At 39.5% G+C, this 101,622-nt stretch overlaps 3 protein-coding genes across 7 annotated transcripts; 2 read left to right on the top strand and 1 right to left on the bottom strand.

The window, feature by feature from the left end:
- Positions 1 to 4,938: 4,938 nt before the first annotated feature.
- On the bottom strand, positions 4,939 to 22,704 carry PECR (peroxisomal trans-2-enoyl-CoA reductase). 3 transcript variants are annotated; one of them, XM_071435200.1, is made up of 8 exons: positions 22,548 to 22,704; positions 19,377 to 19,510; positions 11,916 to 12,081; positions 11,156 to 11,237; positions 9,511 to 9,607; positions 7,217 to 7,327; positions 6,482 to 6,593; positions 4,939 to 6,359 (listed from the first exon to the last, which is right to left on the bottom strand). In XM_071435200.1, the coding sequence occupies exons 1-8, from the start codon at positions 22,663 to 22,665 to the stop codon at positions 6,271 to 6,273; spliced, it is 909 nt and encodes a 302-aa protein (XP_071291301.1). In that variant the 5' UTR covers positions 22,666 to 22,704; the 3' UTR covers positions 4,939 to 6,270. The 3 variants fall into 3 exon arrangements, with proteins under 3 accessions (XP_071291301.1, XP_071291303.1, XP_071291302.1); XM_071435202.1 differs by lacking the exon at positions 22,548 to 22,704 and adding an exon at positions 20,576 to 20,780; XM_071435201.1 differs by lacking the exon at positions 22,548 to 22,704 and adding an exon at positions 20,385 to 20,564.
- Positions 22,705 to 22,716: 12 nt separating this feature from the next.
- On the top strand, positions 22,717 to 39,476 carry TMEM169 (transmembrane protein 169). Of its 2 annotated transcripts, none has more exons than XM_071435199.1 (3): positions 22,717 to 22,869; positions 33,656 to 34,075; positions 35,579 to 39,476. In XM_071435199.1, the coding sequence occupies exons 2-3, from the start codon at positions 33,790 to 33,792 to the stop codon at positions 36,199 to 36,201; spliced, it is 909 nt and encodes a 302-aa protein (XP_071291300.1). In that variant the 5' UTR covers positions 22,717 to 22,869; positions 33,656 to 33,789; the 3' UTR covers positions 36,202 to 39,476. The 2 variants fall into 2 exon arrangements, with proteins under 2 accessions (XP_071291300.1, XP_071291299.1); XM_071435198.1 differs by having other exon boundaries at positions 33,656 to 34,093.
- Positions 39,477 to 50,701: 11,225 nt separating this feature from the next.
- XRCC5 (X-ray repair cross complementing 5) lies at positions 50,702 to 100,575 on the top strand. Of its 2 annotated transcripts, XM_071435197.1 has the most exons (21): positions 50,702 to 50,818; positions 52,895 to 53,008; positions 53,561 to 53,744; positions 55,425 to 55,473; positions 57,029 to 57,151; positions 59,792 to 59,980; positions 62,928 to 63,042; positions 64,661 to 64,799; positions 66,854 to 66,966; positions 70,376 to 70,438; positions 71,105 to 71,242; positions 71,894 to 71,984; positions 73,197 to 73,324; positions 77,338 to 77,534; positions 81,833 to 81,923; positions 83,354 to 83,423; positions 90,710 to 90,819; positions 91,278 to 91,374; positions 93,382 to 93,449; positions 98,124 to 98,198; positions 98,998 to 100,575. In XM_071435197.1, the coding sequence occupies exons 1-21, from the start codon at positions 50,801 to 50,803 to the stop codon at positions 99,010 to 99,012; spliced, it is 2,187 nt and encodes a 728-aa protein (XP_071291298.1). In that variant the 5' UTR covers positions 50,702 to 50,800; the 3' UTR covers positions 99,013 to 100,575. The 2 variants fall into 2 exon arrangements, with proteins under 2 accessions (XP_071291298.1, XP_071291297.1); XM_071435196.1 differs by lacking the exon at positions 71,105 to 71,242 and having other exon boundaries at positions 50,717 to 50,818.
- Positions 100,576 to 101,622: the final 1,047 nt, after the last annotated feature.

Genomic DNA, 101,622 nt, shown 5'->3' with positions numbered 1-101,622 from the left:
ACGGGAAGGTGCAGCGCGGTAGAGCCATTGCCATTGCTCACTGCAACAAATCCCCCGCCCCTGCCGGGCCCCGAGCGCAGCCAGCGCTGCCTTGACTTGCCTCTCACGGGGACTGAGCGCGCTTTTAGGACAAGTTAGAAGGGCGCTCTGCCACCTTCAGGGCGCCCATTGCTCCCGGCACAGACTGGCCGCGCTCCGCAGGAGGCACCTGCTTCCCGCAGGAAGTCCTTGCATGCAGGGAAGAAGGATGCTACCCTCAATTAATCAGCGAGGAAGCAGTCCCTGATACGTAGCAGGGCAGCTATTACAGATACCCTTGCGGTCTTTAGTAGCCGATGACGGTAAATAATAGCAGGGCACTGTAATTAGTTTTGTACAGATTTAACAGTAACCTCAGAGGCATGAGCCATTGTGTGTGGGATGCACAAATGAGCTGTGCGTGTTTAGCGGCGCCCTTTGAGACACTGCCAGGCCCGGTGTGTTCACACAGAGACAGCAGTGACCTGTGCTGGGGCACCTGACTCTGCTGCTGCTCACATGCTGCTTTCTGGGCATGTGCTAAGAGGTATTTAACATGTAAGAGATAAGAGGTTTGCAAATCCAGGACAACCTCTCAAAATCTACCCAAAACAAGGGTTGGGGGGCTACTTTTGGGTCACCCTTAACAAACCTCTGAAATAAATCTTAAACTTCTGTTCAAGTATTACGTGTCAATTTCCAGTGGGAACAACATATGAAACTAAGTAATTGCCCATTCAGGTCCATAATCTGATTATTTTGAGATCTTCAACCAAAATAGGCTGCAGAGAATGATAAAATAAAATACCATCATATTTTTTAAAAGGCACTGAAGAAGACAGTGCTAAAGAGCATCTGGTGAAACACATCCAAGAAAGGCACAAGGCACTGACTCACTGATTCCAGAGCCATCATGCAGGAGACATAGTCATCTCAAAGCTAAGACACTTTGCTCCAGAATTGGGGAAATTGTCAGTGGTGTTCACAAGACGCTTGTCATGATCAAGAGTCTTTAATGAGGAAGTTAAAAAGGTGACCTTTTCTGCCAAACGATGGGGAAACAGCCAAGAAAATGCTGATGTGTGATGCTCCTGCACCATCAAGCAAAATCAATGAGCCACAGCTGCTTACACAGCTTTGAAAACACATCCAGTGTTTCCCTTGCCTTAATGTTCCATTTCATTGCCATTTGTCAGCTTTAGCATCTTGTAACTGGATTTAACTGATGGAGGAGGGCTTAGCAAATGGTAGGTTTTGAAGTCAAAGTTGTTTCACTACAGAAGAAGCCAGCAAGAATTGTGGAAGATCATCCCACGTTCCTCTGCCTGTGTGATGCTCTGTATTGCTGCACAAAGCCTGCCCAGCACAGAGCAGCATCCTGAGTGTGCCTGGCAGAGGTGATGTACATCCTGACAGGCATCAGTGTGACCATGCCATAATCCTGAAATCAGAGCATCTTCAGTACCAGGAACAGGATAAACAACTAAATACTGACTCTGAGATAAAAAGTACCTATCAACATCAAGGACCAGCAGTTATGACACTGGCTCACAGTGAGCTCAGCCAAAACCCAGGGGCATGGTTCTGGGATCATGTGTCATGCAAAATAAATCTTACAGGAATAGTCTAGTTGCTGATATGGAAAATAACAGTAAAAAATAGCTGACAGGAGTTGAAATAAAGTATATCAGTTACTTATCCATTCAGTTCAGACCCTGTACAGGTGACAGAAGTTGGGAGGTGTGGGGGTGGAAATCATAGAGTAAGCACATCTCAGAACAGTGTACTCAGGCAATTGACTGAAATCTGGCAGAATGGCTTTCCCTGAATTCCAGAATCAATACCTCATTGCAATGAGAGGTTCTCACCTCCTACATGTATTGCTTCAGGCTAACAAGTGCCTGTATTAGTTGACACCGGAGCCACAGCTTCTAAACACTTTAAAAAGGAACAAACCAGCCCCTTTTCAGAGCCATGCAATCATTCTCCTTTTTCTCCCATGTTTCTTTGCCTCCCACCACTCCTTCCTATAGATGGCACCGTGTTACCACATTTTGAATGGCATCCAGAAAAGGGTTAGTGATTAATTTAATATATATTTAATCAAATGAGGGGTTAACTGACAAAGGAACAAGCTGCTGGAGACAAAGCAGGTAACAGAAGTCAAAATGGCTTGTTCTGGGAACTGCAGTAGGGTAAAGCTTGAGATGCCAGGATGTTATAACATGATCCAGAGTCTTTCCTCACCAGCAGGAGGGCCAACAGTCTGTTTATAAGCTTAAATCCAGCTCACATGCATTAAGGAAATAGCAGTATTATTTCAAACCTTTGCTAGTCATGTGTGCTATGCTCCTCTGCCTTCCCGTGACAGAGGGAAACAAGTGCCTGCATCTCAGTACTTGCACTCAATCCAAATGCACCATCACTGTAGGGCTGATGAGAAAAGAAGGAAGAGCAAATATCTTGGGGAGGACAGTCCTAAACCACTGCTAGAAGATTTATAGAAATGTAATATACACTAAGTGATCTTGGGCAGCAGTACTGATAGGTTTGTCTGCTCCAACCCCATCACTGCAGTTTATGAAGCAACCCATTTACCTTTAGGACTCAGCCATATTCAGTAACCCAGAATGCAGACACTGTTGACTTTACTAATAGCACAATTCCCCTAACACCTGCAGCACTCAGCCATTTAACACAAGGCTGCTATTTGAGATGGCAAGGAGAAACTGGGAGATGCTGATTAGAAGTATATTAAATTACACTATCTTGCAAAGAGCACACTTTCTTAAAGATTTAGGGGATATGCTGTGTGGCTGTTCAGAAGACTAAACACAGCCATAAATGCTTGTAACAAGCAATGCTTGCATCCTATTAGCTCATTTACATCTTAAAGCAGACAAGGGACCTTACTGCAGAATGACACTGCACAGACTGATCTCCCTTTAGCAAACATGACAACTGTTAATCTTTAAAGAATGAAGATTTTACAAGATAGACTTCATTTTACACTAAGTAAACCCACAGAATAATCAGACTTCACTTTATGCTAAATAAATACCCGGAATGAACAATATTCTGCTTAAGAGTACAGATACAAAGAGTATCTGTACAATGTAAGGCAAGTGCAGTTGACAGAAACTGACAGAAGTTCCCCTTCACTGAATTACACTGCTGTCACAAATGTAAAGTTCTATGACACATATTCAGATATAACACCAGATAGTGGTGTATTGTAGCAGTTGGTAAGCACCTATTCATCCATCAAATGAATATCTGATAAGGAATAGGCAGAATAGGCAGAGGCTTAGCCAGAGGTAAATCCTAAAGCAACCAAAAAGAAATTTCTAACAGAATGGTAAATGTAACTGTCATTCTAACATTCTTCTCTTTGCTTATTACAATTATACAGGGCAGCAAATGTTTACATTTCAGAGTTTGGTCAGTAAATCTTGATTCTTTCTGAGATTCCTTAGCCCTTTTCTCACAGTTGCTTTCACCTCCCTTGTAAAATAAATCAAATCAAATAAAGTCCTGTTCTCTGAACTCCAGATACCCCAATCTTAAGGTCAAGGATGTTTTTGCTACCACACCCATTTCTTTTAACCTCTCAATGCCCTTTGATCAAGGGCTGTTGGCATAGGAAGAGCGTTGCTACAGTTGATATTATCTGCAGCACTACAGCAGAAACCTGAAACAGTCTTGCTGCCAGCTGACACAACACTGCGTTTCTGCAAGGTGCCGCAAAACTTTTCAAATCATTTTAATCTACATAAATATGGACCAAAGAGGCAAGAACAAAATAAAACCTCTGTTCTGAGAATTAAACGCTTCATGTAATCCATGGTGCAAGACGAAAAACACAAAAACAAAGTAAACCCCTCAAAAAATACAAATTAAAAAAAAAAAAAAACCAAACAATAAAGGAAAGGCTGTGATTACTGCAAAACCACTGCAGCAAGGGAGTTCTTATCCTAATATCTAAACAATTGTGATTAAAATGTTAGTATTATGCACAGTAAGCCTCAGCTCATGAGATAACCTTAGTATTATTACTGGGGGAAAAAAAAGGCAAAGAAAAGCAGACAACACTGATGTGTCCCCTTCTCCTTCCAAGGATGTATTTTCTATATTTTTAAACCAGATTTACCCTTAGAGTATTCTGAGTATATTCTCCTATTGCACTAAGCTGAGCACATTACAGCTCCACAAATGCTGCCATTTCAACTTCCTGCCAGTTAAAAAGAAAAAGCACACACAGCCTCTTCTAAAGAACTAATATACATCTTCTTAGTACATCCATTGCTTTGCTGAAGGTTGAAGAAGACAAGGTCAAATTGTATTCAGCACAAGCAGAAAGGTTTGTTATAGTTTTACTTGTGAAGGAATTTATTAACTGCAGACTGAACCTGTCTCCCACACAGGAGAATGCTCGCCTTTTTAATGTCCTCATAATTTCCTGAGGTGAATGATTAATTTCACCATCATTACATATAAACTTCCCCTCTTTATGAATATTCACACTATAGCATAGTTAAAGAGGAAATTTGCAAGATTAAAAATTGATGATTTCCAAGTTTGTACTCAAATATTTCAGTGAACGTTTCTGAGATATTATAAAAGTAATCAATTCACTTCCATTTCACTTTAAAGCCACAGTGCACATGTACTATAGAAATTCACAGTCAAACATTAAGTAAGTTCCACAAGTCTCAAGCTTATTCATGTTTAACCTTCTTTTCCAGAATGATGTTAAGGATGTTGAAACAAAGTGTTAATAAACTAAATAATTTCATTTGAATGCAATGGGCTAGACTTCTAGAGTTAGTTATCTAACAAGTGCATTTGCTTCCAGGAATCCTCTTGCTGAGTACCCTGAACTAATATTTGCAATAAACAAAATACACCTTGCACAAGAGGTTTGAAAAAAGTTGGCTTTATCTCTGTACCAATTTCTCACAGTCACATAGATGACTGTCCAGTTACTAAGAGGATAAAGCAGAAAGAATACACATGATGGTTCAAACTCCTCCCCCACCCAACATTGGCATTCATTTCATTTTCATGAAAAAGCAATCTACATGTACCTATATAAGAACACATATTTTACTGAAAGACACAAAAGTCAAATATCTTTGCAGAGAACAAACAACCATCAGACTCTTACATTCAGTCCAAAATGAAGTATTAGAAGTTCCCTTCTATAGCAGCAACTTGATTCCAGGAATTTCAGTTTTTACAAAAAACAAGCAGAGTCATTACATACTTTTTATATTTTCACTAAAGTGAGCAGACATGGGAACATTTGCCTTAAAGTGAATAAAAAATTTACAAATATAGTCTCTTCAAGTCATGGATTACAGGATTTCTGGTTTTTAAATGGCATCTCTGCATTGTTCACAAAAACCACACCTGAAGACAGTAATGAACAAAATTCTGTTAACATTGTAAGGCAACAAGTATGGATAAAAGGTGTTTTAGCTGGCAAATGAGGAATTCCAAATTTCTCTTTTACTAGTGTAGCATACTGAAGAGAGCACTGCAATATACACCATGGATTTTGCATGTTAAATTGTTGAATCCATACTGTTCTCCATCACTGTATTTAGTATCTGCCTATTCTGTTACCAAATTTAAGTTGCAGCCAGCTTAACTCCATTATGTCATTATATCTGCAAACAATTCAAAACATTCAAAATATGATATGCCATATTAGTTTTAAACATTAATAACAGTATTCCATCTTATTTTTATTTATTTTCAGAGAAATACTTACTCTACTTGGTCTTTAAAACCATTGCTGAACACTCAGTATGTGGCTGAACAGAAATAGTGTAGAGCTAACACTGACCCAAGGGTTACTGATGCAACTAACAGTAAAAGATTTAAATTACCTTCTGTGTAAATTCATCAAGGACAGAAGGATTCCTAAACATTCTCTCTTGGCTATCTTCACTGCAAAATAAATATTCCTTTTATTCACTTCTGGCTGGGATTCTTCATTACTTAATGCCTGTGCAAATGGATAATTTGTCTTTTATATCTTTTCCGTTCCCAAAAGACTGAATGTTTTCAGGGTGAGTGTTTTCAGAGAAGAGATGTAAAATGTAAAGCCTTTCAAAAGTTTTAAATATAAATCAACAAAAATCAAGGCACTTAATGTAGTTACATATGAGCAAAATAAATTATTACTGAGATTAATGTGGTGAAATCACAAAGTGATATTATTAACAAGGGTAAAGTCTCTTTCTTTTACAGCTTTGGTTTGAACTTGCCAGAAACAAGCTTCTTCAGCATTTCAGAATTTTTTCCTTCTGGTGGGGAGGGCCATCTGTCATGATCTGAGGAAAACAAATAGAAGAATTTACTTAGTTGATTGAGAAACTAGACATTTTACTTTTGTGTCCTCCCACTGCACAACTTTGATCACTTGAAGGGCTTTACTTTGTAGCCCATTTCTTACCAGGTATTTCTAGGCCATGGCCGTACAAACTCTGGCCACCATCCACAACCATGGTTATCCCAGTTATGAATGATGCGGCTGGAGACAGCAGGAAACATACTGCAGGAGAGATCTAGCAAAAGAATGGCATTTTAAAATCTTAACTTCAAAATCTCAAATTTTAATCTTTCTTAAACTGCTAGGAATCGTTCACGTCAAAGAAGCTCGTGAAATTTTTTACAAGCAAGATCTAGTAACATTTTCTACTTAGTAATAAAAACTGTAACAGCCTTAAAGCCATCCTTCCAGCCACAAACATCAAGCATTTAACAGAGGAAAACCAGTATGCTGTCACAGAGCAGCATCAGATACCAAAAAACAACAAAAATGTTCATCAGTTTATCAAAGATGCACATTCTTGGTGGAAGAGAGCTAAGTGCTTTTAAGATACACTTTTCCCGCCCTTAATATTCATTCTTTCATCCCTTCCTGCTGAAGTCAACTTTTTCAAGAAATAATGTCTACTATATCTACAACACTTCAGCTGTAAGAGGCAGCTGAATTAAATTTTCTGTATAACAGTGACTACTGGTTAAGTCTCTCACTTGGCACAACCACACACTGGTACAAGCTTTCTTCTTTTTAAATATTCCATCACAGTGCAAAATTAAATCTTTTTTGTTCTCCATATAATAAAGTGGCTTCAAAATAGAGACAGAGAAGTAGGTGTACCAGAAGCATTCTGAAATACATTACCTCCTCAGGAACAGCTGACCTCTTGGCAGGAACCTTTGGTATGCTCTTTAACCACATCATTACACCTTGTTCTCCATAGTTTGCAACAGCAGTTTCTGAAAATACCAGTCCCTATTTAAAACAGTGACACTTAAGTTCTCTTGCATACATTTAAACTGATCATTCTAAAATTTGAAGTTGTCATTACTGATTTTCTGTGGGACTGAACTATCTAAAGAGCACTTGAATACAAGTTTTTGAATGTAATGGCATAGTATAATTTATACAAGAAGGTAATTTGGCTGCTAGCCACATCTCTGTTCAAGCACAATAATTCTGATTATTATAATTCTCTGCTGTCACTTCAATAACAAAAAATTGGAGTATTAAAAACTCAGACTCTGCTTTGAAATTACAAGCATTTCATGTTAAATTACAGCAGGAAACTACAAAGCCACAAGAACAAGTTCTCAAAAGTTTCTTGTCATTTGTAGGAGCACTAGACTGATTTATTTTGAATTACAGAAGCAGATTCAGTCAGAATTCTGACTCTCCCTACTTAGCTGCCTCAGAAGCAGAAAAAGATGACTATGTTTGCTCTGGTGACCACACAGTCACCAGACTGACTGGTGAGAAGAAGTTTTGAGAAGGAGGATAGCAATGTGAACACAGAGTTGCATCCACCAGTTAGGACAGAACTTTTGGGAGTCAAGTTAAAGTAAAATAGCAACATTTGATTCCACCCATGAAGCATATATGCAGATGTTGAAGATACTGTATAATGTATGTGAAACTGGTTTTTTCAGACAGCACACTTCCCTGTCTATGTATCCATTCCCCACAGGTTGCTCTTCTCCCATAAAGCAGTAACAATTTTGTATTGTTACCACAGACCTGATGGGTCCACAAAGGTGACAGAAGTATTATTGTAACTACAATACAATGGGGACTTCTGTTACCAGCATAGTAACAAAGCTAGCAAATACTTCTAAAAGAGCCAAAGCCCTGAAGTGTTTGCTTGTCAAAAACGTCTTCTGACATGTGCTATAATATCTAATCAGCATGATTCATTAGGTAATTAGCATGCCTGAAAAGTATATTCACATAATAATGCTGTCTTAATTACTTACTTCCCCAAGACTTGATAAATCAGAAAAAGCAGATAAACAGGAAACACAAGTCAGTACATCTTAACATTTAACATGTCTCCAGATGAATTGGGTCTCACAAAGGTTACATAAAAGCCTTTACCTGAATGATTAACAAACATCTGCCATTAAGCATTCTATGCTATGCCAAACAAAGCAAGCCAGATGTTTTGGGACAAGAGACAAAAAGAATACACAGACATTCTACAAAAATAGTAGCAAGATCTTCCTAGGGATCACTTAAACAAGCATGACACTTCATTTATGACACTCAATGTGAGATAAGCTAAATTCTGGCTGTAGAAATAGCTGGACAAAGTTTATGTTTCCTCTTTTAATTTCAAGGGAGTAAATGTGCAAAATAAATTGTGTATGAGAGAAAATTACAACAGATCACACATTCTCAAATGTCAAAGCTAGAGCTTCTATATAACTTCTGTATCTGCAGCACTACAAAACATAGCTGCTCTTTCTATACAGTTATTTAAAACAACTCTACCTGCTGTCTACTTCCTCAGAAATGTGGCAGGCATATTTTAGCTGACCTGTATAGTCGTTTCCTGTCTGCATGAATTTGTTACCAAAAAAAATCAAAACATACATTTTTACATATGATTTCTCTGAGAGAAGGTACGTTCCAACTACAGTCTCTTTATATGCCTAAAACTAAACTAACTTAATATGTAGGAGACAAAGTAAAAGGTATTATGTGAGACATTCAGAGATTTTCAAAAGTTTGTAAACATAGGTGGAAACCATCAGCATACCTGAACCTCAAACAGAAAAGGTTTCCTGAACTCAGAAGTAATGTATCCATTACTGAGACACAGAGCATTCAGTAATTTCATGTCAAGGCTTTGTAAGACAGGTCACCAACTCCTACCAGTATTATTTCATTTAGCTATAAAAAATCTAAAAACCAAGCGTGCCAAGTCAAGGCAGAAAGCAGAAGCAATTTTATCCCACATCCTCTGACTCATCATCCAAAAGTACAAAATACTGTCAAATGGTCCAAAGAACACACTAAGGGAATTATAAATAAACAACTATATAAATAATCCACAAACAGTTACTGGTAATAAATTTAAAAATCTGTTTTGGTCCAAAAGTTTTAACTATGAACATGTGTAACAGGTAATTTTAATCAGACCATTTGCCATTACTTACAGGAGCAACACTGTTGATTCTCACTCCACTGTGAGCCCATTCTAAAGCTAAAGTCTTGGTTAGGTTATCCACTGCAGCTCTTGCAGCTCCTGTGTGCCTATGGAGAAAAGAAAGCAGAGGAAGCATCTGTTCCCTTAGCTAGGAGTATCCAGTGGTAATTCTACTGCAGCTTCATTAGGGTATTCAGAGTAATTCTCTATGGCTGGACCAAGCATCTGGAAGAGAGAGACTCTCTAGTTTCCAAGTTTGACCATAGCTTCACTGTTTAAACAAGCCATGCTATGATTTCCTGCAATTTCATTGCTAGAAATACTTAAAATCTCTTTCCCAATGCAACATGGGGTCAGTTACACTCTACTGCAGGAGGAGGCTTATAAAAAGAGAAACAACTGAAGTTCAAACTGTGTAAAAATACCTGTAGCTTGCACAGGTAAAGCAACACTTGGAAGAACAGTGGTCTGAAAGACTGTTTAAATCTTCTGACAATCATGATTAAAGTAAATCACTATTCAAAAATTACTGTAGGTGGATGGAGATAGAGACATGAGAGTCAGAGTGAACTCCTACGCCTTGCTGCTGTAGGTAACCAGTCTGAAATGATCACAAGCTTGAACAAGTGCAAACAGAATTACTGCAGCAATGAATTGTAGACAGTTTTAGTCAGAGAAAATGAATAAATCTAGCTGCTTTAGCCTAGCAAAACAGACTAAGAGGAGACAGATACAATAGCTTCTCAGATACAGGGAAAGTATAAGAAAAACTTAAGAAAAACCAAAGATAATTTATTCATATGTTTAAGCCAGAAATAGATAACCTCCAGGCACACTCTGAGAAAACAGGACAACTTTTATGTTCAAAATTAATACTTATAAAAAACTCCTATCAGATGACTTTAGGCATGAGTGGTGGCTGGACTTGTAAAGGCATATCTTTTTCAACAGTACACTTCTGCAAGAAGTTCCAATCAATTTAATTTGGAAGTAGTTTTGTCTACCCATCTACATACAATGGTTGCTTAGGAAAATTTTTTCACTGTTATTCAGAATGAGCTTCTTTTTCCTCTTAGTTCAACTCAAATTGAAACATCTTCAGCCTATTTGCCATGATAGCTGAACCAGATACCACAGTGGAGATACTGAAATAACTGTAGCTTCAGCACCACCGTGTGGATCTCTATATTTATTCTGTACTGTGAAGAACAAGCTAGTGAGAAAATATGCTGCTGTTCCTTAAAAATGTTGGTTTTGAAAGCATTCATCCCTGAATGAGGACAACGAGAGATAATGCAACACTTGCTCAAAATATATTTTTATATTTCTTCAACAGAAACTCATTTTCCAAGTTAAAAAAAATCCAAACAAAAAAAACAAACAGCAAAGGGAGCTCTTACCAATTAAAGCTTCACTGGCAAGTCTTGCTTCATAGTTTCTTACAAACAAGTGGAGAGAGACCAGAGATGCCATCTACTGGATTAGTAAGAGATCCCCAGACATACAACCAAGTGATACTCTTGCTCTCTCTTGACCTAACTACTGCATTTCTATACTCTGCTGCTGCCCAGTGCACACCTCTCTGAAGTGTTTAGGAACAGTTAGTATTTCTGAGGGAAAAATACAGGAAAGTAGTAAAAGAAAATATATATTACGACATTCCAGGAAAGCCATTTCTCACGGCAGCAGTAATGTTGACAATGGCTCCTCCATGTTCCTGCATCCAGGCATTGTACACTGTATGAAGGAGGAAGATAACCTATAAATATCAGATGAAATGCATACAAATGAACTTGCCAACTGGAAACCAAACTTGGAGTCTTAACTGCAATCACACTACACATTTGTCATACTGGTTTAGAAGAACAATCTGCTGTTTGTAGCACAGCCTTGCCAATCCAGAGGTGAGGCCATGAGGCAGCAGGCACGGTCCAGGTAAAGCTCAAGGATTGCAAAGAAGCATTTGATGGAAATTGATTTCATGTTTTCATGCAAATTACTTTAATTTCCACATTTCAAATGCTATCTGAGAATGACATACCATACTTAAATTTAAGCCTAAATTTATATTCCCGAAGAAAGTATTTTCCTTTGTTATACACAGTGAGTACAGGCCACAAAAGTTAAGTGGTTTTCCTATAGTCCTTTAAATGAGTATCCAAGTCAACTGACTTCCCAAACTTGGCCTTAAGCAGAAGATCATGCTTGCCTTAAATGTATGTTTGTATTTATGAACAAATGTAATATACCATTTAATGCAAAGCTTGGGATAAGATTCAGGAAAACAAATACCCACTGTCAGGTAGGTGCATGAAAAGAAGCAGCTAGGGAAACTTGACATTTCTTATCTTCTGGTATTTCTGTAAAAAAACAAAACAACAAGTAAACATAAAAAGCTCAATGTTCAGACCTTACCTGCTTTGCAACAATAGAAGGTCCCTGTCAGATTGGTGTCTATCACAGCATTCCAGCCTTTTGCACGGATGGCTTCAGAAGGACTTGCAAACTGGCCCCCTCCATTATTCACCAGGAAGTCAATCTTCCCATGCAGACTCAGTGTAGACTTCATCAAAGCTTCTACCTGAAACAGTATTTGTTAGTGAGGTATGCTGATCAAGGTCTACACCCAGTTTTCTTCTCAGACAGTGTTTTCTCCCTCATACCCTTTTCACAGAAGAAGAGGAGGTCTAGCCTTCAGAGAGGCTTTAGATTGGTATGACAGGATTAGCCAGCTAAGAAGGACTGGGTTGTATCCATGTTTACTTAGGAAATTTTGCTGGTATAATGCAGGTGTTGCATAAAATACCAGCCCCAAAGAAGAAGGGGATTTAAGCTGCCAAAGATTTGCAAAATCAAACAGACATAAAAGCCCACTACACTTGACCTACTAAGAATCTCCTGATGTTTTTCAGAAGAGTGGGGGTGTTCACATGAGATCTGCAAAGAGCTCCATATAAGGTAGCTACTGTTATTTTTATCTGACCATATACCTGACCATTTTAAATAGAAAACATAACTAATCTTGTGGAGTTTTATCATCCTTATCTAGAAGTTTAGTATATTCACTACAGCTCTGACATATGAGCTGGCAATAGCCAGTCTTCTTACACAAGGCAAGAAGGTTAATTACCCTACAAAACATGAAGTCTAAAAAATGCTGGAAATACAAGTTGTTTTCTTTAGCAAAAATATTATTGCTAAGTAATAAGAACGCCATAGCAACAACTTAATATTTATCTCAAGAAACAGGAAATGGGACAAAATGATTGTTTCCTGCTTACATCATCAATCACAACTATATATCATGCATCAGTTATTCCTACTCAATCATATATAAAAAGATAACCTAGCATCTGTGGTCAGAGAAAAACACAGAAAAAAAATCCCCAAAAGTCAGGTGGAGCAATGCTGCCACTCCAGCAGATTGGGCTAGGGGAAGGATATCAACCAGCCTTGCTCTGTATTGAGTTAGCAATAGAACATCAGAAACAAAAAAAAGTGCAAGCAATGCATTATCTGTATCTCACAATGAGTGTTACCAACCCAGTCTCACAAAGGCTGCCTTACTATTTACTTACTAATCTTTTATTTCTAACAGCACAGAATGGTTTAACAGGATAGTACGGATCCTGTAAGGATGCACCTCTTGAAAGGAAAAAACCCTAAGCAAGCATATAATGACTGAAAAACTAGTGCCTGCTGAGGAAAAAATGCCTTCAATACCTAAACTCAATGTTCAAATTCTGAATGTAATCCTATTCCTCACTTATTAATCACTACAGGTTGTGGGATGTGAGGAAAAAACGCAGAAAACCAAAACATCTGTAACAGCAGTCCCAAACTCACAGCTTGCGAGAACAGCCGTGCCACAAGGACATTCTGGCTTTTACTTTTCTCTTGTTATGAGCAAAGGAAAGTCATGTCTGGCTAGGCAGCAAAAGTTATGCTTTGCTCAGCAATATCAAACTCTTCTCCCTGTCAGTCTGAGAATCTTGCTTTGAATATTATTCTCTGTAAGTCACTGAAATATGGGCTCATTTATGGAACACAAATGGTTTCATACAAAGAAGATTTGAACAGACTAAGGCCATTCAGTGGAAAGATGAGAGAGAGAAGGAAGAATGCTAATGATAAAAAAAAAAACCAACTGAAAACAAATTAACAAGAAAAATCCACTGAGAAGAGACATTAAAGCAACTTTTCAACAGCTGGACAAAACGTATGTTATATGCTATAGCATATCAATTCAAAATGGTTCATATGCTGCATTTAAGGAACTGTTGTTGTTCCTACATGTTGCACCATATGCTCAGGCAAAAAAAATTAAAAACCCAACAACAACAAACACATATCAGTTCTGCTTTCTGAAAGCCAGGAAAGGCCAGAAGTCTCTCCAGTGACAGCTCAGATGGCTCCAACTATAGCAATCTTCACAAAGCCTTCCGTGCTGTAGGAAAGTATCACTGCAGTGCTTCTCCCAGTTACAGTAAACACGGTGACTGCAGCCAGCAGCACAGGGAGAAGGAGGGTCCGGTAGAACACATTTAAACCACAGTGACTACTAAAGAAGATTCTTTTCTATTGCTATAATTAAAATATCCACTTGGAAGGAACTTCTTAGAAAAGCTATTAGAGACTCTCTTTGGAATGAAAGCAAAACTGCATGAGGTAGACCTACTGGTTTAAGACCTTCTTCTGAAAAAGACAGAAAATAACAAAATCAGGCACTTCAGACATAACCAGAAGATTGGAACACTGCAATAAGGAACTTTTGTGTGTGACTGCAACTTAGGGGTATTAGGCAGTAGCACATACTCACAGACAGCTGAGATGACAGCAGTCACTGACTCAGGGAAAAGGGACAAATGTCCACATGCATTCACAGGTCACCCTGGGTCAGTAAAACACACAGGCAAACAACCCACTACAGAGTTTTAGAGATTTGTGATTTGGTGGCTAGAACTAAAAGGCATTCTGGCACAGTGGTAACAGGTATTTTTACTGTGTTACTGCTGTGTTATTTAAAAGTACAACAACAGGAATCTCTTATCCACAGCTCCCCACCAAGCCACAGTCTTTCACGACAGGCTTCACACAGACAGGCATTAAGTATTTATAAACCAACTGAGCCTATGCTAAGCTATAAAGTTTATTGGAAAAGAAAAGCTACTAGTGAGTTCAGACACAAGGTATGTGCTAAGTAGCACATACCATCAACAAGTTGTCTTGTTGATGTCCAACTGACAGATTTTACCCTCGGGGTCTGGTCCAGCAGCAGGTTCTGCTGCTGGAGCTTAAATATGGAAAGGAGACACCATGGACAGAATTCTAAATTGTTGATTTCAAGAACAGTCATGGCCTACCAGAAGTACAAGGATTTATCTTCCACTTACCTAGACATGTAAGCTTCTACTTATCTAGGTGCCAGTTAAAGAAATGTTTGTCCACAGAGTATAGCAAAAAGGCTTTACAAGTGTAAGGATTTAAAGAGTACTGCTGCCTGTCTCAAAACACTGTCAAAGCCACAGAAGGAACTTACCATAAGATGATAAGCCACCAAAGCAGGAACTTGAGAGAAGCACAGAAGGGAGGAATTTGCAACAGGAAAGCATTATTTCCAGGCCTAGCAGAGGTAAGATCGGGTCAGAACATCTTGGTTAATGCATCTGGACAAAAGCGCCCACTGTGGCAAACTGTGGGAAAGGAAGCAACTGCTCATACACATCACCCCAAGATATGGGAATGGCACCTGTGAACACCCCATGGGTACTTGAAACCTGGCCAGTGTGAAGGTGGCACCCCCAGGAGACTGACAGGACACTGCTGCATCCATGGCTCGTGACTATCACCTGCTTGGTCTCTGTCTCTCTCCCTCCCTTCCTCCCCTTAATTCAGACATTCATTCCTCATGTCTTGTCCCTGTCCACAGATTTTGCTGTAGCTCAAAATTCAAGACACAAAAAGAGATAAATAAAGATACATGTGCACACAGAACTGTCTGGTTTGCATCTCAAGCAAGAGAAAACTGATCTGCTCTCAACACACTATGAGGACAGGAAATATGCAAACAATGAAAATCACTTCAGTTTCATAATCACTAAGAAGCAACATCTATCACTATATACACTCCAAACCACAGGAAAAGGGAACAAGTGCACAACCACTGCTCCAGGATAAAGCCCCATGACAGAATACAGAAATATATTCTGATGACAGAATAGAGAAACCTCAGGTCCTCTTATCCCAGAACCTTCTACTCTGCCATTTTTAAAAATAAAACAGTTTTTTTATTCTTTACAGAACACTCAATGGAAAACTAGTCAAAGCAGCAGCAAACTCGTGACAAAAATAAGCCTGACAGGTTATGCAGTGGTTCAAAATCCTCCATCAAGCAGGATTATTTCTTGCACATTAAACAAAAAATAAGCTTTGCTAGAAAGCAAAAGGACCTCTGAAGATGAAGATTTAGAGACTTAAAAATGTGAATTCATTAAGCTATTCCCATGATACTTGCCATCAAGCTTCTGCAGTAATTAATTCACTGCACCTTCTTTGCCTCCTCCTAGGCCAGAAAGAGCTCTAGCAAACATCCTGGACTACATGATGAGGGATCAACCTTCTAATGCTTGAATTTCACAGATCCAAACTAGAAGCATGAACCATGTCATCTTCAAAGCAGGTCAGTTACTTTAAGATTTGCAATAGGAGGCAAAAAATAATCTTCTGGCAATTTGAAATCACCTTCATCTTTCTTAAATTTTACCTATTCAAAGTCCCTCCCTCCAGTTTATAAAATTCAAACCAGGACAAAATTTATAGAGGCCTTTAGAGATATGCAGAACAATTGACAGAGAAGGAGGGATAAAAAAAATGGCATTTTGTAGTAAAAAGAAATGGCTTGATCCTATAGGTGATGAGGGCGGCTTCCTTTGAAACAAAGACTTACTCTTAAAAAGACTTCAGTGAGATGTCAGAGGGAATGATATATTAAATGAATTATGTACTTCAGGAAACTTCCTGGGCTTTGAAGCTTGTGATAGATCACTTCTGACATCTAAGGGAGCTTGAACTCCAAAGTTTTTTCTTTTCTTGTTGAAACATTTATAGTGTTTTTCTCCTGCACATGTTCTTTGGTACCTGGTATAAGAGCTAAGAAGGAGGATGTTGTGACTCACAGGGAATTCTTGAGGAGGCTGCTCCTCTCTACCCAACAATGTGCTCCCGTGATTCCTGAGGTAAATACTCTTCACTCACACTAAGCTGAAAGCAAACAGTGAGTTGTAATGTTGCTAATGAGTAGCACACAGAGCCAACACAGTTGTAACTAGTCCCACTTCTTTCATGAGGGAAACCAAAAGCTGACATGCCCTCCAGTCCCCTCTTCCACTGTAACAGGAAGCTCTTCCTCTATTTGTGAAAATACTGAAGTGAGTTATATTACTGTGTTACCTCTACTCAATATTTGCCTCCTAAGCTAGAAAAATCCTTAACAATATCTTTTACTGATTCCTGTTCCTATGACTCCAAGTCCTAGGCACTAAAAGTGGATGTACAATACTCTTTGAATCAAAGTAAAAGCCCAAAGGTACTTTTCCTCTAGTTTTCACAAGGCAAGCAAGTGCAAATTAGGAAAAAAAGTACTTTTCACCATTGCTGCTCTAGGAGACATAATAAAGAAGCAATAGTAAGCAGTGGGATGTGGAAAACCTGCCATACACCTCAGTTCTGACAGATTTTAGCAGTGTAAGTTAACAATTGTTAATTTGAGTTTGTCTAGTTTCAACTTACACTTAGGTGCTTTGGTTTGTAAGGAAGTGCTATCCTCACTACAAATTTGAGACCTGAAAACACAAATTTCTGGTCCAACAGTAAATTTAGAAATTAAGTAACACATGGTCAGGATTTAGCAATCTTTAAGAATCTCAGCATTAACAGAAGAGAACAGAGCCAGAGAGGCACAATCTAAAGAATAAAAATCACAGGATGTCTCTAACCAATAAAATATCTGGTCTTGGAGATGGGCATCTGGAATGGAGAAATATTTACCAGGTACACAAGTTCTTATGTTAACATGCAACAGAAACTGCATTCCTTATTCAGATTGTCAGCAAAAGGCTTATGAAATTCTCATAGTATTTTTTTTTTCTAAACAGGACTTCAACAGAAATAAGAGCAGTTGCAGAACTGAAGTGAGTCAAACTATAAGACTAAATCAATGACTGAAAAGCTCAAGACTTTCGAGAGTTCAATCTGCCTTTTTCCTCTGAAGCCTATCTTCAATAGAAACAGACATGAAAGGACAATGGTTGAAGAGAATTTCCACTGACAGGAGACATCCAATAGAAGCTTCACTAATATCATATGAAAAGTTCTGGGAAAGTTCAGGTGTGCCTGCAAATGTTTAAATTGGAAACAGGACAAATTTATGATAAAACTGCAAGGTAATAATAAAGACAGAAGTTTCTTCATATCTTTACACAGCATTATAAAGAAGGCTTGAAAATACCTTCAAAAATTTCCAAAGCCACTTAAGCCTGTTTTGTCAAATAGGTATTTAGCCACACTTAAAAAGGAAACAAAGAAGGAACATCAGTTTAGTGGAGATTACCTCATTTCACCATCCAAGCAAACCCCAAACCATCTCACAGAACACTGTAGTTCTCACTGATCAATTTCAGACTGATCTAGAAAATAAGATTCACCTGGAGAAGGTTAAGCATGGCAGAATACTCTCTGCAAGAAACAGACCTGAAGAAAGCTTATCCCTTTTTTCCTCTTTATCTCTTTTCTTTCCTGTAGCTTTAATCATGCAAGTTGCCCTCTGACATCTGCCATAACCTATTATGTTGCACTGCTGATGCCAGTAAATACACACCTAAAATTCACTGGTAGGTGAAGTGACATACTGCACAGCCCCAGGGTTCATCTCCTTCAGGAGAGAAAGTCTGAGTAGATCACTATAAATATTTTATGGCATGAACTGTTCCACAAGGGAAGAATTTTAATTTTTATTTGTTCTATGGCTATATCGTAGAATATTTCCAGAATCCTTATTGCTACTGAAGGTCATTAATATTTAGGTTAAGAGAGACTTTGAGAGGTTTAAAAAAATGTAGCAATCAGTGGTTACTGGAAGATTTTCTAGCTGTTTTCAAAAACTTAAAAATCCAACCTGAAGTTGGACTTTTAAATATTTAATTACAGAGAAAAAAAATTTCGAGGTGCATGCAGACTTCTGAAGAACCTGGATTATGTACTTTTGCTCTTGATCTTCCATTTTTTGTAAAATGAAGAAAAAATTTAAAAATCAACTTGAATAGTAACAGAGCTTGCGATGAGGCACACCTCAAACTGTAACCAAAATTTCTGACATGGCTAAAATATTATATATATCTCTGGGGTTTTTGGCTTACTACAAGCTAAACTGACAATGCAGGGCACTTGTGTCAAGTCACAAGCATTAAGATTCCATGCTATGCCTTCCTGTTTGAAGGAACTATTCTGAGGCTTCCATCTTCACAAGTTTACACCCCCTCACTTCTGTCACAGAAATGTGACAAGAATCATGCTAAGTGGGCTCTGCCTCACTGTAGAACATGCCAGTTCCAAGGCCTGCATCTCCCAGAAATATCTGAAATATGTAGCATGGTCAGAAATATATTTGCCAATATTTACGAATGCTTTTTTGCTTAGGTGGCTAACAAATGTCTTCCCTTGGGAAGCACACCTATCCAGATCAATTTTTTATCTTTGCTCCACCTTTCCCCTGATCTAAGCTACTTTTGAGAAGGCCAGAAATCTTTAGAGATCTGAGAATTTATACACACAATTTGCTTTTGATATGTTGAGCCCCAGAACAAGGTCAGTAATCTTTACCTCTTCTTCTTTGCGGATATTGCACTCCATGGGGGTCACCTGGGCAGGACTCATAGAGGCAAATCTGTTATTCAGCTCTTCTGCTGCAGCTTTTAATCGGTCAAATTTACGAGAGGCAATAACAACACTGCAACCTGTGTGTGGAGACAAAATGAAACATCATTCAGCTAACACAATATTGCTATATTTTTAGTAACATCATGGAGATGTCTTGTAGGATGTGCATTTATTAGTCACTGACTAGAAAATACAGTGTTGAAGTTCTTGCAAGAGAGAGAAATACCGATGTCAAATGCTTCTTAGCAACAAGATCCCTCTGTGCCAGGAAAAGAGCAATTAAAAAAAAATGTCCACAAGATTTCCTCTCCTTCCTGCAGTAGAGAAGATAACCTGTGTGTTGCAGAGTCAGCAAAGCAGCTTTCAGACATCACTCCTGCTGCTGCTTCTGCACACAGCTGCCTCATTTATCAATTAAGTGATTTAAAGATGTTTCAGCAGGTCTTGATTACAAAAAATGCTTGCTCTTAGAACCACAAAATAATCTTCTTGTACAACTGGCTGTAATTTTGAGTAGCAGTGAGTAAATGTAATGGTCTGGTTTTTAACTCTACAGAGACTGAAGGAAAGGATAATAGCCTCACAAGATTAATCCCTATCTGCAGTCTACAGACAGTGGGAACAGAGCCCTCCCTGTGGCACTGCAGAATCCTAGCTGCAGAAAGGAGAGGAAAAAAAAATCAGGCAGGAGCTCAAGTACTCCTTTTTTTCAGCATTTGGAGGCAGAAGGATTCATTCTACAGAGAAAAAACAATGCAGGTGCCAAATTTAAGTCAAGCACTCACACTACAACCAGTCTAATCTCTTCTGTCACATCAGTGGACTCAGGACAGCTTTAAGGCTTCAGCAATTGTTACCACACAGACTAAACCAAAGGACACCAAATTAATTCCTAGTGCAAATCCAGCAGGCAATTTCATGTAATGATAAGCAAATGGATAAGCAAATTACTAGCCAAGCAGGCAAGGAAATCTTGCTGCCAGTTTGCTCCTTCCATCATCTTAGCATTTCAGCAGAAGTATTCTCTTCTTCATATCAGATCTGCTGCTCATCTGCTTTAATATAAACCATCCTCAACCAACCAAAAAAAAAAAAAGGGAAAAAGTTAGTATCTTGCCAGGCGTGGGAGTTTTTCCCCCCACCTCTGTTGCAGAGTGGAATTTGGCCTCTCATGTGATCAAGCAAACACCAGAATCAAATCAAAATAACTAGGGGGAAGAAAGAGCAGCAAGCTGTTCATTTGACTCAGACAGTCTTGTGAATCTATATATTAAAAAAAATATTAAAAATAGGGGCGTTTAATTCTTCCAGGGGGAAGCTTTTCAACTACATATCCTTAGGAATAGGAGCTTCACCTTTAATTAGTGGCTATCTTAAAACAACACATATAAAGACAGTAGTCTCTGAGGTCTCCTGATTTTTTTTAAGAACTCCAGTCTCTTGCACAACCACCTAACTAAAGTTCATAAAATGCCACACACAATTACCAATTGTCACAAAATATTGAATCACAGTAGCCTAATTGTATTTACCAACTTAAGTGCTTATTAATACACACATTGATATAGAATAAGGTCCAGTAAGATATTATATTTTAGCTAAATGTACTAATTGGGAGAGGGAGAGATTCTAATCACTGAAGAACATTAGGTACATACTGTGCAAGCTGACAACATCACTTAATTTTCTTCACAAAGAACGACTGGACCATTTCCTGATGGGTCAGGGAAAAGGGCACAAGTTTCCAGATAAAAGGTTTAAATTTGTCCAGAAGGCCTCAAAGGAGACCTGGTTATATGAACATTGTATATCACAACTAGCATTACGTGTCACTGCTCCTATGCCTGTAAGAACCAGTCCCCCTTACCTGAAGTGCAGGGTATACATGGAAATAGTTCCTAATCATTATCTTGTCAGGAGTAACCAGCAAGCCTACAGGTAAGGAAGGTTATTCAGTCACTCTTAAGCTCTGTATATCTCTTTCTTCATTTTTTCTCATGTGCTTTGTATAGATTTGTTTTCTATTGTGTTCTATTTAGGCTGTTACGGACACACTTTTGTTATTGTATTTTTCTTGAGAAAAACAGCAAAAATCAAATTAATCACAATTTTAAGGTAACTGGGTAACATCACCAACCACCAGTATGATGATGCTTTAAAAGTAGCTCTTTAAAGCAGAATTTAGGGACACCTAAAAAAAAACAAATCCTCATTTCCCCATAATACAAAGGTAACAGAACTAATCCTCCATTCAGCTCTACAAAGCAAGTGGAAGCTGCGGCACAAAGGCCAGGAGAGGCAGAGACGTCTCCCAGCACACCCTTAACAAAGAAAGCTCTTTACTATGCAGTGCAGCGGTGCACATTCCAGGACCGCAAACCACGGGAGTGTGACACCGAGAGGTGTAACACCAGCGCTGGCATTCTGAAGGCGCCGAATCTAATCGTGACAATAAACTACCCAAACCCAGGCTGATGCCGATGATCCCTTAGCACAGTTGAAATCTGCAGGAAAGGTTTTGCAAGGTGGATGTAGGAGTCATTCCTACCTCTCCTGGTCTCATATCAGACAGTCAGGAGACTACCTTTCACTCTAGGTTTTATCACTTCTCTGTATTTAGCGTGGAAAGAAAAGCTACGCCGTGCATCATGAAGACGTTCTTCAATTTCAGGACGTTCCTGAAACCGCAGACACTGGGAGAAGCACCACGTCTCTAAGATGTTACTGGGCAGGCAGCAGTTTAAGGATACTGCTCTGTAAGAATCAAGGTTCAACAACCTCGTAAATCCTCCAGTTAAAGCGAGACGAGAACTCACTGAAGGGAGAGTCGGAGAGAAATAAAGGGTCCTGGTTTAACATAACCTCGCTGACCTCTGTGTTTAAATAGCGAGTGTTTTGCGGGCCAAAAGGCACAGCCCCACATCAACCTCACCTCGTACCCCTTGCTGACCCTGTCACAAAGTCCCACCCATGAGCTCCTGGCACCGTCCCCGAGCGCCGTCAGGACCCGAAAGGCAGCAGAGCCCGCAGGCACTTCCTGACGGCCCCTCGAACTCCACCCGCCCGGCCCCGCTGCCCCACCGGGGCTTCCTGCGGAGCCCGCTCCGCGCCCACCTAGCGCCAGCAGGTCGGCGGCGATGGCCTTGCCGATGCCGGTGCCGCCGCCGGTGACAATGGCGACCCGCCCGCGGAACAGCCCCGCCGCCAGCAGCCCGCGCCCCGCCGCCGCCATCTTCCCCCTCCTTGCCTCCCTCCCTCCTGCCCGCCTCAGCCGCGCCCGCCCCCGCCGAGTGACGCGCGGCCCCGCCCGCCCGGGGCTCGGCGCCGGGGACGGCGGAGCGGTGCCGGCGGCGGTGGTGGTGGTGGTGGTGGCGGTGGTGCCGGCGGTGGTGCCAGGGTCCTGCGGCGCGGCACGGCGCGGCACCGCGGGCGGCAGGTAAGGCAAAGGGAGCGGCTGTCCGCTGTCGGTATCGCCCGGCTCCCGCCCCGCGGGGCAGACGCCGCTCAGCGCCCGGGAGGGGTCGGTGCCTCCGGTGGCGCCGCGGGGTCGCCGCTGCAGCCCCGCAGTGAGCGCCTACCTGCCTGCAGCCGCGGGCTCGTCCGCTTGCAAGGGACGGTGGACTTGGTTTTCTATTCCGCTTCGGGTCACCTTCCCCTGGATGCGGGCAGGCACCCTGAGGAGCAGCGGGAGCGGAGCCGCACCGGGAGCAGCCGGGGGGAAGCCGGAGGATGTCACGGACAGGAGAAAGTGCTGGTGTGCGCCTGCCACGGACCCACGGGCGGGCAGTCCTCTCTCCGGGCTTGGACTTTGTAGGGAAGAGGCCGAGAAGGCCGAAGTGACAGCGTTTAGCATGCCCCCAGTAGAGTCATTTTGGGCTCAATTGCCTTTGTGGTGCTGCTGTCCGTTCCCCCTCTCCCGGCCCCCTTAAAATGGCCCTAACCAAGCTCAGTGTTAACTGCTCAGAGGACAGGCAGCATTATTTTCTTTTCTGTCCCACAGTGAAGTGACAGAGCATCTTTGTCCGTTGCAGGTGATTTTAACCGGCGCTGATGTGCCCAGCAGCATGTGTGTGCATGTTCAGTGTCTTTCCAGGCATCTCCTCTGTCCTTTGCAATAGAAGAGATGTTTGAAAGTATGTCTCAATTTTGTCTTGTTATTTTTGCCTTAGGAGAGTTGGCTAATGTGAGAAGAGAGTAAGGTTTTGGGTTTTTTTTTTAAGACATATAAGTAAAGTGGGAGATTCATTGAGTCTGTTTTGGGATTCTCATTTGTGAAACAAATTTATTTACTTTTCCAAAAGCATGTTTTAAGGTTTAGTACTTTAAATCGGGGACAATTTTAGGATAATGTGTTTATCCTGTAGGTCAGTGTGTTCTAATGGAAGCTGTATACCCTCCTTTTAAGTGTAGGGGAGGGGAGGCATGGAGAAGTTTACCGGGTGTCCAGATTCATTCACCTGAAATGAAGTGGTGACAAGACAGGGGTGCATTTTTGCATGGTGACTTAGGCCAATAAGGCAACTGTTAGACAAAATTGCCCTTTTGGGGTGGGTCAGTGTTTGCAGAACACATCAGTGTTGAAAGCATTCCACTTTCTGGGGGCAAAACGTGAAGCACTGTGAGTGACACTGCAAAAAAATTTTTTCCCCCCTTTAATTATCTTTCACAATCTGAGACTTCACAGATTCCCATTAACTGTCTCTGGCTGCCCTACATATCTTAGGCAGGCCGTATCAGAGCAATCATTAATTAATCCCAGGGAGAAGCACTCATCTGTGCTAGTGAATTAGATCTTCATATTCCAGCCTGCCTGCCATCCCAACTGAGCTGCATGGCTCTAAGGAAAATCCAGTGGGCCTTACTACTCATGTGATCTCCTTGACTTCAGTGTTCTTCCTAGACAGCACTAATCAAAGAATTTTTCTTCCCTATCAGGGTATATTGCTTGGTTTCTGGAATTTTCCCATAGCCACAGAAATGCCATAAATAAGGGGCTGCACCCATGAGTAAGGGTTCTGTGAGTGATGGGTGGGAGGAGAAAGGGGAAAGGCATCAAGACTGTAGAGGAAGGAGGAGGGAAAAGGAGACATCCATTCCTTGGCATTCAGTGGAGGGTAGCCCCTTCTGGTACAAAATGTATTCACAAAAAATAGAGCTGGGATAACCAATGCTCACAAACATTTTCAGCAAACTGGTGGCTTCTGTTCACTATTGTGTGTGTTGCCTTTGAACCAAGGATTCAAACTGTACCTTTGGGTGAATGGATTTGACCCCAGTCATTGAAATTCAAAATTATTTAAGCTGAAAGGAAGAAAATCTTATTAACTAAAATCAATTTTAATCTCCTCATATTCTTGTACTTTCTAAATCATAAAGGAATGTTACTTTTCTTTTATTGATAGAGAGCATTAAAACATGTCCATCTGTCACTCCACACAGACAGTAGTAAATTCAGTAAGCATAAGGGTTTTGCATATTGATGTTACTCTGTAAACTTAATGTTAAGATTCTGAATCTTTATGTGTTAGAAAATAGGGTCTGATTAGATAGCTTTTTTTTCAGTATATGTCAGCTTGAATTTGGAAGAAAATAAATCTGCATTTAAAGACTTGGAGTCTTAATTTTTGTTTTTTGAAGTTAACCATCTGACTTTTTTTGCCTTGGTATAACTATTGCTTAAAACATCAACCATTCAAAAGTCAAAATGACAAAACAAAAAGAATTCAGTAGTTTTTTCCAGTTGTCAGCTTATTTGGAGTTGTAGGATTAGCATATGTCATTCTTGAACATCTACTTTCTTATTTACATATTGAAGAGAAAAAACTAGATTTCCTGGTTTTTTTAGATTTCCTAGCTCCCAGATTGTGTCTTGGCTTTGAATGAAGTAGTTCAATTTATTGAGATTAATAGCTAACTCTGTGTTTTTAGAAAAGGCTACTTTTGTCCAAAGCTGTCGTTGTGCTTTGCCAGCCTATGGCTCAGCTATTCAGCTGATGACACCTGCCAGTCCAGTCTGCTGCCATGCTTTAAAAATCCTGGCACTGATATGTACTGCCTTGAGAATTCCTTATGGCATCCTATCCTTCAGGGTGTCTGTGCCCTCCTATAGCTCAGAATCCACATTGGCAAGGGGAAAGGTCTCAAGAGTAGGTAAGTACCAACCTGATGTGAGAGAAGAAGTGGCTCCAAACAGGAGAGAAACCTCCACAGGATCCAAACCCTGTGAGAGGTATGCCTGGGGTCAGCAGTCTCACAAGGAGGTGAGGGCAGAGGAGATTTAATGGAAAGCATCTTAGTGCCAGAAATAAAATTTTAAGGTTAGAGACAGCTTCTCATAGATGATTTCTGCTAGTTAGCCTTCAGAAAAATGCAGGCTTGCACTCCAGTAGCCTCTACTTTCCCAGACCCACTCTTATTGGTGCTCTAGTCTCATATTTTTCTTCTCCTAGGACAGCAAAAACCACACCAAGTGTAACAACAATAATTTCTTCTCTCCCATTACAAGAAATGCTTGGATTGAGCCAAAACCAAATGAAAGCTGATGTGAGTTTGTGTCCTTACCTCTCTAGACCTTTCCATGGGATTGTGCAATTCCTCTTTGGAAATCCCTGCTACTTTCTCCTACTGTCTGTACATTCTCTCCTGAGGCTGCTTTTCCTTTCGTCATATCTCAAGAGCAAGTGAGAGCCTTTCTGTTTTGTGGCTTCTGGTTTCCATATCAGAACAGCCTCCTCCATCAGCTCCAGCTGATGTTCAGGCTTTCCGGTCAGTTCATCTTTTTAGGGACTTCCTCTCTGGAAAGGCACTTTTCTCTCAGCTATGTCTTGGGGGATTTCAGTCTAATTACATGATGATTAGGATTTTAAAATCTTTTATCATTATCCCTAGCAATTTCATTCCAATGATTAAAAAAAAAAAAGGAGACAGACAAGATGGACATCCCACTCAAAGCAGAATTCACAGTGGTGCGAGATATAGAATATCAGCATCAAACAGTTTGAAACAGGTTTGTAAAAAGATTTTCTAAACAATTACACATTCTGCTAATACCATACTAATGATACTGAAGCATTCACTTGTCTGCAATTCAAAGTGCTGCATTTTTAATATCCTGGCATCACAGGTCTCTCTCTGCACTTGTATCCAATCACAACTCCCCTGAGCCAAGTAATTCCTGCTGCTGGAGATACTGTCTAAATATCCTAGATTGTATTTACCGTGCAATGCATTAAACAATCCTGAATCACTCCCAGGGGAACATTCTAGTTCACTCTCTGTGCAGTTGTGCTCTCCAGCAACTTCTGGGCTTCAGTCAGGTGTTACTCAGAGAAAGCTCTGATTTGAAGCCCCCAAATATCTTGCCTAAAGAAGAACCACAGGATGTATGTCTGCAGCTTGTTGCTGGTATTTTCAGATAATGCTTTCCAGACTGGATTTACAATTGACTGTATTTTCCATGAGGCTGTATGGCTGCCACTGCTTCCTCTCTAATTGCAGGTATTTCAATGTGTGGTTTCTCCTCATTTTGTCAGAGCAAAGCACCACAGTCAGGTCTGTAGCAGAAGTCCTGTGTTAGCACAGGTGCTTCACACCCACCACCGGTGTTTCATGGCTTTGGAGCAACTCCCAATGTTTCTTACTTCCCCATGTGTGTGCATATGCTGTGTAGAAGGTGTTTTCTCTGCACTCTGGTTTGTGTATGCAGCAAGTTCTAGTGCATCTTCCAAACCCAGTGAAGGACAAGTTGGGTCTTATACCAATAAAAATAGATGCTACACTTCATCCCAGCCTGAAGGCACTGCTGTGGAGGCAGGATGTGTGACTAAAGTTGGTGAGATTGACTTTGTTCAGATGTTTCTTTGGTACAGTGTGATCCAGCAGTGACCTGGGAGATGGGGTAGGGATTGCAATGAGCCCCTGCTGTTTCAAGGTGCAGGATGGCCTGTTTTGGCAAGTCCAGAAGTGAGGGGTAGAGCAGGGCAGCAGAGAAAGCATGCCTCTACAGCTGAAATCTAATTTTTCTTGAAAATTTTGAGATTTTGGTTGAGTTTATTCAAGACTCATATCTAAATGCTTGGTTTGCTTTGAAGATTTCAAACCTTCCATTTCTAAATAAGCCTCTTTTTAAAACCTTGGTTCTCTTTAAAGGCTAATGTGTCCATGCCATTCCTTGATGTTTTTAGCATAGTGAAATAAACATAAAGAAACAGATATCATCCATGTGGAGGCAGTGGGAAGCTTTATGGTTTTTTTCACAATTTCTCTTTCTTCTAGCAGTCTGATGAAATAAGTGAAGACGAGGGCAAGATAGCATTTCAGCCTTTTGCTCCAAAAAAGGTAGACTAGTACATTTGGGGGATTTTTAAAAAGTTGGTATGGAAGAAAATTGATTGGGCATTCCGTTTAATATAAAATAAAAAGGATCAGCTATTCCTGTATGCTGTCTTCCAGTCTTCAGTAATAAATGACATGCACAGCAGTTATTGTTCTGTGACATTTGGAAAAGTTATGGAACAGCAAAGGAAAATAAAAAGAAATTATTCATAAAACAGATACTCTCAAAATGTCTTTGACTTTTAAAAATATCCTTGGAAAATGTCATTCAGAAAGAATAGTGATACTATGGAATGTATCTCTCCACTACTTTTTTTTTTGGTGTTTTGTCTGTAGCTGTAGAATGCTGTCAGCGAGCGTTTGGTGTCTCATGGAAGAATGGAAGGGAGATCAAAGGTCCTGAGGCACCCAGCATGGCCCCAGGAGCCAGGAAGCCCTTAATCCACACCCAAGCAAGTCCAGTCTTGCTGCAGCTCCAGCGATGGTCAACAGCTGAGCGAGCCACAGCAGGTTTGGCTCATGGTGTGGTGCAGGGCTGGCCCTAATGGCACCTGCCAACAGGCAGGAGCTATGTGCCTGTGGTAAACTGGAGGGGCAGGGCAAACTTGGGTCTGTCAGTGTTTGCCTACTGAAATCATGTTGCTTGCCTATGCCTCCCTTTGCTTTTAGCTTGAGCTTTCAGCACCCTCTGCTCCTGAGGGGAAGGCATGGAGCATGGGTGTCTCCACTAGCAAACACTGTAAAGTTTTTGGTAACTTGAGTCATCTTACTGTGTTATCCCCAATGCTCAGGTGCTCAGTGCCATCCTCTGCTTGTGGCAGTCCAGCTTAAAGTCTGCTCCTGCTTGGAAGCATGCCCAGAGCATGGTAATTTCTCTTGTTTCTCTTTCCAAGAAATGAAAGTGCTTGGAAGCCTGTGGATTAAGCAGGGAGGGTGTGAACTTTGAATTTTGGTGTTTGCTTTCTTTTACCTTGCTGGGCTGGCAGAGGCAGATGTTTTCCTTTGTTTCTTGCTGTTGTTATACAGACACTTAATGCAGTTTGAAATCAGCTGCTGCCAGGAGGGGTAGTTTTTCCCTCCTTCCTTAGAAATTCCTTCCTGTAGAAGGAGCTGCTTGGTGAAAAATCTGTATGGCTAAAAATAGCATTTTATTCTTTTCAGGGAGATAAATCCCCCTGTCAAGCTCACCACAAGCTGCACAGACCCTGGTACTGATAGAGAGGAGCTGTTCTTGCCTCACTGTCTAATATGTCATTCATCACAGCCTTGAGAATTTGCTAGTTTCAAGTAACTTTGCAATCTAGTTTGATCTATTTCACCATGAAATAAAGAGGAAACAGACATCCTCTGTTTTAGCAGGTGAGGATGCATATGTGAAAGATAATGTGAAGTCATTTAGGTATTTAAAACAGATCCAAAGCTGTGGAGGGAGCCCTACCATTTGGCCCTTTTCCTACATAAAGTGTGAATTGAAATTGCTTTCTTATATATGTCTTGTCACGTGTTTTTCTAGAGCCTGGGAGCTGCATGTTCTGTGTAGACCAATGCATCTCGTCATAACACGATTTGTTGGTGGCAGACAGATCTGTCCTGAACAGCTGGATGCATCTAATACTTCCTATTATTCACAGTTTGCCCCTGCAGTTACAGCAGATAACCCCTTTAAAAATACTAGGGATTGGAAAAGATCCCTTGGGTAACCTGCATGCTCAAAACCACACACATGCACATGGCAGGTGTTGAGTGGAGATGGGATGGGGGATGCAGAGGTTATGAAGTAAAAGCAGCAAGCAAAGGAAGATCTGTGGCTAGGAAGCTCTCTCAGGGTGTGTCTCTGAGGTAGATTTCCCTTCATCTCTTCCCCATCCTGCATAAATCACAGTGCTTCTAAAGCACAGGTTGTTTTTTTGTTTCTGCAGACAACCCCTGCATGATGTGAGTGAAGACGCCGTGCCAGTTCTTCTTATGTGTTGTACATTTTATGTGACTATAAAAATAAAAATTTATGCTCCTTGCTGCTTACCGTCTACATTTTTTCCTCTCATGTCTGCTCTGAGCAGTCATAAAAAGGTTACTTGTGCTGTAGCTGGGATTTAAGATCAAAGATTTTATTAGCTTGCAGGAAGGCTCTTCCTCCCTGTCTGCATTCAAACCAGATAATTTCTCTTCTGTTAGCAGCAGGATCAAACCCTGAAAACCAATGGAAGAAGCTTCCTTTGACCTAAATGGTGCAAGGCCAAGCTTTTAGGCTCCTGTTTTGTGTGTCAAAGACTATTACTGTCACAGGAAGCATAAGCAGCCGTAGCTTTCCTGCATAGTAACAGAAGACTGTGCTTCTAAAAATTACTCTACAAAGTGCTTTTGCAGAGCAGCCTCCCCAGGGTTCTCCATCTGTTTTCATATGGAGATTAATAACAAATTGTTTGGCTAATAAACTGCTCCTTGCTATCTCTGAAATATGACCATTTCTTTTCCTTCCCTCCCATGGACAGTTATTAGATTCCTGTCTTCCCCTGTGCACCCACGTCGGGGGCATCACTAGTATGAGATGCACAGCAATTGTTAATGTTTCAGCTCCATAGCAAGGCTTTTAAAGGGTGAAGGTTTTGGTGTGTGGCTGAAGGAACTGGTGCTGTGGACAGCTGTGTAGTGCTGAGGGCTGGCCTTATTCTTAGAAGTGGTAAAGAAAAGGAAGAGAGGAAAATGAAGCTCTTTGTACACTACTGTGATTTCTGCAAGAGCCCATTTCTTGTTTGCAGCTACAGAGAAAATACTTCCAGGAAAAATGGGACTGAGGCCTGAACCTGTTCAACTCAGCAGCACTGCTGTGGGATGTAGGGCTGATGGTGGTATTTTGAAGTGCTGTGTTCAGAAGTTCTGGACCAGCTGGCAGGGGATATTCTAGCTGCTTCATTGGGAAACCGATGAGAGAAAAATAAACATGTACTGTGAGAACAGGCTCAAGATCAGGAGGGATCTTGGTGATCTTCAATCTGACTGCTCCCTAATGCAAACCAGAGGACTTTCCCTCTTCTAGTCAAGTACAGGTGACCAAAATTCTGCCAAGACACCCAGTCCAGATTTGGAAGTTTCCCAACAGTTTATCACCCAGTGATATACCAAGGGACACCTACCCACTTTGTTAAAACACCTACCTAACATCTGTCTTTTTTCATCTTTCAGCTTTTTATCTTGCTGTATCCTCCTCTGCTGGGTCATAAGGATCTCCTACATACTTTTGGTTTTGATGTAGGCAGACTGACATGAGATTTTACCTTCTTGTGCCTTAAACAGAAAAATCTGAGCTCCTTCACTTCCTTTATCCCAAGGGCTTTGCCTCAGCCACAGCAACAGTGCTTCTTAGGGGCTTGTCCCCCATTTCCCATTCCCTCTCCTTTTATCAGCAGGAGGAGAAACTGAGCTGCCACTCTCAGATTACCCTGCTGTGGAGGTGTTTCTAGTCCTGGTGGTAACTCACAGAGGCAGTGGCTGCTATAGTGGGGTGGGAACATCAGACACAGCAAGATAACTTGGGGATCATAGGCATCTTCTGGTCATTAATCAGCGTTTTGCCTGTGTGGTGAGCACAAGAAGAGGACACAGATTGCCAGTGCCTGTCTATGAGAGATTCAGAAGGGATATCACCTTGCTCCCTTCACAGTCAAGGTGACATAATCCTTTGGGCTTTGGCATCACACTGAGAGCTGCCATTAGCTTATCATCCACCGTGAGTTTAAGCAAGGCCACAGCTGGATCAACTTTAGGGAAAAAAAAAGAAGCCCAACTAAAAATATTTGCCTGTAGCTTTGTGTTATTTTTAAATGTTACTTGTAAGTCATCCCCTTCTCAAGTCAGTAGAGACTGAACATGGAACTACAGCCAGGAACTTTGGGAATCTAATCAACTTCTGTGTCTCCAGACTTTTAGTAGATTATTCCAAAAGTGATGCTTTGGGTTTCTCTGTTTCCAGGCCTGCTTTCCTCACTTTTGGAAGCAGAATCTCGCTGTTGTCTCAGGGGGTCATTAGGCTCAATCACGTAATTTCAGGGTTTTATAGATGCAAACCATGAAGTTTTACAGCTGATTTTCAGAGAAAAATGTTAGAGTCTATTGTACTTCCTGAATGAATTTACTACAAAGAGTGAGTTTATTCCATTGCATAAATTAATTCCATTTACCCCTAAAGGCATTAAAACAAAAACAAAACAAAACAAAAACCAACCAAACAAAAAAGCCAACAAACAAAAGCTTACATGAACTTCTGTTTTCCAGTGTGTCTGCTAATTTAGACATGCATATTCTATGGCAGGTGTGATGGCAACAGACTTTCCAGCCATGCAGCAGAGCTAAAAGTATTTTCTGCCCAGTAATTTAGAAGTAGTGTGGCTTCTGGAGTATACTGAATCTTGAGGGGGTTTTAAGTCCATTTTATGTGTCTTCTGATCACCAGGGAAGATTTATTTTCTCTAATGCACAAAAATAATCTGAGTTGTTGAATTCTTCAAGGCTCCATAGAGCCAAATGGGCACTGTCTTAGGTGTTAAAGTGATACAATTTCAAGTTTTGTGTGGGTGTGGTGTGTTTAAGTGTGAGTGTACCAGGCATAAATAGTGGTTCTAAAGTTCTGCACAAAATTTCAAAACAGACCAGCAAAATCTTACATCTGTGGGAAGACCAGGACCATACTGCCAAATTTAAAAATGCTTAACTTTTTTTCTGTCATCCATTCAAGTAAAACTATTTCCCCAGCATTATGTAGGCTGTAAACTATGATACTTGTGTTTCTTAGTTTCATGTTAAAGGAAAGACTCAGTTACTAGGAAGAAGCTTAATTATTGGTCAGTTGCATTCTTTTAAATACATATGTTCACGTAAATGTTGAAAAGAGCTCTTCAGAGTTGTTAAAATGTTATTCATTGTATTCAGATTTGTACCTAAATGCTTCATGAATACTTGGCACAGTCACTTTCCTTAAATGTTATGAAGTCTGAGAACCATTAATCCTTTTTCCATATTCATGGAGCAGGATTTGCCTGCCTTGATGCATGTTTAATTATGTGGTTTTTACTTAGGCAGCTTTCCCATGGATGACAGTTTCACTTGATATCACTGCTAACTTTGCTTGAATGAGGAGCAAAAATTGAGTTGTGCTAAAAAGATTTGTGAACACTTGTGTTGTTTTCTCTGCACAATCAGAAGAATTTGTTGTGGTTCCCAATTCCCTCTCCAGCAAAATCATCTTAAAAATAATTTTGCTTTAAATCCACTGTATATTCTGTATTTTAAAAGTATGGCAACACTACATATTGCTAAATTGTTAAAGTTTGAAACATCACTCATTTTGACATAATTTGATTAATTTTTGTAATATCCTTGCAGAGGGGAGTAAATCATTAGAAGCTCAAAATGAGAAAGGCTGGCACCAATATAGCTGTTGTAATGCTGGACAAGCACTGTGTTCCTGTTGCAGTTATCTCTAGGCCAGTCCCTTAAATTGGTCAACTTCTTTTTCATCTATGGTTTCAATCCTTTATTCTGATGCCTGTGGGCCAAAACTATTGTCTTCTGTTTGTTTCCAGCATTGCAGAGGAATGTTAAATTCATCCAATAGGCTGGCTATGTTTAATCCCTTCTTATAAATGTTAATACTCTTTCCAGTAGCTTTGGTTTGTTCTAGTGAAAACTGGACCCTAAGAATCAAGATAAATTAGACACCACAAAACATGTAGAGAGAATGTAAAATGTAAGAGAACTGATTTTCAGGACAGTAATAGAGATCTTCAGATGACATTTAAACCAGTTGGAAGTAACTGTTTTGAGGAAAATTCTGCCAATCTTTTCTACTTGGTAAGACAAAGACACTTTTTCAGCTTTCTCTCTCATTTTAGGCTGGGAATGGAGTGCATAGTTTGGATACCAGCAGTGGGACATCTTACCAGAACAAAGCATCCATGGGACCATTGTTAATCAATGACTTGCAAGTGCAGGATTGGTGCTGTTGATTGGAAACAGGTGCTACAAGATGCCGGGTGAGGTGACTGAGAGCAGCAGCGGGATGGAGGAGACTGTGCAGAAAGACAGCAAGTCTGGAGGCCAGAGCCCTCGCTGTGGCACAATGAGAAGGGCTGTGGCAACCACTGTCACCTTTGATGGGGAAGCCACTATGGACCGCAGGAAAAAGAAGAAGAAAGAGTCCCGGCCCGAGTCAATAATCGTGTATCGGTCTGAGCATGACAATAAGGTGGAAGAAGAACAGGCGGATGAGGAAGGAGGGGAGAAGAGCTCTGAGGAAGGCTCCAAGTTCCTGGGTCAGTCTATGACAGATGGTATGTAGTCCTGAGAACACTCACTTCACATAAGCTTTTTTGATGCCATCATGCTCTAAGGTCAAATGGAAGTGACTGTGGCCCCAACCCTCTCCAAGATTGCAGGCAAGGAGAGCTTGAGTTCATACATGAAAATGCTCTGAAACAGAAAGCATTACAGGCTGATTTGGGATGTCTCCTGCAGTTCTTTGCAAACTTTGGTTATTGCTACAGTCTTAGTTTTAAATGGATGTGCTGGTTGGGGTTGGTGTGCTGGTTGCAGTGCTATGCATGCATTAAGCCAATGATGTCATTCTAAGCCGTGATCAAGCCACTGTCCATGCCTGAACAACTGCCTGTTAAGTGAAAGGATGGAAGCAGATGGAGTTAGTGGCTCTACCTTTGATAGGGAATTTAACTCATTATATAGGATTTACTGTTGCCTTCTGTTTGCATGCACTCAGCACGGCTTCCTCTTGAAGGGTGATTATTTGGCAAGGTCATCACGGGGCATCTTCAAGTCACTTTCACTTCTGCTGTCTGTCCTGGGTGCCCTTGCAGGGAAGAGGTCCTGTGGCTAAATATTCCTGTGAGTCAGCAGTGCAGGTTGAGAGGGGCTCAAATGCTCCTGGTCCACCAGATACACCAGGTGCCCCATGATCCCAGACCCTATCATTACTTGCCTGCTGCCTTCCTACTTTTTTGAGCACGTCAAGCTGCTCAGCCTCTTTTTAAGACTTTCTGAAGACCTTCTTCCAAGCTAGTCAGAATTAAGACCAGGAGGAAATACACTATAGCCCCAAAGAGGAGTTTATAGCCAGTACTACTGCATGGCCCATCCTATACCAATGTCACTTGAAAGCTAAAGCAGTCCCTTTGTAACTTTAACACATATACCAGCACTGTCCCGTTTGGTGCCTCTACTGATCTCTTAAAATGCAAATATAATTTTATGACAGTTTGTTAAGTTTTTCTAAACTTTAAAAATTAATTTGGATTGAGATACAATGCAAATGTAAAGTGAAGCATTAGCTATTCAGGTACAATTCCATGTGTAGATGTGCTTATTCCAAAACAAGAGTCTCAGTGATATTTATCTAATTAATTCCAAGTGTCCATGCTGTTCAGGAATAAATCCATGAAGTAAACAGAGAAAATAGGTATACCATTTTCAATTGAGTTACTCTGTCTCATTCTCTCTCATTCTCCTATACTCTTGCAGCACTTTCCCTTCACATATTTTCCCTAGTGGAGATACTGGAGTTTTCTCCCTTGTGATTTCTATCATTTGGAATTCCTGTCTTTTTCCTCATTAGCTCTTCTTCCATTTTCTTCTGTGGTAATTTTCTTCATACTGCATTGCTTCTTGTCTTCCATCTTTTTAAATCTGATTTTAAATATAACTCCATATGCACTATCTAATTGTCTTTGGGGTCTTTGAAGATTTACACAAAATACTTTGTACAGAAAATAAATCTGATGTAGATGAGTTTATCTGTGTTGTAGGTGTCTGGAACATGCCTTTAGACAGCCGCTATGTCACCTTGACTGGAACAATCACCAGGGGAAAGAAGAAGGGTCAGATGGTGGACATCCATGTCACCCTAACAGATAAAGAGCTGCAGGAACTGGCTAAGTCAAAGGAACCTCCTAAAGAAGATGTTCCTGAGAAGAAGAAGAAATGTGATGTTGGGTTAGACAGAGGACCTCACATTGTCCTCTGGACCATCATCTGCCTCCCCATTATTTTTGTAGTGTCCTTCGTGGTTTCGTTCTACTATGGAACCATTACATGGTACAACATCTTCTTGGTGTACAATGAAGAGAGGACCTTCTGGCACAAAATCACCTTTTGTCCCTTTTTGATTATCTCCTACCCAATTATAATTATGGTTGTTTCTTTCTCCCTAGGCCTGTATTCAGCTGTAGCCCAGGTAGCATGGTCCTTTGGGTACTGGTGGCACGCTGTCAGGGATATGGAGAAAGGATTCTGTGGCTGGCTCTGCAGCAAGCTGGGTTTAGAAGATTGTTCTCCATACAGCATTGTCGAGCTGCTTGATTCTGACAATATCTCAGGTAGTCTCTCTGGCAAGAGCTCTGCACAGGGGGTTGAGACCTCAGCAGTCTGAGCCTTTGTCCTGGGTGACTATTTTGGTCATACACCAGTGTTCTCACCTAGAAAATAACACACTGATTTTTTTAAAAACAATATACGTATATATTTAAACACAAACTTAATGAATAAAATATTGGGCTGAGAGTCCTCTTTAAATGTCACAGAATGCAAGAATGCTAGCTTCACATGCTCTGGGTGGGGAGGTGCATGGCTTTCCAAGGATTTGTCATGTGTTGTAGCTAATTACAGCTTCTGGGAGTTGTAAGAAAATCCAGGTCTGCAGCAGGGCTCTGGCTGTTTGTGGAGTAGCAGAGACGTATTATGAAAAGTCCACTTCTGTCAAGATAGATTTTACTTTTCAGCAGTAGGACATAGTAGTGACCTATGACACAGTGAAAAGAAGTCTCTGCTTGGGGGATGAACTTCAAGAGATAGGAACCCATTCAGAGGTGAAGGCTAAATTGCAAAATGTGTGATGTTCCTGCAGTTTTCTTAGAAAGGGTCCTTTCCCAGTCCTTCCAACAAGAGCAGCTAACTTAGGCAGGCTGACTGCTTAGACACTGTCAGAGTCCAGTGTCACAGACCACTGGAATAGTGGGAGAGGACAGCATAGCTGCCAACAAAGGCAGGTGAGTTCTACACTGACCTGAAACAGCCCCATCCCACGATGGAAGAGCAGAGCTTGCTTTGTAATGTGGTGTGTGGGGACCTGATGTGGCTGTCACCAAGAACCCTCAAGTGGCTGCAGGTGCTCAGATAGGTGCTTGGAACACATCTGCAGTGGGTCTCTTGGTATGTGCACTGCTAGGGAGGAACAATCTACAGGACTCATATACAGTGTGCAGTGCAAACAGTTGTTTTATAGGGAGGAAACACCTGCTCTAAGGAGGTGCCTGCTTCTAAGGAGGGGGCAATCCATTTACATCTCACTGCAATGCAGGTGTGGACTTGCAGCACCTGGATTTAGAGGTGGAGTTGAAGGCACTTAGGATGCAAAGGGCTCTGAAACAAGTTATTCTGGTTTTCAAGTTGCTCTTATGGAAGAGCTGTTGGACCTCCCCTTTCAAAATGGGGGAGTCCAGAAGTTCATGTCTATCTGTGCCTCTGGAAATCTGTGTCGCCTTCCCCACCTCATCCCTCTTCCTGTTTAATTATGTGGAAGAGCAATGGATCGTACGTCCTCCTCCCCTCATGTCTCATTTTGTAATGGGTTTCCCTCCTTTTTGGATTTTTCATGGCATCATAGTAGGCTCCCTGACCAGGCTGAGGTGGCCACCATAGGCTGGAGGAATTTTAATTGTCTCTTAAAAAAATGGCAGAAAAACTCTTTATTCTCGATCACCTATGGGAGTTTTGGCCTAAGAAGCAGATGAGCAAAATAAAAGAGAAGTGTAGCAGATTCTAAAGGGGACTGAGTAACATATCTGAAACATAGTTAATTTTCTCAGTGCTCCACTGCTGGTGCTGCTGCAAAGTCTGTGAGGCCCAAGCCAGGGAAGCCCACCATTTGCTTGCGTGTAGGTAGGTAAGTGTGACATGCAGTCTGTCAGCTGCACAGTCACTCCTGTCTCTGTAGTGTCTCACTTCCCCAGTCTCCCTATCGGGGGGAGGGAACTGAAGCTCTACTTTTAGGATGGTAAAAAGAAACCATTCAGTAGCTGGATTTCATAGAAACTAATGCTTTGTGTTGCATTTTAAGGTTGAGCTCAAGACTACACTGACTGTCCTGGTTAGAGTATCTGGGAACTGGTGATGTATAAACAAGTCCATCTGATCCTCTAGTCCTGACACTGAGAAATAAGTAGTTCCTGCTGCATCCTTGGTCCCTGGGAAGTCAAAGGAGCCTCTTAGCATTGGCTGAAGGCTCAACAGTAAATAATGCACAAGCCAAATATCAAGAGCAGTCTTGGCCCCACACTTAACTGGGAAAGCAGTGGTGCTCCCTGGGCACAGTAGAGCCAGGCTGTGTGTGTTGCTTCCTACTATCATTTTTTACTGGTGAAATATTTCAAAGCAATTACCAACTTCCAGAAAAATAATAAAATAGACCCCAATCTGTGAGACAACATCAGGTAGTTTAGTGGGATTCAAAGGGGCTGACATATGCCTGGGACTGGTTCAAGCAGTGGAATGCCTTTCACAGGCCTGTTCCAATCAGGCAGGCTGATATGCCTCTGAATTAATGGAGATGCTGAGGATAAGCCAAGCCAGTGCTGGCAGTCTATACTGACCCAGTGCAGCCACTCTCCACATGGAAATTGCAGGCTCCCACATGGCTGGAGGATGGGAATAAGTGATGCTTAACAAGCATTAAGGAAAAAGAAGGTTCACTGGCAAGTGTTCTCACGCTTTGCCTAAAGGGACACTGCTGGCATGAAAGGGGTGGATTGTGTATCTTGGCCCCAACATGCAGCAGACAAGTTTGGGGAAAGGATGGCTGGCAAGTGTGCATTGCTACAGAGGGAGAAACCCCAATTCAGCTGTCACTGCCAAACAGCAGCTGTTCAAGGCTGGGGTCAGTAGCACAAAGAGCCTTCAGCTTACAGAGGGCTCGAATGATAAATACCAGCTCATTACAGAATACATCCATGTGAAATGTCTGCTGAGCTGCAGGATTTGCTTTCAGGATTGCTAACAGCCCTCTGGAGTGGAGACAAAACCAAATCTGTGCCTCTTACTGCTACATAGACACAAAGGAGCATCAGAGGAGTCATAGTACCCTCCCTCTGCAGTGCAGCTGTGCTTCTGGGTTTGGAGGTCACATTTTGGGGTATATGCTGGGACAATCCATCATGTGTTTTCTACTTCTTTACACTTAACTAAGCTTTCATTGGCTCCTGCTAAATTCAAGGCATTCTGTCATTGATTTTGGTGGGGGCTATTTAAGCTTGGGGTTAGTTCTGGTGCTTGGGGTTAGTTTTGGTGCTATTTGTAAAAGTTTAATTCAGACTTTTCTCTAAGCAGCTGGATAGCTTTCTCTCTTGCCCATTGTCCTCTGTAGCAGTTTGCCTGTTGCAAAATATACAATAATTATCAATTGTTGTAATAGAAAAAAGCACAAGTTTTTGTCTTGTCCTACCCTGCTTTCAGAATCAAGTAATTTCTGCTTATGTGCCACTGTCAGACTGCAGGGAATTCCAGTTATTTGGATTGTTGAGTGTATTTCTGGCTGCTCTAGTCTGGATGTTTTTTAATTAAAGATACTGTTTGCTGATTGTTATTTTTAATTGCATTCCCTTTTCCCATCCTTGCTGGCCTGGGTGGAGAATAAAGATGTATGTGGCTTTACAGGAGTGTTGCTCTCATGCTTCTGTTTTACTTTGTGTTAAAATCAGTGCTGTGGGATGGACACAGTCATTCTATGCTGATAATTGACGAGAATTCCTTGTGTTTGAAAATCCACTTTAAAGTGTGTCTGAAATGGGTCAAAGTTCTACCCCTTGTTAAACAGTGCCTATCCAGAATTGTCATATATCTCTGGGGCCTGGGTTCTTTATTTTTACTTCATAGCTCACAAATGAAAACTTCTGATTTAATTTTACTCATTGGGTGTTTATTTAGCCACTAGGATCTATAGTGGGGAACACATTTCCATACCAAACCAGGAAGTACTTTTAACTCTTCCAACATGGTTTGTGTGTCTGTGACTTGGAGCTGCTATTTAAAGCTGTGCTGGGAAGATTTCTTACAACCCTTGGGTACTTCAGGCATAACTCTGATAAGTCAAAGGAGAATCCACCAGCACAGTTCTTCAAGGTGCCTAAACATTAAAGGACACCTTTGGATCTCTCACACATAGTCTTATTACAGCCCTACCCTCCTGCTGGTGCAGGGAAAACACTTATTTAAAATCTTCTTTCTTCTAAGAAGGAGAGATGGATCTTCAGAAAACCCAAACAAAATTCCTAGCTGAGGGCTACCACAGCTTCAGTAAAACAGCTCTTTGAGCCAAAAAGCTATCTGTAGGAAATTCCCTCAAACTGGAAGTGCAACAGCTGGAAATAGCAGGAAGGTGCTTTTGGTTTGATGCCTGCTGCAAACACGGCCAAGGGAACAGAATTCCTTATGTGGCAGATGTATGCCGGGGACTCCCTACCACTTCACCCAGTGAAAAACACAACAAAGGACACTCAGCTTCCTGTGAGATGGAGATAGTGGGCCCAGAGAATTAGCTCATTAGCCTTTGCAGTTCTCACTTCTGAGGTGCAAGGTAATAATTTGATAAGATAATGGTTATCAGTGAGAGACTCCTATTGAAGATCTTTTCATCAGGCAAAGCACACCTGTTTGACTGCACCATGTATCTCACCGGGGGAGAGGAAGTGCTAATTCTGCCTGCTGACTTACCCACCCCATTCAGTTTCTCTGAGGACTGAAACAATAACAGCAGGAATGTGCTTTTATCCACTGTAAGTCCCTCAAATTCACCCTTCTAGTCCCTCCAGCCTGTGCTTTGAATCCTAAGGCCAGGATCCCACAATTCTTCATTGAGATTATCAGCAGAGGTTGCACAATGGATCCTAATAACCACTCCCCACAGGTACCTTTCAGAAGCTGCAACCACTAGCTAAAAAAAGCCACTCCAATGTGCTCTTGAACATTGAAGCATGCAATTACATTAGCATTACAGAGAGAAAATAAAGATGCACAAGCACACTTCTGCACTGTGATGGACACAATTTGGCTCAACATTTATGCAACCCCTTTTTGTCCCAGGCAGTGAATTATCTATGGGATCAGTGCCCTCCCTGCTTCTTTCCAAGCATTTGGCAATGTGAGGCAGTTGTGTTAATGTGTTTTCATCCCTAGATTAGTGCATGCACATTTATTCCCTGAATGGAAAAGGGAACTCAAAAAAAAAAAAAAAAAAAAGGAAAAAAAAAGGGAAAAAAAAAAAGGAAAAAAAAAAAAAGAGAGCTTGAATCAAATTCAGGAAGGGCTAATCCACGTATCCTTCCACATAACAGGTGAAGTGTGATTACATACAAGCAGTCCAGAGAAATGAGGCTTGAGGGTCTGTCATGTATCCCCCCTGGTCACCCAGTTCCATTAAGTTCCAGTTCTCCTAATCTCATGTCATTACACGGTAGCTGAAGTCTGTCAGAATGCATTAAAATACAGAGAATGCCTGAGTCAGCCCAACAATGCATTTTCCCCTGTGTTAAAAAAATGCCCTTGCTTTTAGTGTGCTAAAGCATAAAACCTTATTCCCAGAGTACAGCAGCTAAAATCCATTGTGGTTTGTATCCACTGAAATTAGATATTTCATGGATAAATTTGACCTGGAGCCCCTTAAGATGCAAATCTTAGATGTGATCTCCTTGTCTTAGGGTTCCTTGTCCTAGCCATTTCTGCCAGGTGCACACTTAGCTTTACAAGATAAAAATGGATAACTACTGATTTCGATAGTATATTCTGCCTGCAAATAGGATAAACTCCCCACCTCCCAGACAACATGTTCCCCCAGAGCATGGTTTATTACAAGTTCCTCGAGCAGTAATGTACATTAAGACAAGTATATTTGAAAGTGCTTTAGACTATCTTCATATATATGCCAAATTCTTTCTGCTCCTACAGTGATAAGGTAAGAGAATCAATTATTTCTACTACAAAATACCAGCAAACCAGCTCATTAGGATATAACCCAAATATAGATTAATTTATTCTAGCCTGATTATCTGAATAACCTGCAGTTGTGATCCGAACACCCCAAATATCATAAATAAAGGGACTGGCTTTTATAGTGTCAGTGCTGGGCATGAATCCAACAGCTCCTGGGGTAGTCAGCCTAAGGAGAGCATGCATTTTATTCAGTCTTTCTTTCTAAAATACATTCTTGTCCTGAAGTATCGAAGTGTCAGTTTCTAATGATGTACTTAAATGTATTTGTAGTGAGATGCCCTTATAATTACAGGCAATTACGAGAATATCCTTCCATGATAATGGAGATTTTCCTTAACACTTTATCCACGGAAAAATGGCATGCAGAATTAATAAACACAAGCAAGTTTAACCTTCATTAATTTATTCAAATGAGCAGGTGACCTAAGAAAGGAGCAGAAATAATTCATAGTATCTGCATGTAGTAAAGAAAAAAGTGAAATATTTACTATAATGAGCAGTATCATCCCAAGGCACGCACAGTGTCATTGACAATGTGTCTCAGTTCTCCCTAAATATGTGTTGGTGGAGCTGCCTTCAGTGACTCACAGTGATTATAGCACTGGCTTGTCTCTAATGCGATTAAACACCACTGGAGCAATGGACTCTAATATCGAAACAGGCTCCAAGGCAAAAGTTTCATGACATGGTGGTGACTTCAGCCAGCCCCATGATTACAGCAGGATTGCTCTGAGGCTCCAGTTCCACCCTAAAACCAAGTCTGTTTTGTTGGCTAAATTAGCCATTTATTTCAATAGAACGTTATAAAAAATTAAAGGTCTGTCTTGAATGTCTAGTACAAAAAAAACCTGCAGAACTCATTGTTATCTTGATGACTTCCAAGGAATTTCTGTGAAACAATAAAATAACTGACAGGGAAAACTTGAAATTATTCTTCCCCTGCCTCTACACTGTCACATATCTGCTAGTGTAATGGGTTAGCATCAATTTACACAAATAGAAACCAAACCTAATCCCTTCTTTCCTCTCAAATATAAGCTCCCTCCTTCACATTGCTGCTTCGTCCCCCAAAGCTGTACAAACAGGAAACTCACAAGAATTAAAACATGACGTCCCCTCCTCAATGCTGCAATGCTCCATTTCGAAAGTGCAATTAAAGCAAATATTTTGCAAAAGATTCGAAATTTCATCCTTTCAGTCTGATTCAATCTGCTTCCAGGTGCAGGCAAACAGATAGAAATTTAAAATGGGATCCTCTCAGCTCAGAAAGAGCCTTGTTTGGCAGCTGGAGATTCCTCATCCCTTCCCACAGTTGAATGGATAAGGAACAAAATCCTGTGCTGCAAAGATTAAATTAGATTATTAGCCAGCCCGTGTGTGTGTGTGCATGCAAACACGCACGATGCTGGTGAGGGCAGGATGAAACCAAAGGGGAGGATACTAAAGGCTTATCCTTGTGCATCTGCTAAGCAAATCCTTCACGCAGTGAGTTATCCCAGCTCGCTTGTCCTGAACAATCTGCTGCATGAAAGCGCCTTGCAGAGCCCCTGCAAACACAGCTGCAGTGCTCATGGCTGCCAACAAAGGCACTGCACAGGCAGCGGTGTGCTACGGGCTGCCAAACAAAGGGCACCGGGAGAGCAAGATGGATGAGATTCTGCTTCTGCCACAATGTTTTATTAAGAGGTACTTACCACCTCTTAATAAAACATTGGCTTTAACATTTTTCCAAACACTATTTGATGCACTTTTGCTGGGCTGTTGCTTTCCCCAAAGCACATATAACTGACATGATCTCTTCTGGTCTTCTCCAGGAACTCAGGTGCTCTGGAGCTCAGTTGAGCCCAACTATTTCAAATCAGACCCTACATAGGCAGATAGTCCTATAAAATGTAATAAACAAATAATTTGTTGTAACAGATTTAACAACTAATCCAGAAAAGTCTGCCAGAGTTGTTTCCACTGCAGACACATGTCTGGGGCTTTTCAGTTACCTAGCAGTGGGAAATATTTCGCCTCTCGTGATACCAGGCTGAGTGGCTCTTGCATCACTGCCTGCAGAAATCCTTTAGCTAATCCACGGATTTAGAACTCGTGAAGCAATCCTAAACTTTAAATGCATTAAGAAATTTTTAAATCGACCTCCCTCAAAGGTAAAATGTAAGAGCATGTGGTTTATTGCTGCTGTTATTGCCTAATTTCTGCCAGATTCATGTGCAGAAACTCCTCTCCAGTTCGGCAGTGCTTGCTGGGTGACGCTCCCTACTCCGGCGGGCTGCAGAGCTGCCTCTGCCTGGTGTCTGGGATCACGTTGCCCTCCAGCGGCTGAACTGAAAAACGGGGATAAAAGGCCACTGCAGTACTTCTTTCTGCTTTAGAAATGCATCCAGAGAGGTCCACACGCCATGAAATTGCAATGGAAATACGAAGAATTTATGTAATGCTAATTTTTAATATATGAACATAAAACGAATCCTACCCTTCCTTCCTGTTCCTCGTAGGTCTGCAATCTGGAACAATCTCCATCCTCAGGACTTCATGCTCCTCTTTCTCTGGCTTGCCAGGCTTATACAGTGGGCCATGGAAGAATGTTTCATGAGAAGCAAATACAGCATTTTGGCTTGTCCTTATATTTGGGAGTGTAGTCAAATCCCATTTTCACAGGTTGAGCAAAGCAATCTCTCAATAATACATACCACTGTAACGTATACATTCTTCTCAAAAATACTTTTGGGTTTGTTTTTTCTAAATAAACATAAATAACATGTGACATAAATGCTGATAAACTAATACGTGGCGACAAAGGCATAATATTTTAAAATATATGAAAGTCTAAAAAAGCTCAGTCCCCCTCTGACCTGCCCCTTGCAGATGATTTTTTTTTGAACATTTAACATAATGAGGCATTTTCTGTTTTGAAAGTGAAGCTCCATTCACAAATGCCTGTGAGTGCTCAACATTTATGCAGATCTGACATCTCAAACTGAGCACTAAGAAAATGTGATTCACACAACCAGTGGTTACTGGTAAGAGACTTGGTTCAAGTGATACCTATATCAGATTACAGGCAATCTGCTGAACAAAACCAGAGTTTAATTCTTAAAGTGCCATTTAGTTACCATAATCATAAGAATTTCCTCTTTCGCTCTCTGTCTCCCAATTTTTGGAACAAATGAGGCAAGAGTCTCATGACTCCTTGAGTGCACAGCTCTAACTTTATCCCAATATATATTGAAATAGATTATGACATTGTCAAAAAGTACCCGGTCCTGTAGTTGAATCTGTATCACAGCATAGAGAAACACTTGGTTAAGGTTGGAAAAGAAACTTTAATGTCAGAAATTCCTATTATTTTGGAGCTGGACTTTTGCAACTTTAATATTCTCTTTACTTCTTACAGAAAAACAAATAAATAAAGAAAATGAAATTACATTAAACAGTCTCCTCCTGACAGTTACATGAGATTCAGCTGGGATGAAACCTTTGGACCCACAGCATATGTTTCTGCCTTTTGAGCTAATTAAATAATTGACAGCTGTGGAAGACTGTCCATTTACAAAGGTCATCTGCAATCAGGCAGCAACACAATTAACATCAGCAGCAAAAAGTGATTAGAGATAAAACAGGAAATGACAGAGCTTTGCAGTGGAGATGTTTTCAAATCAGCTGAGCCAGGTGAATTCCATCCAAGGCAAATATAAAACTGGCCAAAGCAAGCTTTAATGATTTCCCTTGAAAGTCATGTGTGAGATTATAAATATAGTATCTACTTTGAAAAGGGATGAGAGAGGGCAAAGGTGTCAGGGAGTTAGAGGCTCTCTGGGTTCTAGAGAGTGGAAAGGAGTGTAGCAAATAATTAAGCCTTTAGTAGGTACTCAGAACATAATAAGTAAAAAGAAAACCAGGGGGATTTAAGGACAAATGTTGTTAAATCATCCTCCCACCTTCCTTATTTTTATTTAGTGAGGCTTGGATGCTGTTTAAAATGGTATTCTCCTAAGCAGGCTGGGAAGTGTTGTGCATTTTGGTGCCTGAAAAAACAGCTGCAAAAGCAGGTAGAGTGCTATATCTTAAGCTGTGCCTAGTGGTTATTCCCAGGACCGGCCATCTTGTGTTGTGCAGTGTCCTTTTTATGACCTGGCTGAAGACAAAACAGTTCTTATAAAATCTGGAAGTGTCATCAGAATGAGGGGGATAGCAAGCACCATGGCTAAGAAGATAAGAGCTAAAAAAAAAAATTATTTTTGAAATTTCATAAATGCATTGGAAGAGGAAAGAAACCAGGATTCAACTTGTGAGACATATGTGCCATTTAGTTCATTGGGAATAAAAAACCAGCAGGTGGAAGACTACTGGATGGGCAGTAATTCTGCAGGACAGAACATGCAGGCTACAGAAGAGTGTGATTCTCAAGTGTGACTCCATGACAGTGTGGAAAAGGTAAAAAACCACATGGGGGGAAAATGGGCTGTAAGCACTGTAGGCCTGTGGTTTCATGCTTTCCCTCTCTGTGGTACTTGATAAGGCCTCTCCTGGTGTACAACAGCCAGTGGAAGGGGTGTTTTTTCTGCCTGAGAAATGTGTAATTACTGCATAAGCTGGAGAAGGGAAAGACGAAGCTGTAAATTCAGCAGCTGGGGCAGGGGGCAGTGACAAGGAAAAGCAACAGTGACACCCCAGTAGGAGAAGAACTGCAAACATGGAGCCTCTGTCTCTCAGCTCCATGCTGAGAAATTTGAAGAGCCATTTCTCCTCTGCAGTTCTATGGGATTAGGAGTTCTGGGTGTGCTGCTTTGAAGTAGTTTATCAGCTGTGATCCATTTGTCACTATTCAGGAGCCCCTGAACTGGAATGTGCTAGGCAGGACACACCCTGAGTCAATATACTCTCTTTACTCATTACCTCTCCTTCCTATGTTTTTCTTTTGTGTTTTCATGCAAGGTTGGATGGTGGGGTATAATCTTTCCTATTTTACTATTTTTTCCTACTGCAGTAATGTCTTTGTTTTCTTAGAGGCTCATTTCTTTGCATTGCATGAACTTAACTGAAAATGGACAAAGCAGATAGACCAAGAGATGAAAACTGAAAAATCCCTCAAAGGATTCTTTAGAAGTTATTTTCCAGTTTATTAAAGGCACAGTTTTTAATGTGCCAGATGTTGTTGAGTCGCAGACAGAGAACAAGCCCTATGGACTTGGAGTTGAACCTCAAAGCCAAAGACCAGTTTTGCTTTAGAGAGTGCCTCTTTTCCCTGCATGTGTATTCCACAGAAGCAACTCAGCAAACACTGAGTTAGGATGGCATCCCTTGGGAAGAGCCATCAGAAATCCCTAAACGGACATAATAAATACCAGTGTTAGTCTGCACCACAGTTTTGGCATGTGCTTTCAAGCAGGTGTTTGGAAAGACCTCTTGGGAGAAGACAACTACACACCTCACAAAGCCCAATGTAGGAGGCTGCTAACACATGTGCTTCCAAGCTCTGCCTCATTTTGGGTGCCAATTTCCCATCTACTTTGTCTTCCAGCCTGCTGCCAAGCTTGTACTGATGGAAATACAGAGCTGATTGGTGTCACAGTGTGTTTGCCCTGCTTTGTTTATATGTGAAAAATTCAGTTCATAATTCCTCAGTTTGCAGTTAGCACCCACTTTTATGTATCATCCCAGGCAAAGAATAGGTAATGATTGCAAAGTTAATTCTATTTTTCTGTAGAAAAATCTGCTTCATGTATCCATTTCAATAAAGCTATTGGGCTAGATCCCAGATGGCTATGGTATTCATCTTTCCACCAGGCATTTATCCAAAGTCTTACCCTGTGGGTAAAGAGGGAGAAAGGCCAAGTAATCTTGCTACTTTTACATTTAAGCCATTTACATTTGCGCAGAGATGCCATAAGCAGCTGGGTCTCAGCTGTAACTCTCTGGGTAATACATTCCTTCTTGTAAAAAACCAGGAAAGCCATTTTCCTTGCTGCCTTGTAAAGGCATTGAGTGAAGCTAAGCACAAAGCAGACCATTCATTGCTCCTTCCCAGGAGTGTGCTTACTTAATTCAGGCTTGGTTTGGGGGGAATTAACCAAAGAAGGAGTGAGCAGAGGAATGAGTGAGAACCTCACTGACACTGAGGTGGGACACACTTTGGTGTGAATGAGATTACAGCTGATCGCTCTGGATCCTGAGTCCTCTGAGATGTCACATATTTATTATTTATACCCAGAGACTGGAATTCCATACAATAGAAATAAACAATTAATTACAGCCTTTTTTTTTTTCATGCTTTTACAAGCAAAGTACCTCAAATCTTTATCCAGGCTAACAAAGCCCCAGTGCCCCAGATGAAGTTGGTTAGTCAGATTTGATGATTACCAATGAGGTAGCTCTGTTCACACTTGCAAAGGAAAAAGGAAATGTGGATTAAGGTTTGTTTCAGGAATGATTAACCAGTTTTCCTTTGAATGGTGGAAACAGCTCTGAAGAAATCTGGCAGCATGAAGGTGTGAGGTGGAAATGTTTGGGTCTATTGTTTATGTGTTTTGCCAGAGAGCTAAAAGCCCCCATTTATGTCAGACTGAGAGCTAAAGGATAGGAATATCACAGATGGAGTTTCATGGTTATAGGTGTCTTTAGCTTTACTCAGACTTTGTAAGGAAATGGGATACTGCTACCTGGGCTGGGCATACAAACCTGCAATCAGAGGTTCCCAGTTCTGGCCTAAATTGGGTTTCCCTAAGTAATGTCTGCAATTACAGCTCTAGCTGCAAGAGCTTGGACCAAAGCCTGGGATTCAGCTTTCTTGTCAAATCTAGGAGTCAGAGAGAAGGGGTTTATGTCAATATTCTGTTCCAGCAGTCAGGGCTGAGGTTTTACTTTCCAACCCCAGCATAAAAATAAAATGTTCATTGATCATGATGCCTTGCAAAATGCTTTTCTGCTGGTGTGTGAAAAGCTATTGCTGATTAAATTGATGAGTTCTTGTTTCTCTATTCTTCCCTTGTGTGTGTGTGCACATCTCCTGTCTTGTGCCTAGAATTCAAGCTATGCTGGAAATCAGCTGGAGTGGGGTTTGCCTGGTTGTGAGCCCAAGGGAGGGCTTTTGGACTAAGATAACATCAGGAATAATAATAATGATAGTAAGCAGCCTGATTTCCTTGGCTGATTAATCTGAAATCTCCTTAGAGACATTCAGGAAGACAATGCAAGATTTTCTCTGGCAGTAGCTGACTGGGGTTTTTTGTCTACAGGTTTCCCCTAAAATGTTTGTCACATTGCCAAGCTGTTCTGTTCCTTTGATATGCAAAGTGCTTTGAAGAGAGAATCCCTCAATTACCAGTATTCCCAAAGCATGGCAGTGTAGTAAGGAGGGAAAGGGGATTTTTGTCTTCAGACATCACTCAGTATAAAAAGGAAACACTTGTGTTTGTAGGGTCGTCTTCTGGTACAAGATTTTTGAAGTGTTCATGTAAGATTTACTCTTTTGTAGCTACACTAATATCCCCACTTGGAGCTCTGTTTTGAGAATAATTATAGATAATATATGAGTTTTGAGATATACCTAGGAGTGAAAGACACTGGTAAAGATACTCTCAAAGGATACAGGGAAGGTAATGCAGAACAAGAAGTACTAAATACAAGTGATGAAATACTTGCCATTCTCATATATCTCTAATGATTTCATAGCCAATGGGCACCAAGATATACCTGATATAGCATGTATTTTACTAGGACTTCTTAAAATCAGTGGGTTCCAGTTTGATCAAACAGCCTGGATGCAGTGTGGTTCAGAAATTCTCTCTGTTGTTAATGGTGGGACAAAGCTAGTGTTGTGCCAGTGTTTAATGAAACAAACCTGACCCACTGGTGATTCACGGGCAGAATGCAACTTTGGGATGCTCTGGGCAGCTGAAATCCCTGTTCCAGTGGTGAAGGGGAATGGCTGCTCCCCAGCAGGCTGTGTCCTGTGGGATTCTGAGGAGCCCTGGAGACAGCCTCTCTGGAAAGGTGTGCCGAGTTTGGCTGGGTTAGAGCTAATTTTCTTCACACCACCTGGTATGGGGATGTGTTTTGGGTTTGTGCTGAACATGGGATTGATAATATAGAGGTGTTTTTGTTATTGCTGAGCAGAGCTTACAGAGCCAAGGCCTGTTCTGCTTTTTGTATGGCCATGCTCCAATAGAGTTGGGGGTGACACAGCTGGGACAGCTGATCCCAGCTGACCAAAGAGGTATTCCAGACCATATAACATGATAGTATGTAGAGGGGAGAGGAGGAGGAGGAGGAAGAGGGACTGTTTGGAGTGATGGAGTGTGGATATTTGGCCATAGCCACCATTACATGTGCTGGGGCCCTGCCCTCCTGGAGATGGCTGAACACCTGCCTGCCCTGGGGAAGCAGTGAATTAATGCCTTGGTTTGCTTTGCTGGTGTGCATGGCTCTTGCTTTTCTTATTATACTCTCGTTACCTCAACCCACGAGTTTTCCAGCTTTAACCCTCCTGATTGTCTCTCCAGTGCTGCTGGTGGGGGACAAGTGAGCGCCTGTGGGGCTGGGCTGACAGCAGGGTTTACATCGGGATGGGGGGCCCGGGAGGTGCTGTAGGATAGAGCAGGGCAGAAGGGCCCCTGACACCTGCCCTGGACCCGCCTCTCCTCATGGACCTCAGTCACCTACCTCGGGCTTGTCCTGGGCTACGCTCCGCTCGAACTGCGGCTAAAATGACAGCCACGCCTGCGAGATGTGGCACTTGGAGGGAGGACTGCGGGGGGCACCCGACATCTCCCTTCCCTCTCCCATAGCCCGGCCGTGCCCACCTCAGCTTTCCTCTCAGCCGGTCCCGAACCGGCAGCGCCGGCAGCGGCCCCGCCCGAGCCCCCGTCCGCCGCTAGGCGGCGCTGCCCCCGCCGCGGAACGCGAGGCGCCGCCGCCGTGTTCCCGGGGGGACGCGGGGCGGGCGGAGCGCTGAGCGCGGCGCACCGCGTCCCGGCACGAGCGCCATGGCGCCCAGCGGCAAGGTGAGGGCAGGGGGCCCGCCGGGGGTACCGCCGGCTCCGGGCACCTACGGGCACCCATCCCTGGCTCCTGGCACCTACATGCACCCATCCCTGGCTCCGGGCACCCACGGGCACCCATTCCTGGCACAGCGTAACTCTTCCTGTGCTGGCCGCCGAGCCGCTGCCGGTGCAAAGCTGACATGGAATCAGTGTTTCTGCTTGCGCAGCAGTGACTGGCATTACTCTTGCTGGAGTAATGCTAGAACTGGTTTTGCTCTGTTGAAAATGCAGTTTGTATGTGTGGTGCGTTTAGGGGAACTTATTGGTGAAAGCTGTGTTCAGGTCTCTTGTGTTACGGAGCAGTTTAGTATCTGTTAAACGCAGCTTTATCTGTGCTGTTGTAGCCATCTCTGTCTTTGCTTTATTATAGTGCTTCAGCACCGAGAGATCAGAGATAAAGGCAGGCTTGTTTCACATCGCCCTTATCAGCACTGAGCAGGGCGGGTTGGTGTAGCTCAGGTGTGACAGGGCTGTCCTGCGGTCACACGTGCGGAGCTCCGGGCGAGTGTCGCTCAGGAGCCTGCATTGCCAGCAGCAGCTCTGCGTGCTCAGGTGGCGTGGCCAGGGGGTAATAACAGGTTAATAACAGCTGAAGAGAGACATAAAGGAGGGTTTTACCACAAGAGCTGTCCTCTTCCTGAAGGAAGATTCCACATACCTGAACGGGCACCCAGCCTGGGTTTGCTGCCTTCCAGAAGAGCATGTTGGCACTTGACACTTGATGGTGTGTTTTGTAAGCAAACAGCAGCTCTGCACTCCTGCACTTCTGTGGCTTCTCTGCTGTCATCCTGCCGTCTATGAAGCGTTTTTAGGGAGCACAGCACCAAGCCAAGGAGGGTCTGCAGCTGCTGCCGTGCGTAGATTCAGTAATTCCCCAGGCTGGAGGTGGGCACTGACAGGGCTCTTGTGAGAACACTGTGCAGCCTCTGGAACTGCCTCTGCTCCACTCTGAGCTTCTTCAGACCTGGCTGGCTCAGGCACTTATTCCCAGCTCCCAGGCAAGCCTGGTGAAGGCAGGGTGAGGAGTGGAGTGCTGAGACTGGGTGTAAGTAACCTGCTGGACAGAGCTTGTGGAGCTCTGCTGCTCAGCAGGAACTTGTAGTTGCTTGCAAGGCTGGGCTTGCAGGGCTTAGACCAGTGCCTTATCTTGCTGTTCATCCATTTTGCTTGTGTCCCTTGACAGATTTAGGATTATTGCCCACATCCTTTTGTCAGCTTAATTTCTTCTGGAATTGGCTATATTTTGTATTTTAAAATTAGTCAGCTGGCTCCAGCCTAGGTAATACCTGACTTTCCTGTGTTCAGGCAAACAATTTTTTTCAGGCAGTGTAATTTAATCCACTGGCAGCCCATCAAGGTTTTCATGTATATTTAGGGAACTTTGGTTTAATCCATGAGAATAAATTTGAGCTGGCCTTGGAAATGCAGGGCCTCATTTTGCTGAATTCCTCTTGCAACTACATTCATGTGGATGATTAATCAAGATAAGGGGAGTCTGTGAAAGAACTTTAGAGGAACTTAAGAGTCAAATGAGAAATTGCAAGAAACAGTTTTATTTATTTCTAATGTATAAATCAATTCATGGGCAGACTTGGGCAGTGTTTTGTATAGATCAGCTAAAGAGGTGATCAGAAATGCAAAAACTAGACTAATGTGAGGGATTTAAGCCCCTAAGTTGAAATTGGAATTCATCCTTGCAATTGTCAACTAAAATATCTGTTTAATTTCCTGGCACAGAAAAGCCCTTAGATCCCTAATACATTAATGAGATTGTACAGAAATTACATGCCCTTTACAGGTTATTGTGTAACATAGGATTTTTTTGTGTTTTCCACTGAAATGTCTGGAACACGGTACAGGATGAAATTATTTTCTTTTCAATGCAGTTATGCCAGTTCTGTCTTCCACCATTGTCTCTTATTAACAGTTAGTGTAAAAGAAACCACTTGTGATGTAGTTTGATTTTTGGGTTTTGTATGTACCCTTGTAAGTAATTATGCTTGTATTTTATTTTTTATTCTCACTCCTCCTTTCCAGGTGGCAGTAGTGCTGTGCCTGGATGTAGGCCTTACAATGAGCAGTTCTTCCCCTGGTGAAGAGTCTTCACTTGACCAAGCCAAGAAGATTATGACAAAGTTCGTGCGGAGACAGGTGTGTGTGACTTCATAAGTGTTAAAAACATCTGTGAAACATTTTCCTCATTTACTAATAATTGAAATAAATGAGGAATGAGTGAGAATTAGTTTCTGTTTATGCAGGAGTGACAGGGCTCTTTGTTTCAGCTGTATTTTTTGTGCATGAGATGTGATAGTTGGGTTGGTCACCATTTTTTCTTCAGGGCAGTAGAAGCGTTTAGGGAAAAGAATTGCTTTTCTCTTTCTCAAAAATATTTCAACACTTATTAATTGCCACACAGAAGACCCATTTTGAGGACTGAATCAACCAATTTTACTTGTTTTATCCCAGATAGCCTCTTGTAAATTTGTTAGTTTAATTATATCTAACTTTGTGATCTCACTGTAAGTTTACGTTTTGAGAGGATAGTAAATAAGTAAAAATTATAAGTAAAGTATAAGTAAAAACCAGTAAATCCATTATAATTGATGTTTCAAAATTAGTTCAGTTAGCTGTAATCTGCCTAACATAGTTATGTATGAATCTACGTGTGTTTTTATACCTGTTTTGTGTTCTCTGTATCTACAGGTTTTTGCTGAGAGTAAAGATGAAGTCGCTGTAGTTCTGTTTGGCACTAATGGCACTAGAAATGGCCTTGCCAGTGAGGATCAATACCAAAACATTACTGTACATAGATCACTAATGCTGCCAGATTTTGATCTGCTGGAAGACATTCAAAATTTGATTAAAGCAGGCTCTGCACAAGCAGACTGTATCCTTTTGCTGAAGAGCACTTCTTGAACTGATTCAGTTACGTAGGAGACAGGAAGTCAGTGTTGTGAAATTGGGCTCAGCCTCCCAAGTTTTAACTACTATCAGAGTTGAGCTAATTTGTGGTTGTAAGTTTGTCCAAAAGCAGACTTAGCTGCTTTTTGACGTTCTTTTAGGCTAACAGATGTAGCCTTGGCCTTAAAAGGAATCATTGCTTTTATGAAGTGTTCTGTTAATTAGAGAGAAAAAAGATAGTAATATAATTTTAGGCTTCAAATAAGGCATGTATTTTTAAAATAGCATTACAGAACTTGGTTTATGCTTTTTAGTAAAAATGTTGTTTATGAAGTAAGTCAGCAGAAGTTCCAGAAACCAGACTGTCGTGGTTTCAGCCCAGCTGGCAGCTCAGCCGCACGCAGCTACTTGCTCATTCCTCCACCAGTTGGATGGGGAGAGAACTGAAAGGGTAAAAGGGAGAAAACTCGTGGGTTGAGATAAAGACAAGTTAATAGGGAAGTTAAAAGCTGTGCACACAAGCAGAGCAAAACAAGGAATTATTCACTGCTTCCCCAGGGCAGGTAGGTGTTCAGTCATCTCCAGGAGAGCAGGGCTCCATCAGACTTAACAGTTACCTGGGAAGACCAACACTCAAACTCTGAATATCCCCCTTTCCTCCTTCTTCCTGCCAGCTTTACATGTTGAGTGTGATGCCAGGTGTGGGATATCCCATTGGTCAGTTGAGACCAGCTCTCCCTGCTGTGTCTCCTCTCAACTTCTTGTGTCCCCCCAGCTTCCTCACTGGCAGGGTGGTACAAGAACCAGAAAAGGCCTTGGCTCTTTGCAAGCACTGCTCACCAACAACTACAATATCCCTATATTATCATCACTGTTTCCAGCACAATTTCAAGACACAGCCCCATGTCAGCTCCTGTGAAGAAAACTACCTCTACCCCAGAGAAAGCAGATTAGAGGTTTATCAGACTGATTTATTTATAAAGTATTTTGAACATCGCCAAATGTTACTCCCTGGTTTGAATGCCATTCATGTTTGACTGTGTTCTGCTCTTAGTTACATGTAAGGTGAAGAGTTTTAAAGGGTAATCTCTATAGCGTTCCTTCATGTGTTTCATTTACATTCAGTTCAGTCTCCTGTGTTGTCTCTCTCTGGCCATAAAATGATTGCTGTGAGCTCTGTCCAGGCAGTCAGAGCTGTTTCAGAAGTGTGCAGCCACTCAGCTGGCTCACACATTCCCAGTGGACATCGTGATGAAGTGCTTTCTGAAGAGATTGTCAGATGCAGGTGGTTCAAAGAAAAACGTCTGTGAGAAAATTATATATGTTGAAATTTTGTTGGTGGATTCAGAGTAACATTCTAAAAGTTAGATTGCCTCTTCATGGACTTGAGCCTCTCATTGGCAGTTGAGATTTTGGGATCTGAAGTAGTCTTTTTAGTGTTCCATTGGGTAGGTGGGGCAGAGACAAGATCACAATACACACAAGTTATGTAGGAGCCTCTTGCACATCAGTTATTTGAAAAGTTTTTATCTCAAAAAGAGTATTTCTTAACTAAAATGCATGTTTGTCAGTGTTTGAGAGGGAGTGAAAATGTAAAATTGTTTTCTACGAAAAACAACATTTGTTACTTGATTCAAATTCTGAGATTTTTCTTAATTTTGCCTAGTTCTAGATGCTATTATTGTGTGTATGGACTTGCTTCAGAAACAAACAATGTGAGTATGTAACCTGAGAGCTTATACAAAAGTCTGACTTTGCACTGATGTTTTCTTGTCACTCTTATGTTTACTGTATGTATAAACATGGGAAGTGCTTTCTGGGAAAAAAAAAAAAGCAAACATTAAACAGCACACCACAGAAGTTTGCCTCTAAACAATCCTCATGAGACATCTGACTTGTCCAGACAATTGGAGAGCTTTCTGAGGCAACTGGCAACTCTGTAGTAGAGCCATGAGAGCATTGCTACCATTATAGAAGGCACAAAGCCTTCCCTTTCTGTCACATTCCTTGTGTTCTGCTTTCAGAAACTGCTAATCTGGATGTTGAAATGCTTAGGAAAGGGCTACTGAATTGAAATGTGATGGCACATTTTAGAAAGAAAAAAGGAAAACAAAACTAGAAAGGTGAATTTGTTCAGCCTAGAAATTTAAAGACTGTTGGAGATGAAGTGGCTGTTTGTAAATATGCAGGCTGTGGAAATAAAGGTGCAATAGGAAAAAACACTCTAAGCTGAGAAAAAATGTTGACATCAGTGTTAGAAAGTTACCAGTGAGTGCACTGAGGCTGGCAAGGTGTTTCTAACACTCTGTGAAGTAATGGTTCAGGGAAAGGAAGGTAACTGCACTTCCTCTCAAACCAGGGTTTGATCATGTTTCTATAAAGGTTATATGATCTAACTGTGAGTGCAGAAGACTGGACTTGGTGATGCAATTTATATTTTCATGAATAAAGTGTAATCAGTGTGGAAGGCTGTATCCATTTAGTGATTAAAACTGTTGTGAATGGAAATTACTGTATTTATGCCATTATAGTCTTGAATAGCTATGGAACACTGGGTTTTGTTGTAGCTTGTATACACCAACCCCTTTGATATGGAGTTTGCCTTCATTTGAGAAAATACTATAGGGTAAAAATTCAAGAAAATCACTCTTGTATTTGATTATCCAGATCAAAACTGAATTCAGCCACTTCAACTGAATTTTGTTCTGTCGTTGTTCAACTGATATTTGTTCTGTCATTCAACCTTCCTGATCTGTACTGTTACCACTTCTTAGTATATTAAGTAGTCTTGAAAGTCCATCTTCTCCAATGAATCTACTGAATTAGATTACTAAAATGGAACCCCCACCAGCAACAGTAATTTAAAAGCATTTTCACAAGAACAGACTTACAGCTGCAAAGGAAATAATCAATCTAATCCATAAACAGCCTAACGTATTTTATTAGCATTTTATCCACATTGATGAAAATTGGCAGACTTCCATTCATTTTGGTGTAGTTAGTGATTTATACAGTCACAGGGCTAAAATCCTCAATTTTAAGGTAGGAGGGAGAAAGGGGACTCATGTAAACACTTAGGATGAACAATATAACCTATGATAGAACAACTTCTACCAAATAGGTTTATTTGCTTTATTTCATTTTACAAGTAAATTTCTTTGGTAAAAGTAATTACAAATATATTACTTTTGTTACTATTTTGTAAGGAAATTATTTTAAAATGGCCTTATAATATTTTCAATATCTGTAAATGTTTTTCTCTATTTTAAGAGGAAAGAAATATGAGAAGAGACACATTGAATTGTTTACAGACCTTAGCAGTCCTGTCAGTGAGGATCAGCTGGAAATTATCATTGCTAACTTAAAGAAAACAGAAACTTCGCTTCAGTTTTTGTAAGTATGAAGATGGCTGCTATGTACTATGCCATTTTTTTAAAGGGAAATTATTCTTTCTTAATTATTATCTTGAAATAGAAAGTACTTCTATCAATTATACGTACTTTGAATTCCACTTACGAGCCAAGTCCCCTTGGTTAAATAATGTGCAAATAAATGTTAAGGTGATGGCTTCTTCTCCCCTAAAGCTTATAGCTTAGAGCCAAAGTGTAAAATGGGAGACAAAAGAAAAATATAAGCAGAGAATTAGAATTAAGAAACAATAAGCCAAAATAGCCTCAGAAACAGTGATTTTGTCACAGCAACGGCCTAGATCCTTTTAGGTGATGACATTACTGGGAAGAAATAATGAGAGAGTGTTGCAGATATTAATAGCTTGATTCTGGTGTTAATAGAGGAGCAGGTCTGAAGAGAAGGGTTGTATTCACAATGATGGGCTTGGAAGATGGAAGCAATGTCTTATGTGTTAGAACAGGAATCCCTTGATTGTCATGCTGTAGATACAGGCATTGATCCAGATAATCAATAGTGGTGTTAAGGTCTGTATGTGATGGCAACTGGAAGTTGTTAGCCTTCTAGAGGAGTTTATTTAAAAGCAAAGCTTTATGTGGCTGTTGATAATAAATACTTTCACAGGAGAAAGTTAAAGCCCTAGTTTTACTTCTGACCATGTACTTTTACCTAGATCCAGCATTCTGTAAGGAACAATGTTGTGAACTTAATAATGAATTAATTTAAGCCATTTTCCAACCCATCTGGAAGAAAAGAGGGCTTAGGTAGGGAAATGTGACTGAAAGTCATGGTCTGATCCTCCACAAAAAAATCTTTGCCTTTGATTAGGAGAGGCTGGATACAAAAATATCAGGTTCTGTCTACACAGAAAAAGCAGTTCTGCTTCCAGTGTGACATGCCCCTCCTGGCTTACTTGAGCTGTTGTTGGCACTGGAGGCAGTAGAGGTGCATCACCATGAATCTGAGTACCTCTGCCAGTCAGAGTACATCTTTTGGAGCCCTGGTATTCAACTGCTTCTCTCTTGTCTATGAAGCAGAAATGAAATGTTGCTGTTACAGCATTGGCTGCAGGTTTGCACCCTGTCTCCCACCCACAGGAGCAAAGGATTATTTGATTTTTACTTGCACAAATGTAAAACGCTTGTTTAAAAAAAAGTCTTGCTAAACCTTTTATTATAAACTATGCTTGCATCTCTTATGTCCTGATCATAGACTAGGTTGTAACTTGCAGCAGAGAGTTGATTTTCCTCCCTGCTTCCAGGTGCCAAGCACATGCTGAGCACTGTGTAGTGTTGGGTATTACATACTTCTCATCACAGTAGTCTCTGGGTATTGTATAGTGAATGTAGCCTAACTTTACCTATCAGCTTTTTGATATTGCCATATCACCTTAAAAATACAGTTTCTATATTTTGTCAGTGGAATCTGCTTCCTAAAAAGGTACCAAACACTTTGCTGAAGCTTGATCTTTAATTTGGCTCTATGTGACACTGTTGTGCATAACGTTAACTCTGTTTATTATCTGTTGCTTCATGGATAAGTTTAGTGAGACTAATGAGGTGTAAGTATGGTAGAGATGTGTAGGCTGCTTTTTAAAAAACATAATACAACGCTAAAGTTACTTCACTTTGTAGAAATGTGGTAAAAGGTATCATGTGGTTCATTCAGAATTGGATCAGATGAAAAATCCGCAGGTGTTTTCTGGGGCACAGAGTTGAGGCTCTTACGCATTTTTCTCTACTGTGTTTGTTATATTTAGTTAACACTCTCCTATATTTTGAAGAACAGTAAAATCATTTTATCTATAACCCCTGGCTAAATTTTAAAATCTGAATCGTGAAGTGCAAGAAAAATGTGTCATCTTCAGTCAGAAATTCACCCAGTGTTGTAAGCTATTAAAATCTCAAAGAATAACATTTGTTCCAGAAATACCTAATAGCTCCACTGCAGAGAATGTCCTGCTTGCTGGCATTTTGAGCCAATACAGAGTCACAGGCCTGGAACAGCCTTTAACAAGTCATCTGGAGCAATCCTCTGCTTTAGACTGGGTCAGGTGGATGTCTGTCATTGCTGAGCAGTGTTTGTCTAACCTTCTGATAAAGATTTGCAGTGATAGAGACTCTTCTCTCTCCTCAGGCAGTTGGTTTTAGAGATTATGGTTTGAAATGCCTTTATCAGGTTTTTGACTATCTGACCTGACTCCATGCTGTGATAGGTGTGCAGGCAGAATACAAAGAACTGATTGTTTCCTTCTTCTCTGCAACAGCTTTTTCTATTTAAGGCTATCTTGCCCTCTAATTCTCTTCTCTACGGGCTTTATTTTGTTCAATCTTTTTTAATGGATCTTGCTTTCTAATCAGCATTGACTTTACTGTTTAATCTATTCCTATATGTGGATGTCTTTATTGATGCACAATACCCAGAACTGGTGCATCGCTCTGGTCAAGATGTTAACAATGCCAAGTAGACTTGAAATATTGCTTAATTTGTTTTGCAAGTTCTGTAACTCTTTATATATCTGTCTGCAGCTAGATAGAAATTGTCAATCCTAAGAACATTTTGTTTTGTTTTGCTTGGGTATTTTCATAAGAAAGTCAAACTAACTGCCTCTTCTTTTGTTCTTAGTCTGCCATTCCCAGTGAGTGTTGATGATGGAAGTGGAGATAAAAGTGCCAGTGTACATGCTCATATGGACAAAAGCTCTTTTCCAATAAAGGGTTTAACTGAACAACAAAAGCAAGGTATTGATGTGGTGAGGAAGCTCATGTATACTTTGGATGAAGAAGGAGGGCTGGAAGAAATTTATACTTTCAGGTAAATTTGGCTAATCCTGGTTATTGTCCTATAGATATGCTTCCTGATTTCTTCTCCAAAAGATGAAGTTAATTAATCAGTTCAAGTCACTGAATTTTATGATTTACTGTACCCTCAGTCCCCTTCATACAGTTTATTCAGTGGCTTTAGAATAAGTAAAAGAGCTTAGAGATTTCAGGGGAAAATTAATTTTCTATATCTGTATATAAATTTAAAAAAAAATCAGTTTCCTTCCATCTTTAGTGTTGGAGGATTTTGGTGGGAACATTTCTGTAAATGTAATTTCAAAAACACATTTTAGGAAGAGATGGAATTTGTGGTATAGTTCAGCCTTCATAGTTCAGCTTTTATCTGCATTTAATGCTAGCCTTTGTTCCTTGGTTGCAGACTACTTTTAGCTCGCTAGTTTGATAAACTCCCACGAATTCTTTGAGTAAATGTTGTTTTTTGAATCCTGCTCTTTAATCACAGTCTACTGTGCCACTGTGACAAACAATATACTTTTTTATTTTTCATTTTTCTTGCATTAGGAATACAAGAGTTGAAAAATGATTTTTCACTTCTTGTTTTCCCAGTGAAAGAATAAAAGTTTGTGTATCTCTGAAACTGTAGCTGATGATACATCCAAGACTTTTCTACATAGATGTTGTCTTAGTTGGGGAACAGGCAAAATGCACCTACATGCCTTTTCATAGTCTGATGTTAGTGTCTCAGTAGTTCTGTTCTACAATTATGAAAAGTGATCTTTTAGACAATATGATTTTTAGGAAGCTTAGCCGAGCACAGCTGTAATGCCATTATCAAAGGTAATTTTTAGATGAGAGTCGTCCCTGTAGGTTTGTACGCTGTAATTCATCAGTTTATTTGTAGGATTTCCTTCCCTTCCCCAGCTCAGCTGGTCAGCTTTGCACCTCAGCAGCCAGAGAAGCTGCTCCTTGAGCATTACTGTGCATTACTGAAGAGACATGTGTCATTGTGTCTGTGTTCTGTGCTAGTCAACAGAGCAGTCTGAGGCTCTAGAAAAAAGCAGGCTTTGTCACTGCTTCAAAGACTGCACAGAAAAGCAGAATCTTTCCTGGCCCATTTATCCTTTAGGATAATCCATATGCATGAACCTACCATGTGGCTTGGCCTCTTTATACTTTTTTTTATCACAGACTCTTGCTACTTTACAAGCTGTCTTTGTGCCATACTTTCAGGGGAAATCCAAAATCTCTGGATAAATAGGCATTTGGCTAGTAGATTAAAGCTTTAGTTGGAAAAGTTGTTTAAGAGTATGTGAGGTTTTAGATACAATTAAGTTGCTTATCAAGCTTTAAGAAGTCAGCTTTGCAAATCTGTCATGATAATTGGCCAACACAGAAACACTCTCCATTTTCCTAGATTAATTATTCCTGCTGGTAAAAATATTTCAACTCTTGTAAAAATAAATTAGCCATGCCAGGAAAGTGAGTGAGGAGGTTTTGTTGTGATTTTTTTGTTATGATACTTGGCCTCTTAGACAGGAGGTACTTCTGCTGCCTCTGGGTTTTGAGGGAAGAGATTGCAGAACAGAGAAGAAAGGTTGTGTTCATAAAATATAAGCTGAAATGTTTTATTGACTGGGTTATCTTTAATTACTGGCAGCATTTTTCTTCTGTAAATATAAGAAATTAAAGAATAGAGATAATAAATTAAGCTTAAATTACATTTTTAGGCATTTGGCACTTACATATTTGATTTTTGTGCTCATCCCTGAATGTATGTCTTGCAGTACTCCTAATGATGTAGTGCCATGTTCTTTTTTAAAATTCTGTTTTGATGTCTTTATTGCTAGCAAAAAAAAATCTTCCTTTCCCCTAAGGGAAAAAAAACCCCCCAAAACTAAAAAGGAAATTCAGTGTTTATCTCAGATAAAAATCTCAGTGTGTTTTTGCCTTTCATTGTGCATTTAGAATTTAAAAAAACCAACCCTGTTCATACTAGGAAACCTGAAAAGTAGAATGCCAAGTTGAATTCTCTACTGATAATTTTAGGAGTTGATCTTGATTTCTGCCAGACAAGTGCTTTAATCAAGAGAGTGGTGGATTCCAGGTTTTATCATAATGTGAAAAGGAGTAGTTCAGCTTTGTTTTATCTTTGCTTTATCATGCAATAAAAAAAAAAAATTGAGAGCTTTTTCTATGTTGGAGTTTTAGAGCCAAATTACCAATACAGTTTGTATTAGTTGAAAGCTATTTAGGGGGGCAAGCCTATTTGAATTCACAATGATATATTATAAATTACTGTGAGTTGTTAATTTTGGACTCCATTGCTAAAAGTTGTGCAATTAAGTTAACACTTTAGTATAAATTCATTACAGTTCCTTTTTTTTTTTGTTTTTTTTTTTTTTTTGTTTTTTTAACTTGTATATCTGCTGTTTAGGCTAGAAATAGTTGAAGTAACTTCTTTCACTATGACAGAATGCCCTTAAATTAATGAGTTCACTAGTACTGTATTAAAAAAGTGTCAAAAGTTAATTTCTACATAAACAAAATCCTGTTAATTGAAACTGGATTCTTTATTTCTTTAGCTTCCCTATAGAAAGCATTTTACCACTTAGAGAGCCTTTTGTAATTTGTGTTGTTCAGCTTGCTACATGCCCTAATTGGATGAGCACAGAAAAATGGAAAATGCTTAAGAAGCAATTGTGTGGTTTTATCACTAGACCTAACACAGTGCCTTTAAGCCCTAGTGTCACACCATCATAAAGGCTCAGGATGGGGATAATCTACTGTACCACTTCTTTTTGTCATTCTCTTTTCTGACAGTGGGTAGTGGTAAGATTATTGATCCAGCTTATTTGCTTTATGCAATCTAAGCTGGAACAGTTTGGACCCCTGCATTTCCTTAAGGAGAGTGTATTGTCTATAATACTTTATTACAGTTCACCAGAGTTCATTGCTGTTTTCCTGATTCCTTCATTTAGAGAGAGCCTGGAACGCCTTTCAATGTTTAAGAAAATGGAAAGGAAGCCTATGCCTTGGCCCTGCCAGCTCACTATTGGTCCTAATTTGTCTATAAGGATTGTGGCCTACAAATCAGTAAGTGTGTAAAATCATATGTGCTAGTGCAATTTGGCAGCAAGTTAGGTGCCACTACATGTTGGGTTTTTTTTCTCTTAAAGCTGAGAAAATAAAGATAAAACAACATCCAGATAATTACGATAGATATTTTTGTTTGGTTAGAAGCCAGTACATCTAAAATTCTGGTTCCCACAGCAACTTTAACTTCACCATACACATTAAATAACTAAAATGCATAAGGTACAGGAATAGGAGTAATTGTTGTCTGCTCTGGCACTTAGTGGTATTGGAGTTGATGACCCTGATTAAGAATGCTGTGATTGAAGATTTACATTCAGCATCAGTGATATGTGAGACTTTATATATATTTCTAAGCCCTAGGCACAAGAGGAATTTTGGACATGTGTGCATAAAATGGTGGGTGTAAATGTTTTACCAGCCATTGTTTCAAATCACATCTGTTGTTATTTCAGACTTGGAATAAAAGGTCTGTTTTTTCAGCCTGTTTGTACTGTTTGGCAGAGCTTGGCCCTACTCTGTTTCTTACAGTTGATATGGTTCCTTTAATCAGTCCTAGGAAAAAGTGTGTTTAAAGGCAGCAAATGTGCAAATTTCTAGTTATAGAACAGTTAATAGGTAACTGTGTAGTGTGGCAATATTGGTGGATCTGGTGAGATGGAGTTTAATTGGTTTGCTGTTTCAACATGAGACTGAGCCTGATATTATGAAGATGAAATATATCTGAAGTCTGAGAGCTGGGTATACTAGCCTTGAAAGGCATCAACTTTCTATTTATAGTTACTAAATTTTTTTTTTATTAGGCTATTGTGCCAGACTGGTGCAAATAGACAGAAAGAGTCCCCTCCCAAAGATGTTTACACACAAAATAAAGTAAGTTTGGGAGAATAAGCAACGTGAACTGAGTGACTGGCCTGAGGTCATATATATGTACGCACGTATGTATGTATGTCATACATGCTCTATTCTGCCTTTACTGGTTTCTGCTCAGCTCTACATTTTTCTTCACATGTACTAGCTCTACCATCAATTTCACTTAAACAGAGAGAAAAGAAAGCAGTTTTATTTCCCTGTAGTTGGGAAACATTCAGTCATTCCTTCTTTCCCTCCCAAGTCCCATAATGTAACTGGGATCTTTTTGCCTTTTGGGGAAGTTGCAGTAATATAAGGTATTTTTATCCTGCAGTGTAGTAAGTCTGATGGAAAACTTGGCCAAGCAAACTGAGTGAACATTGAGTCTTACTGTATCTTTAACATATTTCTTAATGCTTTGTCAAAAGTATTTATACATTTGGAGGTAGTAAATTGCATAGCAAGCAAGTTACATGCCATACTGTGACTCAGACTTCCACAAATGGCTTAACCTACAGGTTTAATGAAAAACCAGGACAAGTATGCTGTCAATATGCTACAGTTCATGTGTTAGGTCTCATACAGATGAAGCAGTGCTGAAAGCACATGGTAGCAGCCAGAGATGCATTATTTGACGGTCTTTATTAGTTTTTTGCTGGCAAAACAATGCAGCACTCAGGCTAAGGATTTTTCTGTGTGTTCTGGTAAGTACTCTGGATCCCACTGAAATGTTAAACATTCCTTTTCTTTGAATTCTGATACCAAGGTCACAGAAGAGAGGGTGAAAAAACTTTGGGCAATTGTGGATGCTAAAACCCTCAGAAAAGAGGATGTGCAAAAAGAAACTGTTTACTGCTTGAATGATGATGATGAGACAGAGGTTCAGAAAGATGACACTATTCAAGGTATGACATCTTTAAGTGCACCCTGAAGACAAGGGGAAGATAATGTCTTGGACTCTTAGGTCACCTAAGGGCCTCTTAGTTTTATACCTTGAAGCCTCGCTGTGATCTTAGAATGTGAGCCCTGTAGGCTGGTGGAGCAGAGACTGTTACATGAGACTTTGTTTTCACATAATTAGAAAAAAATCTTACTTTGCCAGTAGTAGGAATAATAATAATAGGAATAATAAGGACAATGGGAATAAGAATAATAGAACTAACAACAACAATAATAATAATAACAACAGATGGAGCTTAGAAGGCACTACAGCTTTCTGAACTTCACACTGTGGAAGGCCATATCTCAGTTCTGTAGTGAGTAGTTCTGCTACCACTACTCCATTTTTAGATCTTCACTTGTACTGATAACATGAATGCTTTCATAGTGCTGCTTTTTTGTAGATGAGCAACTGCTCTAGTTTTTCTGCACTTGGAAAGATGAAGCCATCAAAGGAGGGTTTAGTGTTCAAGAGTACCAGCTTTGCTGTACTATAACAGGATCAATCTGAAGTAGTGGTACGCAACATACCCTTTATGACCTGCAGCTTCTTTCTGAGCAGATTAATTTCCTTAGAAGACTACAGGCCCCAGAAACAGCAGGAAATAGTGTACTTACTTTTAAAAATTGAGTTAAGCAAATCTGTTTCATTTTTTGTGATTGTATAGATACATTTTGCTCCTTGTTTTTTTCCTTTCCTTTTCTGTTTCAATCCCACACAAGTAGGGCAAGTATATTAACTATAAAGAGCAGAACTATTCAGATAACAGAATAGAGAGTGCTGTCAGATGAATAACATAAATTGAAAATTAGAATAAGCTGTATTTTTTAATTTAATCTATTTCAATTTTAGCATTCATAGGTGTTTGATAGCAGTATCAGATAAAGTCCCAACGACAATGTGACCTTCTTTAATCAAAAATGATGGTTAAAAGATAGTCTAGTTACATTTTACAACTTCAAAACTGTGTAAAAAAATCCACTTCTTACAGAGAATGCATTTTGGAGGATTTGCGTCTGTTCTCAGCTAATCTTCTGACTGCTTCAGTTAGTAAGTAGTTGTGGGATACTAGTAAAAAGAAGTGGTGAGCAGTTCAATGTAAACAAAAGAGATAAAAGATTTCCCTGTCAGTGGTGTGATATTTCTAATGCTAAAAGAGCTCCTGATGCCTCCTGGACTTCACTGAATCTTTTGAGAAATGTCATAATTTGCTGCAAATACAAAATATGATCTCTCGTACTGAAATTTCTTTCATTCTGTGTGTTTGCTTTTCAGTTTGTAGGAAAATGTATCTGCTTATAGGTTTTTCATCCAAGGATTTATCTCTGTTCCTTCTGCTTTCTGCACACCTGAGGATATCATCCTTAGTCTGTGGCAACATAATAAAGTGATAGCATTACAGGAAGGATATTGGAAGCTGAGATAGGAGAATAAGCAGTTGGAGCAGATGATACCTCTGAGAAATTACAGCTTCCTATTTTGTGGACATATACCTGTAATGTATGGCATGGGAAGTAAAATACAGAAATATATAAAAAGACCAGTTCTGCATACCAAGAGTGTTTTGGTTTTCCATTGTGTACCTTGCTTCTACTATTAGCACATTTTATTTTCTGAATCTCTTCTGGTGTCACCTCATGTGATATGATTTGTGGTATGTTTGAGGTTGCTTGTATTCCGTTTGCAGAGTGTTGCCATCTCTTTGCTGAAATCTATTCTGATTTGCTTAAATCTATTCTGTGAGCATAACTTTGTTAGGCAAGATGTTCCCTTATTTTCTTTCCTGCTCTCTGAGAGTACTTGTGTTACATAAAATGATGTACAAGGAGTGCTTTCTGAAGTACAAAATGTGTCTATGGGTGTTTGGGCTTTTTTTGTTAACAGGGAAAGTAATTTGATGAGCATGTGTGGAACGTAGCTGTGGGGCATGAATGCATTGTTAAAATATTCAGAGAGCTAATTTCAGTGTTAAAATTGTAGGCCCATATGCTTACCAGATGCTCTTCTCTCGTTCTCCAGGTTTTCGGTATGGGAGTGATATAGTTCCTTTTTCCAAGGAAGATGAAGAGCAAATGAAATACAAAACAGAAGGAAAGTGTTTTTCTGTTTTGGGATTCACTAGATCCTCACAGGTGTGATACTAAATGTCTTCCTATTCAGCTTCCTGGGTTATTCAAGACACTTGATCTTGGTTTGAATTCAGTGAAGTCATGGTGTTGTGTTGGATTTCAGTATTGGGAATGGGACATCTCCACTCAGGTATGCAGGGCTGACTTATTTGCTGATTCTAGTGCATGTAAGCATATATGGTCTTGTGAAGGAAAGAAGCTCATAAGTGTGGTCATTGGTCCCTCAAGTGAAGCCAGAGTCACTGAACTCAGATCTCTGCAAAGAGGAGACAGAGGTATTGTAGTCTCATTTCATCTCACAGACTTTAATAGTCTGTGTTCTGTTCAGCTCAGGCAGCAGCCTTTCTGGGCTTTGTCCAGCCAAGAGTATGGCTGCTTCTTAACAGAAGCTTCTCCCTCAATGTTAAAGTGATGTTAAAGAAAGCCTCAAGCTGCCTCCATTCATTCTCAATTCCATAAGGATTAGTTTGTGAACCATGACTGGTCTTTTCTTTCTATTGTGAAAAACTTAAATATAGTGAAGACTTCTTAGACAAAGGTAGCATAATTCAAAAGCTCTCCATATTTCCGTGAGATGCTCAGTGTTTGTAATGCACTTATCTCTACTTGTGGTATTGACTTTGCTGTTTGTTGTCCCTGACAGTTGTAAGAAACTTATTTTGAGCAAGTACTTTAATAAAAGTTACCCAGCACAAGGTGATTTTCTTCAGAAAATCCAGGAGTTAAGCATTAGCAAAGCCTTAGGCAAAGGCTTAACAAAACTGTTCTTCAAGAAGGACTCACGAGGAGAGAGCACAGAGATGTGAGTGCCAAGTAATTGCTGTGGATGTTAAGCTGCTCCCCATCTTTTTTCTTTGAAAAAGTTTCTGACTGAAACTTTACTCATCTTGGAGTTACCTACACCCAGTCCTCTTCACCAGTCAAAACTGAAATGATATCATGGCAGTTCTACACCTTCACTTCTGACAGCTCCCAGCCCTCCTGCTCTTTGAAATCTCTCACTGCCTGAACAAAGGAGAGCTCTTGATAAAGGCTAAGGCATCATCACCTTTACAATGAAGGAAATATGCAAATGAATTAGGAAGCATCTGTGGGAGCTTGCTCCCAAATGGATGTAACTAAACATCTTCTTACTTTACAATACAGGTGACACAGAGACCTCGTGCATGTTGCTAGATGTGTCATTAGACTACTGCAGTGCGGTGTTCCACAACATAAGCACTGAGGAGCCAGGAAGTAATGTGATTTACTGAAAGGAGAAGCCAGCCCAACTGGAATCTGTAACCTGGTTGCTCCCTGAGGACTTTCAGACTTAGTTGTTGAGTAATGTGGGAGCTGTGCACTGCAAGTGATTGATCAAGGAAGCATCTCATTCATGCTTGAGCTTATGTGCCCTAAATTGGCCTGGGCCAGAGAGATGTTAGGGAGTGCTACCTCCTGTACCAGAAACTGGATCTAATAATAAGTGAAATGTGTCTGAATCCTGTGTTCCAATGAGACAATTTCTTGGATCTCTTCATACATTATTGGCCTCCAGCTGAGTCTTGCTATTGTCATTTAGTTCTGCAAGATGTATTTTGCTGTGTGCAGAGTTTTCTTATGCTGGAGTTTGGCCTCCTGTTTCAGCTTAGTCTGACTTTATTTGAAAATGGAAACTTAGAGAAAAGCAGATGAGGAATATAGTGTTCCTGTGAGCAAACTGTTATTTCATGTGGATTTTTATTTTCCCATTGTTGGTCAGATAGTGTGGTAATGCCTTCAAATACATAGTTAATAATTGTAGGGTTCCAGTTAATTTTAGGAATACTTTTTGAGTCACATAAATATGCATAAAAGAATTAACAAGTTGTTTTTAAAATTTTTCAATGTACCAAATATTGATTGCTTTTAATTAATTTTTATTATATACTCCTCTTGTCTCTGGATTTCATAAGAAACAGAAATTATATCTTCAAGTGTACTCTGGTCCTGTAGCCAGGAGTATGAGTAGTTATGCACAGTAGTAGCTGCACATCCCCTCAGTGGAATAAAATTACTCAGGCGTGCTTGCAGGATTAAAATTATAGTGGATAGGTAGGTATGATATCAGGAAGTTTTAACTACAGCTGGAATTTTCAAGACCCATATGTTATCTTAAGTTTTGCCTCCTAAATTTTATTGTTTGGAATGATAAAACTGACACTACTCAAATGTATGTTTTATATTAAATTGTTTTTTTAAAAAACTTCGATGGAAAGATGATTCGTTATTGACTAGAAAAACTGGAACAGCTCCAAATACATAATTAAATAAGGAATAGAACCACCTTATATTCTTTTCCTGAGTTGTTCACATCCCTCAGGAAAGAAGATCAGAGGCCGCTTAAACTTTGATTTCTAATTTATAAGCTATGCCATGTAAATCAAGAAATAATACCTGAAAATATTACAAAGGGACAATTTCTTTTGCAAACAAAAAAAGGTGTAGTGATACACACATGTAGTTATGTATACTATACTGAATGTAAAATTTTCTGAGCATTTAGAGACAGAACAGGAAAGAAGGATTGCAGGTAGAATAATCTGAGCTGAAGAATCGTGCTGTAAAACAGTGGACAGACCTGCTCTGCTGCAGGTTGTCACTGACTTCAACAGCCTTATGGTAATTTGCTAAATAAAGAAGATAAAATAAAAAGGTGAAATGAATGAAAGAAAAATCAAAGATATAATGACGTTAGTTCTGAGACTGTAATGTAAAGAGGTTTTTTTCTTTAACAAAGAGAGGTTATTTTAATCAGTGTCCATAGTAGAATGTGATCTTTGTGACAGGTCTCCTATGATTGTAGGCTTTCTGTGTGTGTGAGCTGCTGTAGCTCCAGCTGTTCCAGTGATGCCCCTTGATGAAACTCTTTTTCCTTTTTGTTTTAGATTCAGCCATGTTCATGAATAGAATAAACTCTGCTAACAGAAGTTCTTCTTTGCTAGCCCAGCTGTATATACTCTGGGTTGGTGTTGAAGTAGCTTTATTAATTAAGGATGAGACTTCTTGTGGCTCCTTTTTGATGTATCTTTGGTAGAAAAATTTAATAGCGTGGATATGGTAGGTTTAGGCCTTGTATTAACTACCGTAGTTTTCCACAGTGACTTTTGATTTACTGAAGTAGAATTCAGACTGGTAACAGCTGCCAGTAGCACTGTCTTTCATTCCTGCCCACCTCTAGGAGGCTGTGATAATATCCTATCCAATATGACTGAATATCCATATTAAGTGATAAATGGAGATATGAGACAAATACAGGGCTTTAACCTCTATGCACTGTAATTAAATTTAGTGACTTCTGACTTGAGTAATGCTAGTTGTTTTGTAATTTAATTGGTCCACTTGTATTGGTGACCTTTTGGTCAGTCTAACTCTTTACTATTTGAATCTGTAGATCAAGAGGCATTACTACATGGGCAACCAAGCTCTGAAGGTCTTTGCAGCCAAAGATGATGCGGTAAGGTAAACTGAAGTGTAATGCTGAATGTATTTTGCTGCAGAACAAAAAAGAATAGTAGTGATGCTTGAGATTGTCCTGTCTTTCTTTGTTAATAAATACTTTTAATGCAGTTTACAGAAATGTCTTATTTCATTGCCTAGTAGGTTAAAAAGAAGTTGGATTAAACCCCAAATGAATACAGTATCTCATGAATAATGAAAAACTGGTAGATACTATGTTTGAGCAAGGTTGTGAGGAACCTGAAATTGGTGCTGAAGTCGATTCTCATGCAGAGCAACAGTGTGCCCTGTCACTGTGTTATTTAGAACAGACCTTCAAAGAACTGGAGGTAAAAAGCTCACTGTGGAGCTCTAATATGTTCCTTTAAGGGACTTTCCTCCCTTTTGCTATCTCATGCAAAACCTCTGAGAGTTCTTCACACCTGCTGAAAAAGGTGGAATGTGCTGAATCTAAAGTTGGCTCAGCTTTGAATGGAACCACTATCGTGATGAGATTTGACCTTTCTGCTTCTTTGATTTATGAACATGAAAAAACGCTTGTGTTAAAGTTATAGCTGAAATGGAAACTAGTCTTGACTAAATCAATGCTGTTGAATTCCCTGTGAAAGATGTATTTCATGATTAAGAACTTGCATGATTTTTTCGACTTCTTTTTTCCCTCCAGAATGCAGCAGTTGCTTTTTCTGCGCTTGTTCGTGCATTGGATGAGATGAAAGTGGTGGCTGTAGTGCGCTATGCTTATGATAGAAGATGCTATCCACAAATTGGAGTAGCTTTTCCATATATTAAGGATACATATGAGGTAATTCTTCTCTCTTAGCCTTCTGCAGAGAGACCCAGAAGCAGCACAGTATGTCAGAACTTTTGCAGCATATGTTTCCCCTGATCTTTCTTACGAGAGACTATTGAAAGAGCTAAATATGTATAGCATGGCTGAGCGTGACGGAGGTGGGGGCGGACACAACAATCTTCAGACTTTTGAAGGGTATAAACATAAAAGATGCAAAGCAATTATTTAGGGTGGTATGAACTGGAGGAGGTAATTGAATAAAGAAAAAATGAGGCAGAGAAATGTTAAAAAAAACCAAATCCAGCTTTTGACTTTGGAATACACTAAGCTGTGATAAAACCTCCCAAAGCGCCAATGTATTGGATATTTAAAGCATGGATAATTGGAACTCTGCACGAGAAAAAGGGATCAGATGGGTGGGGAGGTCTTTATTCCACAAGCAGAAAAATCAAGTATAGCCATCACTATGTTATAAAATATAATGCTGTGTTTTATTCTGATTCAAATTGTGTTGCTCTGTACATATTTTAAGTGTTTTGGTGTGCACAGACATTACATCTTCAGATTTTTCTTAGGTTTTAGATTGCCCTGACATGGCACTCTGGGGATACAGATTTTTTTTTTTTCTTCAGGCTCACTTGTTTTTTCTTTCCTCTTGCACAGTGTCTCATCTATGTGCAGCTACCCTATATGGAAGACCTAAGACAATATGTATTTTCATCCTTGAAAAACAGTAAAAAATGCATTCCTACAGGTAAGACATTTGCTGGTCAAGAAACCTGATTGTTGTCTTCTAACTCTTTTAGAGCATCTTAGAATATTTGGCTCACCAATGAAAGCATAAGTTCTGTTGTTATTTTGGCTTAGGAAAACACCCAGGTATTTGGGCATCCATTATGGTGATGTCATCTTGAAGTGTAAATGTGTATTAAAGCTTTGGCACTTCAGGTGCAGGCTGAGCAGACCTAAGTTTGCATGCAGTATTTCAACTGTCCTGTTAAATGACAGCATTGTGAGTCTCACAGGGTCCTGTGATAGAGAGCTGCAATTAGTCCTCTGTATCCTTTGATCTTTGAACTCATTTGTGGGAGTAAATGGCCAAACCTTGTGGGATCTGCAGTGTGTGATTAGCTAGCTAGAATTAGAACAGAGGCAGCTGCTCTGTTGGTGCAAAGCTGCTCCTGTAGCCATTTGCAGTATGGCCTGTTAATATAATGTACAAAGGCAAAGACAGTATTTTCTGTGGAGTGTTATTAAACCGTGTGCTTATTGGTGTCCAGCTTGAGATGGATGGCATCTTTAGAGAACATGCAGCTACACAAAACTTGACTTGCTGTTCTGAGAGTTTTGCACAGCAATGAGTCTTAAGTGGATGTAATTTAAAATCCACTCCTGCTTCTTTCATTTGTTATGAGATGCATTGAATGGGCACCTGCACGTCAGGGTATATTTAGCATGCTGGTTTGTTTCTATAGCTGTTTCTGTTTTCTTGCCTGTAACTAGCAGTTTGATAACAAATCTAAAACCTGTCTTACCAAAGCAGTAGCTGGCTGTTGTGAACTGTGTTAATTTGCAATCATAACTTTAAAAATTTATATTATGCCATTTAGTTTTGCAAACCAACTGTTATCCTTATTTTCTAAGTGGCCTATAAACCTTCTGTTGCAAATGAAAACATCTTGAAAAAGAAGAAAAGCTAAAGCAGAAAGGCAACAATAATTGAGGTCTTGGGGGAAAAGTCTTTATGACTTTACACTGTAGTCCTTAAATAAAGCAGGGGTTTATTATTGTGTCCATTATCCATATTCTTTATTGGCACATCCATAGCTGCAGTGTGTTCTGTGGCATGTAATGGCTGGGTGAAAATCTCGCATTGTGAAGCAAATCCTCATTTATAAATTGTCTCAAGAAATGCATCCATCTGCAAGTGTATTTAATCTTCCTTTGTATGTAATTGCTGCCTTAGTGGATCAGTTATCTGCTGTTGACTCACTGATTGATTCTATGAATTTGGTTCATGAAGATGAAGAAACATTTGAGGATCTATTTAAGCCCAGCAAAATTCCAAACCCTCATTTTCAGAGATTATATCAGGTGAGATGAACTATATGGTATTTTTTAAAAACTTTTTTTCTTAAGACTTTTCAGCCTTCTGTCTTCCTTTGATTCACACTGGAAAGATCTGCATTGTGAAAATGCAGATATAAATCTCTGGCATTAAAGTATGTGGTAACCGGTGATTTCTGTGCTGTCCCTGACATAGATGTATCTTTAAAATTTCTAGTTTCCAGGAAGCAAGGGAAATTATACCTGTGCTGAGGTGTCCACAACAGCATCAGTGATATTCATAGGCACATAGACTAGGCAAGTTAAAACTTGCCTTTCAACACTGCATTGTAGACGTAGATTCAGTCTTCAGCTTTTGGACAAAGAGAAAAATTGGCTGAAAATTGGGGATATCTTCAGCTTCTCATTCTGTGTCCCATGACTTTTCTGTGCAGTGTTGCATCTAGCAGTATTCCAAACCAGGTCAGTCTGAGGTGAAACTGGATCAGTAATAAATGGTTATTAAGGTTGTTGACATTTAAAGTGTTCTGTTGGGGTGTCTAAGCTGATGCACTTTACGAGCCAACAGAACAGTTCACGCTTCCTGCAGTTATTATATCAAGCTGTCTCCATTTTGATTTGCATTCCTTTCATATCACGAAGACTTTCATTGCAACTGTGAGGATGAGAGACTTAATTATACATTGGAATCCAAGTGTTTAAAAAATGACGCAGCAAATTCAAAAATAAAGAAAATTATGTTGCAATTTAAGCAACTGCAGAATTGTACTGTATGCAGAACCATGGAGATATATTGAATGTGTGACTCTGCTCTGAAAATTGACCAAAAATGGTATTATAGCAATCATGTTCATATCTCAGCAATTCCACATGATTTATTTTGGTTTACAAGTAGGAAGAAGATGTTTTTTTAAATCAAGAAAGCTTACCCTAGCTTCCCAAAGCCTTGCTTCCTCAGTTTTGTTAAAATAACCAAAGGATCTGAAGGTCAATGTGTGCTTCAGGAACACATGTAAGCCCAGTGTCTTCAACCCTACTCTGATTGACACCTGAAGAACTCAGAGGTCTCATCAAGTTCTGCCAGTCATATTGACAAGACAGTGTGTAACTGAGTGCAAGATTTGATCAGTTGGAGGTTATTGCAGGGCAAGAACTTAAAATGAGCTGACCTCTTCACAACTCTTATTTTTGGAAGGGTTGTTGAGCTTGGATATTACAAATCTTGGGCATTGCTTTTAAATGAAGTACTTAGGTAGGATTTCCTCCGTTATATTGCTAGATAGAGTTTTGCATTCTTTTAGTTTAGTGAATGTCTTCTATTGGTGAAAGATGTTTTTTTTTAGGTGTGCTGTTTGTCTTCTGAAACAGTGTGATGGTAGTGTTCCAGCACTTGAGTCAATTGCTGCTGGAAGAGGGTAACTGAGTAACTTGCCAATTTCCTTAGAGGATTATAGGATTTTGTAAGGGTGAGTGCTACTGGTAGAAAAAGCATTTACTGACTTCATGGGATAGCATGAAATTTCTGTCCTTGCTATTCAGAAAGCCCTGAACTGTCAGTCCCCTTAGTGCTTTTGGCCACACTCAGCCCCATTTGTTTGTATGATTAAAAAATTGTTATTAATCTGTGTAAGTTGTTCTCTCCTTTGCTGTGAAGATATCCCAGATTCTTAGTATTTTGTTCTTAGGCAAAACAGTACTGCTGGTTCCTTAAGAACTGTGAAGAAAAATTCTGCATCATCTTTTGACTATAGCCAGTAAGTGGATTGGGCTGAATAGAACCTATAAATGGTTTTGAAAAATAACTCTGAAGAAAAGGATGAACTCCTACTTCATTTCCTTGCTTTGTTGCCTCATGAAGATATTTGGAATGATACGTGACAAGAGCCAGAATTTAAACAAAAACATCAAGCTAAATTATATCTCTGGAAGTAGTGGTAGGCATCAGGAAATGACAGAGTGGGTGAGAAGTAGTTGTTAATTCTTGCTGGAGTGGAAGATGAGGAATATCCTACATCTAGATTTTCAACTTTTATTCCTTGCTTCCACAAAAAATTAGGTGAACCTCTGTAGCTTTTGTAATGGTAGACTTCCAACATTGTTGTTTAAGTTGTCCATCTTAAATACAGGGATTTGTATCACCTAAGACGATTAGGGAATGCAGTGCATTTTATTTGTTAGCAAATAAACAAATTGCTCAACAATGGTGGTTCTTTTGGTGCATGTATGTCATTGCTTATCACAGAATTAATGGTGTGAAGCCCAGTTCATTACATCCATTGACCAGTATCTTGGTGTGACCCCTGTTCTGAAAGCTGGCTGTGTTTCTAGAAATGGAGATGTAAGAAATTAGGAAGAGCAATGAGGAGCTAGTGCCTTGGTGACCGCATGCATGAATAGAAGTGAGTCTGCAAGGCAGTGGTAGTGTGGGTTTCCTCTAGCAGGGAGGGTGGGAGTGATCCTTGCTGGACACAGAAGGAAGGGGGGAAGCAAGGATAAGAGGGACAGTATTGGTTTACAAACTCCAGGTTGTCTGTTTAACTTAGTCTCCATTTAGCACCTGAGTTTTGACAGTACCTGCCATCTCAAGTTTGAGATGTAGTCATCTACTTTAAAAACAGGTACAAGTGGATACTGTGGCCTCTCAGTCTGCTCAGCTCCTGCAGCTGCACACATTAAGATGTCAGTTACAAAAGCCTGAAACACAAAGGCATAACAGGGGACTTAGGGTTTTTTGCTTTGTGAGTTTAATTGAATTAACCTAATTTTTTTTTTTTGTCACAAGAGCCATTACTGCATCTTCCAGCAACATTTTTACTCTTTCAAAATAATGGTGCCTTAAATCATTACAAGTGTTTCCAAATCAGTAGCCTTGTACAACTGCCTCCTTTTGGCAATATGTTCTAGTATGGACTGGAATGTTAATGGCAGCCTGAAAACACACCAGTATTGATGTGTCACATATTGTCTTGATTTTCTGTATTGGCAGATTTCCAGTATGAATAGGAACTTTGATTTGATTTGATTTTGTTTTTTAAATGAATGTCATGTCTGACAGCCAACAGGGGAGCAAATCTCTGCTGTATTCCTAGTTTACTGAGTAGGTACCTCCATATGGATGTCTAATGCTCCTAGTACCATGGACATGGAAAAAAATTTGTCTCCTTTGTATATCACATGTTTTGATGTGTTTGTGTGCATGCACTGGTATCTGTGTATTTGTAAATGCACATACCTCTCTATTGCTATTTCACACTTCACAAAATTGTGAAGATATTTACTTTGTTTCCAAAACCCTCCATGGAATTTCTGTAGCCTGCCTCATTAACCTCATCTCTCCCCGTCTGCTTGACTCTGTGACTGTGTGCACTGACTCTACACTTGGGTGAAAAATCCTTCTCTGTAGCTCTCGCCATCTGTTCCAGCTTTGTGCATCTGTCAGGCCCCTTCATTCCCTACTCCTTTCAAAGCTAGGTTCCAAACATGCATATATTCTGTGCCTCACCTGTGCACATGTAATATTCTCTCTTTCTATTTGCATTCTCTCTTAAGCTTGTGAACATTCCTCCTGTATGCATACTGAGTGTAATTGACCAAGAGGAAATTATTTCTTTGAGGGACATTAAAGTGTTACAATAACTGGAATGTGTGGTTGGGATAGATCTCATTTACTTAATTTTCAAGTGTATAGAAATCTTTCCCATGGCACTGTTTTATAAGAGAACTGCTTTTTAAAGGTAGAGTGAAGCTAAAAATATGAACAGTTGCAGATGACTTTCATTCCTGGGATTTTTCTAATAATTTTCATAGCACTCATTCCAATGAGTGTGGGAACACTCATCTGCATCAGAATTCTTGTTTAATGTCATTAATAATGTCCTTAAACAGTTGATCATAAACTTTCAGTCCATTGTGAGACAGAATACTTTTCAGCTATACAAAGATAGTATGTTTAATATGGAAGATATTTTGCACTTACCATATGGTAAGTTTTTAATATAATTGAAAGTTCTACTTTGCTCAGACTGTTTTGTTTCTTGCAGTGTTTGCAGCACAAGGCTTTTCACGCTGATAAGCCACTGCCACCAATAGAACAGAATCTTTTAGAAATGCTAGAGATGCCTTGTGTGGTAAGAGAAAGGTGTCAGGCTCCTCTGGAAAGAGTAAAAGCACTTTTCCCCCTGAAGGAAGTTGGCAAGAAAAAAGAAGAGAAGACTGCACAAGACATCTTCAAAGACAAGTACGTTAGAAATGTATTATGGATTTTTTTGAAACTTTTTTTTTTACACATCAGGTTGTTTTTGCTGGATGAATCAGACTCAGAATCTTTTGAACAGAAAATCAATGAGTTGCACACTGGAAAAAATGTTGATAGATAGAGAATATTGTGGTGCCACAGAATGTCTGGAGTATCTTGTGAATAGTGGTGCTCATACTGTTGCAGTGCAGGACACAATAGGAACCAGTAAGTTCCTCATGTCTGGGGAGCCTGTACTTACTCATGTAAGTTCCTCATGTCTATATTTGCTGTCACAGAATTACAAAATCCATCAGATTAGAATGGACCCCACTGGAGGCTTCTTGGTCAACCTGTTGCTCAAAACCACCTGTGAGATCTAAGGAGGGATTCATACAGTCTGGCCTTGAAAACCTTCAGGGTTTGTGCATCCTTTCTGGGCAATCTGTTGCATTGCTTCTTGTGTCCTGGTCAGACAGTTTGTCCTAGAGGTGGTTATAAAAGAGTTCAAATAACACTAATGGCGGGGGGGCGTCTAATTTAGCTCAGAATAAATGCCATGGCTCTTTAAATTAGCCATAAAGTTGAGCCTTCCTTCTCAGCATGCTTGATTTAGGTAATTGTCTAGCTTTCATTTTGAATATCAAAAGAAAAGCAGTTTCATTATTATCTGCTGTGCAATTAATGTGGTTTTCTCCAAAAAAAATCAAGCTGTTATAACTCTTCCTGGAACAGCTATTGTTTGAACAGTTTTAAGACAGAGTATTTTTGTTGTTATTGAATATACTGTATTTAGTTTATTTGTGCTGCAGATAGGAAGAATAAATGCTAAATTGATACTGCAGTTTTACTGTCACCCCAGCCAAATCAATTTGCATAAACAAAATCTGCTTCTGAGAAATTAATTTCTTGAAATCTATAATGTAACTAGTGGGTCCCTGAGACATTGGAGTGTTCTCAGTTAGCTCCTTCTTCCTTGATTTTGTCATTTTTGGTTCAGTCCTTTCAGCACTAGGAATGGCATCTTGGAGGGGTGTTGAGCTCTTGCTTAGCTCAGTCCTTTCCTCTGGGTTGGGTGGAGCCTTCTCAGCATCTTCTCTTTGGGAAGACATGACCCAGGACTCCTCAATTTGCTACTTGAGACTAAGACCACATTCCAGTCTACAGACTGGGAAACACCTGGCTTTCTTGTTGTTGTTGCTGATTTTAGTATATTCCTGTTGCCTTGGTGTGTCTGTAAGTTCATACTGATTAAATTCTCTTTTCCTTACTCCATGCCCCAGTTTCTCTGGGTTTATGTACATATGTACATTTATGTGTATATCTTAAAAAGTGGTAGAGCTGTTTTAGAAATAAAAGGCAAAAAATTGGGCTCAAACAAGCTAGAGAGAGAATTTAAACAAAATGCAGTGACCCATTACTGTTAGTTGCTTTAAAATATATCTTCCCAAAAGCATCTGACAAGCAAGAAGGAAGTCTCTTTTGTTTAAAAACTGGTTTCCTTTAGAGGGGTGATAAAAGTAGCTGTAAAAGTAATGTAGATAGAAATTGATATTGGGCATTAAAATGATTTTTTTTTTCTTAAAAAGTTGTAAAGGAAGTGAAAGAATACAGACTCAACTAAACAAAGAAGAATGAATGATAGTTAAGATTTTTTAAAAATTGCAGAAAAATGGTATTACTGTAGTAATGAATGGGACTGGTAGTATTTTATTATTGCTACAACAGCAGTCTTAACTGTGTTTTTCTTCTGTGTTTGGGGAAAAGCTGAGATAATAGAATTTATTCACTGGATAAAGAAAGTGCATCTCTGTAACAATGATGAAGGAAAATATTCAATAACAGAGGCACTTGCACAGGTTGCCCAGAGAGGTTGGGGGTGCCCCTTCACGGCAATGTTGAAGGCCAGGCTGGGTGGGGCTTTGGGCAGCCTGGTTTGGTGGGAGGTGTCCCTGCCCATGACAGGGGTGTAGGAAGTGGGTGATCTTTAAGGTTCCTTCCAACCCAAACCATTCTGTGATTCTAAATGCTATGGCTCTATGAGATTCAACTTATTAATACTAAGATGTAGGTTGCACTTAAGTATTTGGAAAAAGTTGTTTAAAAGATGTCTTAACCGTTATTTTTGTTTTCTAAAACTGTTTTGTATCTCCTGTCATCATATTGACCAGATTCTTCTTTGTTAATTTTTAAGGTCTAATGGGACTAAAGCAGCATAATTGTAGGCATGATATCTTAATAGAGATTTCAGTATTCAGTATTTGTATCACTTTTGCTTAAGATCTGTGTAGTTTAAAAAAAATTCCAATAATATAGAAAACATTTTACTTTTTCCTTCTTAGGTTGGCTGTGGAGAGGCTGTTATCTCATCCAGCTTTGTAGGATGTGAAAGGCTTCTATATTAATGTAGAAGTGGGTGTTTTAAATTAATCTTGTATTTTATTAATTTTTCTCAAATAGTAATTGCACGTTTTGCAGTTTAAAAATACTGCTAATCAGTGCATATTCTAAATGTCAGATCCTTGGCTGGTATAAATGGCTATGGATTCATTAGTTTCTGCTGTGCTGCACTGATTAATGACAACTGTAGATTTGGTCCTAGGCTGTTAAATGCAGCATCATCATTTATTTTCTCCTTCCTCTAATCCCAAAACATTTTGAATCTGTAAAAATAATGCAGGAAGAAAAAGAAGAAAATTGATTGCCATATACTTTTGGAAGAAAATATTCTAGAAGAGAATTTTTGTTGTTCTTTACACCTTTCATCAGACCATGTTAATATACAAGATTTTTTTGTTCCCGTGGAGCTTCTAAACTCTCTGGTGTTGATAAGTATCAGTTTCTCCTTTTACAGAGAGACATACTGGATGTTCAAAACAATCAAGCAACTTGTTCAAGGTTAGCCAGAAAGTCAGCAGAGTTGAGAATGAAGCAAAGGTATCCTATCCTTGTCCTTAGGCATAGCTAAAGTCATCATTTCTCCCAGAGTGATAAGTAAGGTTATGCTGAATGACAGGAGTTGCTGAGGAGAAGGGATTTCATTTTGGTAGTGACAAAATTAAGGACAGAGAAGATTGCTGAAACAAAGTGAGATAGACAGTGATTGTAAAGTAGGGGAGGAGTGTGCTATAGAAAGCAAAAAGGAAGACTCCACAAGTTCTTGCTAATAGTTGATTGCTTCTGTAACGTGCAATGCAGTTTTTGCAATCAGTTGTAATCTTGCACAATGAAAAGTGGCTCCTAGTCCAGGATCTCTGGCTTTGTCCCTACATCATCAAGCAGTTTCTTCTTTTGATAGTAGTAGAATTTTTCAGAAAAACTTGTTACTTTGTTTTGGGATTCCTTGAACACAAATCTTGCCCTTTGGGTTGCTCAGTAGCTTTCAGTCATTCTTAAATAGAAATCAATTCATCTGTGTCAGTAGCCTGACAGCATCTGATTTTCTTCCCCTTTTGTGATTATCTGGATTTTCCTCTGTTGCTGAGATATGCTTTAAAGTGTAGCATGTTACATGTGAGAATTAAGTTCCTAGTTTGAATGTACACCTTGCTCTATGTTACCTCTAAGGACAAAGTAAGAATGTAGCCCAAAATCACAATTAGCTTTTAAAAATAAAAATAGTCTTTTAAAAGCATTTTGAGATGTAGCTTAAAATGTCCAAAGAGAGTTCTGATCTGCTTAACTGGAGTTTGTTGTCAGTTTTTAACAAATACAAGGTGGAAGTTTACAGAGCTCTCATGTGCTGATGGAGAATAGTGGTCATTAGACTCAAAAGCCATTGTGTAAACAGGTTTGTATTAGCTGTAAATTCCAAGACAGGCTCTAGCAGGTAGTGATTGAACAGTAAATTAATGTCCTACTAAAATGGTAAATTTTCACTGACATTTCATGTTTAGAAAAAAAATCTAGTGAAAATACCAAATGTCATGTTATATACTGTAAATTATCAAGGCTAACTCAACACAGACATTCCAGATAAAGTGTTTGGAGATATTCTGTATTTAGAAAGATGAAGGAGGTCTGTATAAGGAAATTCACACCTGAAATAAGCAGGAATAATCTCATACCTTCAACAAGTGATGCCTTTGCTGTATGTGAAGATGAAGTTTGATTTCTGTTTCTACTCTCTGGTTTGTGCAACCCAAGGGAAAAATAAGGCATGGTTGAGTGTTGATTTTGGAACAGTTATGTAATGAAGTTTTAGTTCAGTGTAAATTTCATTAATTTATTGACTCCCTAGTTGGTAGGCAGGACCATCATCTTCAAGTGTTTATATTCATTTTTGTCCTTCTCATTTGCAGTGAAGATGAACCCAGCCTTAAGAAACCAAAAACTGAAGATGAGGAAGAGAGCTTTAGCCTTATGAAACTTGCTGAAGGCAATATCACCTCTGTAAGCATATTTTTACAAATCTGATTATCAAAGGGGAAGATTAATTCTTTAAGTCTATTGTAGTGAATATACAGAATTCCTGATAAAAGGAGAGTTTCTAGCTGAAACATGACTGAAATACTGTCTACTTGTACATTTGAAACTCTGCTAGAGATTGTGAAGACAACTTTCTCTGCCCTTAGGCATGTGTTAACACAAGTTTCCATCAGTCGTGGATATTTTAGGACAAAATTCTCTCCTGGTGTTTAGAACTCTAAAAGGAAAGCCTGAGGATCTGAAGAAAACAAAATTGGAGCTCAGTGGTTGAATTTTGTTCTTGCTGTATTTCATATCTTCTGCAACATAGAAGTTGCCTCTGTGTATTTAATCAAAAGTATTGCTGTGATTTTAGACATTGTTCTCTGCATTAATTGGGGGTCTAAATCAGAAATTTGACTGCATCTTGCCACTAGATCTAACTTAGAATTTTATGGCTTAGATGAAACCTAACTTGTAACTGTGCACCTTCCTTTATTTGATGTTTTCCTATTATAAAAAATTTTTAATACTGAGCTAACTTCTCTTGTTTTCAAATGTGCTGTTCTTTAATTTTGAAAAAAAAGCATTATTGATGCTTATAAAAATATTTGAAGACTAAAAAAGTGTCAGTTGTCTGCACTTTTAATATAATTTTCTGATATTTCCTGAAAAGTGGCATTGCTAGATCTTAAAGAAATACAGTGAGACCAAGCAAACTTATTGCAAAGTCCATGGATTATTTTGACAGCAAAGCATAAAAAAAAAAGTAGGAGAATTATGATTGCTGATAGGAAATTTTAAGCAATGTAGGGTTGTTGGTTTTTTTTCCCCTCAAGTTAATGCATCCGTTTTTCAGTGTTTATTTATATTTGACCTGGTTTTAGTTCCTTTGAAAGATTTCTGCATTTACATGCCCATTTAGAACTCTGGCTTTAAGATGTCAGACTCTGCCAGAAAGCCTAGATGATTTAAGTGCAAGCTTTTAATTTTGAGGTCCTATTGGAGTGGCACACCACTGATTCTGTACCCCTGTGCCTGGGAGCTCACACTCCTTACTAAGCATCTGGTGAGATTAGGGAGGTCCGAGAGGTCTGTGCTACAGAAGATCTCAAAGCTGAACTAGCAGATAACCTGAATTATTGTGCTTCTGTCCTGTCAGCAGCAGAGAAGTGGCCAACTTGTAACAGTGCAGCAGAGTGAGATCATCTTACTCATGTCATAGCCAGCCTTTGCCAGGAGTACTGTGCATTAACACACTTTATAAGACTTGCATTTTTGAGTCTGAATGCGGAGAAGTACATGGTTTCTGTTTTCATATGAAAATAAAAAGAAATGTAACGATTCTTGTTGCCTGACAAGAAGAGAGAGATGGCTATTGGAAGACAATTGAATTGGTTTTGTACTTTTTGTAGGTAGGCAGTGTTAACCCAGCAGAAGATTTCCGAATTCTGGTGAGGAAGAAAAATGCTGACTTCAAAGATGGTAAATGACTTTTGTCTATCTTAATTGTATTAATAGCAACTAACTTTATTATATTAGTAGTTCAGTAAATGCAATCCATTTGTCTAAACATAAGTTTCCAGTGCAATGTGAGTTGCTCTGGAATTTACAGGTTAGCTTGTAGTGCCGCTCAGCCAAGGAAGGTGTTGTTTGTAATTCCCATGTTAATACTTGCCTTCCCCAATTAAAAGCCTCAGGTAGCTGTGTTTGGGTAAGAAGGCACTAGACAGCTACACTGAGGCACCTGAGCAACCCCTCAGGTGTTTCTAACAGGAGACCCCTTGGTATTCCCTGACTTCCTCATTCAGAATGAGCCTCAGCTTCTCATTCCCAGGGTCTTTCTGGCCTGAAGTGGAGAGCTGTTGGGTGTGCAGAGTGTGAGAAACCTGTCTCATGTTGCATGAACAAAAAAGAGACTCTCATGCCTGGGACTTAAATCTTCACTTGCAAAGGTCATTTCTTACTGCTTGTGAGTGAAAGAAAGCACAGGTGAATTCAGAGTGGAGTAAGCAGGTAGTATTTGTAATCTGAAAGTTGAGAGAAGGCTCTGTGTGCACTGACTCTTCTCAGAGATGAAGAAGAACACAAGGCACAGGTCAAACATTGTCTTGTGTGGCCTAAGTCTGAAATGCCATCAAATTATCATTGGTTGTATGGTATTTCCCTCCTGGAGTAGCAATGCAGAGATATATGTAATCCAAAGGTGTCTTAAGAAGAATGCACAAGATGGACGGGGTCCTGTATCTCATAAAGGGTGATTTGAAGGTTGTGGCAGGGTATAAACTTGATCTGCCAAATAGCCATTAATGTCACATTCCATTTTTCAAAGAAAGATTTGCAGAGGTGCTTAAGTGAGGTACTGGGTATTTCAACAAGACCTTTGGTCCTTTTGGATGTAGTTTCAGGAGTGTGTTTATCAGTATATTGAGTTGTGATACAGCCTGTTAAAGCCTGCCTAGCTATTTCTCTCCAAAATTTCCAGACCTGTAAGCTATCTAGCTAGCTTTTTTGCATGTATTTTTCATTAGACCCAGAAGAAATTATTTATTGAAAAAAATACTTGGAGTTGTGTTCTTGAATCTCAGCTCTATTAATATGCAGTAAAAAAGCATTGTACAATACATTAGAATACAGAAACTGTGGAACAGTTGACTACTTTGTTACAGTGATAAATTTCATGTAGGAAAGCTTTAAGGCAGAAATAACTATAGTGGTTATCCTTGAAGATGGTTTAACTAGAAAGAGTGCTTAAATATGTCCACTTGGTAGCTGTGCTGGAGATAACTGCAATACATGGTTGGAAAGTTCTGAAATTGTGAGCAATTTGCTTTTATTCTTTGTGATCTGCTCTGTAATGATAAGGTGTAGTTAAACAGAATGTAGTGCAGTCACCCATTTACAGGAGAGATAGAAGCCACTATAAATAAAAACATACTTTGCATATTATCTTTTTCTTTTGGGTAATCCTTTTTGTGCTTCAGAGCCTTTTAGGTGGCTTAACAAATTGAACATTGCAGGCATGTTTTTAATGGCTTGCTATATTGCACTTTGGTTATGTAAATAGTAAATTCTGCCTTAAAACTATTCAGTGGTTCTAAGGGATTTTTTTGGTATAATTTTGTCATTTAATGATGAATTTTTTTCCCTCTGCTAGAACATAAGACATAAAATTTCTTTGCAGAAAAGGATAATCTGTGGGATTCAAATACTTATTTGTAAAAAGGGTAGCATTTTATGTGTCAGGATGCAGACAGGAGAACTGCTAAGTTGCATTCTGTTTTTCTTTCTTGTATTAAAAAAATATCTGCTACAGTCTTCCTAACTGAAAAGGGCTTACATTCACCTTTTAAAATAACAGCAGTCCTTTCATTGGGAGGAGAAAGGTCTTTCAACTGTTTGATTTGAGGTGGGTTGTTTTTTAGTAGATAGAGAAGTTGTAGCAGTAGGAAGAGTTGTACTTTAAATAGTGACGCTACAGTTGCTTTTTAATTCAGCTGCAGGTTAATGGCACACCCACACCAAAATTATAAAGGTAGCAGTACCAGAGGATGGCAAGGTGATTATTTTTCTTTTTCTTCTGAAACAGCTTGTAGGAAGTCCTGATGGTATATTTATCACTAAAAATAGGTACCAGTATATTTCCTGCAGTGCCCTCACTGGGATGCATTAATCAGGGTTTGCACCTTTCATAGCAGAAGTCTTAAGTGGAAGTTAGTCCATGTCTGATGCTGTGTGCCATCTTTGCCACTAATGCCTAAATAATATCTGCAGAAAATCAAAGATTTTCAGATTGGTAAGGGTCTTAGAGATAAGTTTTCTGGACTGGCAGCTCAATTCCTGAAACAATAATCAACTTTGGATTTACCTGAAAACTGTGTCCTTTATTAGTAGGGAGCTGCTTAAGTGAAGTTGGTGAGATTTGTTTGATGGTTTCAGCTTACTGGTTAATGCTGATGCTCATGTAACTAGAATTGTGTTCCCCTCTAGACATCCTTTCTTATTTGCATTCATGGCCAGAGAGATGTCATGTTATGCAGGTCTTATTTTGAGCAAGTCACAAGTGTAGAGTCATCACAAAGAGATGTCCCCTGATAACAGCTTCTGACGTTTTTGTCAATGACTGCACATAAAATAGATTAGTTTACCTGAGTAGAATCTAATTATTGCTCCCAAGTGTGTACAATGAGTTTCTCATTGCTGTGGCTTTAGAGAAGGCTTCAGAAAATGCAGTCAGTGCTTGCCGTCTTTGTAATGCCAAAGGAGTAGCCATGTACTGCCAGTTCATCCTCCTGTTTGGAGGTTTCCATCCGTGTCTGCATCTCTGGAGAGCAGATCATGTCTGATGTGTTGTGTTATATTTTCATAGGCTTCTGTATAAGATAGAATCAGGGGAGTAGAAAAAGGTATTGACACATGCACAGTATTTTCTTTGATTTGTAAATTTTCTGTGTGAGTTTATAGGCCACATTTCATTGCATCTTACAGTACTCCTGTCTGAGAACATGATGTTGAAAAAGTTTTTTTTTTATTTACTGATTTTTCAGCTGGGAGAGAAATCTGCGTGTCCAGAGACAAATTGCTCTAAGCTCTCATTTCTATATTTATAGTAAGTTAGTTAATATTTTTTTCCTAGGCATTTCTAGAAAAACATAGCTGAAAGAATCAGTAACTGAATGTGAAAAAGGATGATATTTCATTGCAAGATTTTCTGTAGAGATAAGTATAGTTAATTACCTTTCTGGAGCTAAGATAGTTTTTTAAAAAGCTAATACTGCATTTAATTCTTTGTTGGCATGTTTTTGCAGTTTGTCTGCATTTTTTATCTTACAGAATGTTTTTGTATATTTCAGAGACTATTCATGCTCTACTGCTAGGCAGGCCAAGTGCAATGACTGGTTTGATGAAAATGATTCAGTCATTAGAAGGGCTTTTGCAAACCAAATACTTGAGTATATAGAATCACTTTGAAGTTTTCTGTATATCTGCTTCACAGAGAAGATGAAGCCAGGTTTGTCTTTGAAGAGCATAGTGATTGGGTGAGAGTCAAAGCTCTGAGTTGCAACAAACAGAATTTGAATTAGATGTTATGGGGAAAAAGATAATAAAGATCACAATGATGGGGCTCACATAGAAAAAGGGCCCATGAGAATTGGAGACTCTCCATCTTTGGAGCCACACATAACTCAAGTCTGCGGAGCACTGAGGCACCTGTTCCACCGTGCACCCTGTTTTTAGCAGGGATTTGGGTCATATGGCCTTCAGACATCCAGCCTCAATCATTCTGACTCATACTCAGAGGACATTTAGAGACACCATTTCAAAACTGAACAGCACCTCATAGGGTACTGGATTAGTTCCAACAGCCAACAGCTCTTGGTCTTAAAATTCTTATTTCTTGGCTTAAAGATGAAGGAGGTCCTTAAAAATTAGTACAGTTTTCAGTTCAGAATTTCTTTCTTCTTTTCAGTTCTAGAAAGATGGTACAGAGCAGTGTTTTAAAATGAATTATCAGGTGACTTAACTGATTTGTCAGTGAATCACACTTTAAGGACTGTCCGTGAATACAAATCATTACCACCAGCAGTGTGTAAATCAGAATATTAACAACAGGAGCCTTTTGTATAAGGGAAGAAATTTTTTTTAACCTGATTTTTTTTTTTGGGGGGGGGGAATGCCCAAGAAATCAAGCTTGGACTGTAATATAAACAATTTTGGCTACTATTATTGTGTAATCTGATTGGTATAGTAATCAAGACCAAGAGCTGAACTGAACAAACATGAAAATATAACTGCACTTCTGTACTGTAGCTGTTCAGAGATAACAAGTGAATATAATTGTTCATGGCATATTTCACAGAAAATGACAGCACTAGTGAATGTATTTTGGAGTAGCAAATGTATCTGAATGCCAGAGGGGAAGGGATTAAATTCTGCTAGAACTAAAAGATCTTCTATTCTGGGATTTTTTTTCCCCTTGCAGTTCTCTAACCCTTAATAACTATATTTGTTATCTAACCAGTCAGGTACAGTAGAAAGAGGCAAGAAGAGATTAAAATTTCTTGGGATGTTCTGTAGAATGTGGTGGTTATTAGGAGTGCTGGAAATTCCAGTTAATGCAAAATGTAGAAGTCTGTTGTTTGTTCACTTTCTTAAATGTGTGTGGAGTGAGGAAGTTGGGAGAGAAGAAAAAAGTTGCAATTACACAGGAGTGGCTGAATGGGCTGTCAGTTTGTAACTTAAGGGCCTACTCCTCATAACATCAATGCCTGAGATTTGTCTGGGACACATCAGAGTTAATGCATATCACAGCTTAGTTAAAAAGCCATCTTTATGCAGAACATGCTTTGCTCCAAAAACAGGGACATCTATTTTTTGCTGCATCCAGACCCAAAGATTCCGACTAATGAAAAGGCAGCAGGAAATCAACGAAGTTCTCAGATTAGAAGTCTAAAGGAACTTCAAGAATTTCCTGCTATAATCCTTATCTTCGGTCTTTAGTATTACTTTTGGCCCCCTGAAATAATTTGGTAGTCTAATCAGAACATAGGAATTTTTGTCTCTTTTAGTTTCACCCATCATTGGCCTATCATTTAAGGGAAACCCAATGGATAGAACCAACTTTTTAGCCAAGATACTTCAGGTTGTTAAGGAATGTGACTTTAAATGCTGTTGCTATGTAACCTGTTTGCTGCCTATATTATGGACTCTCAGTGCCTGGTAAAAGATTGCAGGTTTCCTTAGGTTCCTTACAACAGGTTTCAAAAGGAGGCATTTCATAGTCAGTAGCAAGGAAGTCTTCTGGTGGCTGCCAGGGCAATCAAATGGAAAGGGATTTAAAAAAAATTAAATGCAAAAGAAGTAGTAGAGTGTCTGATAATTTCAAACAGTATGCTGGAATCTTTCTGACAATAAAGACTTTTATTGCACCCTTATAGTGCCTAGGGTTTTAATTTAACACATCAATGAGAAGGCAGTGTTTAAAAACAACCACCACCACCACTGAAAACACCAGCAGGACTTGCTTTTATTAGTGCAATTCATAAGAAATTAGAACATTTAATGAGAAAATCATTAACCATGAAAAAAATTGACTGACTTAACTTGGGAAGCTTAAGTAGTTAGACTTCAATTTAGTTTGTCAGCTACTGGTGAAATAAATAGAGAGTGAGCTGATTACCTCTGGCACAGTAGGCACTTTAGCACACTTTCTTGTGCTGTAGCTGCTGTTGGGCAGAACCATTATCTGCCTCCTTTTCTAGAAACTGTCAAAACCTAGTGGAAGAATATCAAAAATGCCTTGTTTCAAACTATGCAGAGATATTGTCCTTCAGATTCAGTTCAATTAGGCATTTTATAGAAAATTATATAACAGCTGGTGCTGTGCAAACTCACAAGAGCAGAGAGGAGCACGGTACTTAAACAATGTCTCCTTCTTAGTGTGCTTACTTCTTGTTTCTTCCACCACTCTGGCAGGTGATTTTCTTTGTTGATGCTTCCATAGCTGAGATTCTTGAAGTGATGTCTATGCCCATAACATCTGGAGCTGGGAAGGGCCATAGATCAGGGGAAAGGTTCTGCTAATCCACTGGCTGGTTTTTTACAGTACAAGAACAGGGACAGGCAGATGCTGAAAAGCTTTCTGCTTTGGTCAGAAAGCTTTCCTGAATCTTCTTCCTCAATGGCAACAACACCGGTAATCTCCCTTGATAGACATCCTCTTTTAAGGATTCTGAGAATTTGTTCATTTTTTCAGTTGTTAAAACTTAACCCTTTACCAAAGGCTGATTTAACTGCTGGTGTGTGTTTCAAAAGATCCTGTTTATTGTTTGTTCTTAACCAAAGTCTTGGCTCTTGTTTTGAGAGAGGCAGGGCACTATCAACTCCCTATTCATTCTTTTTACAGTGCTTCTGAGTTTATAGATCACTGTTGTATCCTCCTCACGCTTGTTTTTTTTCCTGGCTGAGGTGTTTGTCAGAGGGTAAAATTGGACAGTTCCTTAACTGTAAGTAAACACGAAGAGAAAGTAAATTACTAAATCTAGCAGAAATTAGCTGGGATTTGCAGAGCTCTTGGGTGACATTTTCTCTTGTCTGTTTGCAGTGGTTTACAGCTACCTGCGTTTAGGAGCTCAACAGTAAGGGTAACACTGGTGTTCCCCATTTGTTGGTACAGGTCTCACTGTTTACCTCTGCTCCTTTCTGTCAGGCCTGCACAGTTTATAATCTCTATAATCATAAACCTCTTTGCTCTGATGAAAAATTATCAAACTGCCTGTACAAGAGACAAGACATACCCTGATGTCAATAACAGCAAGGTCTTTTAACTGCAGTCACCCTACACCTGTTGGTTTGACATTATTACACCTTTCTCATAAATTTAATGCTTTCATTGAAATATGCATTGATTGCAAAGGATGTTTAGGGGATATGCTTGTGTTGTAGAACATTAACCTCCCTAAGCTTTAGGATTCCAAATTTTTATCAAACAAGTTAGGCCGCTGCTTTTTTTCTTGGCTTTCAGGGAAAAGTATGCCTTGGACATGCTTGATGTTCTTCCTAGTATATCTGGCTTTTCCAGAGAGGCTGAAATTGTCACTAGCTTATATAACAATTATCAACTTGCATAGCTTGAGGCAGTGTGGGTAGGATTAACTACTTAGGTGCCTGTGGAATAGAAAAAGAGAGATGTAAAAGAAAAGTTGGGTTTTTTTCCTTGAAAGTGTGCATTCTTTTGTTTGTTTATCAGTTTATTTTTCCTTGTCTTCCAGTGAGTCAGCAGCTGATAAACCGCATTGATCAGTTCTTGGAAAACAAAGGCTCCCAGTACTACATGAAAGGGATCGACTGTATCAGAGCTTTTAGAGAGGAGGCCATGAAGGTAATGTCAATGTATGAATACTCTTACCTCTTTCAAATTAAAGGCATGATAGGGCTGTTTGCTTGATAATTTAACTTTAAATATTTCAAATTTTAGAAATAGAGTTGCATTTTATGGAGGTTTTTATTGTTCCTGGAATGGGGACTAGCCTCTCTGGTATTACTTGCTGTTGTTTGTCTTTGTTTAAACATAAAACCGAAGGCCTATGAGCTGATGCCTGTGCTAGTTAAAAGTACAGTCCTACAGTTTTCTTATTCAACAAAGCTAGTTACAAGCAAGTCTTTCTAGTTTTCTGAGAGGTGCTTTTTGTGGCTCACCACTCCTTAGAACTCAGAGTTTTAATAGAAATAAAACCCAAATTCTGTAGAGACTTTTGTGTTCACCATGTTAAATGACTTCATGAAGAATTAAGCTTGCTTTAATAGTTCTTGCTTACAGTTGCTGTTACATTTTTTCAGCTGTCCAAGGTGCAGTGCTTTAATGACTTTCTGCAGTCCCTGAAATCAAAGTTGGAAGATAAAGCCTTATCTGATTTCTGGGAGATCATGGTACAAGGTAGGATGGCACTGAAAAAAAAATAGGCAATTTCTAACTGTATTGCATTTATCCATTAAGTAAGAAAACTTCATTAGCAGTGGGGCACTTAGATAACCCCACTGCAGCATTTTGATATGCTTCATTCCTGCAGCCTATTTAAAAAAAACTTTCATGTTGCAGCTTCCTTTCCTTTTCTGCACTAATAGTTTTATATCAGCATTATTCATAGTGCATTGCCAAGTCTTGTTGAAATGGTAAATTAATTGTGGAAGAAGAGACAAATTAAATGTTATGGGGTAAGGAGAAGAAGACACAATTTCAGCTGAATTTCAGAATAAATGGAAAAAACTCATGCATTAGAGCTATAAAAAGATTCTTGTAGTTTAAGCTTCCAAAAAGTCATAGATAGCATTGAAATGTGTCACTGATCATTTTGTATTTAAGTAACCTGAAGGACAGAATATGTGGTAGTATGACACCTACCTATGATTAAACTGGGAGATACAAGGCAGTGCCATTCTAAAAGACATTCAGAGACTACACAAGTGATAAATAAAGGAACATTTTCACAAATAGAAAATGTAGCGGACTAAAAAAAATCTTTTACATCATAGTCTTGTTTTTAATTGGAACCAATGCTAAGGAAATCTGTTAAATGCCCAGCTGTATCTCTTTAAGGATGCATGCTATAAAATGCAGTGATGTGATTTTGTGTAGTACCATTCAAAGTGATGAACTCCAGACATGCTGTAATGTCTGCTTCGTCCAGCGTTGAATTACAGGATGGGAATTTGCTTAGCAATGTGAAAAAAACAGCACAGGACAACACTGACAAGAACATTATATTCAGTAGTGCTGTAGGGGACCTTCTCTGTATAAATTTGGGAAAAGAAACCAATAAACTTTGAAAATAGCAAACTTGGATCTTTCAAAGCCATGAATAATTTTTAGTTAGTATAAATCAGAGTTTTTGACAAACGGAAGTATGTTTTTGAGGAAAAAATCAAACAAACCAACAAATACAAAGAGAGATGATATTTTTATACAGCATAGATTATCTTCCTTTGAGAACATGGTGAAATGAAATTTGATACTTAATGCATAATCTGGCTGCTCTCCTTAGGCAGCTGAAATTGCTTTTTACTTGCTGCTAACAAGAGCAGAAGTTCTGTTTTCTCTCATTTTTGCCACATGACCCATCCCCTCTTTTCTACCAAGTGTGGTGTGCATTGGGTCTTGTCATGAGTGACTGCCATCACCAAAAGAAGGTGGATGTAAGTTAATGAGTTAGTGGCTCAGAAGAAAGGCAGAGCTGTTTGACAAATTCCTTTGTTCATGAAACCCTGCCATGTGGTTCTGTGGGCACATGAAGGTGATTCTACACTTACACTGCTGCTGAAATTTTTATGAATCTCCTATTCTTTGCTCTCACACCCACAGCTGCTTATTCAGGCACAAGCATTTGTATGGTCAAGTGATGAACTAGACTGGAAAAACTATTGGGGTCAGAATAAATGGAGATTTTTTGGAAGGTTTTTTTTGGAGAGGTGGGACATCACTACACACAGTGGTGCTGCTGGCACAACCAAGGAGCAAAGTGGGGCAGGACCAGCACTTTGGTCTAATCACAGCACAAGTGTCTGAATGCTAGGAGTTAATTTTTTCTGAGGACCTAAGAGCATGCTGTGAATGACTAAAAGTGCAATTTCTAATAGATTTTCAGCATTTCATCTGTGATCTATGATTTCAGTGTCTCATTAGTTTGATTGTCACAATATTAGCAGCTTCCTAAATGGATACTTCCACAAGCTTATGAATATGCTCATTAATTTATTTTTATATCATATTTTATATCATAGTTGACTCAGTTATGCAAGTCACATTTTCCTTTGAGTGATACTCTTTTTTTTGCTGGTGATGATGACACATCCAGAAGTTGGAATGGGGAACGTTTTTTTTTCACTTGTAACATTAGGTGAATTTTTGGGAAGCCTTCTAATGGTATTTTTGGGGTTTTTTTTCCAGAAAGGATTTCTTTGATCACTCAAGATGAAGCAGAAGGAAGTTTGGTGACAGGTGAAGAGGCTGAGAAGGTATAATTTTTTTTAATAAGCATCTGTTTGTATAGAGCTCTTGCTGTGGAACTGAAGAGTTTCTCATGTGGATAAATCTTCAGCTGAATGAAATAAGATCCATGTGAAGAAATAACAATGTTCATTTGCCACACAATTGAAACTTCTGCATTTCAGAGCAAAATTACCTTAGCATGTACAAGTTTTACTATAATTGGTCTTTAAAAAGTAGCATGTATTGAAATGATCTGAAAATATCCTCTACAAAGAATAGGAACTTCAGCAACTCAGTGTAGTGGAACAGCAGAGTGCTATTTACATATGTAAGATCACTATTTGAACTTCACAGAAAGAAATATGTTCTCACTGGTAGCACGAGTTCAAAAATATGATACTTTTTAAAAAAGGTTTTGTGAACCCCAGCAATTCAAGTTGTTGTGGCTAATTTTCACCATACATGCAGTGATACCAATATTTCCCCTTTATGCAGCTTTCGTGGATGGGTGGACATCATACATAATGCTGGGGGTATTATTGGTGACCATATTAGATCCTTTTGGAAATGGGAGTTTTGGACTATTTACAGGTATAATTTCTACAGATATGTAGCATTTTAGTAACTACAGTGATGAATGAAGGATGTCCCAGTTACAAAGGACTGAATTGTAACAGGCAGAATGATGCCTCCTCTTTGGAAGGAAGCAGAATTCAGAGCTGCAGTCAAAAATGATATTTGTGTGGAGAGGATAAGATGGATGTTTTTGTATCAGGCTGCTAGTTTAGGAGAAAGGTCCTTGTATCACAGACCCCCCCCTGAAGGTGAAACTGTGTCTAAAATCACCATTTTGCAGAGAAGTAGCTTTTATAGAAGATGCCACATTGATTTTTGCAGCTTCCAGGCCTTCCATAAGCAATAGGCAGAAGTGGGTAGAAGTAGGTTCTCCGTGATTTAGTTAATGAGTAGAAAAACGTTGTATTTTAGAAACTGCTTTTTTCATCTGTAACAATTTACCTCAAGGTGAAGAAGGCACAGAAATGTCATGAAAATGAAAAGCTAACAAACTAGAAGTCCAGAAAGCTGAGCACATGTGCAGGATACAAGTGACAGAGTATGATGATTTTTCTAGACATGAAGGACCTACTGGCTATTTATCATTACACATAAAGGTATAGAGCAACTTTTCCCCCAGTGGTAGTTTTAAAGACTATCAGCCTTTTTTATGTACTTCAAGTGCTATGAAATTACTTGGAAACTTCCTAAGACAATATTGTTCTTGAGAACTGTGCTTTCTAGTCTGAAACTACCACTGATGCTCAAAGAATGTGCTTATGCTGTGTGAAATAGCCATTGTTCCTTAAGGAAATCTCTACTAACCACAAAGACCTTGCAGCATACCATTGTCTTCCCTGTGAGCTTGTGGTGGTTAAAAAACACTGTGCCTGCATGGGAATGCAGCACAAATGAGAGTATCAAGGACTGGATTCACAGCTGCCAGGCTAAGCTGGAAAAGGCACTTATAGGCTGACTGCAAATTTACATTTCTGTTTACCATCATCCTGCAATCACCATATATTGCAATACAGGAAACTATTTTGTGACTGAAGGTCATTTTGTGATTGATTGAGGGTCATACAATAGCCATATCTTCTCATTAAATTGGAGGAATACAAGATATTGCATGAAATCAGTTTTGCAGCAGAGTTCTCCAAGATGGCAGTTACCTTAACTACCAGAGTAATTGGATTGCATCTCTTTGCTAACTAAGCAGTTGGCAATTCCAGATATTCACTAGATAACCATCTTCCCACACACTGTCCAAATCCAAACCCAGAACCCTAATTCCCATTGGCTGTTAAGGGCTCATATGACTTTTTCATTAAGAAAATGCAAGACTGTGTATTCTTGGAGAAAGATCTGCAGGGATAGAATATTTTATCTTGGTATTGTGGGGCTGGTATAAAATCTAGTCCTCTTTGGTCCAATTAAACCCTGCCACAATTTTCCTGTGTGATACAAAGCCAGCATTTTCCTAGGTCAACAGCAGATTGCAAAAATGGTTCATTTATTTGTTGTACCAAAGGCAATACCCTTCATTTAAGTGTTATATTGGATTTTTTCAAATATCTCCCAACAGAATAAGATGCAAGTTTTCTTCACCTCTGTAGAGGTTATGTGCAAGCCTGTAGGTCATGAGGTTGTCTGTCAGTGTTGGCCTTTGTGACACAAAAGCCCTTTCTCTTATGTGCTGTTTACTAGCTGCTAGTAGTTTCAAGACTGTTTTGTCTGTAAGATTACAGGTTTTGTAGGGTTGTTGTCTGCAGGAAAAAGGAAGACTTACCAGGCTGCTTATTAGACAGGTCAAACTTTCCTTTTTCTTTTTGCTTGAGGTGGGTTATGCATGCATATTTTCCTATCACTGAGAAATTTTTTTTTCCCTGTAATAGTGGAGATACTCTTTTTAGAGCATGAGGATGGTAGGTTAAAAGAGCAGGAATGTCAAGTGCTTTTTCTGGTTGCTTTGGGGAAGATAATGGATTTCAGCACAGCTATTATATGTAATTTGCTTTTGCATAAATGTAAAACAGGTTTTCAGAAAAAAACCCAGCTTTGGATGTTCAGCATTTGATGGAAACTTCAGGTTTCAATTTACTGCAAATCTTCATTGTACATTTCTCTAGCTTTTAGCTTCCTTTGCATAATTTAGCACGAGAAAGCTGATTGTAAAAATTTTGAAAAATGTGCTACTTCCAGAAATACCAATTGACTCTTAATTAAATGTGAAAAAAGGAAATTTGATCTGGCACAGAAAGCCTTTCAGAGCTGACAAATGTCATTAGCTTTTAGTTTCATAGTATGTGCTTTATATTACTACTAGATTAAGAACTCTTCCAACAAAAAAGATAAACCGACGTACAGCATGCTGAAATTCTAATTCCTTCTGTCACATTCCCTGCCTTTCTTTTTTTTTCAGCTACAGAATCTCTATGATAAGTTAAACTCAGCATGTTAGAACATGAATGTTGTCTGTGCAGTGAGATTTCTTTGTTTCTCTTGGATGTTGCTGCTTAGGATGTAGGAAAGGTCTGACCTTTGGTCACTGGGACAATGAGGCAGAGGTTGCCTGTCCTCTGTCGTTGGTGTTACCCAAACATGATGTATTTACTTTTCATCCTAGAGGATGCAACAAGAAAGTCAGAGTTTTACCCCATGCCTAAAGCTGTCACTGGGGTTCTAGAGAAGGATCAGAATATTTTATTTATTAAAATAATGTTTAAGCTTTTCACCCTAGAAATGTATGGTCTCAGAGATTGATTATGTTAATAGGGATCCCATGGCCTCTTACACAACCTCTCTGATACAGTTGAAGTCCCCAGCTGAACAGCAGCTCCCTTTTAGGAGCACAAAAGAGTTATCTAAGCAGGTATTTATAGCCTGTGTAATGTGGCTATTTTCTGCTTAGCTGTTCTCTTTCATCATCTGGAGTTATAGTGAAGTTGTTTCTGACTTTAAGGATGACAGGACTCCAAGTCTGGGAATGTGGCTTTTCCTCGATAGCTTCATGCTTATGGTTTCTTGGGGAGCAGGGCTTGGTGCATTTTAATAATGATTAAAAAAAGATTTTCTATTAAGGATGTTGATAAAAAGGTAGTAACTAGGATTTGTAGACAACTGGAGGCTTTTTTTTAAGTAAGAGTTAAGTATTGCCATTTTTCCCTACCATTTTAATGTTTTGGGTTTTTTTAGGCCAAGAGAAAAATCTGTGAAATAATTTTGGAGGTGGTTGTACTCCAGATATTGTCTGTATGTTTTCAGTTTTTATAGTATCTGAGCAACTTACCTTTCTCTTCTGTTTATGAATGTCATGCTTTAAGAGAAGGGCATATGGTGAGTTGTATCAGCAGCTACGGCAATGTAATTTTACATAATGATTTTCCATTTTTAAGACTGGCATTCTAACCATCTTGCATGTTGGAGGAGTTTTTTTTTAATTGATATCTTTGTTCATTTGGTAAATGTTAATTGAATTAAATAGGGAAGCTTAAAAATTCAACACAAAACTAGAATGCTGTGTGTAGGAAACATCTCAAAGAAGCCATTGGTCACCCTCATGTATGTACTCATATCACTGGGGGTCAGGGATTTTGTTATCCCTGAGCATTTTGTAGCTACACACAATATTTCTGAAGAACATAAACCTGGTCAAACTGAAATGGATAAAATTTCCATCTAATCCAGAATCCCATCTGACAGTGGACAAAAAAGGATGGATAGAGAAAATGTATAGTCCCAGGCTGCAGCCACTGATGTCTCAAAAACTTCTTGTGCCTGAGGTTGTTTCTGTGGACTTAGTAGACTTCAAATGATTTCTATGCATCTTTCTTATCTCCCCCTCAGCCTAGGGAATAATGTTTGCAGCATCCTTATCACAGGGTTCTCTCTACAGCCCTCTACATGTGTTGTCTCAAGAACCATATCCTTATGCCTGTTTTTTTACACACTTCACCATAAAATCCTTTAAAAGCAAGTCTTATGAAGTTTTTTGTAGTTTAATATGGTTTTGGAGGGTGGAAACCAGAAAACACTTCCTTCCTGAATTTTAATTTCAGATGGCTTTGTTTTGATATACAGAGGAGACATTCTGTGAATTTAACATACTTTTTTTTTTTTTTTTTTTTTTTTTTTTTTTTTTTTAGTTCTTGGCTCCAAAGGAACAGAAAAATGAAACTCTGCCTCCTACAGATGAAGGTGGTGATGATGTTGATGATCTGGTGAGTACCATAAAGATGGGGTGTGGCTTTAGAGTTAAGCTGGAAAGGTGCAATGAGAGAGCCAAATGCTTCTTAAAGCAGTAGATATTAGAGTGCCTGGCTTAGAAAACACCTAAGGAATTGAATCAGAAGAGCCACACGAAATTACTTACTTGCTATTGTAAGACTTAGGCAGGTGTGTAATTTCATGATGGCAAATACTATACTGTGTGATGTAGTAACATAGGTGTTTACAGGGGTGAAATGTGTCCTCTAATATGCTTCAAAAGAGCCAGTGAGCCACTCATTTAAAAGTGGATTGGTATAATTTACTATAATAGCTTTTTAAAAGGTTTGTAGATCTTGAACTGCTATTTATGTGGGTTGAAAACTCAAACATTTTTAAAAAGATGTTTTGATCTTTTGAATTAAACTTCTCTATATAGGCTTGCTGAAATTCAAGGATACCAGGTTTTTTAATAAATATTTTAGCTATCTTTTACAGGCTGTCTCATTACAAATCTGTCTCCAAGGCTTCAGCTGATGGTGTAGATGGTTTTAAAGAAGCTTCGATAACAGACAGATTTCTACATTTGGACTGTACTTTTAAAAATCTATAAATTGCACAGATGATTATGTGAAGATGAGATTTTTTTCGGTTTGTTTTTGGACTTTATAGAAGATTAGCACTGAATTCTGTGCAATCTGTTTATGTTACATGATAAGGATTTCCAAATTTGCTTGGTTTTCTTCAGCACTAAACACATATAAGAAATTACTTCAGTGCTGCTTCTTTCAAATCTGTTTCTTCTGTTTGCAGCTGGACATGATGTGACCAGTGATATATGGTGACTGTAGAAGCGAAGTTTTGGAAGAGATGTCTCTGTGAGATGGGGCCCAAAAAAAGATGCTAATGAGAACACAGTACATCCATCTTTATTTTCTCAAATGAGAACAGAAATCCCAGAAACGTTTCCAGCTGGTATAAATGGCATCAACTTTCAAAACTAGAACAGAAGATTGGAATTGTCTAAAGTATTTGGGCAGTAATGATAACTTTAAGGCATCTTTTTTTTTTTTTCTTTTCTTTAGAACTGAAGTTAGCTTGTCCTTTGTATTGCTTTTAGCTGAACACTACTAAATTTAATGAGAATCTGCTCTGGTGCCTGAAATTCCTGTTGCATTGCCTGGGAGGGAAGACAGAAATGTCACAGCAAGGTTACCACGTAATATTTAGTGAGTTACCACTGAATATTTAGTGGAGGTAACCCTATAGGTTTATTGTTACAGAAATGAAAAACTCTCTGATTTTCATGCTTTAAAAAAACCAACCAACTCAAATAAACAAAAAACAAGGTAGAGCAAAAAAAACCCAACAAAGCACCATGAAAACCACCACAGAGGCTGGGTAGGAAAAAATTCTAGGTCAGGGACTCACAAGTTCATAGTTTGAAATACACAACAGAATCTAAAGCACACAGTAGAGCCAGGTGTGCTGATTTTGCCACACTGACCCCAGATCAGTAATTATGGTCTTCTCTGCACTATAGGTTCTCTATCCTGTCGGCTCAGCAGCAGCCTAAGGTCTCTGTCCCTTTCTGTGACACATTTCCCTGTTTCAGGGGCTGGGATTTTTGATTTTTTTAGACTTGTAACTAGTACAGTTACTGTAGATGCTCCTGGTGCTGAGAGGAGAATGAATCAGTTCTGTGTCCATTCCATACACTGCTGAGAGCTGCTCACCCAGAGCAGAAGAGTCCCTCAAAGCTGTACACTGACAGCTGGGATAGAGAAGTGATAATAGTTAACACTGCTAACCAGGATGGAGTAATGTCTACACAGAGCAATCCAAACTAGTCAAATAGTGCTTAGAAAGAGACATTCAAGTCTGATTACAGAGCTGAAGAGACAGTAATGACACCTTCACACCTGCTTGTCTCTTAGAACCAGATTCATTCCTTTAAAAGCTGGTGCTTCATTATTATAAATGTATAAATGTACTGTGCAAAATGGTATTAAGATCACAAAAAAAAAGGGAAAATCATGATCTTTAGTTGGAAAATGTTGTGGAATATTTGCACTTTATACTGGCCAACAGCTCCTGTGTGGGAAATATCAATTGCTTTTTGCCCCTACTTCCTTACACAGCAACCTGCTCTCTCCTGTCTTACATCCTATCCTGACTGAATTGAAAGCATTTCTCAAATGCAGATGGCAGAGAGCAAGTGATTTTTGCAGACCTTATAGCTTTTGTATCACCAGAAGATATTTTTCTCAACTGTAAATAAGGATTATTTGATCAGTGTTTTAAAGGCCAATATATGGAGTATGCTGGCTGGGGGTTTCTTATACACTTTATTTGGGTTTTTTTGTTTAATAAAAATATTTTAAAGGTCAAGTTTTGTCTTCAGAGCCATGTTTGCTAAAATCAGGTGACTACTTATGCAGTGCCTATAGGAAACTATCAAAAGCTCCTTTTCTGGGCCTACAATGCAAACATTGAATATCAAAATCCCTCCACAGAAGCAGAGTATACTTACCCTGTTCTTTACAAACTCTAAACTTTGCAACACCCCCCAGTAAAGTAGTTTTTAATACATTGCAGTGATGATGAGACAATCTTGGGTCAAGACCACACAGAATATAGAGCCTGGTGACCAGAATATGGAGTTACTTTGTTTCTTTTGATTTAGTTGACCACATTTCTAGACTGTATTGCTTCTGTCAAGGAATATACATTTAGTTCATGGAGAATTGCTGCTGCATAGATCTTCTTGCTACCTTCTTGCTACTTCTTGCACAATATGTACAGGTAGGCTCAGTGTGGTGATGGAGTTGCTAGTACTGAGAAGAGGAATGAAAATTTATGACTCAAAATAAATAAAAGTGAATTCTTGGAAGGCAAGAAAAGCATCTTTCATTCTCCTCAGGCTTCTGAGTTCAGTCTTCAGAAGCTTCTGATCTTGGTGAGGTCTGTCACATCAGCAGCCTGATTTTACATTTGTTCTTTGGCAAAGGGCCAGCTTTCAGGTTCTCATTCAATGACTGAAAGAGATCTTGCATTTAATTTAAGTTCACATTTTCAGTTATGAGTCTGACTTACTGTTTAGTGGGCCGACTCACTGTTTACACTGAGAATTCTCATTTTCAATTGCCATACTGACCAGTCCTCAGAAGCACTAGAGAAGTTAGTTGTTCACTTCAAAAGCAGCTTTAAAGGAAACATAAAGTGCATTTGTTTTCCTGGAAGCAGCAGCACATCCCTCGTAATGTACTTTATAGGCAGAGAAATTATCAGAGTGTCTACAGAAAAGAAGACTGTATTAGAATTAATTAGAATCTTCCTTAATTAGAAGAGGGGTGTGGACTAAAAAAAAAATATTTTGCAGTGTGGACCTTGGGAGGTGGAGAATATCCAAAAGTATTATACCAGAAAGGGAAAGTA

The sequence above is a fragment of the Agelaius tricolor genome, unplaced genomic scaffold (genome assembly GCF_023055355.1).
Source record: "Agelaius tricolor isolate 1412-34295 unplaced genomic scaffold, bAgeTri1.0.p SCAF_10, whole genome shotgun sequence".
Taxonomy (NCBI): Eukaryota; Metazoa; Chordata; class Aves; order Passeriformes; family Icteridae; genus Agelaius; species Agelaius tricolor.
Note: the sequence above shows the minus strand (reverse complement) of the source record. Positions and strands in the feature narration are given on the sequence as shown.

Bases quoted from the DNA above. Each gene is read 5' to 3' on its own strand.
- PECR (XM_071435200.1), bottom strand. From the start codon at position 22,665: ATGGCGGCGGCGGGGCGCGGGCTGCTGGCGGCGGGGCTGTTCCGCGGG. The intron at 12,082-19,376 runs GTAAAGATTACT...ATACTGTTTCAG, and splicing joins ATATCCGCAAAGAAGAAGAG to GTAGAAGCTTTGATGAAGTC. The intron at 11,238-11,915 runs GTAAGGTCTGAA...TCCTTCATACAG, and splicing joins CTTCTATTGTTGCAAAGCAG to TGTACAATGCCTGGATGCAG.
- XRCC5 (XM_071435197.1), top strand. The intron at 71,243-71,893 runs GTAATTCTTCTC...CCTCTTGCACAG, and splicing joins ATATTAAGGATACATATGAG to TGTCTCATCTATGTGCAGCT. The intron at 77,535-81,832 runs GTACGTTAGAAA...TCTCATTTGCAG, and splicing joins CAAGACATCTTCAAAGACAA to TGAAGATGAACCCAGCCTTA.
- TMEM169 (XM_071435198.1), top strand. From the start codon at position 33,790: ATGCCGGGTGAGGTGACTGAGAGCAGCAGCGGGATGGAGGAGACTGTG. The intron at 34,094-35,578 runs GTATGTAGTCCT...TCTGTGTTGTAG, and splicing joins GGGTCAGTCTATGACAGATG to GTGTCTGGAACATGCCTTTA.